Source organism: Nelumbo lutea, chromosome 1 (assembly GCF_056320005.1).
Source record: "Nelumbo lutea isolate HS-2025 chromosome 1, American lotus-T2T, whole genome shotgun sequence".
NCBI classification, from domain to species: domain Eukaryota; kingdom Viridiplantae; phylum Streptophyta; class Magnoliopsida; order Proteales; family Nelumbonaceae; genus Nelumbo; species Nelumbo lutea.
The window spans coordinates 133807177-133951355 of NC_142684.1; the positions used below are offsets into that span (position 1 = coordinate 133807177).

Genomic DNA, 144179 nt, shown 5'->3' on the forward strand with positions numbered 1-144179 from the left:
GGCTATGTGGAGTCTCCACTGCATTGTTAATAGGTGACGATCAAAACCACCAGTGATTTTATCCTTTCTCTCTCTCTCTCTCTCTTTGTGTTTCTTTCCTTCTTCTTCTTCCAAGGGGTTGTGTTTGCATAGTATCTCTCTCTTCTCTTTTTGTCATGGCATAGGTTGGGTTTGATATCATATTTGCACTAGATTTGGTTCAAACATAGATTTGTGTTAATCATCTTCATCTATTGAAGATAAGGTGAAAACAGATCTATCCACTGTTTGTAAAGGAAGAGATCGTCTTCCTTTGTGAAGACAAATCAAGGTTCGCAAAACAGATCCACCGCCTATAAAGGAGGAGATCACGCTAGATTTGGTTCATCGTCTTCCTCTGTGAAGACAGGTATGGGTTTCGCAAAACATATTCATTGCCTGTAAAGAAGATGGAATCAGATATATTTTCTCAAAATTTATTTTTGAAAATTCCTATTAATTAAAAAATGATGTGAACTTCTATCAAAAAATTTCTACATTTTACATATTGTTTTCTTGCATTAAAAAATTCGAAAAAATCTGTACACTTTTGTAATTTTCCTACATTTTTTTTATATTTGGTTTCTTGCATTTTTGTTATTTATTTGCATTTTTTTGCTTTATTATAATCTTTGTTGTTTTTTCTTGCAATATTATATTTATCCAATTTTTATGTTTCATGTAATTTTTGTATTTTCTTTGCATTTTATCATTTCTTTAAATGTTTCATAATTTCTTTTGTTTTTTTGTAGAAGTGGGTCAGCGTGGGTTATGACCCACTAACATCAATAGATATGGGTGGAGAATGGGTTGGAGGGTCATTATGGATGTCAACCCACCAGCCCACCCATTTTCCACCCCTACATGGTGTGGATTCACACAACACACAACAAGTTTTACACCATTTGATTCATTGATCCGAAATTCGGTGGTCAAAACGGTTTAGTTGCGGGTCGGGGTGGGGGTTTCAAAGTACCATTATAATTAGTCGGGTCGGTCGGGAGTTCGGGTGAAACCGACGGACAGTCAGATGAGGATAGAGGCAAATCCGTACTGAATTCGACTCGTTGGCATCCCTAATAACGCACACGAGCCACGAATCAACAACATTGAATACCATAACCGTCCGATGGATTGATCACCCATTCCAGATCTATTGATCCCATCATCAAAGTAATTTAACTGACTCAGTCGGTGGTCCCTTGCACATGCAATAATTCCACACCCGCTGCTGTAATTTCTCTCCATCGCTAAAAGAATACTCTCTCGTTCTCTCAGTGACACGCAGACATACTAAGCTCTCCTGTTCCGAGCAAGCTATGGAGGAATTTGCGGTTGACGATACAGCTCAGTTGATGGAGGCCGCTTCAGATTTTGCGTATTATCCCGGTATTGATTTCTATGAACTTTGTTTAGCTTTATTGGATATTGAAGGGCTGAACTTTATTTCATTCATCAATTTATTAATCTACAGGCGTTCAGAATGATGCTTCGGCGAAGGAATTTCTTGACCGGTTTCCCCTTCCAGTCATAATCAAGTATTTTCTCCACTTTCTTTTTCCTGTTTTGACCTTCATTAAATTTTTGGTTTGTTCTGCCACAGATGGCTCTCATCTACAAAATCAGGCTTCTATTTTAAAGGGTTGGAGTTTTCGTCGCTACATATGGTTTTCTTTTAAGGGGTTCAAACAGTATAGGAACATGAATATTGTATTTTCACTAGTTATGAGAATGAGAGGTGTAAATCAGTAAACTAGATTATCTGGAGCTGCTTTCAATCCTTTTATTTAATTTTATTAGTTTTATACATATATTCTTAGTGCTCTGTTTGTTTTCAGTGCAATTTCATTTGCACTAGTACAAATGCAAGGGAGTGCAAATGAGTAAATTGCAAATTTTGGTTCACTTTTGCTTCGAATTTTATATTATTGTGTTTCAGGTTTCATTTTACTTGCTTTAATCTGCAAACAAACAGAACAAATTAAAACATGTAACAAAATTAAACCAAAATTAGAACTTAACTCATTTGCACTCTTATACTTTTGTATCAGTACAGATAAAATTGCGCTGTAAACAAATGAGGCCTAATGAAGTGGTCTGGGCCGAGTTTGTTGGTGAAATGTGGGATGTAGCTTGTTTTTGTTGTTGACAGTGAGGGTTATTTTCCTATTGTAGGTGATAAGTTCTTACCACCTATTAGTGAGAATGAAAGGCATAAGGTTCCCCTGTACATTGAGATTCTGTACAAGGGGTATACATCAAACCACTCTGATATACATCAAAACACAAATATGGCTTTACAAAAAGAGTATTGTATGGTTTTCCTTTGAATCTAGTATTTTCCAACCACGAGCGTAGCATTTCTTTCCCCCCAAACAGCCCAGAAAGCTACTGCTGGAATGGTGCATGAAACTTTTAATGTCACCTGGGATGCACATCTCCACTCCAAACAGATTTAACATTCTTCTCCATATCCTGTAAAAAAAGTCACAGTAAGCAATAGATGGGCTGCTAATTCCATATTGCTACTACACAATACACAACCTGGATCCTCCACTTCTATACCCATTCTCATCGGATTCTTTCTAGTTAATATTTTTATTTGGGGCTTTTTAGGAAGAAAGGAATGTTAGGAACTTAGGATCTCCTTAGAGAAGGAGAACATCAAAGAAGCAGTAAGAGATTGTTTAATGGTCAGGGTGATGCACTGGATCAGAACCTTCTACTCTTTTTCACAGTTTTTCTTTGATGATATATGAAGCAATTGGGAGGTGATGGCTAGGGAGTAAACTTATTGTGGAAGCCTCTTTCTAAAGATTTTTTTTTTTGATAGATCCTCTTGCTAAAGATTTTGTGAAGTTGAACTTTGATGGGAGTTGACAAGGCAACCCAGGTCCCTCTGGAAAAGGAGGGGTGATGAGAACAAAGGACATGTCGTTGCTTTATTCCCGGGTTCAATAGGAGTTGGGGATTCCATTAGGGCCGAATTAATTGCTGCATAGCAAGCATAGTTTTCAAGGTGCCAAGGTGAGGCTAGGCGACAGGGGGGCACCTTGTCGCCTAGGCGATGGATTTTTTTAAGTAAAAACATGCATCCTAGGGTAGTTCCCTAGGTTCCATAATCATATTTTCTTAATAAATATCCATAATTTTCATAAGAAAAGTATACATTTCATGTTGAAGTATAGAAAATCAACATATTCCAACATATTCATGAGAAGATAAAGAAGAAAGAAAAGAAAATTAAAAAAATATAGGGGCTGAACCCCTATTTCTGTTATAGGAAAAGAATAAAAGAAAAGGTGGAAGAAAATGTGTTGATTAGTATATAAACACACAAAATTAGTAAAGAAAAAGAAGAAAATATGTTGATTGGACAACATTTTATGTTCTTCCGTACTTATTGGTTCAGGTTTTGAAGTCTTTGAGGGTTCAATACAGTATTTAGCAAGGAGGTTCAACTCTGTTATTAATAGAAGTCTTTTTGCTGATAAAAAAAGAAAAAAAAAAGAAATTAGTGTATAAACACACAAAATGAATAGTTTAGTTTAAAAATGTCTATTTTATAATTATAACCTCAAAAAATTAAGAATATTTTTTATAACATGCTATAGAAAATCGCTTGGCGATTAGGCAAGGCGAGCCTCCAAGGGCGCCTTGTCGCCTAGGCATCGCCTTGACAGCTATGATAGCAAGGTGTACATATTGCAAAAAGTTGAATATGATAAATGTGGAGATTGAAGGGGACTCAAAATTGGTGGTCGCTTGGCTAAAGGAACTGAAGTTATAATTTGGTTCTTTAGGGATGAGATGAAGAAATTTAAATGGCTCATTAGAAATATGAATTTGAGGATATATTGGGTTAGGAGTTTGGCTAATGCGATGGTGGATGCTTTAGCTAAGCAAGGGGTAAAGTAACAAGGATCAATTGTATTGAGCTCAGTTGTAATTTGCAATTGTAATCATATTTTAATTATTTTATAAATCAGCAATAAAATAGTACAAAGTCCTCATGGAAAGGTACGAGTTGCAACCTCTCCAGGCTAGTTAAGTACAAATTTCTGAATTAATAATAACTTACATAGAATCACAAAAAAGATCTTCCCTATATACCCCCTATTTGGCTAGAGCATCAGCCAAAGAATTAGCAGACCTACTAACCCATTTTACCTCCACTCTCATATTGCTGGTTAACCACTTTACTTTTTTGATGAGATCTTTGTAGCCCCAAATGGTGGTATCCAAGTTTAGGAGCCACCTGGTTACCACCTGAGAATTCCCTTCAATTAGGAGATGCTCCACTCCAAGCTGGTTGGCGATCTGAATTCCTTGTACTGCAGCAAGTATTTCTGCCCTTGTGGAATCCTCCACTCCCACCGGTTCTGAGAATAGGGAAATTATGTTGCTGTCCTTATTTCTCAGGATACCACCCCCTATACCTGAAGGCCCTGGATTGCCTTGGCTGCTTCCATCAAAGTTCACCTTAATGACCCTTTCCAAAGGCGGAACCCATTCTGACAGAATTCTATCATTCTTTGTTGAAGTGTTGGCTATTACTAGCCAATTTCTCCACAAATCATCAAAGGAGAAGTCATCAAAGATATCCACAGTTTTCAGCCAATAGATTGCTCTTGTTAGGATACAATCTTTCATTTCATCTAACCCTCTTTCCTTCTATAAAAAAATTCTTGCATTCCTCTCATAATCATATTTTAACTATGAGAGGTAGCATCTTGTGCTGCTCCATGAGGATGATTGTATTGCCTATACTACTTTTTGTTTTTAATAAAATTTGTCTTATCATCTTTTATTCTTTTTTTTTTTATATATTTAGGGCTGCTGTCCACACAATAAAAGACAGTTTTGGATGGAAGAATACTGCTCCAGATTCTTGAGCTTGGAAAGTCAGAACCTTCTTCCCTTACCAATCTGCTATAGAAAAATATAAAAGTGAAATTGCCCAATTTCTCCAAGGTTCACATCCTCCTATTCTCCCTTTCCCCATGCCTTCTAGAAGTAAGAGAGGAGAAGAGAAGGAGAAACAGCAGAGAAGAAGAAAGAATATATGCTGGAAAGTATCAGTGGTGGTTCTCTCATTGACTTATATATTAGGGTGTTAAAAGAAATGAGAAAATTACAATAGTACCCTTGGTTACAACTTAACAAAGAAAAAAAATAATAATAACAGTCTAATAAGAGCCTAATAGCAGTCCTAACAAAACTCCCCCTCAAGTTGGGCTGTATATATCAATCATTACCAACTTGGTAGTCGGTTCAAATATCAACATGTCGGGCACTAGTAACATACCACCCAACCGATAAGCAGAATTAACATATGGAATGTGGACTTCACCATCTTCAATCTTCTTACGAATGAAATACTTATCCACTTCAATATGTTTTGTCCTCTCATGCATCACATGATTGTGGGCAATATTAACCATTGCCTTATTATCACAATATAACGACATTGGATGTGAACTTCAATTCCCAACTCCATTAACATATTCTTCAACCATAACATTTCAGCTACACCATGTTCCATGGCTCTATACTTAGCCTCCACACTGGATCTATCAACCACTGCTTGCTTTTTACTTTTTCAAGTTACCAAATTACCTCCAACAAAGGCACAATAACCTGTGATAGATCTTTTACTCATCAACCAAACTTGCCAGTCAACACCTAACAACTCTTTGAAACTGTCTCAAATCAGAGAGGGGCTCACCACCTTTTTCCCCAAGTTTATGATTAACATCAATTGGAGTATCAACTGGTTTGGCTCCAAGTTTACCGGTGTTATGAAGAAGATCTAGGATGTGCTTCCTCTAATAAATGAAGATGCCTTTGTCCGACCTTGCAACTTCATTCTAAGGAAATACTTTAGGGGGCCTAGATCTTTCACTTCAAACTAGGCACTTAGAAATCCCTCTAGCTTTTGTATCTCAACCTCCCAATTCCTTGTAATAACATTAACGATAAGTATAAGTATAACAACTAGATCATCTTCTCTCTTCACAAAAGGGCATGATTACTTTGGCATTGTTTGAAACCAACTCGCTTAACAACATCATTAAACCTACCAAACCAGGCTTTGGGAGATTGTACAACGACAAACTTTCCCTTCTATTTCTTTTGACGAAAAACTTGGAGGCTGAACCATATACGCCTCCTCCTCTAGATCACCATTTAGGAAGGCACATTCTTAACCTCTAATTGATGTAACTGCTAGTCAAAATTGCAACAAGGGAGAGAAGAACATAGATGGAGTTAGTTTTGGCAACTAGAGCAAATGTCTCTGTGTAATCAACTCCATATGTTTTTTTTTTAGGGAGAAACCCTTAGCCACCAACCTTGCCTTATACATTTCCACTGAACCATTTGACATGATGCTTGACTATAAATAGCCACATGGAACCCACATGTCTCTTATCCTCAGGAAGATCAACCAAACCCCATGTGCAATTCTTACTAAGAGCATCAATTTCCTCTAACATAACATTCTTCCACTCGGGACTATTTAGGGCCTTTGCAATAGATTTGGGAACAGAAACACTAGAAATAGCAGAAAGAAAAGAATTATAGGAAGGAGACAAGTTGGCACAAGTAGTGAAGTGACTGATAGAATGTTTAGTGTGCATGAATGGGTACCTTTACGAACAGCAATAGGAAGGTCAAGATCACAAGTAGGATCACACAAGGAAGCGTTACCTGATTCAATAGGATATACACTGCTCTTCAGGTTTGCCTCTTGAGGTTCTGCTGATTCAGGAAATGCAGTGTTAGGTACCTCTTCACTTGGTGATGTATGTTGCTCCTATTGACAATGTGGAGGGCGAGAATGAGACTTGGACTGAGAGTAAACATGTCGGACATGAACACAAACAGGAGAACAACGAGTAACAACAAGAGGGACATGAACAACATCAGATGAAACAGGAACCAAGGGAACAAGGACATGCTTCTCTTTCTGACAACCATTCTCCCCTTGAAGATAAGCAAGAAAGAAGGATTGAGACAACAAAAGATACATCCATAGAAATGAGTGTACACTGAGAAGTGGTATCATAACATTTATATCCCTTTTGGGCCAAGGAATAGCCAAGAAAAATACAAGGGATGGAACGAGAGTCAAGCTTACCACGAGATGGGGACAAATCCTGGACGAAATATCGACATCCAAAGGCATGAATAGGAGTTTTGGTAGAGTGATGTGCATTTGCACTCTTAGAGGAGCTTTCCAACCCCACCCCCAATTAGGCTTTAAAAGGTATGCTTTGTAAGGAAAGTGGCTGTGGAAAGTACGGGAGTAGGAATGGAGGATTTAGCGTAAGGAAACTAAATGGCAGAAGGATCCTATGGGATGTCTATTTGGAGAGAGGCATTTCAAATATAGCGCCACTAGTAAGGTGGTCTTTGTGTGGGAAACTGTGCAAGGTTATCATATGGGAATGCTTTCCTACCCATTTTAGAGGTGTCACTTATAGAGATTGATAGTATTAATGTTTTCCATTCTAGGCTTGAAGTTCATCTTTTATCGTTAAGTGTGGTGGACAATTGGCATTTGGATGAAGTTCCCATTGTTTGTGATCCTCCTCTAAGGTGGAGGTGATGATCTCATTTAGAAGGGCAATTGCTTGTGATCTTCATCTCATTTGGTGAAAGAGATAAAGCTAATCTTATCATTTTGAATATAAGAATTAGGAGGTCCCCATGGAGATTACACCATCTGCTTAATGTCATTAGATTCCTTCTTACCTTGATCCTTGTGTCCTTTGGTTTTCAGATGGATTCCTAGGGAGGATAGTTTCAAGGTGATGAGAGCTTCATATGGTGTTAGGAAGGTGGGGCTGAATAGAAAAAAATGTCAGTTCTGATGGAAATTGAAAAATAAGAAATATGCTGGAAATGTTGAAATTTTGTTATACATTTATTGTAATTTTTTAAACATTGTAAACATTGATATATGAATATATTTGTTAGTATTTTTTGAAATTATAAAGGACATTCTTTTGAATAATTACATCATCATAAAGTGATAGAAATGATGCCTTTAAAATGATTACATCATTTCAAGATGGCCTCTTCCTCCACTTAGAATAAATTCAAGGGTTTAAAAAATTATTACATAGTGCCTGATGTCGATTATGTTTTGTTTAATATAAAACTTATGTTTTGCATTTAAATATGCTTCTTGTAGAGAACACTGATGTGGGCCCCACTGCAGTGGTCCCTACTGTGTTTGTAGGACAGCAGTGTAGTTATTTGTTTCAGTTATAGTAGTGTCAGTTTGTTAATTCAGTTGTTATTTATTTCAGTTTTTATTTACGTTATTTATTATGTAAGTACCAAGGGCATATGTGTCATTTCCATTATGTACTAAACATAACCTATAAATATTAAGAGAGTGGCAGCGGCAGATCAGTAAGAATCTGTCCCTCCTTTCAACAACTTGTGTTCTCTTGTTTCTCTTCTATTCTCTCTCATTTCTCTCACTTTCTCTTCTGTTTTGCAAACCTAAAACCTTTTAGGATTCAAGACTGATTACAGCCTTGATCTTCTACTTGGTATCGGAGCCTATCTAGGGCTTCTTATGTGTGTCTAGTCCAACCGACCACATGAGGACTAGCTAGGGCTGGAAGCTTTGAAGAAGTTTTTCGGTGGCTGAATCTTGGAGATTACTAGGAGAGGTTCGCAACAGTTGAAGACTTGCCACGACTTGCAGAGAGTTGGTAATCAGGAAGAGGCAGCGAAGGTTAGGGTTTAGGTAACCCTAGAAGACAGTAAACCGAAGTACATAAGTAAGTTTTTTTTACTGAGTTTCAGAGACTGCAACCAATCGAGATAGGTTGGACATATCTAGAAAGAGGGGCTGAACTGTGTTCAAGTTTGTTCTAGGGTTTGGCTTGCCGAATTGTGTTTAAGTTTGTTTCTAGGGTTTGACTGTTGGGTCGAACCCCCTCTTCAAAGGTGATTAGTTTTTAGGGTTTCATATTGCCCTACGATAAGTCCCACTTGTGCGGACTGCTTGGAGAGTGTAGCTGAGCACTTACTTCAGACCTACAGTTGAAACCCTATTTTTGCTCTCGTAGCAGTGGGCCCCACAATAGTGATTTTAGAAAATAGCATCTCAGATTGATAGGCTGCCTGGTACTGTGCATGCCGATTGATTTCAGATCAGATTTGAGTTGTTTTCTTGCATATACTGTGATAGGCGATTGATTTCAGATCAGATTTGGGTTGGTTTCAGATCGATTCAGATAAGATTTCAGATCAGATCAAATTTGTATTGGTTTCGGATCAGATTTCAGACTTACTTGTTTGACTTTGTTTTCTGGTATAATTGCTCTAACAGTTTGTAGCCATTGAATCTTGATCAAAGATGGAGTTTAAGGGTCAGGGAGAAAGTAGTTTTGGAAACCACAGTTATGGTAGTGTATCTGAAACCGGGTTTCAGATTACAACTATGAGATTTGATGGGTCAAATTATTTGGAGTGGGCGCAATCAACCATGATGGCTATTGGAGGAAGGGGAAAATTGGGTTACCTCTTGGGAGATGTGAAAGAACCTTCCAAGGAGGACCCAACATACACCAAGTGGGTTCAAGAGAACTATTTAGTTATGGCATGGCTGTGTAATTCTATGCAGCCACATATCAGCCGAAATTACTTGTGGGCAAAGACAGCCAAAGAGATATCGGATGTTGTGAAAGAAACCTATTCCCAACCCCTTAATGTTGGTAGAGCCTATGAGCTGAAGTGTGAGGTGAATAGCCTTAAACAAGGAGAGAAGCCAGTTTCTGTTTACTTCTCTACCTTGAAATCCTTGTGGCATGAGATTGACCATCTAGAGACCCTTGAGTGGGAGAGTCCCAAAGATGCACAGACTCATAGAAAGCAAGTCGAGACGAATAGGGTATTTGAGTTTCTGGCTGGTTTGAATTCAGAATATGACATTGTGCGACAACAGATATTGACAAGAGATAGTGTGACCCTTTCTCAAGCATACTCTGTGGTGCATAGTGAAGAGATCAAGAGGAAAGTCATGATGCAGCCTCAGCCCTCTTTTCCAACCTTGACAGCTATTAAACCCAAGCCAGGGGTGACTCAGAAAGGGACCGAAAGAAGGAAGATAAACGGGATCTGGTATGTGAACATTGCAAGAAACCCAAGCACACAAAAGATACTTGTTGGAAGCTACATCCTCACTTGGTCCCAGCAAAGCTAAGAAATAAGAAGGGTAATGCTCATATGGCAGTGAACACTGATTCAACATCCTCATCAGGCACATCCCTGGAGACTTTAGCTGTTGTTCGGGCTGCCCTCATACAGTTGGAAAAAGGAAGTTGGGAGTTCAACTCAGCCATCTCAGTCACCATAAGCTCTTGCCACATCTGCATTTGCACATTCAGGTATTCGAGCCTCAGCTTACCATGCTTCAGCTCCAGGTAATACTGATCACTGCTGGGTAATAGATTCAGGTGCATCCGACCATATGACTAGCTTGCCATCTTTGTTCACTTCTTATCACTTGTCCTCTGGCTGAGATAGAGTATCCATTGCTGATGGCTCTCTTGTTCCCATTTTGGGCAAGGGGGACATCAAACTATCGGATAGTATCTCTTTATCTTCTGTCTTGCATGTTCTTAAGCTTGATACTAACATGCTTTCAGTTAGTAGTATTACCAAACACATGAACTGTTCAGTAACCTTTTTCCCTGACCGATGTGTTTTTCAGGATTTGGAGACGAGGAAGGTGATTGGGACTGGCCGTGAGACGAACGGGGTCTATCTGCTTGGAGAGAGTTCTCGTCGGGAGGAGTCAGTGGATAAGAAGTCTTTTGTTTCCCAGTCTGTGAGTTCGGTTATGCTTTGGCGTAACCAATTAGGTCATTTGTCTTTTAAGTCTTTGAAGAGTCTGTTTCCTACTTTATTTGAGTCTGTTGAGTTATCAAAGTTGAGGTGTGAGAGTTGTGAGTTTGCCAAACATTGTAGAACCTCATATTCTTTAAGTAATAAAAGGAGTAAGCCCTCTTTTGATATTGTGCATACTGATGTTTGGGGGCCATATCATATCTCTTCTATGGGTGGGTACAGATATTTTCTATTGTTTGTTGATGACCATACCCGGTTTTCTTGGGTCTATCTTATGCGTTCTCGGGATGAGGTTCCTGCTCTGACCCAAAACTTCCATCAGATGGTTCTCACTCAGTTTGGGACCAAAATCAAAGTCCTTAGATCTGATAATGCAAAGGAATACTTTGCTCAGCCATTGACCTCCTACCTTCTTAGCCATGCTGTTATTCACCAGAGCACTTGCCCTTATACACCACAGCAGAACGGTGTTGCCGAAAGGAAGAATAGGCATATTTTGGAGGTGGCTAGAAGCATTATGTTTACCTCCAATGTACCTATTCGCTTTTGGGGTGATGCTATTCTCACAACAGTTTATATCATTAATCGAGTTCCTTCCCGGGTCCTTGATATGAGAACCCCCTTTTCCCTTCTATACCCAGACAATGAGTTGTTCATTGTTCCCCTTAAAACCTTTGGTTGTATCTGTTTCGTTCAGCTTCTCGGGCCTCATCATTCCAAGTTTGAACCTAAGGCCTCCAAATGCATTTTCCTTGGTTATGCACAAACTCAAAAGGGTTATTGCTGCTATGATCCGGTTTCAGGGAAATGGTTTGTCTCCATGGATGTCACATTCTTTGAGGAGACACCCTATTATCCTAGGGTTTCTCCTCAGGGGGAGAGCAGTGAGAGTGGGGCTGTTTTGAGTTTCTTTCTTCAAGGGGAGAGCAGTGAGAGTGGAAGTGGAGCTGGTAGAAGTGGGGTTGTTCCTTTACCTATTCCACTGGGTAATGAAGGTTGTAGTGGTGAGGGTGGTCAGAGGGAGCCGGGGTTGAGAGTCTATCACAGGCGATGCAGGAAGGTTGATCCTAGTCTTCAGCAGTCCCGGCCAGCTCTAGTTCCTTCTATGCTTCCAGATCCAGAGCCTACTGAGATACCTCTCACTGTTGCCACTTCCCCTCCTGTGGATGACCTTGATCTCCCTATTGCCATTTGCAAAGGGAAACGACATTACACCACTTCTACAGCTCACAGCATCTCACAGTTCTTATCCTATGGTCGTCTATCACCATCTTACCGGTCCTATCTCACTTCCATTGCCGATGTCCCTATTCCAAGAACAGTGCAAGAAACTTTATCAGTTCCAGAATGGAAAGATGCAATGCAAGTCGAAATGGATGCCCTGTTGAAGAATAATACTTGGGCACTGGTTGACCCACCAAAAGGAAAGAAACCGGTGGGATGCAGATGGGTGTTCACTGTGAAGCATAATGCTGATGGCTCTTTTGAAAGGTATAAAGCCCGACTGGTTGCAAAGGGGTTCACTCAGATTTATGGTATAGACTACTTGGAGACCTTTGCCCCAGTAGCCAAGATGACCACCATTCAAGTTTTGTTATCCCTTGCAGCAAATCATTCTTGGCCCCTGTTTTAGATGGATGTTAAAAATGCCTTTCTGAATGGAGACTTACAAGAAGAGGTTTACATGCAGTTGCCTCCTGGATTCTATGATACAGAGACAGGTAAGAAGGTTTGCCGACTGAACAAGGCATTGTATGGTTTGAAGCAGTCACCTAGAGCCTGGTTTGATGGGTTCAGATTAGCCCTTGGAAGGTTTGGTTATGTACAAGCCCAATCAGATCATACACTATTCACCAAGAGGGTGGAGTCCTCTCTAACACTACTAGCAGTATATGTTGATGATATTGTGGTGACAGGAAATGACAGTCATGAGATTGAGTCCCTTAAATAGCTCATTCATCAAGAGTTTGAGGTGAAAGATCTTGGTGCACTACGGTACTTTTTGGGTATTGAGGTTGCTAGATCCAAGCAGGGGATTTTTATCTCTTAGAGAAAATATGTTCTAGATCTGATGGTGGAAACTGAAAAGTTGGGTGTTAAGCCGGCCGATACACCCATCGAACAAAATCACAAGATTAGTGCAGAGGGTGGGGAGCCTCTTGAAGACAAAGTTATGTTCCAACGGTTGGTTGGAAAGCTTCTATATCTCTGCCTCACTCGGCCGGATATCAGCTATGCAGTTAGTGTTGTTAGCTAGTACATGCACTCCCCTAGAACTTCTCATCTTCTTGCGGCAGAGAGAATATAGCATGCTTGAAGAGATGCCTGGGTAGAGGTATATTGCTCAAGAACAATAATCACATGAGGGTGGAAGTCTATACAGATGCCGATTGGGCTGGAAGTGTTGATGACAGAAGGTCTACCTTTGGATATTGTGCCTTGGTGGGAGGTAACCTTGTCTCTTGGAGGAGTAAGAAGCAAAGTGTTGTTTCCCGCTCCAGTGCTGAAGCGGAATACAGGTCAATGGCTAATAGAGTGGCTGAAATCTTATGGCTGAGGTCATTACTTGAAGAGTTGGGTATTGACTATGAAAAGCCCTTAATGCTGTATTGTGATAATCAGGCAGCTATTAATATAGCCCACAACCCAATGCAGCATGACAGAACTAAACATATCGAAGTTGATCGACACTTTGTGCGAGAAAGGGTCACATCACAAGAAGTGTGTCTTCCGTACATCACATCTAAAATGCAGCTTGCGGATATCCTCACCAATGTTGTACCAAGGAAGAAGTTAGAGACAGACCTATCCAAGTTGGGCATGATAGATATCTACTCCAACGTGAGGGGGAGTGTAGAGAACACTGATGTGGGCTCCACTGCAGTGGTCCCCACTGTGTTCGTAGGACAGCAGTGTAGTTATTTGTTTCAGTTATAGTAGTGTCAGTTTGAATCAGTTTGTTAATTCAGTTGTTATTTATTTAAGTTTTTATTTACTTTATTTATTATGTAAGTACCAAGGGCAGGTGTGTCATTTCCATTATGTACTAAACATAACCTATAAATATTAAGAGAGTGGCGGCGGCAGATCAGTAAGAATCTGCCCCTCCTTTCAACAACTTGTGTTCTCTTGTTTCTCTTCTATTCTCTCTCCTTTCTCTCACTTTCTTTTCTGTTTTGCAAACCTAAAACCTTTTAGGATTCAAGACTGATTACAGTCTTGATCTTCTACTCTTCTTATAAAATATAAAACATAGGGCTATATTTTATAAAATTATGTATAATTAAAAATATTTCATAAATGAAAATAAGAAAGAAAGAGTCATCTATAATGCTAAGCTCAAAAACATAATGAGTTTGAAGATAAATAAAATTATAATAAAACAAATTATTTGGATGATGTCTATGTACATGTAAATTTTTATCTTGCATTGATATTATTAGCAAAGCAAAACTTTATTTTGATCATAATTAACAAAGTAAAACTTGTTGAGAACAAGGCGTAAAATTAATGCACAGAGGAATATGTTGGCATATATTATTTATCAAAAAAAATATTGAGATATATTCTGGTAATAATTTGTCTTGGTCCCCATGGAAATGGAAATATTAGGAAATATATAGACATTTTTTGGATAAGTATATAGACATTTTGAACAAAGATAGCAACCCCCCTTATTACCAACATAAAGCTTGTACAGCTTTGTCAATGAACATGAGCTCATGTCTTGTACACATTTTTTGATTTTTTTGTCCTTGTATTATAAATATACACAGTATACACTGTTACCATTAAAAAAAAAACCTTTTCTAACCTTACCATCTATACCTTAATAGAAAATCCATGCTCCTCATATTGAAGAGAGTTTTTAATTTCTGGCCAATAGTAATAAAATGAAAAACTTTGTATGTGTTTTCAAAAATTTGACTTCATACACGTATTCAAAACTTTCAGGAGCCTATGGAGTTAAGCAGTATTTGATACCCAAAATGCATAGTGATGTTCTTAACTAGTACCATTTTTTCAGTGCAACATAGGAAAATGCCTTCTTTTTGTCTTTGCTGCAACTTCCTGCAGCCTATACAAGCTAGCTTAACTGCTACCTGACAAGGACTAAACAACGCAACTGCTCAAGAACCAAAAACAATAGATTCCCATTCATTACAAAAATCGGAAAATTGCAGTCCATCAAATTCCCCAAGGATGGAGACCCATTCAGTGACAGTTTTTTCAATACAACCAAGCAACCCCTGATTCACACAACTTTTGTTCTCAAAAATTCTCTAACTCTGTTCTTACTTAAACAGATGGCAAATGGGTTTAAGTTCCACAGAATGTTCCCTCTTTGCTAAAGCCTCTAGAGGGCCATTGCTCTGCCAAACCTACCAGGTCACAAGGTGTAACCCATTGACCCTTAAAGAGCTTAAGGAAATGCAACCAAATTGTCTTGCTGATAAAAAAACAAAAGAAATGCAACCAAATTGGAAGAGAAAATCTGCAACAAATAAGCAGGTGCTGGACAGGCTCCAAGGAAGAGCCACATATCATGCATTGATTATCAACAAACTTGCCCTTTTTCACGAAGTTGTTGATAGAGGGAGGGAATCTTATTAAAGTAGGCAGTCCAAACATAAAGAGATAGATCTTTGAGGGAATGCTGGGAAATCAAATCCATTTCCATGGGAAGAAAGGAGAATGCTAACCTGCTAGTGCAATGAAAAAGGATATCACTGAAAATAGGCTGCTTAGAACTGATAAAAAAAGGCTGCTCAGATGCAATCTCCAATTTTCTTTTTTCAAAACTACCATAACCTGCTTATCTTGCAGTCTATTGAGCATTATTTTGGATAGTAAAAAAATCATTGAAAGAGAAGTGAATACAAAAATAGGTGATAGCTAGAAAGGGAAAGGAAAACAACAAATTCCCCAATTACTCCTGACAGTCACCCTCCTTGGTCATTTCCTAAAGCATAAATCAGAGCTACATATAATAGAGACTCTATTTGCATTTTGCAAATCTGGTGGAACAAACAAGGATCACTGCTAACAGAGTTCAGCACTCTGGAGTCTGGACTCTCTCAGATCAAGGCCTACAACTGACACTTAGCAACCAAAATCACTGCCAACTCTCACTTTGAAAGTATCTTTTAATTTGGATTTCTGTGTCAACCACATCTCATCCCATTCTTCTTGTAATACCACAAATTGAACATGGTTACAAACAAATCTGGTTCCCATTCATTCACATTTCTCTGAAGCCAAGGAACTGGTACCACCTTACCTGCTACCATCTTATTCACATTTCAACAAGAGGCATTTCGTTACTTCAAGGGATGATGCAACTAGGTCTCTAGGTCTTGCTGCTCTTAAGCAGGGCTGCAGGAGCTTGTTGGGGGAGAGAATCTCTAGTTTCTGCAAATTTTGCTGAGCCTGATTTTCTTTCTATTGACTTACTTTTTTCTTCCCAGAGGAAGTGGACTGTCCGTCTATCATTCTTGTTGCTCATCTTTTTTCCCACTCGTATTCTGGGCCATTGTATCCAGGATGTTTGGACTCTTATGATTTAAGTTGTCTGTGGTGTTTTTTGCTGTTTTTTTTTTTTTTTTTTTTTGTTTTTTGGGACTGGTCTTGTATTTTGGTATCTTGTCTCCTCTGTTGTTATAATTTGACAAAGGGCTCTATGAAGCTGAAAATTTCAAGAACTCCTAGATATGGAAATAGAAGTGCCTTATTCGTATGAATGTTCTTGGGAAAACAAGATTATAAAATGAGGGAACTCCAAAGGAGGGCATCTATTTTGAACTCAACCTCTGGTGTATCACTTTTCTGTTTGGACTAACTTTAGATTCTTTTTTCCTTTTTTCTTTTTCTATTCGTTTTCATATTTGAAGTGTGATTTAACCATGTTTTAAATATTATACATCAAATAGAGTTTCAATGGGATGAATGCTCAAAATTATGCTGTTATCATAGTTGACTCTATTCCTTGTTTGGGAAATTTTACTTCATTCATTGCACTTTTAGCGCATTACAAAGCAAAGCAGATGTTCCCAATCTAGAGGAGACCTTGGTTGCCTGTCTGGAAAGGATATTTGGAACAAAGTATGGTGCCTCACTTATCCCACAGTATATGGTGAGTATAATGTAGCTTAATTCTTTTGTTTGGTTACAAATAACCATAGTTTTGTAAAATATAAAAGGTATTCAAACAATACAGATGTATTAAAAAAAGTGCTGCATAACCAGAACCCAATTACACCCAGACATTTCCACTAAAAGAGCACATACATCAGAAGAGCCTTTTGATTCAACATAGTAAGGCACTTACCTAATGCTGGTCCCAACTATCTCATCAGTCAGCACCAAACTACCACAGGCTCATCCCTACCACTGAAAAACAGAGCAGGCCACCTAAGTTTCACCAACAAAAAAAGTAAGAACACTTATCCTCAAATGCTTTCCAAGACTGCACCATAACCCGGAAAGCTTGTATTTCTTTTTAGAATGAGTAAAGTATATTGTTTCTATATTGAGTAAGAAGTATTCCAGTACAGAAAGGAACTGTACAATGCGGAAAGCTTCAATTTGAATTTTTTTTTTTAATTTTACTGCTATTATTTAGTGTTGGTGAATGGAACAGTGGTGGACCTTTTCCCTGCTATTCAAGGAATTAGAATAGTGACCCACTCTCTCCTTTTCTTTACCCTCATTGCAGATGCTCCAAGTAGATTAATAAGGCAGATTCGAGACAATTAGTGAGAGGGTGGAGAATAGGCAGGGACGATGTGCCAATAACCCACTTATAATTTGTAGATGATACAATTCTTTTCTGTGAAAGAGGATATCTGAGGTGGGTAAGGAATCTGAAATTAACTGTATAATTCTTTGAACAAATGTCCGATCTCAAAGTAAATTTTGGTAAGAGTTGTATAGCAGGGATCAACTTGACGGAAAGAGAGATTTTGGAGTATGCAACTAGTGTGGGGTGTGCTGTTTCTCACTTCCCCATGAAATATTTAAGTTTACTCCTTCGAGGTAACCCAAAAAATCTGAGTTTTTGAACTGTGTTGGAGAGATTTTCTAAGTGGCTAGCTTGTTGGAGAAAAAGGTACCTCTCTTTAGGTGGCAGGATTATGTTAATCAGATCTACTCTAGCTAACCTCCTAATTTACTATTTGTCTATGTTCAAGACCCTTGGAGGTGTGGTCAAGAGATTGGAGAGGATGATGAGGGATTATTATTTTTTATTTTATTTTTTGTGGGAGCCGGGGAAGATGAGATGGATCATAGGGTTAGATGGGATTTAGTATGTAAGATTAAGAGTTATGGTGCGCTTGGTATTGGGAATATTCAGAAGAGGAACGGGGCTCTATTGGGGAAATGGTTATGGAGATTGCCCCTTGATAGGGATAAGTTGTGGACGAAGGTGGTGTTGACCGTTGAGCATACATGGGCTGTTGGCAAATGGTTGGGAATTTGGGATGCTGGATTCTTGTTAAGGGCAACCCAAGCCTCTCCTGGAAGGCCATTCATGTTATATTACCTTCTTTCCTCTCTTATCTTAGGTACGACCCTTGTTCTGGGGAACACATTAAATTTTGGGAACATGTCTAGGTTGGGAATTCCCCTCTTAAAGAGCAATTCCCTTATTGACAAAAAAAGAGCAATTCCCCTCTCCTTTTGCACTTTTTGACCTAAAAAATGAGCTGATTTCCTCCTTTATTGTTCATTCCAATTCAAGTTTTTGGGTTCATTGGGATTTGGGCCTCAGAAGAGGTATAAAGGGTTGTAAGCTGAATAGCATTTTGACTTTAATTCAAATCCTTGATGGTGTATGTTTGGATCCTTTATTGGTAATAGAGTATGGACCCTCTCTTTCTCTGGTTCTTTCTCCTATGCTTATTTTTTTAGGTCTTTAACTTTATCTAATTCTAGCAGTGAATCTTTTTCTTTCAAGGAGGTTTGGTGTAATCCTATTCTACCACAGATTGGAGTTTTTTTCTGGGAAGCTATCCATGGAAGAATTAATACCTATGGCCTACTTTAGAGAAAGAGAACTAATTGGTGCTTATTGTCTAACTGGTGTATACTGTTCAAGGCCAATGGCGAGACTTGCTATCACTTATTAATCTCCTATCCTTTTGTTTTATGTTTTTAGGAATGGTTTTCCTTGTTTGGGTGTAGATGGAATCCCTCGACTGATGTGTGAAGTTTATTTAACTCTTCCTTCTTCGGTGGGAAAAGAAAAGGGGAAGGAGTATTTGGAGGTCTACAAGGGCTGCTATTTGTTGGACTATTTGGGAAGAAAGGCATGCAAGAATCTTCATGGACAAGGAGAGAAGCAAAGAAGCCATCATAGAGACTATTACAATTAGACTGGTCCGTTGGCTGCAATCTTTGGATTCCTTTTCCACCGTCTCAGTGAATGACATCATTTCAAACTGGAAGGAAGTGACAAATTCTGCCCTAATTAAGAATATCAGTATTCCTACTGGGTCTCCACCAGAAAGAGGATTTGTTAAGCTCAATTTTGATGGAAGTAGTTTGGGTAACCTGGGCATGTCAGGAGTAGGAGTGTTTAGGGGTGAAGAGGGAAAAATATTGGTATTTTATTTTGGCTCAATTGGAGTAGGAGATTCCCTAAGAGCTGAAGTTTTGGCTTTAATTGAAGGAATAAAGCGGGCAAGATCTCTGAACATTGGAAAATTAGTTATTGAAGGGGATTCCAAATTGGTTGTGGGATGGCTATTAAGTGAAGAGGCAAAACTATGGAGTTATAACAATGAAAGAAAGAAATTCAAATGGTTCACACAAAATGTGGAATTGAGAGTTTGATGGATGAGGTCAGTTGTTTTGGGCACAGGTAAAAATAAGAAAAGTTGTTTCAGGGAGAGATAAGAGGGCTTATCTCTCACTGCTTCTGTATCTTTATTGTACTCTTGAGCTTCATTCTTAATATTAATCATTTTTTTCAGTTACTGATAAAAAAGAATCTCTATGGACTTTGGCCCTATTGCTTCCCTTAATGCATTGGTTCTAGACCCTTTTCCTCTTATGCCGGGTCATCTTGGTGAAATGGGATAAGTTTGCAGACCTAATAAGTTGGGAGGATTGGGTATAAGGAGAAATAATGATCTAAATAAAGCATTATTAGGCAATGGTGACAGAGATTTGGGAGTGGGAGAGGTGCCCTTTGGAGAAAAGTGGTGCTATGCAAGTATGGGGTGGTTTTGAATGGTATACTAAAGAGGTGACATCTTCATATAGGGTATGCATGTAGAGAGAGACTATGAAATTCTAAGCAGAATTTGCCAGATATTCTAAGTTCATGGTGGGGGAAGGATTGGAAACAACCTCTCTGTATGTTCAGGGGTAATGCTGCATACATCTGTCCCCCCCAGATCCTGCATTGGCGGGAGCCTCGTGCACTGAGCTGCTCTGTGGTGGTGGGAAGGAACTAGGGTGAGCAGGATAGAGTTTCTCAGGTAGATAGTTGTGTTGAAAGAGAGAAATGTGATAATACATATTTGGTTGGGGCTACCCAGGTTAATTTTATACATTCTGGAATGTCTGATTTTGCTAGTGAAGGATTGTATCTCAGGGACATTTACTAAATTATCATTGGAAGGCTGGATAAGGATCTAAGTTGCAAAAGGATTGTGATTAGTGAAGGTGAAGATTCTGCAGAGGATAGGAGAAGGGACATAAATGTAGTCTTATCAAAACGACCAAAAGGGACAAATAATTTCCAATTAGTTCATGTAACAGAAGTCTTTTGTTTCTTGAAAAGTTGTATTTATGGGGCAGGCCCATGTAATAAGTTTTTTTTTTGGTAATAAATAAAAAAGAAAACTCATTTAGATAGAAAAGAGGACATAATTATAAGAGGCTGATAATGAGTCCCACAAATCAAGGAAAAAGAAATAACACAAAACTCCCAAAAGCTCACCATCTCTTTCTAGCCCTCCAAATTTAACTCCCCAAATCAGAACCCAATTGTGTGAGTTGTTTGGCTTGGTTGTCAGCAATCTAGCCTCCCTAATACAGTGTTAAAGTGTCCATGGAGCATACAAACCTTCTGTTCCAAAATCATTAGCTCAGTAGCTTCCTTGTAACATTTTTCCTATGATGCATTCACTTTACACCATTCAAATCATCATAGTGGTAAACATTCTGTAATACGAATCACAGGTTTATTGATTTATGCTTGATGATGTTCCTAGGAAGGCATATTTGTTACATTTAATGACTTTTATATCCTTTTCTTTTCCTGCAGTCCTTTGTAAAAGTTGGTTTGCTTGCAGACTCTCAAATTGTCAGATGCTTAGCCTGTAAAACAGTACGTATGGACCAAAAAAGCTTATGTAACCATATATATTATTGAGTTTCCTTATGGTTAAGCGTTTATTTTTTTAATCTGGTATCTTGGAATATGACTAAATGGGTTTGTTGTTGACCTTGTGACATATGCTTTTCTTTTATAGTTGAAACTCCTGAAATGTTGTCTGCCTTGGATTTCTTCTAGGTGTTGAGAATGGTTTTTGTTGATTTCTATTTAAAATTCATGGAACAGCAATTTTTTGATAAACAACCAAGAGTTTTATTAATATAAACAATAATGCACAGAGGATTATAAAGGGTAAAGATACCCCAAGATAGGGATGAACTTCATGGAACAGTAATTGAGTGGTTAAATGTTTGAATAAAGAAATCTATTGGAATTGCTAGTTGTATTTTGAGTAGTGCGTTGTCAGGGTAACTATTGATTATGAAGTTGAAAAGCTATTGTCATTGTTAGAGTTCACAGAACAGGGGTGTTTTGGTCATTTGGGTGTATCTATGTGAGAGTGAAAGGTCTGTTTTATTCAGGTCTAAGTTGTGTGCCCCATCACTTATGAGGGGCAATATAGTCTTTCTTGTAACCAAACTTATTTTGAGATAAATACAAGTGGGTTGATTAGAGAGGATAGATTTCCCTCATTTGGCCGAACCCTTCTCCTCCTTCTTCTTCTCTACTTCAACCTAGAATCGAATAGGGATTTTACATGGTATTAAAGCAATAAAACCTAGTTCTCTTTTCCCTTTTTTTCTTCTTTCCTCACTGTTTGTCTTCTTCCTGGGTTCATCGCCAACCATTTCAGCTTTCTTCGATTTTCTTCTAGCTTGAGTGGAAGCTTGACAAGAGGCCAAAAAGGAGTGGTCTTTTTGTGGTTTTGGAGGTGAGTATGCCTCCAGTTACTGTGGTGGTGGTCGTTGAGGTGGTGTACTAGATGCCCTCTATTCTGTGATATGAAGAGGGCTGTTTGTGGACAGGTATGAACAGTTTTGTTTTTCGCCCAAATAGTGGACTGTAAATGCTGTATTTTGGTTCAAAATATATATATATGTATTTTTTTGTGGAGGTTTGAAGTGATTAGTATGCATTTCAGCCTTGTTCTCCTCTGTTTTTACCTCGTTTGTGTGCTGAAAGTAGGGTTTTTTCGACTGCTGCACTTCATGACAGCAGTGGTGTGGTGGTGGTTGTACTGTGTTGAATGGTGTGTGGATGATTCTGAATAGTTGAAAGTAAAACCTTGTGTTGTGTGGTGATGTTCATACTGATTTCTGTGGTCGTGTTCATACTTCCTTGTGAGGTAAGCAAATTTAGTTGAAAATGTCGTCAACCAGAGATGGTAGTGACAACATAACTGGGGTGATGATCTCTCCAGATTATTTGAATGTTCAAATGACATCCATTAAGCTGAATGGTGAGAACTATGTGCCTTGGGTCAAGTCGGTGGAGGTGTTCTTAAAGGCCAAGAAGAAGGTGAAGCATGTGAGAGAGGAAAAACCTTCCTCTGACTCTCTAGGGTTTAGTGACTGGGAGCAGGAGGATGCTCAAATTATGACATGGTTGTGGAATAGCATGGAGCCAAAAATCAGTATGAACTTTATGTTCCTAGATACAGCTAAAAAGATCTGGGATCATGCTAAGAAACTATATTCTGGGCAAGGCAATACAACTAGGGTGTATCAATTGTACCAAGAGTACTTCAATCTGAAGCAAGGTAACCAGAGCTTGGAAGAATACTATGCAAGTTTGAGGAATATTCGAAATAAGCTTAATGTGTATCATCCTCTGACACTGGATGTTTAGGTTCCGCAACAACAACGTGAGCAACTTGATGTAACGAGGTTTCTAGTGGGTTTGAAGGTTGAATATGAACCTGTCCATGCACAAATACTGGGGGGGGGGGGTCTGCCCTTTCCTCACTTGAAAAAGTGTTTGCCTGTCTTAGGAGGACATCTATTGAGTCTACAGAGCATTCTTCTCTCTCAGACAGATCTGGTTTGGTGGTGGGTAGAGGTGGAGGCCGTGGAAATAGAGGTGGTGGTGGTGGCCGTGGACTTCCAGGAAACCGAGGTGGTCCCATGTTTAATCGGGCTGGTGGTCAGAGTGGAGGTTGAGACTCAGGGGGAGGTCGTGGTAAAGGAAGAAGTAATGCTCATAGGAGGTGTACATACTATGGATTAGAGGGGCACACTGTTAATTTCTTCTATGATTTACATGGTCCACCCAACACTTGGGCTAATCATGTTGTGATTAAGGGTAGTGGTACAGTTAGTGAAAATCAGCAAACAGATCAGACACCCTCCATATCTATTGGTGCTTCTTGGAAGGAGATGGTGAGTGTACCTCGTGCAATATATGAGCAGTTCCTTCAGACATCTTCTCAGCAGAACATAGCTACCCTTGCCCATTCAGGTATGGGCCGTATGGCTTGCTTGGCTTCCAAGCCTTCACATCGGATCATCAACTCCGGAGCCTCGGACCATATGTTTGGGACTTCAAATGTATTCTCTTGTCTTTCTCAGTCCTTCACATCTCAAACAGTTACTCTTGTTAATGGTTCTACATCTCCCATTTGTGGTGTTGGTGATGTTGATCTCTCATTCTTATCTTTATCATCTGTTTTATATGTTCATAAGTTCCCTTTTAACCTTATGTCTGTTAGTAGATTAACCAAGTCACTTAATTGTTCCATAACCTTTTATCCCTCTTTTTGTGTTTTTAAGATTTCAAAACGGAGATGAAGATTGGTGGAGGGCATGAGGCAGGTGGGTTGCATTACCTTGATGGTGGTGGTTCTCTAGTAGCTTTTCAGTTGTCTCTTACTCCTCTTCAATGGCATTGTAGACTTGGTCATCATTCTCTCAGAACTTTGAAGTTGCTAGTTCATTCTTTGAGTTATCTTTCATCGTTGGATTGTGAATTGTGTCAGCTTGGGAAACATCAGAGTCTCTTTCAGTCCAAGAGTTGATAGTCGTGTTTCGAGTCATTTTTCTTTAGTTCATTCTGATGTTTGGGGTCCAATCAAAGTGATGTCATAAAATGGCTATAAATATTTTGTAATTTTTGTTGATGACTTTTCAAGAATGACATGGATTTATCTTATGAAAGATCGCAGTGAATTGTTCTCCATTTTTCAGATAATGCTAAAGAGTACATCTTAACACCATTTCAGCAATACTTCGAGCACCATGGGATAATTCATCAAACCTCATGTTCCTACACCCCACAATAGAATGGTGTAGCTGAATGCAAAAATCGACATCTCCTTGAAATTGTTTGGTTTATGATGCTTAATATGAATGTCCCAAAGAAAATATGTTCTTGACCTACTTGAAGAAACATGGTTGTTAGGTGCTAAACCAGCAGAGACTCCTATGAAACTGAATGTCAAGTTGAATTTGATGCAAGTGAGGAGTTTGATGATCCTAGAAGATATAAGAGGTTGGTGGGAAAGTTGAATTATCTGACTATTACCCGGCCAGATATATCATTTGCTGTGAGTATGGTGAGTCAATTTATGCAACATCCTCGGATTCCTCATTGGGAAGCAATTCTAAGGATTGTTAGGTACTTGAAGGGTGCTTCAGGCCGTGGTTTGCTATATAAAAGTGGAGGGCCCCTTGAGATAGTAGGGTATACAGATGCTGATTGGGCTAGTTCTGTATCAAACATGAGATCAACTACAGGGTATTGTACCTTCCTTGGTGGCAATCTTGTAACTTGGAAGAGCAAGAAACAAATAGTGGTGGCAAAGAGTAGTGAAGAAGTTGAGTATAGAGCTATGGCTCATACCACATGTGAACTGGTATGGTTGAAGAACTTAGTACAAGAGATGGGGTTCTCAGTTGACAAACCTATGAGACTATACTGTGATAACCAAGCAGCTATTCACATCTCTTCCAATCCAATCTTCCATGAGAGAACCAAGCATATTGAGGTTGATTGTCACTTTGTAAGAGACAAACTGGCTAGTGGAGTGATGACCACATCTCATGTGAGCTCGGGAAATCAATGGGCAGATCTCTTTACAAAGGGATTGTCTCGAGGCAGAGTAGATTATATTTGTGGCAAGCTGGGACTATATGACATATACTCTCCAGGTTGAGAGGGAGTGCTAGAGTTCACAAAACAGGGGTATTTTGGTCATTTGGGTGTATCTGTGTGAGAGTGAAAGGTTTGTTTTATTCAGGTCTAAGTTGTTGAAAGAATGGTAGGATCCATCTAATGGACGCCATAAAGATTGCGGAATGGGTGGGCGAATTTCAAAAATTTTCCTACCTTCTCCCAACTGGGAATCGTATTCCCTAAATTTAGAATACAATATTCAAGGATCCTACTTGAACCATAATCGAACCTGATCTGAACCAAAAAGAGAAGGGATGAATTATACCTGATCTAGAGAAGCAGTATCTCCCAAAGTTGGTGTTCACGCCCAAAGAGGACACCAAGATCCGCTCCTACTGAAGATGACACAACTGTATGTGGAACGGAACCAGCAGAATGCGTCCTACACACTGGATCCTTCTCAAGAATCCTCTGGAAACTCTGAGCACCAAATCTTTTTCAGTCTTTTCTGCAAGACTGATGTCAAGAATTGATTTCTTGATTTCTTTCTTCATCAAAGATCGAATCTTGCCAGAAAGAATGGCGGTGGCTGGAGGAGAACTCCTGGGACGAAGATGGCTGAATTGCTTCTCTTCTCTCTGGAGTGTGTATGAGATCCAATCTCAGTTTGTAGGATGATTTCTTGCACACAACCCTAGGTTCGAAATTTGATTATATTTCTCTCTTAGGGTTTCTCCTATTTTCTTCTTGGTTAAGAAACCTCCTAATTAGGAGTTATCCCAATCCAAATCAGTATTTGGATAGGGGATGATCTTAATCCTATCTACAGATTAAGTTAGCTTACTCCTAATCTTATCAAGAGGTTATTAGATTCAAATCTGATTTGAATTTGGTCTCCCAGAGTGGATAAGGTTAAAGGCCCAATCATTTTTCTAACTTTAATCCCAGATACGCTCCATAGATGGGTGATCATATCAGCCCAGCTTGAAATGGGCTTTTGGCCCATTAAGTGTTCAGTACTTAACTAGTTTCCAATCTGCTGCTAGTTGGGCTATTTGTATGGTGTGGGACCCAAGGATTAATCTACACACCAGACACATGGGTTTGGCCCAGCCTTTATTACAAGGCCCAGCCGGATTCACTAAAAAGCTCAGTGAACCCCTGAGCCCATCACATGGACCCTATGGGCCCAACACTTACATTAAGTAGTCCCTGGGCCAAGCCATCTTATAAAAAATCCAGGTACTGTGGGTAGGTGCAAGATTATCTCATCAGGTATTATCCTAAATGTTCTTACACTTAACCTCTCAACCCTTAATGATCAAGCACTGCTCGACAAGAGAGGACCTCTCCCTCGGCTGCAAGGAACAGTGCCGCACTCTCCTCTCACATGGATCCCGGGAATTAAAACCATTTGCAAACATTTTGAAACAGTACAGATATATATATATGTATATTAATTTTGCAAAACAAAATTCCAACGGTTGAAATCAACTGCCGATAGTTTGGTTTCCATCAGAGAGAGTGCCTTCCCGATCATTACCTTTGTCCGACAAAGGGGCTGATCTTGTCACTATGATCACCCACTCAGATGAATTCTCAGACTATTCCAACATACCCAGGTTTTGATCCCCGCTAAGGATCTCACTGATTGGCATATCAAAGACAGCCCGACCCGACAACTAGTGAAGTGTCATAATCGAGTCTAGGGGTCAGGTGTAACTTTCCAGTTTTGCCCATCTGTCTCCAAGGTCCAGGGCAATACTGGAAATCTGGTCCAGTTCAAGGATTTGAGTAATCCCATACTGCATGTGCCTTGGGTCTTACCCTGGTGGCCGAGACAGGCCATCCCAACACTTGGTGGCACACTAGTATCAGCCTTGGTGGGATAAATCTCCCCAGACTTATCCAATGGCTGTGAATATTTAAAACTAACACGTGTCTCATTAAGTGTCCAGTTTTAGGGTCATACACAGAATTATACCAAACAATATGAATCAAACATGCACTTTATTTATTTACACTAAATGTCAAAAGTACATCAAATCGGATTGAAGCTAAGGGCATACAAAAACTGTCTAACAGTGGTGTGCCCCATCACTTATGAGGGGCAATATAGTCTTTCTTGTAACCAAACTTAGTTTGAGATAAATACAAGTGGGTCGACTAGAGAGGATAGATTTCTCTCATCTGGCCAAACCCTTCTCCTTCTCTTCTTCTTCTTTTTCTTTTTCTTCTTCTTCTTCTTCTTCTCTACTTTAACCTAGAATCAAATAGGGATTTTACAGTCATTATTGACTACCACTAGGATTTAGTGAACTAAAGCTACACATGATTTTTTATTTTGACAAGCAACAAGTGGCCCTTAACAGTAGTTGTATGACATGTTACAACTGTTTCTGTGAATAATATGTTTTTGCATTTATTTTTTCTCAAAGAAGAATGTAAAAATACATTTTTCCCATAGTATAGAATAGGAATGATTGTTTTTGAATTTCTAAAGAATTTCCTTATCGTTGAAAATCTTTATTATGGGAGTATTCTCCTGATCATCTTGTTAGAATTCTTTATGCTTTATGAACTATTGATAACATTTCTCTTTATTCCAAGTATGGGTTTGCTTATGAAACCTATGCCTTGTTTGATAAATTTATAATTTAGGATGACACACTTCAACAACACCTTCATGCTGTTAGCTTAACTAAGCCTTGTCCCTACAAATGTTTTAAATTGTGGAGGCATGATGCAAGGCATTCTACTATTCTAAGGCCTGAGTTATAAACTGGAATGCAAGAAGTGTAAGCCTCCTAAACATGGAACCTCTTCCTGAATATGTTTAGTTAATTCATCCATGATTAGAGCAAACAAATAAGGGCTAAGCATTGAGCTTTGTGAAGTCCCATTGTAATTAGAAACACTTAATGTTTTGGGGTAAATAGGGCTAATTAGAAATACTTTGTCCGATGTGTTAGCTAAGCAAGGGGTAATAGGGAAGAATTGTTTTGGGCTCAGTTGTGATTCTTGCTTTTCTTTCCTAGTTTACTAGTAAGATTCAAGGAGGGGCTGCAGCTCGCGCCTCTCCCTGGGATGTTGTATGAACTCACTCTAAATCTGCTTCTGAATTAATAAATTTATTATCATTCATAAAAAAAAACTAGAAACACTTAATGTCTCTCTTATTGGTGTTCTAACATTTTCACTACCATACATGTCCTTTATTTGATCCACATTACTATCTGGTACCCCCTCTTATACATGTCCTTTCTAGGAACTCTATTATATGCTTTCTCTAGATCAATGAATAGCTTATGAAGATCTCTCTTTTTCTCCTGAAAATATTCTATCAATCATTTCAATATAAAGATATTTTCCATTGTTGATCTCCCTAGCATAAACCAAATCGGTTTTCTGATGTACTTGTTTCATGTAGGGGTGCAACTTGGGTTGGGTTGGGACTGTTGGGTTGAGCATTTTCATATTTTGAATGAGCCTGAGCCAAGACCTGAGCCCAATGCAGTTGAAAATTTTCAACTTGGACTCCCCGACACCTAGCTTCATGTGTAAAAATCCACTCAATTATTCTCCCGAAGTTTCATTTATTTCTAAATGTAGGCACCATGAAAAAGATAGGCCTACTTAGTTTTCATCTGGGTACGCATCCTTGGATTTCTTTTGCATATTAAGGTCTTGTGGTAGATGCTACTACTGTCTTCTTGATCTATCCAATTGGTCAAGGAAGCTTCTCTGATGGTATGCCTTTAGGGATCTTGGTACTTTCAACTTCATGATTGTATTCTAGGCTTAGGACAACATCCTTATGCACCCATTTCACATGTTAGGTGTAGCTGGTATATTCTATGGTTCTCTGTTTGGTGCTATGCATTGTTCCTCGGTAACTTCTATTTTAATCAGGGAAACCACCGAAAATTATTTTGTTAATGAAGGTTATGGATTCAGTTAAGGGAAAGAAACTTATAATATTGTAACCACCCATGGTTATTTTGGCAAACTGATCTTCCAATATGCTAGTTTTAACAATTCTCATTCTTTACATTTTTCTTTGTTTTAATTATCTTATTAAATAGTTTAATTAGCCATAATAGGCCTATCTTTTCCATATCTTTATAGAGTTATATGGTATACATTAGGTCTCAATGCTTTTCCCTTCATCTTATCTAAAGCCTCTTTTACTTTGGAAACTCCTAACTTTACAAAAATATTCATTATTTTTAGGTATATTAGAGATTTAGAGTTACTAATCCTCCCCTGCTAGTGCCCTTTATATGCTCCTCATTTAGTAATTTTTTTTTAGAATGGCTTCTTCATCTTTCCTTTGATTTCCTCATCCTTTACTACTCTTTGCTTTTCCTTATTGATGTATCTACCATTATGTTACGGGACTGTAAATGGTTTCAATTTGAACAATCATTTTTTGCTTAACTGATTTCTGTTGTAAATGTTGATATAATAATTTATTCCAACTACATACATTCATTATTGTCTTTTGTTTTATTCTTACTATTTAATATCTAAAATCTAAATTACATGTTATCCTTGTTTGTTGAGACTAAACTAATACATTAATTGGTTACTGAAGGTCTTGTACTCACTAGTCAATCTTGTGCCTTGTCATGAAATTTACATTAGTTGCTAAATTATATTGCTTCTGATGAATGAACTTAATATTTCACTCCTGCTTCACAGTATAAAAAGGCTTTTAAAACATTTCTTGTTACAAATTCGCAGGTTTCTTTTCTTTTAGAGAATGCTGACAAAAGCACTAGCATTGCTTCACGGCTTGTTATTGAATATGATATCTATCAACTTTTACTTGATTGCCTGATTAATGGGTAAGCAAATAGTTTAAAGTTATGTTTTCATATTGTTACTTCAATTTGCATGTCATGTGTGGTTGTGTGTGTGAGATGATATCCATTAGCTTTTTTTTTTCCGACCCCTTCTAACTTCCCTTCTATTAGCAGAAGAAGAGGAGAAATAAGGAAGAAGAAGAGAAGAGAAAGAGAGAAGAAAAGAGAAAAGAAGAGAAGAGTAGAGAAGAGAAAGGTTTGGAGAATTCAAAATCAGTCTGGCGGCGCCAGCTTATATTATTAAATATAGGGTGACCATAATTAAAAGGGAAAAAACCCTTATACCCCTGCTGTAGTCAAAGTACATAAACAATGATAAAAAAGCTATTTTAACCAGACCAAACGGACCCTAACTAAGCAGAATAAAAACATAAAATGTGAAGTAAACATTTCAACACTCCCCCTCAAGTTGGGACATAGATGTCAATCATGCCCAACTTGTCACACAAATTATTATGCTGCACATAATGAAGGCTCTTGGTGAAGATGTTTGCAAGTTGTTTTTCCGAACTTACATATGAAGTGCACACCTCTCCACTCACAAGTTTTTCCCTAATAAAATGCTTGTCCACTTTAATATGTTTTGTTCCATCACGGAGGACTGGGTTACCAACAATGTTGATAGCAACTTTATTGTCACAATAGAGTGACATAGGTTTGTTAATTGCAAAACCCAGTTCACTTAACATGTTTTTTATCCATATAATTTCAGCAACTCTGTGACACATAGTAGCTCTATATTCTGCTTCAGCACTAGACCTAGCCACCACACTTAGCTTCTTGCTTTTCCAGGTGACTAAGTTTCCTCCCACAAAGGTACAATACTCACTAGTAGACTTTTTGTTATCGACTGCCTTGCCCAATCAGCATTTGTATACACTTCAACCTTTAAATGCCTATGTTTCTAGAATAACAAACTAGCTCCTGGGAACTTCTTGAGGTATCTAAGGATCCTTTATGTAGCTTCAAAGTGATTTGTCTTAGGGTTATGCATGAACTGACTAAAGACACCTACTGCATAGGCAATATTAGGCCTGGTCATAGACAAATATAAGAGTCTCCCTACAATTCTCTGGAACTTCTTCACATATTTTAAAAACTCTCCCTGACTGTCTCCCAATTGGTGGTTAGGTTCAATGGGTGAATCAATTGGCTTCAACCCTAACTTGCCTGCATCCTCTAATAGATCTAGTACATATTTTCTTTGGGAAATAAAGATGCCCTTTTGAGAGCGGGCGACTTCAATCCCAAGGAAATAACACAAGGGGCCTAGATCTTTCACCTTGAATTGAGTGGCTAAGAATTTCTTCAGCTTCTGTATTTCAGTCTTCCAGTCTCTTGTGATCACTATGTCATCAACATTCACAATTAAAGCTGCAATTTTCTCTTTACCTTTCTTCACAAGCAGAGTATAATCTGCCTGCCATTGTTTAAACCCCATCTGCTGTACAACTAAGTGAAACTTATTAAACCAGGCCCGAGGAGATTGTTTCAACCCATATAATGATTTTTTTTTAATCTGCACACCTTCTTCTCACCACCTTTGGCGTAGAAACCTGGAGGTTGGAGTCATGTACATCTCCTCTAGGTTACCATTCAAGAAAGCATTTTTAATATTGAACTGGTGAAGTTCCTAGTCAAGATTAGCTGCCACTAAAAGGAGGATTCCAATAGAATCATCTTGGCTAATAGAGCAAAGGTCTCTGCATAGTCTACCTCATATTACCTGTATAAACCCTTTGGCCACCAATCTGGCTTTGTACCTTTTTACTGTACCATCAGCCCTATGCTTCATTGTGAACACCCACTTGCAATTGCATCCCACTGGCTCATTTCCTAAACTCCCAAGTTGCATTTTTGTGCAAGGCATTAATTTCTTCCTTCATTGTATCTGTCTATTCAGGTTTGGATAAAGCTTCTGCCACATTCTTAGGAACAGAAACACTGTCAGCGGAGGAAAGGAACATACGATATGAAGGTGAAATATGATCATAGGACACAAAGTGAGAGATAGGATGATTAGTAGTACAAAATCTAACACCCTTTCTTTTAGAAATAGGAACATCAAGATCATTAATAACAGGGGGATCAATATCAAGAGGTTCAGGCGTATCAATGGGAACAAGTGTACTTGGCTGATGAGGAGGATCTGCCTCTAGAGAGTTTGAAGATGTTGGTTGCATAGTTTCAGGTTCCACGGCTCTTGAACTCTGGTGGCTCTTATGGCGGTGTAGAAAGACATGAAATGGAGGAGGATTAGAAAGATGAGGTAATTGAGTTTGAGTCTGGGTGTGTTTCTCCTCCTCAACCCTACTCTTCCCTTGAGGAGAAACCAAGAAAAAAGGTTGACTCTCAAAGAAGGATACGTCCATGGAGAGTACTTGCATGAGGCAGGGTCATATTAACGGTAACCCTTTTGAGATAAAGGGTAGCTAAGTAAAACACAAGGAATGACACGAGGGTTGAGCTTACCGTGAGTAGGGGACAAGTCATGAACAAACCAACAACATCCAAAGACACACATTGGAATAGGGGACAGAGGAGCTGTAGGAAACAAAAGTTGATGTGGGGCTTATACTTTAGTAACCAAGATGGCATACGATTGATGATATATGCAGCACAAATAGCATCCATCCAAAAACATTTCGGAACATTCTTATGGATTAATAAACCATGAGCTACTAAGAGAAGATGACAATTTTTCCTTTCAACGACACAATTTTGCTGGGGTGTTCTAGCACAAGAGCTTTGGTGAAGAGATCCACACAAAGCAAAGAATTTCGTGATATCACTATGGAAGTACTCCTTTGCGTTGTCCGACTAGAAAATAAGAATCTCAGTTTGGAATTGAGTAAATATTATGTGCTGAAAATCTTTCACCACAAGGGAGTGGAGGGATATACCTGATACGAAGTAGTAATAACCTCCAATGAAGGTGTTCACGTCCAAGGAAAGATCCAAAGACTGCTTCCACCGAAGATGACACGGTGCAGGATGAAGCAGAATCAGCAGGATGGTTCTTCAGCAACACACGAATTCGTCAGCAAGAATATGATGGAGGACTAGTGAGCACGACTTCAAATTACCTTTTATGCCATAAGGTAATATCAAGAACTCTTCTTGATCGCTCCCACAGGTGGAGATCGAACTGGTATGGCGGCAAGAGTAGGAGAGAAGGAGATAGTGTAGTCAAACTGTGTTGTCTCTCTCTAGAATTAAGCAGTCAGTCAGATGATTTCTGTTGTTCTCTGAGGGTTCGCCCTGCTCTCCTATTTATAGCTTTAAAGAGGTTCTCTTAATTCCATTAGGAGTTTCCTAATCCAAATCTTTTATTTGGATCTAGATTCTCTTTAAGAGATAAGGATAATCCCTTATCTTATTTGCAGATAAAGATCAGCCTTCCTAATCAAATTAGGAGTTTCCTGATCCAAATCTTAATTTGGACCTGGACTCTTTAAGTGGATAGGGATAATCCCTTATCCTATCTGCTGATCCAAGTCCCAAAACCGCCCTCATTTAATTAATCTTATTAAGCCAGTTAGAATTGGGCTTTAGGCCCATTAAGTCTATGTGCACACTAACCCTTTTAATCTGCTGCTCAGTTGGCTATCATTGTATGGCGTGGGACCCAGACATTGATCTACACATCAGCCACATGGGTTCAGCCTAGCCTCTGTTACAAGGCTTGGCCGAGTTCACTATAGGAGAGAGTGAACCCCTGAGTCCATCACCATGGGCTCTTAAAGAGCCCAACATTTACACTGAATGGTCATTGGGTCCAGTCACCTTATGAAAACCCAAGGACTATGGGCAAATGCAAGATTAGCCCATCGGGTATTACCTTCAATGGTCTTACACTTAACCTCTCAACCCATAATGATCAAACACTGCCCGACAAGAGAGGACCTCTCCCTCAGCTGCAAGGTATAGTGTTGCACTCTGTACTCACATGGATTCCGGGAATTAAAACCTTTTGCAAACATTTGGAACCATATATATATATTATATATATATCTCTATATAAATATATTTTGCAAAACAAATTTCAACGGTTGAAATCGACTGCCGACAGTTTTGGTTTCCATCAGAGAGAGTGCATCCCCGATCATTCACTTTTGATCATTAGGTCATCTGCAAACTGAAGTTGGGTGACGGGGACTTGGTGTCTCTCTATTCTCCAATTTCTAATGGCATCTTCACTGTTAGCCTTAGTAATGATCCTACTAATCACATCAGCTACTAAAGTAAAAAGGAAGGGTGAGAATGGATCCCCTTGCCTGACACCCCTGCAAGCTGGAAAAAAGTCCCTCACCATACCATTTAATAGAATAGAGTAGTGACAAGTACTAATACACCCAAAAGTCCAATTACACCACTTGTCCCCAAATCCACAGTTTCGCATAACCTCTAATAGAAACTTCCAGTCCACCAAATCATAGGCCTTTTCAAGATCCAATTTACAAATGAAACCTCTCTTACTAGACCTTTTCATTTCCTCTACACATTCATTCGCAATTAAGATCTGATCTGTTATTTGTCGCCCTTGAATGAAAGCCCCCTGGGTTTCATTAATGATAGAAGGGAGGACTGTTTTGATCCTCAACGAGAGCACTTTAGCTAGAATTTTATAGATGCTTGTCACCAGACTTAGCCCTATAATCTTTTGGGTGGTTGGTATCATTCTTCTTTGGTATCAAGGCCAAAATGGTGGCATTAATTCCATGGCTTATAATGTAATTGTTTGCAAATTCCTTAAAGACTTCAACTAAATCCTCTTTCAACACCTCCCAACAGTCTTGATAAAAACCCATTGTAAAGCCATCTGGACCTGGAGCCTTGGATCTATCCATTAGAAATATAGCTTTCTTAATCTCTTCTTCCTCGAAATCCCTTTCTAGCCACCTTGCCACCCTGTCATCAATTCTTGGCCATTCCACCCCTTCCACGATTGCTCTCTCACTCAAAGGTCTTCTATAAATCGATTTGAAGTGGTCCACAAATTTTCTGGCTATGTCATCCTAGTTGGTAATCACCTCCTCTCCTATCTCTAGCTTGGTCACAAGATTCTTTTTTTGTCTCCCATTTTCCAAATCATGGAAAAATCTAGTGTTCCCATCGCCTTCCTTAATCCACTTGTGTCTAGCTTTTTGTCTCCAACTGATTTCTTCCCTCAGTAACACCTCTTCCAAATCCTCTTTCAATTATCTCCTTGACACTCTGTCCTCCTCGGTTAACCCATTTTGAGATTCCTTTACATCCAAGTTTTCTATTCGAGAGATTAGGCGCAATTTTTGCTCCTCAATTCTACCAAAATGATCTCTATTCCATTCTTTTATTTTGACTCTCAACCTTTTTAATTTCTTATGAAACTTGATCCCCTTCCATCTTACCCCCCTCTTCTCCTCACCCCACCATTCCTTCACTTTTTTCACAAAATTTGGATGGGTAAGCCACATATTTTCGAATCTAAAAGGTTTGGGTCCTATAGGAAAAAACTCAGTACCTATTTGGATAGGACAGTGATCGGAGGTGACCCTGGGTAACGCTCTAGCAACCAAGTTTTCCAAACTATTCTCCTAGGCAAGGTTAAATAAGAACCCGTCCAACTTCGAACACAAAGGGGTTTCTTGAAGGTTGGACCATGTGTAACTGGCTTGCAGCAGAGGTATTTCCTTTAGTTCACATTTTTCAATAAAACCATTAAATTTCCTCATGCTTGTTATAATTACCTGTTGGGGATTACTGGTTTCATCAAAGAATCTAATGACATTAAAATCCTCGCCAGGCACCAAGGGCCATCCCATAGCCCCTTGATTGCATATAGTTCCTCCCACATCTCATTCCTCTCTCTATAGGAATTAGGGCCATAAACATTGGTTAAGACCCATACACATCCATTCTTTACATTCTTACACTTAATGGAAACTAAGAATCAGCCTATCAATTCTTCCACTACTTCCACCACATCCTCCACAGTGTTACGATCCCCCCCGAGGCTCCCCAAGAAGGAGACGAGCTCCAACCTAAACCTCTAGTCTTCCAAAAACTCCTCACCCATCTTCCGTCTAATTCCATCATTTTGGATTCTTGTAACAACACAATATCGGGTTTTTCCCTTCGGAGTAGGTCTTTGATCACCTTTCTCTTTCTTGCACTCCCTAACCCTCTTACATTCCAGCTAATAATTTTCATCGAGACAAAATAGCAAAAAAACCCATGAAAAGGTCATAATCTCCTCAAATTTGGCCCTTCCTCCTATCCCCTCTACCACTGAATTCTAAATCCCCCTTAATGTCTGAGATTAGCCTTTCCACTTCAAATCTTTTTTTCTTCTTTGTTCCTTTCCCCCCCCTTCCTAATACAACAATCATCCTTTTTCTTTTCTCCATCCTTTCCAGCCAATGTCTGAGGAAGAATTTTACCCTACTCACACTTATTTTGGCTGCAACATCTCTCTAAGAATCCTTCCTTTTTTTTCGTTCCTCCATCATTGTACAGATCAACTCCCAAATTCTGTCCGCCTCCCCCTTACTACTTCCTTTCATCACCCTCTCTCCTCCTTCCACTATCACCCTCTCTCTTGCATCAGAACCTCTTGGATGGGAAGTTGGAATATCTGTTACAGGCATAGTAGACAAGTCAGTACCTAAAAAAGAATTGACACCCATACCTGGTAGGACGGGGGTAGGACTAGAATCACTGGAATTGAGTTGCTGACAGGCGACAAATGGTTTTAAGGCCTTTCCCCTTTTTGGACAAAGTTGTGAAGTAGACATAGTGAAAGAATCACTTCCTGACGACCTACCCACTTGGAAAACCTTTCTCTGTGTTTCCGACACTGGAATACCCACATCCATCCTCACGGCCGATTCTTTTCCCTCTCCACCAACATCCTGTAATTCATTAGACTCAGGGTCAACTCCCTCGACGAAGGGAAGAGGAGTTTTCACAGCTTTAGGACCAATTTCTTCACCATTTCTAGTCTTCCCGCCACCTGCCTCTTCAATCTTTTCCTCTAAAAACAACAACTCTATATGCAAACTTTCTATTTCAAGTAAATCATTGTTGCTTTTTGGAGACAAACTTCCCAAACTTAAAGTTTCGTCTCTATCAAAAACGTCATTGTTGTTTTGTTCACTCAACCAATCTTTAAACCCTGTTCTATTCAAATCACTAGGCTTCAGGTATCTCGGGTTGCGCCTATCTGGTGAGAGACGGTTCGCCAGGCTGGATGGGACCCATTGTAGAGAGCCTCGAGACTGAGAGTCTTGAGATTTTGTGCTTGAACTATTTGATCGAAAGGAGGGATTCGGGGTAGAAGAAGATAGATGCTTAAACTCGTCTATCAGCTCATCTCTCCTCCCAGTCACGTGCTTACTTAAAGGGTCCCTTGGCCCATCTATCTTGTAATGGGCCTTGGGCTCAAAACATGTAATATAAGAACCCAACTTTAAAGCCTTCACTTGAGTTGCCTTATCCGGCCCACCAGAAAAGGGATCCACTCGACTGGGCCCATTTTCTAAGTCTTTTCCTCCCACGTGACCTCTTAACAAATCATGCCCCCCTGTTTTAATGGTCGAACCAGCAACCCTCCCTGTCTGAGGTTGCTGGTTCAGCCCTCTCCCCTTAGACATTGGTAAATTTTTGTCTATTTCCCCTGACACCACCTGTGCAAAAGATCCACCATTTGTCATAGCCTTTTCTTGCTTTCTACAGGTTTGACCTTCCATCTGCCCCAAAGCTTTTTGGCTTCCCAGAATTTGTTGGCCCTTTTTAGTGAAACATTCCTTCCCATTTGAATTAACCAATCTCACAAGTCCACGTAATGCTTCTTCCTCCTCCTCCCCTCCTACCATACGAGGCCCCTTCCACAGCCCTGCTTCAATGGAGGATGCTAGCCACACAGAGACAAAACTCCCCTCTGTTCGTACCTCCACCTTTCGTGGAATGTCTTCTGGCTTCACACCACTTAGCAGGATTGCTACTGAATAAAGATCGCCTCAGAAAGCTCCTTTCAAGATTCCTCCACACAATACTGCTATAAACTCTGCTACTTCTTGTTTCCATATATGAAATGGCAAGCCTATTACACGCACCACCACACCATCTTCGACAAATAAATCCTTGGAGTTGGATGTTGGGTTGCATTTAAGGACTGTGAATGATCCAAAATCAGCCTGAACATTGATAGCTGATATTTCCAATTCATTCTCTATTGGATCTAGGAGGGCTTTACAGTTATCGAAGGGGGTTACTATGAAGACACTCTTCAGCTTCAACCTGGTTGCCAGAAAGTCAGTTACCCTCCTCCAACCATTAACCTTTTCCTTGGCTTGTATCACAAACTTACTATCCCACTCTTCTCTCTCTAGACCTCCCACCATTCTGCACTGGCCTTTTGTTTTTGCCATGACCACTAGCCCTTGTTCTACCCTGCTGTTGCTGAGATATGCCTTCTCCTCCCTTATGGAGGCTTTTTTATCATTTGCTACTCTTTGAGCTAAAAACTCTTTGAACAACCAGTCAACTTGCCCCCATCCTTGGTTCTGTTTTCCTGCTGGTAGGCACACCAGTTGCCTTCGTCCCTTACCAAAAAATTCAGCCAAAGCTATGAAGAAGCCTTTTCTATTCCTCTTACATTCAACAACATATCTTCTCCCTTCTAATGTACTAAAATCCTGCCAGTTTATCTGCTTACCTTTTGAATAGGCTCCAGCTATGAACTCTCTTAACCACTCAATCACTTCTAATCCTTCCAGCAATATTGTACCCTTTTTTCGCTTCCCTTACCTTCAGGCTTACCTTCTCCTTGATTCTCTTCTCTTTGAACAGGAAATTTTTTGCTTCTATCTTCAAGGATCTCCTCCACTGACTTGCCTGCACGAACTCCATTTTTTCCTTGTTCTTATTCTAATTTGTTACTTCCAAAATCTGTCTTTGTTCACCATCCACTCACTTCTTCTTCTTCTGCCCCTGATTGTTCCCAGTCGCTTTGGGCCCTTAAGCTTGTTGTCGTCGAATAGTTTAGCGATTTGACCGTTTGCCATTTCTGATAAAGAGCAAAGCAAATATTAGTCCACAACCTTATTTGATTCATGTTATCTGCATGGATATGGCTTTTAATATATGTTCTATTTCCATTTATTCATCTCTGAGATTTCCCTCCTATCTTAGTGATGGAGACTGCGAATTATGTCTCTTGAAATGTGAGAAATCACATAGAGTGCATGGAGCCAACTATTTCAATTGCATAACCCCACTACCTTCTGTGAAGGATCATATCTACTCATCTTATGAGCTTTCCCTTTGGCCTTTGTCAGACAATGTTCATTGTCATTTTTAGGTTAAACCTTTCTATCCAGTGAGTGCTCACCCATCATATTCGTGAACGCCAAGGTACCGTGAGAGAGTCTTCCATTTTAGGATAGGCCCCTCCCACATCGGTCTATGATGCCCCTATCATCTTATGAAACAATCCAATAGATCCAACAACAAATAGATAGCCCAATTTTATGGTGCATCTTCCTTATTATTGAAGGACCCATCTTCATGTTAATGATGTAAGGCCTTTAGAGAGTTCATCACATGAATCTCCCTATCACATGTACTCATATTTCAGTGGAGGGAACGGAATATTACGCCCTAGTTTTATTTAGGTCAAACCAAAGTGGTTCCCACTAGCTTTCTAAAGCTAGATTTAGATGGGCCCCTAAACGGCTAGGGTTCCGCACGGTTCCTCTTGGGGAGGAAGCTGGTGTGGGGCCCACCACGAAGGGAGATCATCCAATGATCTTAAGGACACCATGGCAATGATGTGCATTCAGCCTTGGTGTACGTAAGAGCCACTTATCGAATCAACATGGGCCAAGTACTTATGGCTCATGAACGTAGCACATCACACATCCATACATCACATGCATGAAATCCATAATTGACCCAATCAATTAAATTACTGTAAAATCCATATTTAAAGCCCATAAATTTTCATAATATTACTAATTAATATTATCTAGGAATACGGGCTGAACTGCAAAGAGCAGTTCGGCCTATATAGCTTTTATGCTGAATTGGGCTCAAGCAGTTTTAACAGATTAAAACTGGGTTTTACAGATATGGGCTGAATTGCATCTTGCAATTAATCATCAAGTCCTAAACCCATATATGAAATTTTAGGGCTGAGAACAACCCCCGTCGAACCACAGATTCGGTCCAACCAGTTTGATCCAATATGGTTCGAATGGGCCTAGGGTTTGTTTTTAATTCAAGATTCAATTCAAGAATGATGATCTGAAATTAAATAACTGCTACAAGACAATCAAGAATCAGTAGGAAGGCTGTTCGTAGGACTGTTACCCTGCAAAACAAAATTAGATTGCAGTATACAGTTTCCAAAACTACAAATCCTAGATGGCTGAACCCATATCTGCGAAAATTTCTCCTCTGCGCAATCTGCTTCATCTTCGAATGAAATAAAATAGAACACCTATTTTCTATTAAAATTGCATCAGAATTGAATTCCTATACATTCCGTCTAAATTTAAAATAAAAAGAAATAATTACAAACCAAGAATGAATAGAACAGCAGGTGCGCAGATTTCTTGCGCCATTAAAGAATTCGATCTCTACCATACGGACAACCCAAAAAATGAAGAAAAATATATAGAACAATTCTAAATATAAATCAGATTTATAAAGATTTAATTTCAGATCAATTGCCCAAAAACTGGGAACTAATTTCCCAGAAAAATGTTAACTGTGCAAATCGGGTAGAACGCCTTCTGCCCATTTGTGTAGATCCAGATCTGGTTTAATTTGGTTTAAGATTTGAACTTAGCTTTGGTACCACTGAAGGGATGAGAAATCCATCATATGGATGGCCGAACCCTACAGGTAGGTTGGGCGAAATTTAAAAATTTTCTCTCCCATGTGGGAATCACATTCCATATTTTAGAAAACTGCATTTTCAAGGATCAATCTTGAAACCAAAGCGGACCAGATCTGAAACCAAAAGGGAGTAGAGGGATATACCTGATACAGAGTAATAGTAAACCCCCAATGAAGGTGTTTACGCCTAAGGAAAAGATCAAAGACTGCTTCTGCCGAATATGACATGGTGTGAGGTGAAACAGAATCAACAGGATGTTTCTTCAGCAAGAACCAAATTCTTTAGTAAGAATATGATGGAGGGCTGGTGAGCACGACTTCAGATTGCCTCTTCTAGCAAAAGGCAATATCAAGAACTGTTCTTGATCACTCCCACTGGTAGAGACCGAACTGGGTAGGGTGGCAAGAGCAGGAACAAGAGCAGAAGATAGAAGTAGTCGAACTGTGTTGTCTCTCTCTCTCTATTCAGCAAATTATCTGTTGTTCTGTTGTGTCTTGAGGGTTCGCCCTGCTCTCCTATTTATAGCCTTAAAGAGAGGTTCTACTAATTCCATTAGGAGTTTCCTAATCCAAATCTTTTATTTGGATCTGGACTCTCTTTAAGAGACAAGGATAATCCCTTATCTTATCTGTAGATAAAGATTAGCCTTCCTAATCAAATTAGGAGTTTCCTGATCCAAATCTTTATTTGGGTCTGGACTCTTTAAGCGGATAGGGATAATCCCTCATCCTATCTGCTAATCCAAGTCCCAAAACCGCCCTCATTTAATTAATCTTATTAAGCCAGTTAGAATTGGGCTTTGACCCAGACATTGATCTACACATCAGCCACATGGGTTCAGCCCAGCCTCAGTTGGCTATCCTTGTATATCTCTATATAAATATATTTTGCAAAACAAATTTCAACGGTTGAAATCGACTGTCGGCAGTTTTTGTTTCCATCAGAGAGAGTGCATCATCGATCATTCACTTTTTTTGGATGCATGGTTTTTTATGTTTTTTTTTAATGTGTATGTGGATGATGTACTATAAAGGCCTTCCTTGTGAGTTTTATCTTCTTTTCTTCCTTTTGAGAGGGGGAGGGATGCTTAAGAGGATGTGCAGGAGCAGCACATGGGTGAGACTTCTAACATTAATTAGGGGTTGGACTTGGATAAGGTAGTTGAAAGAATAATTTGTTTGGTAAGGCTGCAGTAGTCTCCATCTCCCCCCGCTTCTTATCTTGTTGGGGGGGTCTTATTGATCATGCCTATTTCAGTAAACTGGAAGAAAGAGATGGATTGATAAAGTTAGGGGTAGGGATCAGGATAACCAATTCAACCATTATAAAGTGGCCCCTTAGAGAGGCTTCTCTAGTTTTGCCTAAATGAAAGAAGTAAAAACCACACTGCTCCTATTGCTGAAGTTTCAAAATACACCATTCAAACTTCTAGAGGAGCTTGATTGACTGATTCCGATTCCTACTGAACCCAAGGTTGGTAAATAATAAGGCTTTACCTATTTGCTACCAGAATAGTAAATAATAAGGAAAAATATCAAATTACCTACTCAAGGTCCAACTAATCTCCTAGTTACTAATTACCTCTCAAGTAAACATTAACTTTACAACCAAATAATCCCTTTTTCAAGTATTAAGAAAAAATCTTAATGGGCGATTGGCTGAAGATCTACTATATCTGTCCCAGTAGCCAATGGCTACGAGGCAACTATAAGTGAGTATTTTGTTTGGGACCCATTATGTAAAGACTACTGGAACATACCAACAGAAAGCAATTAATCGGTTTTACAAGAGGAGGCCACGTCAACACAACTAATCGTCCACTTGCAACAACTGTAACAGAAAGGAATCAAAGATTGTAAACAGTACAAGTAGTGAAGCACAAAAAGAGAAATAAGACGATAATTCTTTCGACATTAATCTCTCTCTCTCTCTCTCTCTCTCTCTCTCTCTCTCTCGCTCGCTCGCTCTCTCCTTCCAACAAATTTAGGAGGTTGGCTCCCTTGAAGAGCCCTGAGTTAGGCAGGTTCCTAACCAGTTGGTATCAGAGCCAGCATGACCAACACAAGAAACACATCAGTAGACACCCGAGTGGATCGGATGGAGGTAGAGATCCATCGAATGTCTTCAGATCTCAAAGAAATGAAGGAAGGTTTCACTGCTCTCCTCAATCGGCTGGAGTAGGGGGCAATGAACAACGACAGAGGAAGCCAAGAAGGGCACAACAATGAAAACAACTGCAGAACAGGGCCGACGACAACGAGAGCAGCGAAAATCGATTTCCCCATCTTCTCAGTTGGCGACCCAACTCCCTTGATTCTCAGAGCCGAACGGTATTTTGATTACCATGAGACACCTGGGCAAGACAGGGTAGCTCTGGCTTCTGCGCATCTTGAAGGGGAAGCTATCCTCTGGTTTCAATGGTACCGACGGTGGCACCCTCGTCAAACTTGGGAAAACTTCACTGATGCCATGACTATCCGTTTTGGATCATCTGGGTTCGAAGATCATGATGAGAGTTTGGCAAAGCTACGACAGGTGGGATCAGTTAAAGATTACCAAATGAGTTCGAAAAGCTGGCCGTGAGAGTCTAAGGGTGGATGGAGAAGGCGTTGGTAGGAAGCTTCATCGCGGCCTAAAAGAAGAACTGCGACTGGAAGTAAAGGCGATGCAACCCACTTCGGTCATAAATGCGGCAGTGCTAGCAAGATTGTACGAGTTCGCTCGAGCAAGAAAGGTGAAACGACCATGGGGTCCAGGAACTAGGGCGACAACACCAGACAAGGAGGAAGGAATACTGGGCCCAAGCCCATTGGTTCCTTTCAAACGGCTGACCTGGGCAGAGATGCAAGCCCGCAGAGACAAAGGACTTTGTTACAACTGCAAAGAGAAATTCGACCCGGGCCATCGGTGCAAGAAACAACAAGCATTTCTCCTCCAAACAGATGTCGAAGAGGAAGACGACCTCACCGGTTGCGGAGAATCTAACCCAGGGTGGGAAATACAACCCAATGGCACACCTGAAATATCTCTACAAGCCCTTACGAGACTTGCATCCCCTCAAACAAGGAGAGTTGCAGGGCTAATCCAGGGACGCCAAGTGTCAATCCTCATAGATAGTGGCTGTTCCCTTAACTTCATAACTCAAGTCTTGGTGGATAAAATGGGACTCCCGGTTCAACCAACAACGACTTTTGTGGTTCATGTGGCCAGCGGTAATAGCCTATCCTGCAATAGCATTTGCATGGGCTTACCACTAAAGGTTCAGGGTCACCAGTTTGCGGTGGACCTATATCCTCTAAATCTCAGTGTAGCGGACGTGGTGCTAGGCATTCAATGGTTAAGACAGCTAGGGTCTGTGATATGTGATTGGGCCCGTCTCACCATGGACTTCACATCAGGGAACTCTACAGTCCATCTACAAGGGCAAACATGCAAGGGTCCAAGGCCCATCAGTCTTGCAACATTAACAAAGCAAATAGGAGATCCGGATCAGCCCATATTCATGCACATGGACTTAAATTGGACCAGCCCATCTTTAGCTAACAGCAACCCAAATGGGCCTAGAGACTTCCAAAGCTGCCTACAACAACTCCTTCAGCAATATGGCAGCGTGTTCGAAGAACCCCAAGGACTTCCACCACGCCGGGAGCATGACCACAACATCCCCCTCATGCTGGGAGCTGCCCCAACCAATGTAAGACCCTACCGATACCCTAACTTTCAAAAATTTGAAATTGAGAAGCAAGTTCGAGATATGCTTAAGCAAGGGATAATACAGCCCAGTCACAACCCATTCTCTTCACCGGTATTATTAGTAAAAAAAAAGGATGGGACGTGGCGATTTTGTATTGATTACAAAGCCCTTAACAATATCACCATTAAAGATCGATTTCCAATACCAGTCATTGATGAGCTGCTTGATGAACTCAGTCAAGCCACCATATTCTCAAAATTAGATTTACGAGCTGGGTATCATCAAATAAGGGTACATAGGGAGGATGTTCACAAAATGGCTTTCAGGACACATGATGGCCACTATGAGTTCCTGGTCATGCTATTTGGGCTAACCAGTGCTCCAACCACATTTCAAGCATTAATGAACGACATATTCTGGCCATATTTACGTAAGTTCATCCTTGTTTTCTTTGATGACATATTGGTCTATAGTCCCAATTGGGAGGAACATTTGAATCATCTACAGGTCACCCTTGCAGCACTTGAGGCCCACCAGTTGTTCGCTAAAGTGTCCAAGTGCTCCTTTGGACAAAACCAAGTTCACTACTTGGGACATGTTGTAGAGAATGGAACTGTAGCGGCCGACCTAGATAAAATCTCCAGTATAATGGGCTGGCCGCAACCCAAAAGTGTGAAAGAGTTGAGGGCCTTCTTGGGCCTGACTAGGTACTACCGCTGCTTCATCAAAAACTATGGCCTAATAGCTACCCCGTTGACCCAATTACTGAAACAAGACACTTTTCACTGGTCAACCCAGGACCAACAAGCTTTTGAGCAGTTGAGACAGGCAGTTGCAAGCCCTCCAACATTAGCATTGCCCGATTTCACAAAAGACTTCATCATTGAGTGTGATGCCTCCGGTCAAGGTGTTGGGGCTGTTCTCATGCAAGAGGGGCGACCACTAGCCTTTTTCAGCAAGGCCTTAACATCACAAAACTGGGCCAAATCAGTTTATGAACGAGAATTAATAGCAGTGGTCTTAGCAGTCCAACGTTGGCGATCCTACATGTTTGGTAGACGATTCATAATTCGAACCGACCATCAAAGTTTGAAGTTCTTATTGGACCAATCTGTCCTATCCCCAGAACAACAATGATGCATCTCCAAGCTACTGGGGTACGACTACATAATTGAGTACAAAGCAGGGGTTGCTAACTGGGTGGCTGATGCCCTCTCACGACACCCACAATCATTTCAGTTACTAGTATCTTCCCCAACTTCTCCACTCCTAGATCTACTTCGAAAAGAAGCCCAATCCCATAGGGAGTTACAGCAGTTGAAGGCCCAAGTATTGGCAAATCCCTCATTGCACCCCGGGTACACCATTAAGAATGATCTACTCTTCTTCAAAGGACGCCTAGAAATTCCGGCAGATTCTGCTCATTGTAGGAAGCTCATGGAATTATTCCATGCCTCACCCACAGGTGGCCACTCCGGCATCCTATGAACACAAAAACGCATCGCCACACAATTTCATTGGAAAGGCATGCATACATCTATCCAGAACTTCATAGCCGGGTGTGCAGTATGCCAACAAAACAAGTCGACCACTACAACACCAGCAGGCCTTTTGCAACTACTCCCAATACCAACCCAAGTCTGGGATGATATATCAATGAATTTCATCACAGGATTGCCCGTTTCTGCCGGCAAAACAGTTATCCTTATGGTAGTGGATAGATTGACGAAATACAGTCATTTCCTATCTCTATCACACCCATTTACAGCAATCACAGTTGCTGAATTGTTCCTCCGGGAAATTGTGCTTCTACACGGGATCCCCAGCTCAATTGTATCAGACAGGGACCCTATTTTTATGAGCCGTTTCTGGGCTGAGCTTTTTCGCCCGCACGGGGTTAAACTCTTCAAGTCAACTAGCTACCACCCCCAATCTGATGGACAGACAAAGGCGGTTAACAAGAGTCTCGAAACATATCTGAGATGCTTCGCGGGAGATCGACCAAGACAATGGGTGAAGTGGATCCATTGGGCTGAATGGTGGTACAACAACACTTTCCATAGCGCCGCTGGGATGACACCCTTCAAAGCTCTATATGGTCGGGATCCTCCCCTCTACTTCCTTATGTAAAAGGGACCACCACAGTAGCGGCCTTAGAAGAACAACTGACGCAACGAGATGAGGTGTTAAAGGAATTGAGACATCATCTCTTACAGGCACAGCAATGGATGAAGCACACCTATGATAAACATCACAAGAATGTCCAATATGAAGTCGGTGATTGGGTGTTTCTCAAATTACAACCTTTCAGACAGATTTCAGTTGCAAGCCGACAGTGGAACAAACTCAGCCCGCGCTATTTTGGACCATTTAAAATCCTTGAGAGAATAGGGTCAGTGGCCTACAAGCTGGACCTTCCGGCAACATCTAAACTGCAGCCTGTATTCCATATCTCCTTATTGAAGAAAGGGCCGAAGTCAGGAGTCATTACAAGGGCTTCCCTTCCCACATTTTCAGAGGAAGGACAAGTGCAGACTGAGCCAGCCCGCATCATTGATTTCAGATGGGTGCGCCAGGGTGGAAGAGTCATACCAAAAGCGTTAGTTGTTTGGTCTAAACTCCCAGAAGAGGATGCAACCTGGGAATCCTACTTAGATCTGCAATCAAATTTTCCCACATTAGACCTTGAGGGCAAGGTCACTCTAAAGGAGGGGAGGATTGTAAAGACTACTGGAACAGACCAACAGAAAGCAGTTAATCAGTTTTGCAAGAGGAGGCCATGTCAGCACAACTAATCGTCCACTTGCAACAGCTGTAACAGAAAGAAATCAAAGACTGTAAACAGTATAAGTAGTGAAGCACAAAGAGAAATAAGACAGTAATTCTTTCGGCATTAATCTCTCTCTCTCTCTCTCTCTCTCCTTCAACGAATTCAGGAGGTTGGCTCCCTCGAAGAGCCGAGTTAGGCAGGTTTCTAACACATTATGTAAGTCTTGTAACATTTAGGTTGTTATTTATTTGATTTAGGCGACTAAATTAGGCTTGATTTATAGTTAAAGATTGCACTTTATCTAGAAGAATGGGATCTGCACAAGTTTAATGACTTGGAAGGGTTTTGTACTAGATTTTTTTTTTTTTAATTTTTTGAGTTAGCTAACTAAATCTTTGTGATTAAAGTATACGAATTAACTTTTTAATTTGAATTAGGAAGCAACACGGTTTTAGATCTATAGTGGGATCCACAACAGTCTACATATTTTTATTTTGAATTAAAATTTATTTAGCCCTTTTTCTAAGAGGTCTAGTGTTGTGTTTGAAGCCGAAACCGCCCTGTCTTGAGGACTTTGGCAACTATATTCAAATATTCTTTTTGGAACCCACTATCCACATGGTAAGTCTTTGAAGCATCTAGGCTGGGTTTTTTATCGATTTAGGAGACTAAAAAAGGTTTGATCTGTAACTGTAAGTAAACAGTCAACTTCATCTGAAAGAATGGGAACTGCACCAATGCAACATCTGGAAAGCCTTTGTGCTGGTTTGTCTTAATTATTATTTGAGTTAGGAAACTAAATTGGATTTGATTTGTGATGAAAGGAAACAACATGATTTTAGAGGCTTAGAGCTGCAGTGGAATCCACAATACACTACATACACTGTTATTTTGAATTAGAATTTATTTAGCCCCTTTTTTTGAGTAGGAGGCTAGCTATATTTGAAGTAGAAGCTCTCCTGTCTGAGGGCTTTGCTTTAATACATATACACAAATACATACCAAATTGTGCCATCCAAGTATTGCCAAAAAGGCACACGATGAAAATATGGAACCCCTAGTGGACCTCAGTACTGCATGCCATAAGGAGGCATGCAATTCCATATATTATGTCACATGGGATTCAGTTATGGACCTCACCAGTAATTTACAGATGCTACTGGAGATCAAACATGCAACCTCAGATGAAAGAAGGTAGGGGGAAGAGAGCGGGAGTGAAGAAGGTCACGATGGATGTTGGGAAAACTAGGAAACTAGAAGAGAGAATGAAGGTGCTACATGCAAGCCTGATAGGTAGAGTGGTGGGTCAGGAAGTGGAGGCTGAGAAGATTGAAACTTGGGCAACTTTGGAATGGGGAAGAGAGAAGGTGATGGGAGTGAGAACACTGAGGGCAGGGCTGCTTTTGTTCATGTTTCACAACAGACTCTGCAGAATGGGTGCTGGAATATGAAAAGACAAACAAGAGAGACATTGATTTGAGACTGGATTGGTGGTTTCCAACGACCGGTGAGCTTGTGGAGGGAAGACTGATATACTTGATATGGGTTGGAGTGGTCGGCATTCCTCTGCATGCCTGGAGTATCCTAACGTTTGAAGGCATTGCAGGGGATTTTGGAAGGATGGTGAAGTTTGGATAGAAATAGAACTTGGGACAAGCTTGACTTAACAAGGATTTAGTTGAAGTGAGTGACCCCGACGAAATACTAGATAGAATGGTGCTGGAGTTTGCAGGGGAATCCTACGACATGAGACTGATTATTGAAGGTGCTAATGTTCTAGTTCATCGAGAAGAGACTAACTCCCCATTGAAGGGATGAGAGATCCATCCCATGAACGCCCAAAGATTGCGGAATAAGGGGCGAATTTCAAAAAAATTTTCTCTCCCTTCAACTGGGAATCACATTCCCTATTTAGAAAATCATATTTTCAAGGATCATTCTTGAGCCTTAAACTGAACCAGATCTGAACCAAAAGGAATAGGAGAGAATTATACCTGATACGGAGAAGTAATATCTCCCAACGAAGGTGTTCACGCCCAAGGAAGGATCCAAAGACTGCTCCCACTGAAGATGGCGTAGTGCAGGATGGAGCAGAATCAACAGTGTTCTTCCCCAAGAACTCTGTCCTTTGCAAGAATCAGTAGAATGGTACGTGAGCACAGCTTCCTTTCAATCCTTTCTCAAAGAACTGATGTCAAGATCCAATCTTGACTTCTACCACGACTGGAGATCGAACTGGAAAACAGGGCGGCAAGAACAGGGAGGCGGCAAGAGAGAATTCGCAGGGTGCAGAATTCTCTCTTCTTGATTTCAGCACTAAAGAGGATCTGATGTATGTCTCCTAAAGGCTGCCGCCCCCTCCTTTTTGTTAACATAAAAGATCAGCTCCTAATCCCATTAGGAGGTGCTTATCCAAATCATATTTGGATCAGCCTTCTCTTCTAGTGATAAGGATAAACCCTTATCTTATCTACAGATTAGATTAGCTTTCTCCTAATCCCATTAGGAGGTTTCTAGATCTGAATCACATTCAGATCTGGACTCTCTGAGTGGATAGGATTAAGACCCTATCCTATCTGCTAATCCATCTCAGAATTCGCCCCTTTAATTAACTAAATAAATAGCCCAGTTCGAAATGGGCTTTAGGCCCATTAAGCTCAAGTGCTCACTTAACCTTCCTAACTACTGCCCAGTTGGGCTTCCTTGTATGGCATGGGACCCAAGCATTGATCTACACATCAGCCACATGGGTTCGGCCTAGCCTTTGTTACAAGGCCTGGTCGAATACATTGTTAAAGACAGTGCACCCCCTGAAACCCATCGAATGGGCTCTATGGGCCCAACACTTACCCTAAGTGGTCCCTGGGCCAAGCCACCTTGTAACACCCAGGGACTGTGGGCAGATGCAAGATTAGCCCATCAGGTATTATCCTTAATGGTCTTACACTTAACCTCTCAGCCCTTAATGATCATACACTGCCCGACAAGAGAGGACCTCTCCCTCGACTGCAAGGAACAGTGTTGCACTCTCCACTTATGTGGATCCCGGGAATTAAAACCTTTTGCAAACATTTTAGAAACCATAATATATATACTTTTATATCTCATATAAAATATATTTTGCAAAACAAATCTCAACGGTTGAAATCGGCTACCGGCAGCCTTGGTTTCCAACAGTGAGAGTGCATCCCCGATCATTACCTTTGTCCGACAAAGGGGCTGATCCTGTCACTATGATCACCCACTCAGATGAATTCTCGGATTGTCTCAACATACCCAGGTTTTGACTCCCGCTAAGGATCTCACTGATTGGTACATCAAAGACAGCCCGATCCGACACCTAGTGCAGTATCATAATCGAGTCTAGGGGTCGGGTGTAACTTTCCAGTTTAGCCCATCAATCTCCAAGGTTCAGGGCAATACTGGAAATCTGGTTCAGTTCAAAGATTCAATTAATCCCATACTGTATGTGCCTAGGGTCTCACCCCGGTAGCTGAGACAAGCCACCCCAACCGACTTGGTGGCACCACAGTGTCAGCCTTGTCAGGATAGGTCTCCCCAGACCGACCCACTGGCTGTGAACATTCTAAACTAACACGAGTCTCATTAAGTGTCCAGTTTAAGGGTATTACACAGAAACATACCAAGGGAACATGAATCAAATATGTACTTTTATTCATTTACAATAAACTCATAAAGTACATCAATTTGATTGAAGCTAAGGGCATACAAAATTGTCTAACACTCTGCATGCCTGGAGTATCCTAACGTTTGAAGGCATTGCAGGGGATTTTGGAAGGATGGTGAAGTTTGGATAGAAATAGAACTTGGGACAAGCTTGACTTAACAAGGATTTAGTTGAAGTGAGTGACCTCGACGAAATACTAGATAGAATGGTGCTGGAGTTTGCAGGGGAATCCTACGACATGAGACTGATTATTGAAGGTGCTAATGTTCTGGTTCATCGAGAAGAGACTAACTCCCCATTAAATAACACAATACTGGATAGAGACGTTGCGGTAGAAGAGGGAAGAGTAGATCGAGGTTGTGGATTGAAGGGAAAGGAGAGAAAGTGGAACTTTCAGATGGAGGAGGGGAGGAGGGAGTCGAAAGGTCAGACGAATGGAAGAGGAGATGATGAGGCGGTGAGTTCTGTCAACAGGAATGCACAATTGGACATAGCTAATCTAGTTGGCTTGGGGGAGAAAGAACAGGTGGCGGAAATGGAGATTGATTTGGAGGAAGGCAAAACGTCAGATGGGAGGGGGGAGGAAAAAATAGGTAACGGGGAAAAGGGGGTAGCGAGATCTGGAAATGTGAAGGAGTGAAATGGAGGTCACCAACTAAACTAGTTGTCGGTTGTTTTCAAAAGAGCTTTTAAGAAGAAGACTCAATGAGGAGGGGTAGTTATGGAAAAAAATCTCGCTTGGTTGAATAACAGAGTAAATAACCCTTATTGATAAAAAAAAAAAACAGAGTAAATAACCCTTTGGGATCAAGTCAAGCGAAAAGCGCAAAGGCTGAAGAGGAAATTGAATGGGTCTGGGTGGTTATAAAATATGAGAGGGAGTAGAAGAGCGCTAGTCAGAAAGATGGAAGTTTAAAAGGACCCCTTACTGGTGGGGATTGAAGTGAGGCAGCTACAAACCCAGAGACATCGGTGGTGAATGAAGGTGTACTCAATGATCAGAAGAAGTCCAAAAGCTCATCTCCTGCACACTCCCCCCCTTTCCAAAGAGCAATAAATTTTGAGGATAAGAAATCAACAAGCGGTGAAGTGGAAAGAGATGAAAACACAAGAACACCTGTTTCCAATGCTGTTGGAATATCATAGACAGACACCAGGGGCCTTGGTGAACTGGAGGAAGCAAGAAACAAGTAATCCTCTGATACCCGTCTCGAGGAGGTAAGCTTGGACTCTCAATCTCCTCTTGTTCACCCTTCCCTTGTTTTTCCCATTTCTTCTTTTTCTCCTCTAGTGGTGGGAGATTCGGAAGTTAATGGAGGTGTGACGGGGGAGGGAAATGATGATGTGGTTAGGGACGGAGCTAATTTGAAAAGGAAAAGGACTGGGGGGAACGTTGCAGAATTTATAACAGGAGAAAAAAACGTGGAAATGAGTGAAGCCCAATGTGAAGGAGGGAGGTGATTGGTCCGGGGGAGAACGAAAAAAACCCGAAAGAAGCTAAAAGAAAAAGACTAAAAAAAGGGGAAGTAAACACAGGGAGAGGACGGGTGGACATCAACTGTTTGGTGGAAAGACAGGTGGAGATAGGCAAAGCTCTCAGACTGTTCTTTTTGGGAGGAGAAGGGGCAGTGAGGAAAGCCATTGAACAATTCGAGAAGATTAGAAGGGAAGAGCAAAATAAAAGGAAGACTTCCAGTGAAGGGGGAGAGGTGTGGGACGAAGGTGAAGGGAGGGAAGTGAAAGAATGGTAGGATCCAAATAATGGACGCCATAAAGGTTGCGGAATGGGTGGGCGAATTTCAAAAATTTCCTACCTTCTCTCAACTGGGAATCATATTCCCTAAATTTAGAATACAATATTCAAGGATCCTACTTGAACCATAATCAAACCAGATCTGTACCAAAAGATAAATGGGAGGAATATACCTGATCCGGAGAAGCAGTATCTCCCAAAGTTGGTGATCACGCCCAAAGAATGCTCCAAGATCCGTTCCTGCTGAAGATGACACAGCTGTGAATGGAACAGAACCAGCAGGGTGCGTCCTACACACTGGATCCTTCACAAGAATCCTCTGGAAGTACTAAACACTGAATCCTTTTCAGTCTTTCTTGCAAGACTGATGTCAAGAACAGATTTCTTGACTTTCTTCTCTGCAAAGATCTAATCTTGCAATGGCAGATGGCGGCGACAGGAGGAGATTTCCAAAACAAAAAGGCTGAACTGTTTTTCTATTTTTCTGGAGAGTATGAATCAGATCAGATCTAAATTTGCAGGAGGTATCCTATACCTCTTCAAGGTGGTTCGAAATCTCCTCCTTTCTTCTTGATTAAGAAACCTCCTTTATAGGAGTTATCCCAATCCAAATCAGTATTTGGATAGGGGATAATCTTAATCCTTTCTGCAGATAGAGTTAGCTTACTCCTGATCTTATCAGGAGGTTACCAGATTCAAATCTAATTTGAATTTGGTCTCTTAGAGTGGATAAGGCTAAAAGGCCCAATCCTTTTACTAACTTTAATCTCAAATTCGCCCCATGGATGGGTGATCATATCAGTCCACCTCGAAATGGGCTTTTGGCCCATTAAGTGTTCAGTGTCTAATTACTTTCCAATCTGCTGCCCAGTTGGGCTTCTTTGTATGGCGTGGGACCCAAGCATTGATCTACACACCAGCCACATGGGTTCGGCCCAGCCTTTAATACAAGGCCCAGCCGAATTCACTGAAAAACTCAATGAACCCCTTGAGTCCATCATATGGACCCTATGGGCCCAACACTTACATTAAGTGGTCCCTGGGCCAAGCCATCTTATAAAAACCCAGGGACTGTGGGCAGGTGCAAGATTAGCCCATCAGGTATTATCCTCAATGGTCTTACACTTAACCTCTCAGCCCTTAATGATCAAGCACTGCCCGACAAGAGAGGACCTCTCCCTCGGCTGCAAGGAACAGTGCCGCACTCTCCTCTCACATGGATCTCGGGAATTAAAACCATTTGCAAACAATTCGAAACCGTACATATATATATAAATATATTAATTTTGCAAAACAAAATTCCAACGATTGAAATCAACTGCCGGCAGTTTGGTTTCCATCAGAGAGAGTGCATTCCCGATCATTACCCTTTGTCCGACAAAGTGGCTGATTCTGTCACTATGATCACCCACTCAGATGAATTCTCAAACTGCCCCAACATATCCAGGTTTTGATCCCCGCTAAGGATCTCACTGAATGGCATATCAAAGGCAGCCTGATCCAACACTTAGTGAAATGTCATAATCGAGTCTAGGGGTCAGGTGTAACTTTCCAGTTTTGCCCATCTATCTCCAAGGTCCAGGGCAATACTGGAAATCTGGTCCGGTTCAAGGATTCAAGTAATCCCATACTGCATGTGCCTCGGGTCTTACCCTGATGGCTGAGACAGGCCATCCCATCACTTGGTGGCACACCAGTATCAGACTTGGCAGGATAAATCTCCCCAGACTTATCCAACGGCTGTGAACATTTAAAACTAACATGAGTCTCTATAAATGTCCAGTTTTAGGGTTTTACACAGAATTAAACCAAACAACATGAATCAAACATGCACTTTATTTATTTCCACTAAATAACAAAAGTACATCAAATCAGATTGAAGCTAAGGGCATACAAAACTGTCTAACAGGAAGATGATATAGTTGATGAGGAATAAAATTTGCAAGGCTGAGTAGGGGATTGGGGTCAGTCTTAAAAATGAAACTGGTCTTCTGGAATGTACGGGGATTGAGAGAAGAAAGAAGAAGAGCTATAGTAATGGAATATGTTGAGGAAGACTGCTCCAGAGGTAGTTTTATTGCAAGAAATAAAGTTGGAGGTGTTTGACTTGGGCATAGAAAATGAAGTTTGGGGAGCCAATAGTGGGAATGGACATAGGTGAATGCGAATGGTTTATTGGGAGGTTTAGTAGTCATCTGGGAACCCTAGATATCTAAGGAAAATTGGAGAAAGAAGGGGAGCACGTTCAATATCAATCTTTTTTCAGATGGTGGAAGGGGGTGGCAATGGGGTCTCACAAACAACTATGGTCCTAATGATGAAAGGGCAAGAGTGAGACGTGGGAGGAACTGAAGGGGGTAAGACGTGGGAGGATTTGGGGGATAATATGGAAATATTATGGGATTCCGTTGTTGTAATCTGGATAGTTATTTGGAATTCTGTATCTTTTCTCCCTAGCAGATCTTTTATTGTTTTTGTTTCCCTATGATTTGCAGGTAATGCCTTATCACCTGCTAGATTATTTCCCTTTTTATTTTAATGAATTTTATTTTTTATCTTCAAAAAAAAAAAACATGCAACCTCATGGATCTACTGGGGCTGCCACTCCTACATTAATAATAGTCTCAGATGTGAACTGCAAGTGTTCTCATCAGAAGCATTAAACAACAAATCATCATCCAATTGAATAAAAAACTAATTATAACTTTTATTTTCAATTGAAGCCATTCACAAATTGTGTGCAACTTTCATTTCAAATTTCAAACAAGATTTTAAGAATTGGCATGTTCTCAATTCAAACAGGTATCTTTTTCTTTCATAACTTCCTGTCAATGCTGCCTGCAGCTTGGTGCCATTCTGCAATAAAGAAAGCTCCCTAGCAGCATAGCACCATTACTTTAACAGAGCAGCATCAACTCCAACAGAGTGGCATGCTGGTAGAATGTTTCCATGGCAACTTGGTGCCATTCTGCAATAAAGAAAGCTCCCCAGCAGCATAGCACCATCACTTGAACAGAGCAGCATCAACTCCAATAGAGTGGCATGCTGGTAGAATGTTTCCATGGCAGCTTGGTGCCATTCTGCAATAAAGAAATCTCCCTAGCAGCATAGCACCATCATTTCAACAGAGTGGCATGCTGGTAGAATGTTTCCATGGCTCCAAGAGGGGGGGGGGTTACTTCTGATCCCCTAGGCCAAAAATCCAGAAACGAGAGGACATGTTAAAAGAAATATAAAAAAAACATATAAGTTTATTTCCTTTCTGTCTTTCTTTTTTTGATCAGTAACAGAAGCATTTCATTAAATAATAAAAATAATTATAATTACAAAGGTGGGAGGAGTTAAACTCTCTTAACTCCCCCAGAAAGGAAAAGGAAAATCACAGCATAGCTCACTATAGCTGATCCCTTCCCACCCCTTGTTTGGCTAGTGGATCTGCGAACGAATTAGCAGACATTTCCTTTTCCCTCTTTCAACGACCACACATCTTCACTCTTTTTGAAAGTTCTTATTTTTATCTTCAACCACTATGCCTTAGTTTTAGGCCTCGGGTTCTCTAATGTCTCTGTTTTACCACTGTCATTGGGAAAAATATATCTCATTTGGTGGGTTTGCATTCTCAAGGATTTTTTCTGGCTTAAAGCAGAATCATTTCAGAAGTCAATGGGATCAGATCATGTTCGAAGAGAGGGCATACTTGTTTTTGAGTTTCATGTCCATAGTTAATAGATCTTTTATGTCCCTCACATTCTCAGTTTGAGGGAGCCTTTTCCTCTTTTATAACAATTACCATTTACCAAAGAAAATGTCTTCACTGGAAAGTCTAGTCTAGCTCTTGAACTTCCTTCCTTTTAATCTTCATCAGTCCTCTCTTTTTATTCTCATCATATGATATTTAGAAACAGGTTAGTGTATCGGAATAAGAGTATACAATCAATTGAAAACTTTATAAACATAAAAAAAATGTTTTATAAAAAGGGTATGTGCCTGGGTCACCTTGTGCTTGAATCCTGAGACACTTAGGTGCAGAGGTTTGTAATTTTAGGAAGAGGGTGTATTTGGGCTCAGGCAAGGTGGACCCCACAAAAGTCATTAAAACTCCCTTTTAGACTAGTGAGTGGGTCAAAAAGAATACTTCAGAAAGTTTTTAGGAGTTAAATCAAAGTTATGGTATCTTTTTATTTTTGATTTCCTAGGGTTTTGAGGGAAGTATATGTTTTTGAAATATGGGATGGTGCGACTCCTCTTAACGTTCTTCTGTTTTTTTTCCTTCTTACATCACAATGTTTTTTTTTTTTTTTTTTTAATTTTTTTCCAATCAGCAACAAAGAACATGAATTTTATTATCAGCCCAAGTATTAGCCATCTTGGAACCCATTGAATTTTCATCTGCATGTTCATTACATCACAATGTTCATTACTATTTTAATCCATGTTGTGGAGCCAATATCTTGATTTAAGTTATTACATTGAGTGGATGTAACCTTGGTTTTGGTACCCATATCATGTTTGCCCATGGTAAAGTTCAATGGTTATTAATATTTTGAGTTATTGAGAGCTGATTTCCCTTCCTTCCTGGCTTCCCTGACAAAAAGCAGCTTGTTATGTAACTCACAATATTGGGTCCAATAACAAACACTTCTTGTCTGAAATTTCAATTATTGAGGATCCAAATAGATTGGTGGTCTTTACCACAACCACCATTCTACGGAACTGTGACAACTTTGGTAAAAAGTCTCTCTTTTTACATGCTTGCGCTAGTCTTTTTATTTTGCTCCTAGTGTCTGCTTTTAACTAGAACGTGCTTGATGCCCAACTTGCATGCCTCATTTTCAGATCAATGGTTTGTTATTTATTTACTCTTTATTACTAGCTGTTAACACTCATTGCCACATGTTATATTTTCCAGAAATGAACAAGTTGCAGCTGCTTCAATGGATGCCATAAAGAACTTGGCTACTTATCCTAGAGGCATGGTAAGGATTGGCTTATGGTTGCTCTTTGAGGTCAATGCCTTCAATACATTGGAATTCATAATAGAAACACTTACTCATCTGAGGTAGTGAGGTCATGTGTCTTCTTGCATTTTTCCAAATATGTGTAGGATATCATTTTTCCAGCTAATGGTGATGAAGTTACTCAGCTGAGGAATTTAGCATCCCATTGTTCATCACTGGTATGAGAATTGATACTCTGAAACTTTTGGGAAATTCTGATTGTAATGCTCCAACAATTTGTATTATATTGAATTTTAGATTCTTAGTGCCCTTTTTCCAGCAAGTTCTAATTAAATGTGATCGGTTGTTTTCTAGTTTCAATGTAAATTTTGTCATTTATAGAAAAACTTATGCCTTGTGATTTTGTTTACTCTCGTTCCTTGCTATCAACAAATTAATAATCCATAAAAATCCTTTTGTTCATGTTTTTTATTTTGATATCATCAAATATAAATGTGATCTTAATTTCAGTTCATTTTTAATGATACTGGGAAGACCATATCTACTATGTCTTCTTTTTCTAATTAAATATTTAGGTAGAATTAGAGTAGTAGAATTTGGTTAGAGTGATAGAGTTTAGAGGACTTGAAAGAACATTTAATGTGATGTGAACTGAGGGAAATTAGGGTTGTGACAACTGCTGTGTTGATTCTGTGAGCATCTTTATTTGGAGAGAAGCCTTAATTCATTATTTTGATGGTAAAAGTTGAATTAGAAGAGGAACTTAGGTTTAACAGAAGCACAAGTGTTTAGGGTGCTCAAATGGGACTCAGCCATCCTTGGTGCATTCTGTTAAGCTATTCCAGGATTTTATTTTCATATTGGTCATATTAAACCACTATTCTTCTTGGTATCAGTGAAATGTTAGAATCTTTGAGATTTTGGATTTATTTGGTTCTGCAATTTTATGGAGTGCTTGTTGCAAGTGAAGTGTTAAGAATCCTTTTTTATTCTAAAAGTTCTATTAATAATCAATAGAAAAAGTTATACAATGAAGGCTCCCCATACAGAGGCGTGAGGTGCAGCCTCAGTTCAATATACTGAATTACAATTGAGCCCAACATAAGTGATTCTTATGCTCCCCTTGCTTAGCTAAAAAAGTCTGCCATCCCATTAGCTGATATCCTTTCCCATTGAACTCTTACAGTCAGTGAAGTGTTAGAATCTTTGAGAACTAATATGCTCCCATTGAGCATTATTGATCTTTGCCTTTAGTTGCATTTTGGGTGAAGACTAGAAATGAGTTTAAAGGAATTTTTTTTTTTTTTGATAAATGGGTGCAATTTTATTAATCAGAGACAGAGTGTACAATCAGCCTAAGAGGAGGCATGAGATGTTACCTCCCCTTGGAGCTGAGCAATATGCAAATAAAAACACACTACCCTGAATTACAATTATAAGGTAGCCCAAAACAGGTTACCCCTTGATATCCCTTGTTTAGCCAAGGAATCAGCTCAAAAGATCCTTGTAACTCCAAAAGATTGTTTCTGGATTTGTCAGCCTGCCCACTACCACCTTGGAGTCCTCCTCAACTATCAAGTTTTCCACTGCAAGTTGACTAGCAACCTGTATGGTTTGTACTGCTGCTAGTATCTCAGCCCTTATAGAATCTCCAACTTCCACTGGTCCTGAGAATAAAGATAGGATATTGCTATCTTTATCTCTCAGAATCCGTCCTGTGCCTGAGAGCCTTGGATTGCCTTGACTGCTTCTGTCAAAATTCAATTTTATTATTCCGTCTGTAGGGGTTTCCATTCTGCTTGTAGTCTGTTCTTTGTGGAGGCTGCGGATGCCACTTCTGCCCAATTTCTCCTTAAATCGTCAAAAGAGAAATCTACAAACAAGTCTCAAGTTTTCAGCCAAGAGGTTGTCCTTGTCATTATACACTCCTTTACTTCAGCAAGACTTCTTTCCTTTTCTTGAAAAATTCTAGCATTCCTCTCCTTCCATAAAGTCCACAAGCTAGCTTCTCTGATACGCTTGCACATTAGCTTCCCTCTCTTTGTCAATCTCCCAACAGATTTACTTCAGAGGAGTTTAAAGGAATTATTATTGATTTAATTCTTAAAGGATGGCTTATGGTCTCACTTTTCTCTGCAAAAACAAGTAATACCTGAATTATGGAGACATATTAAACTATTTTTTTTTTGATAATTGAAAGAAATTTATTAATCAGCAATGAGAAATAGTACAATGTCCCCAAGGAGAGGCACGAGATGCAACCTCTCCAAGCTAGTTAAGTACAACTTTCCAATATACTAGAACAAGTTTCAATGTAGCACAAAAAAGACCTTCCCTGGAAACCCCCTGTTTGGCCAAAGAATCAGCCATAGTATTAGCTGGCCTGCTTACCCATTTAACCTCAATCTCATATTATTGGTTAACCATTTTACTTTTTTGATGAGGTCTTTGTAGCCCTAAATGGTAGCATCTAGGTTTAGAAGCCACCCTGTTACCACCTGAGAGTCCCCTTCAATTAGGAGATGTTCCACCCCAAGCTGGTTAGCGATCTGAATCCCTTGTACAACAGCTAGTATTTCTGCCCTTGTAGAGTCCCCCACTTCCACCGGTCTTGAGAATAAGGAGATGCTGCTGCTATCCTTATTTCTTAGGACACCCCCTATACCCGAAGGCCCAGGGTTACCTTGGCTGATCTCATCAAAATTTAACTTGATGACACCTTTTGGGGGCGGATTCCATTCCAACAAACTTCTATTCTTCTTGGTAGAAGTATTAGCTATTACTAATCAATTCTTCCATAGGTCATCAAAAGATAAATCAACAAATATATCCAAGGTTTTTTGCCAATATATTGCTCTTGTTAGAATGCAGTCATTCACTTCATCCAAGCTTCTTTCCTTCTCTAAGAAGACTCTTGCATTCCTTTCCTCCCAGAGAGTCCATAAGGTGGCTGCCCTGATACATTTCCACACGAACTTGCCTCTTCTTGTGTGCCATACAATAATAGATGGGTTAAGTAACAAACTCACATCAGATGGCAGAGACCACCTACCTCCAAATAAACTAAGGCTTCAACTCCATAAGGTTGTAGAAAAGGAGCAGGAGATCAACAAATGGAAACAACCCTCATTCTGGGCCTTACATAAGGAACGCTAATTTGGGGAAAGACAAAGAAAATGTCTCTTTTTCTGCAAGTTTTCCAAAGTATTGATTTTCCCGTAGTAAACTTCCCAGTAGAATACAACAATTTTTGGAGGGATAGGTCGCACCCAAACTTCGGAACACTTGAGAACTGGGGTTGGAGCTGAGGGATTTTAGAAAAGAAGCATAAGTAAAGGTACCTTTGGAAGAGGAGTCCAAACTCTTTGATCAGAAAATGTGGGGTCCAAACAAACTAACTCAAGTAAATGAAGTAGCTTAGTGACACAAATTAACTCACCATTCCTTAATCCCCTATGAAATCCAAAGTCCCAGTTTAAAGACATGGGAATAAATGGGTTCGGAAGAAAATTTGCAATTGGCTCATTTTTGTGGAGAGAGAGTAAAGCGAAGGGAACCGATCTTTGAGGGGTTGATTACCCACCCAAACATCCTCCCAGAACCGAATAGAATCACCAGAGCAAGCATCATACCTGATAAACCTGAGGAAGTGAGGGAGAATACCATGTATTAGCCTTCCAAGGTGTTGTAAGGGTAGCTCGATGAGATATCCCGGCATCCCACAAATTTACGGAGCAGCCATGAATACTTGACACCACCTCATGCCATAATCTCTCTCTCCTGAGGCCATCTCCATAACCACTTCCCTAGGAGGGCTTCATTCTTTTGCACTATGTTCCCTATCCTAGGCCCCCCTCTTCCTTAGGTTTATTAATGATCTCCCATTTAACTAGATTGTCCTTTTTCACCTCTCCTGGTTCCCATAGAAAGTCCCTCATTACCTTCTCCAGTTTCTTAGCCTCCGTTGGGGGGATCCTGAAAACTGAAAGGAAGTAGGTTGGAAGGTTGTCAAGTGTGGCCCTAATCAAAATCACCCTACCCCCTATTGAGATGTAATTCTTTTTCTAGGCTGCCAAGCATTTATCAAATTTCTCCACAATAGGGGCTCGAAACTACTTTCTTTAGGGTTGGCTCCTAAGGTGAGACCTAAGTAGGTCAAAGGCCAAGAAGAGGTGGTGCAACCTAAACACCCTGCAATGGATTCTATCTCCCAATCCTCCATGTTCACTCCATCCACACAACTTTTATCAAAGTTTATCCTCAAGTTGGAGGCAAGCTCAAAGGCTCTTATTAAATTCTTAAGGTTGTTCACCTTGCTTAAATCATTCCCTTCACAGAAAATAACGACATCATCAGCAAACTAAGGTGAGTTACTGAAATGCCTCTCCTCCCTATTCCAACCCTTTATTTGGCCCTCCTCATCTTCTTTGGAGATCAATCTACTAAGAACATCAACAACAAGTGTAAAGAGGAAAGGAGAAAGTGGGTCACCTTGTTTTAAGCCTCTATTGCCTGGAAAGAAATCCTTAACCACTCCATTAACCAAGACTGAATAATGACATGAATTTAAACATCCACTTATCCAATTACACCATTTGTCCCCAAACCCACGCCTTCTTAACACCTTCAACAAGAAACTCCAATCCACTAGGTCATAAGCCTTTTCCAAGTCCAATTTGCAAACAAAGCCTTTTTCTGCCAAACCTCCTCATCTCTTCCACACTCTCATTTGCAATGAGGATCTGATCTATAATTTGTGTTCTATGCAAAGGCTCATTGTGCTTGGCTAATGAGAGGGGAGAACTACTTTGATCCTCCTAGAGAGCACTTTGCCAAAATCTTATAGATGCTAGTCACCAAGTTGATTGGCCTAAAATCTTTGGGGTGTTTGGCATTAGTCTTTTTAGGAACTAGAGCTAGAAAAGTGGCGTTGATTTCAGGACTCACAATATGTTTATCCTCAAATTTTTTTTTGATAATTAAAAAATAACAAAAATGTTTATCCTCAAATTCTCTAATGGCTCCAATTAAATCTTCTTTTATTATGTCCTAGCAGTCCTGATAAAATGCCATTGTAAACCCATTTGGATCCGATGACTTAGCTCTATGCATAGAAAAGACAACTTGTTTAATTTCCTCTTCCTCAATCATTCTTTCTAACCATCCCCTATCTATCTCATTCAAAGTTGGCCAGTCCTCCTCCCCCACTCTTGGCTGATTCTCCAAAGGTCTTTGGAAGATTGATTTGAAGTGAACCACAAACCTACTAGCAATCTCCTCTTGAGAGGTCATCTCAACTCCATCAACCTCAAGCTTAAGTATCAAAATTTTCCTTCTTCTCCCATTAGCCATAGCATGAAAGAATTTAGTATTCCCATCCCCTTCCTTGATCCATTTATGCCTAGATTTTTGTCTCCATGAGATCTCCTCCCTCAATAGAACCTCTAACTCCTTTTTCAATTTCCATCTTAGTTCTCTATCTTGCACATTCATCATCCATTGGGACTCTTTTGCATCTAAATCCTCAAATCGAGTTAGTAGGCTAGCTTTTGCTTCCTCCACTATTCCAAATTGATCCCTATTCCATTCTTTTATTTTGCCTCTCAACCTTTATAATTTTTTGTGGAATCTAACTCCATTCCATTTCACTCCCCTCATTTCTTTGCTCCACCATTCCATAACCTTAGACAAGAAATCTGGATGTGTTAATTACATATTCTCAAACCTGAATCGTCTTGGTCCATTTCCAAGTGGTTCTTCTCCTACTTCTATGGGGCAATGGTCAAAGGTGACCTTGTTGGACAGTTTTGTATGCCCTTAGCTTCAATCAGAATGATGTACTTTATGAGTTTATTGTAAATGAATAAAAGTGCATATTTGATTCATGTTCCCTTGGTATGTTTCTGTGTAATACCCTTAAACTAGACACTTAATGAGACTCATGCTAGTTTAGAATGTTCACAGCCAGTGGGTCAGTCTGGGGAGACCTATCCTGATAAGGCCGACACTGTTGTGCCACCAAGTTGATTGGAGTGGCCTATCTCAGCTGCTAGGGTGAGACCCTAGGCACATACAATGTAGGATTAATGGAATCTTTGAACTGGACCAGACTTCCAATATTGCCCTGGACCTTGAAGATTGATCGGCAAAATTGGAAAGTTACACCCAACCCCTAGACTCGATTATGATACTGCACTAGGTGTCGGATTGGGCTAGCTTTGATGTACCAATCAGTGAGATCCTTAGCGGGGGTCAAAACCTGGGTATGTTGGGACAGTCTGAGAATTCATCTGAGTGGGTGATCATAGTGATAGGATCAACCCCTTTGTCGGACAAAGGTAATGATCGGGGATGCACTCTCACTGATGGAAACCAAGACTGCTGGCAACCGATTTCAAACGTTGAGATTTGTTTTGCAAAATATATTTTATATGAGATATGAAAGTATATATGTTATGGTTTCTAAAATGTTTGCAAAAGGTTTTAATTCCCGGGATCCATATAAGTAGAGAGTGCAACACTGTTCCTTGCAGCCGAGGGAGATGTTCTCTCTTGTCGGGCAGTGTATGATCATTATGGGCTGAGAGGTTAAGTGTAAGACCATTGAGGATAATACCTGATGGGCTAATCTTGCATCTGCCCACAGTCCCTGGGTGTTACAAGGTGGCTTGGCCCAGGGACCACTTAGGGTAAGTGTTGGGCCCATAGAACCCATTTGATGGGTTTCAGGGGGTGCACTGTCCATAACAGTGTATTCGGCTGGGTCTTATAACAAAGGTTGGGCCGAACCCATGTGGCTGATGTGTAGATCAATGCTTGGGTCCCACACCATACAAGGAAGCCCAATTGGGCAGTAGTTAGGAAGGTTAAGTGAGCACTTGAGCTTAATGGGCCTAAAGCCCATTTCGAAATGGACTTATTTAATAAGATAAATATGGGCGAATTCTGAGATGGATCAGCAGATAGGATAGGGTCTTAATCCTATCTACTCAAAGAGTCCAGATCTGAATATGATTCAGATCTAGAAACCTCCTAATGAGATTAGGAGAACCCTATCTACTCAAAGAGTCCAGATCTGAATATGATTCAGATCTAGAAACCTCCTAATGAGATTAGGAGAAGGCTGATCTAATCTACAAATAAGATAAGGGTTTATCCTTATCACCTAAAGAGAGGTCTGATCCAAATATGATTTGGATAAGCAGCTCCTAATTGGATTAGGAGCTGATCCTTTGGGTTTACAAAAGAAGGAGGGGGCGGCAGCCTTTAGAAGAAGAAGACAATCACATTCTCTTTAGAGCTGAAATCAGAGAAGAAAGATTTCTGCAATCTCTGCAAAAGATCTTTCTTGCCGCCTCCTTCCTACAGTTGCCAGTCATCTAGTTCGATCTCCAGTTGTGGGAGAAGTCAAGATTCGATCTCGACATCAGTTATTTGAGAAAGAATTGATAGGAAGCTGTGCTCACGTGCCATCCTGCTGTTTCTTGCGAAGGACAGAATTCTTGGAGAAGAATACTGCTGATTCTGCTCCATCCTGCACTGCGCCATCTTCAGTGGGAGCAGTCTTTTGATCCTTCCTTGGGCGTGAACACTTTCGTTGGGAGATACTTTTTCTCCGTATCAGGTATAATTATCTTCTACTACTTTTGGTTCAGATCTGGTTCATCAAGATTATCATTGAAAATATGATTTTCTAAATAGGGAATGCGATTCCCAGTTGAAAGGGAGAGAAAATTTTTTTGAAATTCGCCCCTTTATTCCGCAATATTTGGACGTCCATACGATGGATCTCTCATCCCTTCACACCTTAGGTAAGGCCTTAGCCACCAAGACTCTCCAATGGCTCTCCCAACCCTCATTAAAAAGAAATCTATCAAGCTTTGAACAAGTTAGGTTTTCTTGGAAGTTGGACCAAGTGAAGATAGCTTGTAGTAAAGGAGTAAAGGAAGCTCTCGTAACTCACAAGAGTTAATGAAGTCATTGAACTTCCTCATACTAGTCGTGATGGCTTGTTTGGGATTATTCGACTCAGTTGTGAACCTTATTGCATTAAAGTCCTCCCCCCAAGGACTAAGGGTCTTCCCATAAACCTTGGATGCCATGAAGCTCCTCCCATAACTCATTCCTTTGTAATTATTTGGCCGATACACGTTTTTGTTAGCACCCATATAAAGCCATCTTTCACCATCCTGAATTTTAGGGACACAGTGAAGTTTCCTATCAACTCTTCTATTGGTTCTACGAAATCGTCCCTCCAAAAAGTTACTATTCCGCCCAAAGCTCCCCACGAGGGAGCTGAATACCATCTCACACCTCTTACTTTCCAAATTTCTTTGACCCACCTCCTATCCAGTTCAGCTAGTTTGGTCTCCTATAGCATCACAATATCAGGTCTTTCTCTCCTAAGTAGCTCCTTAATCAGTCTCCTTTTTCTAGCACTAGTCAAACTCCACACACTCCAACAGATTATCTTCATTAACCTTCTTGATTAAGCCTTCCAAACACTATCTTCCCCTCATTTAGAAGCCTTTTTCCTTTCCCCTTTTCCACTGAATTCAATATCCCCTTCAATGTCCAAAATTAGTCTCTCTACTTCAGATTTCTTCTTCTTTTTCCTACCCTTATTACCCATGGACTTCCTATGCGGCCCTTTATTTCCTGTTTCCTTCCCCAATCTGTTGGGGCTTGCATCTGATTCAAGTTTTTTTGGGGTATCCTCTACTAGTTGTCATGGCGACGCCTAGGCGATAAGGCGCCCTTTGAGGCTCACCTCGCCTAATTGTCAAACAGTTTTGTACTATGCATTATAAAATACTTTTTTATTCTTAATTTTTTGACATTATAATTATAAAATAGGCACTGTTAAACTAAAATATTCATTTTGTGTGTTTATATACTAATTTCTTTTTATTATTTTCTTATTTGTTAGGGTTTAATCAATATAAACATTGCTAAATGATGTATTGAACCCTCAAAGACTTTAAAACATGAACCAATAAGTAAGGAAGAACTTAAAATTTTGTCTAATCAACACGTTTTCTACTACTACTACTACTACTACTATTCTAATCAACACATTTTCTTTTCTTCTTTTCCTATAACAAAAATAAGGGTTCAGCCCCTATATTTTTTGAATTTTCACTTCCTTCTTCTTTTTCTTCTCATGAATATTTTGATTTTCTATACTTTAACATTTACTCTATACTTTTCTTATGAAAAATATGAATTATTAAGGAAATATGGTTATGGTACCTAGGGAATTACCCTAGGATCTATGTTTTCTACATTAAAAAATCCATCGCCTAGGTGACTAGGCGACAAGGCGCCCCCCCTGTCGCCTAGCCTCGCCTTGGCGCCTTGAAAACTATGCTCCTCTATCATTTCCTCTTTCTGTTTATATTCCTCCAACAGTGTACAAATCTGCTCCCAAATCCATTCCAGTTCCTCCTGTTTCCTTTCTACTAAATAATTCCCCTTCTCAGTTAGACTTCCGGCAGTCTCATTCATCACTCCCCTACTGCCACTTGGTTGTTTTGTTTGAGATTCCAGGATATCTGTTACAGACATAGAACCCAGATTAGTATCTAAAACAAATGGACAGGCTAACTTGAAGGTAACAGAGGTGATTGCAATGGGACCAGATGTTGGGTGTCTACTATTGAAGTTAAGATCAGACCCATTCCTTGTTCTTGACTCAGCTGTGGAAGTAAACTAGGTTCAACCGTGACTTTTTCACCCCCTGCAGTCAAAGGTACCTCACTAGTCTTTCCCTCTATGTGAATCCTTAGGTGAGGCGCAAGATCTGATTCCTGTCTCTCTGGCCCGATATCCTGAATAGGCTGTGCAAATGAAGTAGACTCGTTTATTGGTAGAGATGTAATCTGCCGGACCTCTGCAAGTGTTTTCAACACCATCTGTTTTTTGTATGGAATTCCAGGAAGGGAAGATATCTGTTTGCCGCCGTTGAGACTCAGATTCCTCGGCTGTTTGTCATTGCCAAATTCTTGTGGATCCATTTCCTCCTCTGGAAATAAATGTTCAGTGTTTACGCTTCCCTCCTCCATGATATCTTTTGGTTTTTGGAGGTCAATACTTCCCAGAGTGAGGGTTTCTCCAGATTCTGAATCCGAATCAGAAAACTCTTCGTCATCTGTTGACATTTCCAAATCTAAGTCATGTAGCTCACTGTGCTTCACACACCTCAGATTACAGCGATCCTGTGAAGATCGAGCCAGCTTCTTCGATGGGATCCATTGTAAGGAGCTGGACACCTTTGCAGAGTTGTTCGAGCAAAAGGAGGAGCTCAAGGAAGACGATAGTAGACCTTGTTTGCTGTCTACCTGAGATGCTCCCCCTGTCACGTGCTCCTTTAAGTCCTCATGTGCCAACTTAAGCCCTCGGTCAATTAATTTTGGCCAACTTTTGGGCCTACTGGGCCTAGGAGTAGAATTTGAATTTGAACTTGGGCCTTCTGGGTCAGCCACCATAAGGTTACAGGTTTCCTGATTCTAACAAGACTCCAGCCTGACCCGATGGTTTACCTCCCCCAATCTGTGGTTCAGTTTGTACTACCAACAGACCCTTCCCCTCACTTAAGCCATTCAAATTATCTTGCTTGGCGCCAGAAGCTACTACCTGAGCAAATGTCCTGTTGGTTGTCATATCCATACCTTGTATCTCACGTTTTCTACTAATCTCTTGACCCAAATCTTTTGGGCTGCTTAAAGGTTGTGTTTCCATTTTGGTGAAACTTCCCAGTTTCTTCTGTTTAACTAACTCCAATCTGCCATGTAGCTCCATTTCCTTGACCTTTCATCTTCCTCCTGCCTGGCCTCCCTCCAAAGGGTAGCTTCAATGGAAGACACTAACCAGACTGGTAAAAACAATCCATCGACAGCAATGGTCACCTTCCTCGGTATATCTTCTGGTTTTACTCCACCCAGTAGAAGGGCTGCACTTCGCAGGTCTCCCCAAAATACATCATCAAGGTGAGCACCACACAACAAAGCAATTGAGTTTGCTGTCTCTTGATTCCAGAGATGGAATGGCAAACCAATCACTTGTCCAGTAACATTATCTTCTACTGAGAAGACTTTTGAATTGGAAGATGAAGACCATTTAAAGACTAAGAAGATCCCCAGAGCATCTTGAATACATAAAGCTTTAACATTTTCCTGGTTTTCAAGAGGGTCCAGCACTGCCTTAGCAAGATCAAACATAGTTAAAAATAAAGGTGCTCCTTAGCCCCAGTTTGAAGTTTGAACTTCAACAGTTCTGCAACTTTCCACCAATCTGTTACCAACTCTCCATCATCAATCACTAACATTCTTGATTCTTCCCCATTTTCCTGTTATCCCATTTGCTACCAAGGAAGGATTCCTACTATTGTTTGCCATGACCAAGAAATTCTTTTTTGGTTCCTCTTCCTTACACAGGATCTGGCTGCTAACTACCGGGCTTTGTTCACTTTCATAAATTTCCATCAACTCTTTTTTCTCCAGCTCCCTTCTATTTAGGAAATTTGTTAGTATACCAGCTATCCCTATCCATCCTTGACTATTTTTCCTTTGAGGGACACAAACCATTTGCTTCCTTCCTTTAGAGAAATATTCAGTAAGAGATATGAATGCACCTTTTGCATTCCTCTTGTTTTCCATCACATACCTCCTACCTGTCTCTGAGTATTTCTTTCCATTTTATCTGCTTCCCTTTAGCTGCTGCATCAGAAACAAACTCTTTTAACCAGTCAGTCATCTCTGAGCCTTCCACAAGAGCCGTGGCCATCTTTTGTTCTCTTGTTTTCAGACTAAGTCTTCTTTTGGTCCATATTTCTTCAAAGAGGAGATCCTTAGTCTCTACCCTCAGAGATGACCACCATTTTGTTTTCTCCATGCAACCTCTCTCCACAACCTCCATTTCTCTATCCACAAAGCCTCTTCTTTAGCATCACATATTAAACTAAATTTTAATAGTAGTTCTGTTGAGAACCCAGGTCAATCAGGTGTGAGCCTTAGAGCTGATTTTTAGCACATCTACAAAAAGCTGAAACCAGTGGAGGGCATTAGATGGGGATTTTGGTTGAAGATGACTGTTAAGTAGTTTGCTTTCGCTGCAATCAAAAGCTGAAGGATCCCTATGTCTGAGGGACCTTGGTGCCTTGATCTCTTATGGAAGCATCGACTTTGTCTTCAAATCTGAAATGCTCGTTCAGATGGATCCCTATGTCTGCTAGCAATTTAGCAAGGGTCCTTTGATCTGTATATAAATCTTAAACTAGTGTTCTTTCTTTCATTTTCTAAGTTAATAAGATTTGCTATTATTGGTGCAAAAGTAAGAAGCTATTAGCATGCTGATCTCTTTTGGTGTCACTCAATTCCTTCTAATCAGGTGTAAGAAACTAAGAAGAGTGACCAGACCTTACCCCATATTTGTCACTATATTTGGTGTCATTCAATTCATTGTCACTATATTTGTCTTTGTGCGTTTGTGATCACATCATCCAAGCCTTAACCTAACTATGATCTTTGTGTGTGTGTGTGTGTGTGTGTGTGTATGCACTTATGTTTCTCAAAATATTTCAATAAGAAAAATCTTTTGATGTTAGATAAAATCTTCAACGATTATAAGTTTTCAGTACATATATATATATATATATATATATATATATATGCTGCTTATCAAGATTATAAATATCTAAATTGAGACTTGAGAATACATACAATCTCTTTGATTGTTGCTCTTATGCTTGCCATATAAACATGGATCAGGGACGTGTTCGAGTTTTGGCTTTGATAGTCAAATTGTTCTCCATTTCTAGCTCTGTGGCATCAACGATTTTCAACTCAAATCTCCTCAGTTTGTTAGAGGAAGAAATCCACAACACAAATGATATGCTTATGATTTTGAGTGTCCTGGAACTCTTATATGAGGTAAGGCATGAATATCTACATATTGTATCCTTAACTCTTTTTTATTGCAATACTTTTTCTTTTGGATCAGCAACAAAATGAAAAGAGCTTATTAAAAATGAAGCAAGATAAATGTTTACTCTCACTCTCCCAATGCTTAGGCCTTATACTATTTTCCAATTAATGAGGGAATCCTTCTTGGTGTTCCCTATCTCCCATAATATTTCTATAATATCTATATAAAATATGCAAAATATTTAAAAAGCTGTTAGTAAGAGGTAACTATATTGGTATAATATGGAGAAATTTCCTATACAAAATATGCAAAAGTAGCTAATCAGAGTTTTAGATCAGCTAGACAAAATGCTCTCCATTGAAGAGATGAAGAGTATGACTATTAGCTAGGAAACTGAAACTGGAGATATAATGAGGAGGCGGGTAGTTTGTGGAGGGAAGTTATTCATGCCAAATATGATCAAAGGGGAGATAGCTGGGACCCAGGTGATGTTACTCCTACTTATGGGTGTACCCTCTGGAATGTAATTCAGATTGCTAAACTGGATTTTTTTTAAGGGGATTGAATTTAAAACTGGGGATGGAACAAGGGTAAGATTTTGGGATGACCCCTGGTGTGAAGAGACTTGTTTGGAGGAGCTATATCCTTGTCTATTTGATTTAGCTCAGAACAAAGAAGCTGCAGTGGCAGACTACTTGTCATTTCACAATGGTACAACATTGTGGAATCCTATTTTTAGTAGGAATCTTAATGACTGAGAGGTGGAGCAAATGTCTGACCTTCTGCAAAAGTTATACAGACATAACCCAAGAGTAGAAATCAGCAGAAATATAAAAAAATTATAGAAAGAGAAGAAGGGAAAAATTTGTGAGAGAAGAGAAGAGAAAGAGAAAGAATGGAGCAAAAGGAAGAGAAGCCAATTATTCTGGCTGCCCTCTCCCATTAGCTTTATACTTTAAGTAAAAAACAAGTACAAAGATAAATACGCCCTTAATAGGGTGGCTGGTGCTTACATCTTTAAAAGAAAGATAAACTACTATCCTAGCAACTTCTAATTAATAGACTATGGTCCCAACAAGCTAACTAAACAAAATAAATAAGGAAAACAAGTTATTAACAGAATAATCCTCAAAACCCCCCCTCAAGTTGGGAGTAAATGCGTATGTTCTTATACAATGGGTGGGGAGATCAGCAAACTCTTTGGCTTATGATTTAGGTAAGCAAGGGGCAATTATGGAAGTCTTGTTTTGGGCTCAACTGTTATCTTTATTCTTTTTTCTTTCTAATTTTTTTTTTGATGATTCCACCTACAACCAAACCATAGTTTTCAAGGCGCCAAGGTGAGGCTAGGCGACAAGGGGCGCCTTGTTGCCTAGTCATTAATGTTGTCCATTCATTCATCCTAATAACGTATCTTCTTAAAAGCAATTAAAACTATAAAATTATTATTTTTTTGTGTGAAAACTAAGAATTTAAGACCCTAACATGGACTTGTTTGGGCTTGCCTCGAGGGGCATGGTACAAAAGCGGCTCGTAGAATTAGGAATATAATATGTCACATTAGCTACTTGATGCAATTGAGAAAAAAAAAAAGAGATCGTGGGTTTTATATGCTTGAAAATGTTTTATATGTTTGATTTCATTTTTAAATTCTCATTTGAATATGCTTTACATATTATATTTGTGTGTTTTAATTTTAGATAATAGGTTTTTTAAAACATTTATTTTAAAACTTAAGTTTATATTTTTATTAATATTATGTTTTATAACTTTTTGATTTTTTTGCATTTTTTTTAATTTTTAGCTTTTATTTTTAATTGTGCGCCTTGCCTCAAAAAGGCGCATGCCTCGCCTTGCGCCTCAGGTGCAAAATAGCCCTTGCGCCTTTTTTGTGCCTTGCGCTTTTAAAACATTGCCTCCACTGAATGCACCAACATCATTAGCACCACGAGTAGCATCTTCATCATCGTCATCATCACTGTCATCGTCATCATTATGATCATCTTCAACATCAGTATCTTCATCTTCATCTTCATTATCTTCCATATCTTTTTCCCACATTGAGTCTTCTTCTTCTTCTTCTTGAACTACATTTTTGCCTTTATTTTGTCTTTCGGGTGCACATTGCCCACGACCACCACCTCTACCTCTACTTGCACCCCCACTTGCATTTCCACATCCATGTCCACTTCTCCTTGGCCTATTCGACCCTTAAAGGATTTCAGATGTCCCTAATGCTTCATCAGCTTGAGTCCATGTAAGACCACACCCTTAATAGACCAAGTCATTTGAGGGGTCTTTCCCAGTCAACCATTCACTAGTTTCATCTACATCATCAAAGCAAATAGGGTCAAACTACTTTGGATTTGCATGCCTTGTTGTAAATCTTTCTCGGAGGTGTTGATTGTATTGAACAAATACAAGATCATTGAGTCTCTTTTGATCAAGCCTATTCCTCTTTTTTGTATGAATCTACATTTACAACAAAATAAGAAAAATTATAAAAATAAGTATTTTAACTTTCATAAATAATTTTATCACAAAACCAACCATTACATAGAACTTACATGTTCAAAAGTGCTCCGATTGCACTCACTAGCAGAAGAAGCGCATTTTAGACCCAATATGCGTAATGCAATACGCCTAAGGTCTGGGTGCAATGTCCATAGCTATGCCACCAATTAACTACAAAATAGGAAAAAAATGAATTAAGAATATAAATTTAAAATAGCAGGAATAAAATATAAATATAAGTTTCAAGAAAAGAGAGCTTATATTACTTGGTTGCTTCGTTTAACGTTGCCTAATTGCCAATTCTTTAGAGAAAGCACCACGGGCATGCTTATACTCTTCCAATTCCAATTGATGAGAGATCTTGTCTTGAATTTCAATATCACTAACCATTCTCTCAATGCAATCTAGAAAGCCCATTTCAAACTTTCCAACCGATGCTTCATCTTGTGCTTTAGCCTTATAATAAAGGACTTAATTGAGAAAAAACCAGCAAGGTGCAATGGATGTTGCATCATATTAGTCCAATGCTTATACTCCCTCTCTTTCCCACTACAATTTTCTTTTATTTTCTCTCATGCTCGCTCCATTGCATAGTAAAAATAACCCATTGTGGGTTTCTCATCACCATCAACCAATCATAAAACCTCCACAATTGGTTGGGCAACCAAAAGAGCAACTCTTACATTTTTCCAAAACCCAATAGAAAGCACAATGCTTGATGCTCTTAGTCCATCTGATTTGTTGGCCCATTTACTCTTGTTCCACAAATCACCAACAAATAAAGCAAGCAAGGTCTCCTTGAAAGTAATACAAACTTTGTAAAGTTAGAAAAGATGTGGCAAACCTTGTAACTACACATCACACAAGATCTCTTCCATTTGTTTTTTCCCTCATGCATGCAAAAAGAAGAGGATGTCTATAAATAAAAGCAGTTGTCTTGCCCTGGCAATACAACTTTTTATAGACCTCAATTCTCCAATGTCTTCCAACATGAGGTCTAGACAATGAGCATCACAAGGAGTCCAAAATAAATTCTTCCTCTTCAATCTTAAAAGATCACTGGCAGCAACATAAGCAGTGGTTATCAGTAACCACTTGCACCACATGTTCCTCCCCTATTTCCTTAACAAATTTATCAATCAACTCAAATAGAAAAGTTGCATTATGGACTTCATTTGATGCATCAACTGATTTTAGAAAAAAAGTCCCTTCAGGGGAATTCACCAAAAAATTGATTAGTGATCTTTGCCTTTTATCATTCCATCCATCAGATATGATGGTACAACCTTAAGTCTTCCAAGAAGCCTCATACTCCTTGTACATTTGCTTCGTTTTCTCAACCCCCCCTACCTTTCAAGAGTGGTTCTTGTAATTCATGGTAACTTGGAGGCTTGTATCCAGACCCGAATTGTGCAATTTTTTTTTTGATAAATGATTGAATTTTATTCAAGAATTTCAATAAGATATTACAATACAGCCTTCCCAAAGGAGGGGCACGAGCTGGTACCTCTCCACAACAACAACAATGTACTACCTCAGACTAGTAACAAAAAGTTTACAAAGCTGCCCAGAATAACCGTTCCCTTGGTACCCCTTGTTTAGCTAACCCATCCGCTATGGTGTTAGCTGTTCTATCCACCCACTGAAAAATAACATTCATGTTCCTTGAGAACCATTTAGCTTTCCTCATAATATCCCTGTAGCACCAGATCACTGAATTTGGATTTTTTAACCAACCCACGCCAACTTTGGAATCTCCTTCAATAATCAAATTTTGAACTCCTAACTGGTCCGCAACCTGAATGCCTTGTACTGCCGCTAGAAGCTCAGCTCTAATAGAGTCTCCTATACCCACAGAGCCTGAGAATAAAGCTAAAATGTTACTATCTTTATCTCTTAGCACCCCACCAATCCCTGATGGCCCCGGATTTCCTTGGCTGCTACCATCAAAATTCAGCTTTGTCCAGTCTTTTAAAGGGGGTACCCACACATCTGGTACCCTGTTCTTTCTGTTACTGCTACTAGCCACGGCCATCCAGTTCCTCCACATGTCATCAAAGGAATATAATTTGAAGGAATCTAATGATCTCAGCCAATGGATTGCCCTGGTCATAATGCAATCCTTTTACATTTTGAATATTTCTCTCCTTCTCTTGGAATATCCACGCATTTCTTTCTTCCCAAATTGTCCACAAAGCAGCAGCTCTAATGCTCCTCCACATTGTTTTACCAGTTTTTGTGGGCCACACAAAGAAGGAAGGATCAAAGATCTGATCTATGGCTGTGGTCAAATTCCATCTGCGACCAAACAAAGCATATATCCAACCCCAAATAGCAACAGAAAAAAGAAAGGTTAAAAGTAAGTGAGAGCAATCCTCACCACTAGCCCTGCAAAGTACACACCAATTAGGAGACAAACACATAGAAGGCCTTCTCTTCTGCAATAAGTCTGAAGTGTTGATTTTCCTATAGAACACCTCCCAGCAGAACATAATAGTTATAGGAGGTACAGGTTTAGATCAAATCTCCTTAGTTGGGAAACCCACTTGTCCCGAGGGAGAGCAAAGGGACTTAAAAAAGGAAGCACATGTGAAGTAACCTTTTGGGTTTGGAGACCAAAGTCTCACATCAGAACTGGAAAGGTCCAGAAAAACACTTTCAAGTAGTGACATGTCTGAAACATAAGAGTTCATGATCCCTTAAAACCCTACGAAACCCAAAGTCCCAACTCAAAGAATATGGAGAATCAGATGTTGGAAGAAAATGAGACATCGTTTCACCCTTGTAGCAAGAAATGGAATAGAGAGAAGGGAAACTCTCTCCTCAAGGGCATAATTGCCCACCCAGATGTCTTCCCAGAACAAAACCAAAGTACCAGAATTGACATCATACCTGATACAGTTGAGGAAAAGAGGAAGAATACTCAGAATTGCTTTCCAAGGAGTTGCCAGAGTGGCTCAACGTGATACACCATCATCCCATCCATTGCCCAAACTTCCATGTATACTAGCTATCACCTCATGCCAAAGTCTCTCCTGTTCTAGGGGCCATCTCCACAACCATTTTCCTAGGAGTGCTTCATTCTTCAAAACTAAATTCTCCAGTTCCAATCCACCTTCCTCTTTCCTCCTACACACTATTCCCCAATTTATTAAGTGATCCTTTTTTTCCTCCCCTGGCTCCCAAAGAAAATTTCTCATTAATTTCTCTAATTTCTTGGCTTCCCTGACCGGAATCCTAAACACAGAGAAATAATAAATCGACAGATTTGCTAAGGAAGCTCTCAGTAAAGTAACTCTACCCCCTGAAGAAATATAGTTCCTTTTCCACGAGGCTAACCTTTTCTCAAACTTTTCTAAAACTGGGGCCCAAATGTGCTCTCCTTAGGGTTGGCTCCTAGAGGAAGACCTAAATACTATAAAGGCCAATAGAAAATAGGACAACCTAAAGACTCAGCCACCGACTCAAGAGTCCTCTCATCCAGATTCACTCTCACCACACAGCTCTTTTCCAAGTTTATTTTCAGATTTGATACTCTCTCAAAGCACTTTATCAAAGACTTGAGATTACTTATTGTTCTCCTATCACCCCCTTCACAAAAGATTATTAGGTCATCAGCAAAGTGTAAGTAGGTCACCCTAATCCTGTTCCTTCCTATCCTCCAACCTCTCACTACACCTTCCCTGTTTGCCTCAGAGATCAAGCTACTAAAAACATCTGCAACTAGGGTAAAAAGAAAAGGGGAAAGGGGGTCACCTTGCCTTAACCCTCTAAGAGCTGGGAAAAAATCCTTGACTACCCCATTAACCAAGACCGAAAAATGGCAAGAACTTATGCATCCTTTTATCCAATTACACCATCTGACTCCAAACCCACAACACCCTAGGTTTTCTAATAAGAAGCTTCAATCAACAAGATCATAGGCCTTTTCTAAATCTAGGTTACAAACAAAACCTTGCTTTCTGGACTTTCTCATATCCTCCACACATTTATTCGCTATTAGAATCTGATTTGTTATTTGTCTCCCTTGCATGAAAGCTCCCTGGGCTTGACTAATGATGGAGGGTAGCACTAATTTAATCCTCAAGGATAACACTTCAGCCAGGATTTTGTAAATGCTAGTCACCAAACTAATCGGCCTAAAATCTTTAGGGTTTTTTGCTTCTTTCTTCTTAGGGATTAGAGCTATGAAAGTGGCATTAACTTCAGGGCTTACTTTGCTATTAACTTCAAATTCCTTAAACACTGCACAAAGGTCTTCTCTTACAACATTCCAATAGTCTTGATAGAAAGCCATGGTGAAGCCATCTGGTCCAAGGGCTTTGGATCTATCCATTGAAAACACTGCATGCCTATTTTTTTTTTTGATCAATAACAGTAATTTTATTAAAAATATATGGAAATTACAACTAGATTGGAGGGGTAAGACATCTTAACCCTCACTTACAGAACTGAAAACACCTATTACAATATAGCCCAAAAGAAATTAGATCTTCCCACCCCCTGTTTAGCCAAGGTGTCAGCCATGGAATTAGTGCTCCTCTTGGCCCATTGAACCCTTACAATCATATTCTGAGTTAGTTGCTTGATTTTCTTTCTTTCATTTGAGAACTTCCATAGGCTAGACTCTTCCTTCTGCAGCCAACTAACAGTCGATTGAGAGTCTCCTTCCACCAGCAGCTTACTAATATTCAATTGCTTAACTCTTTTTACTCCTTCTAGAACTGCCAGGATTTCAGCTCTCAGAGAATTCCCCCAGCCTATAGATCCTAAGAACATAGCAATAATTCGATCCTCTTCATACCTGAAAATTCCACCTATGCCTGAAGGGCCTGGATTACCTTCACTGCTACCATCGAAGTTCAATTTGATGAAACCCAAATCTGGTTGAGTCCAAACAGGTCTAATAGCACTAGACATAGGAGCTGACCGAGCCACTTCTTCCCAGTTTCTAATGATGTCTCCTACTGAATAGGCTTCGAAAAGCTTCAAAGACTTGACCTAGTGTGCCATCTTAACATAAAAAATTTCTATGAGGGCTTCCTTGCTTTTTCTTTGTCATTAATTAATCTTTGATTTCTTTCTTCCCAAACTGTCCAACAAATAGCAGCTCTAGCACATCTCCACAAAATTTTACCTCTCTTATTTCAACCCCTCACTAGAGTGGAACTGAACAAGCTTTGCACGCTTGAAGGGGAGGGCCATCTGCAACCAAATAAAGAAAAAAACCAACACCAAATCTTTGAAAGAAAAGGGCAAGAAACAAGCAAGTGATAACAGCTTTCACCATTCTTCTTACATAAGATGCACCAATGCGGAGATAAACACCAATTAGGCCTTTTCTTTTGAAGTATGTCACAAGTGTTACACTTTTCTAGGATTGCTTCCCAGCAAAAAGCACCTACCCTAGGAGGGATAAGGCTACCCCAAACTTTTTGGACTCGAAAAGAAGACCTAGGTACCAGACTAGGCTGTGTCAATGCTTTGAAAAAAGAGGAGCAAGAGAGTATACCCGAAGGGACAAGAGACCAAACCCTAGAGTCCACACGGGAAGGTTCAAGAGCTACCTCATCCAAGATTTTAAGCAAATTCGAAATGGGTTCCAACTCAGAATCTCTGAGGGCCCTTCTAAGACCCAAGTTCCAACCAGTAGCAGAATTAGATAGGGTAGCAAAGGTTGCTACTGGTTCATTTTTAAACCTAGACAGAGCATATAAGGAGGGGAACTGCTCTTTCAAAGGAAAATCTCCCACCCAAGTACGTTCCCAAAAATTTATCGGCAACCAGAACCAAGATCATACCTGATGAAGGGAAGAAAAGGCCGAAGGATGGCATGAATGGACTTCCAAGGAGAGGCTCTTGAAGCCCTAGATGATAGTCCCAAATCCCAGCCAATTACCTCTTGCCCATGAATACTTAGGATTATTTTAGCCCACAGATTCTCCTTTTCTTTGGACCATCTCCATAACCATTTCCCTAACAGAGCTTCATTCTTCTTCTTCAAGTTCCCCAGCCCCAGTCCCCCTTCACTTTTAGCTCTTGTAAGTAGCTCCCACCTAACTCTATGGTCCCTTTTCTCCTCCCACCTAGCTCCCAGCCTTTTAGTGAACCTGTCAATCACCAAATTCCAAAAACTCCTTTTTCTAGGATTATCCCTTAAGGGATGAGAGATCCATCACATGGACCCCCAAAGATTGCAGAATAAGGGGCGAATTTCAAAAATTTCTCTCCCTTCAACTGGGAATCACATTCCCTATTTAGAAAATCATATTTTCAAGGATAAATCTTGAACCTTAAACTGAACCAGATCTGAACCAAAAGGAATGGGAGAGAATGATACCTGATACGAAGAAGCAATATCTCCCAACGAAGGTGTTCACGCCCAAGAAAGGATCCAAAGACTGCTCCCACTGAAGATGGCGCAGTACAGGATGGAGCAGAATCAGCAGTGTTCTTCCCCAAGAACTCTGTTCTTCACAAGAAATAGCGGGATGGAACGTGAGCATAGCTTCCCTTTTCAATCATTTCTCAAAGAACTGATGTCAAGATCCAATCTTGACTTCTCCCACAACTGGAGATCGAACTGGCAAACAGGGCGGCAAGAACAGGGAGGCGGCAAGAGAGTATTCGCAGGGTGCAGATTTCTCTCTTCTTGATTTCAGCACTAAAGAGGATCTGATGTGTTTCTTGGTCTCTCTCAAGGCTGCCGCCCCCTCCTTTTTGTTACCTTGAAAAGATCAGTTCCTAAGCCCATTAGGAGGTGCTTATCCAAATCATATTTGGATCAGCCTTCTCTTCTAGTGATAAGGATAAACCCTTATCTTATTTGCAGATTAGATTAGCTGTATCCTAATCCCATTAGGGGGTTTCTAGATCTGAATCACATTCAGATCTGGACTCTCTGAGTGGATAGGGTTAAGACCCTATCCTATCTGCTAATCTATCTCAGAATTCGCCCCTTTAATTAACTAAATAAATAGCCTAGTTCGAAATGGGCTTCAGGCCCATCAAGCTTATGTGCTCACTTAACCTTCCTAACTGCTGCCCAGTTGGGCTTCCTTGTATGGCGTGGGACCCAAGCATTGATCTACACATCAGCCACATGGGTTCGGCCCAGCCTTTGTTACAAGGCTTGGTCGAATACACTGTTAAAGACAGTGCACCCCCTGAAACCCATCAAATGGGTTCTATGGGCCCAACACTTACCCTAAGTGGTCCCTGGGCCAAGCCACCTTGTAACACCTAGGGACTGTGGGCAGATGCAAGATTAGCCCATCAGGTATTATCCTGATGGTTTTACACTTAACCTCTTAGCCCATAATGATCATACACTGCCCGACAAGAGAGGACCTCTCCCTCGGCTGCAAGGAATAGTGTTGCACTCTCCACTTATATGGATCCCGGGAATTGAAACCTTTTGCAAACATTTTAGAAACCATAATATATATACTTTTATATCTCATATAAAATATACTTTGCAAAACAAATCTCAACGGTTGAAATCGGTTGCCGGCAGTCTTGGTTTCCAACAGTGAGAGCGCATCCCCGATCATTACCTTTGTCCGACAAAGGGGCTGATCCTGTCACTATGATCACCCACTCAGATGAATTCTCGGATTGTCCCAACATACCCAGGTTTTGACCCCCGCTAAGAATCTCACTAATTGGTACATCAAAGACAGCCCAATCCGACACCTAGTGCAGTATCATAATCGAGTCTAGGGGTCGGGTGTAACTTTCCAGTTTTGCCCCTCAATCTCCAAGGTCCAGGGCAATACTGGAAATCTGGTCCAGTTCAAAGATTTAATTAATCCCACACTGTATGTGCCTAGGGTCTCACCCCGGTAGCTGAGACAAGCCACCCCAACCGACTTGGTGGCACCACAGTGTCAGCCTTGTCAGGATAGGTCTCCCCAGACCGACCCACTGGCTGTGAACATTCTAAACTAACACGAGTCTCAATAAGTGTCCAGTTTAAGGGTATTACACAGAAACATACCAAGGGAACATGAATCAAATATGCACTTTTATTCATTTACAATAAACTCATAAAGTACATCAATTTTGATTGAAGCTGAGGGCATACAAAACTGTCTAACAATCCCCTAAAGGAAGCCCTAAATACTTCAGTGGCCAATGAGCTATCTCACAACCTATCGCTTAGGCCCTTTCCTCCACCTCTCCTTCACTCATATTAATACCAATCACACAACTCTTATCAAGGTTTACTTTGAGGTTAGTCGTTAGTTCAAACACTTTAATCACCATCTTTAGATTGCTCACCCCACTAATCTCCTTGCCATCACAAAACAGAATTGTGTCATTTACAAATTGTTGGTGAGTGACCGGAACTTTATCCCTCCCCACTCTCCAACCACTAATCAGATTTCTGGAGTCTGCCCTCTCAATAAGCCTCCCTTGCACTCTTTTATCCACTTTGTCGTTTACTAACACAGAATAATAGCAAGTTCTAATGCACTCTTTTATCCACTTGCACCACCTTTGCCCAAACCCAAAAGACTCTAAAACTTCCATGAACAGAGACCAATCAACCAGATCATATGCCTTCTCCAAACCCAGCTTACACACCAACCCTTTCTCCCCTCTACTTCTGTAATCCTCCACTGCATGCCTAATTTCCTCTTCTTCAAAACTCCTCTCTAACCATCTTGCTTGCTCTTCAGATAGCCTGGACCAATCTAGACCTTCCAACCTTATTTTATTATTAAGAGGCTTCCCTGCAATTAATTTGAAATGATCCACCAATATTTTTGCTATCTCATCTTGATTTATGACTTCCTCCCCATCGACTTCTAATTTGGCCACATAATTTTTCTTCTCCTCCCATTAGCCAACGCATGGAAAAATTTTGTATTGCCGTCCCTTCTTTGATCCATTTGTGTCTTGACTTTTGCCTCCATGAGATCTCTTCTCTAAGGAGAATTTTTTCCAATTCCTTTTTTAACCTACTTTTCAAAAACCTTTATTGCTCATTCATAACTCCCTAGGATCCTTTGGAGTCTAGTTCATCAATCCTGGACATCAAAATGTTCTTTTGATCTTCTACCCTTCCAAAATTCTCCCGATTCCACTCTTTAATCCTTGCTCTTAGTCTCTTTAACTTTTTGTAACCTTACACCTTTCCACTTAACCCCTCTCAAATCTTCATTCCACCACTCACTAACCTTTCGTTCAAAATCCGGATGGCTTAGCCACATGTTCTCAAACCTAAAAGGTCAAGGGCCAAGGCCTAGAACCCGAATTGTGCAATTGCTTCAACCATAACTTCAAAACTCTTCAATTTCACCGTATTGAAAGGAATCCCGGCTTGATAGAAACAATTTCTACATATTCGTTTACTTTTTTCCTTTCTTCCTTCTTCAAATGACTTTCAATGCTTGTTTAAACCAATTGTCCTTTATGTCTCACTTCAACAACTTCTTTTGGACTTGGTCTCACAAAACTATCTGTAGAGAAGATGGGCCGAATGGCCCATAGGCTGTTTATCCTTTTTTATCTTTTATGTTCTTTGCTGTAATGGGCCTTAATCTGGGCCTATTCTTTCTTATGTTATGTCTTTTTAATTTTCTGCCCAACTAAGGGCTTCTTTGTAAATTACCAAAGTTTAACATAATAAAATAGAATTAAAGGTGTAAGAGAAAGAGATTATGTTCGAAATTCTCTCTCTCAGAACCCAAGTTGCCGCTACCTTCTTCTTCATCTTCTCCCCCCTTGAACTCTGATTTTTTCTACTTTCTTTGGATTTTTTGCATCTTTCTAAACAGTCCTTTCTTCTCAAAAGGCTGTTTTTCTTCTTGGTATCAGAGCAGGCTCGTTTTTCCCTTTTTTTTCCCTTTTTTTCCCATATACAGTGTGTATGGAGAATTGAATCATATGAATAGTTAAAGATACCTTTTTCAACTCAGTTGTTAGTAGTTTCTGGAGAGAAGAGGACGGACTTTGTCGCCCCCTTGACAGATTCAAGTGTGTTGCCCGAAACCCTAATTTTTTGGAAAAATCTGATTGTAGGCCCCACAAGGAGTTTGACCTAGGCGCTCAGTGACCGAAGGCTTTCTCATTCTCCTTCTTGAAGATCGAATCAAGTGGATTGGTGTTCTGTGAAGTCTAAAACAAGGAGCAACTGAATTTTTTCTCCGTTTCTCCTAGCTTCTGGGTGTGACACAGATTATTGGCACGACTGCATAGAGGTTGGCTCACAACACAGTTTTGTTATGTCTTCATTTGGTGTTTTTCGAAGTTGTTTGAAATCATTTCCGGGAGCCTCTATAGACTCTCTACTGGCTGTGATGACAGTCAAGCTGGATGGAACTAATTATCTGGCTTGGTCACAATCAGTAAAGATTCATATTTGTAGTAGAGGCAAGTGGGGTTTTATCTCCGGGAGCAAAAAGGATCCTTCGGAAGATGATCCATCGTATGAAAAGTGGATGCAAGAAAATTATACTGTTATTGGGTGGCTTGTGAACTCAACGCAACTACAGATTAGTCAGCACTATTTGTTGATGAATTGAGCAAAGGAAATTTGGGATAGTGTTGTTGAAACCTATTCCCAAAAATTAAATGTGGCTAGAGCTTACAAGTTGAGAAGTGATGTGAAGAATTTAAGGCAGGGGGAGAAACCATTAGCTGTATACTTCTCAACACTGAAGTTTTTATGGCAAGAAATAGATTTGATAGAAGTTGTAACCTGGGACACCACTAATGATGCTGAGACCTACAGAAAATTGGTTGAGAGAAACATGGTGTTTGAGTTCTTGACAGGACTAAATCCAGAGTATGACATTACAAAACAAAATATTTTATCCAAGGATAGTGTCTCACTGTCTCATGCATATGCCTTGGTAAGTAGTGAAGAAAGCAGGAGACTTGTCCAGGTTCAAGGGGCAGGTCTAAATGATCACTTTGCTAATATGGGAGTGAAACCCAAGGGGGTTGCAGGGATTCCAAGTAGCTCAGGGAAGAAAGAGATTGTTTGTGAGTACTGTAAAAAGCCAAAACACACTAAAGACAAGTGTTGGAAATTGCATTCTGAGCTCCTACCACTTCAGTTTCAGAAGAAGTCTGATAATAAAAGGGTAGGGAGTGCTAATGTTGTTGTTGGTCCAGATAGTGATAGATACCAAACTGAAGAGATGACGGCTAGTGTGTAGTTAGCAGCTATGAAGGCAGAATATTTGAAGTTTGGGAGGATGATCAGTCACCTAGAGGGTGTGACCTCTTCTTCCAACCCTTTAGAAAATTCAACCTCTTTTGCATTTGCTCATTCAGGTATACGGGCTTCTGCCAATCATGCAACCATTTCAGGTAATCGTAGGATCTCTTGGATTATTGATTCTAGTGCTTTTGATATTTTTTATGAAGTCCCGTGATGAAGTTCCCAGGCTTGTGAGGCAATTCCATGAATTTTTCCTAACCCAGTTTGATACCAGGATTAAAATTTTCAGATCCAACAATGCAAAAGAATACTTTGAGAAAAACTTGACCTGTTTTCTCACTGATTTAGGGGTTATTCATCAAAGTTCATGTGTTATACCCCAGAACAGAATGGAATTGCTGAAAGAAAAAATAGACATATTGTTGAAGTTGCAAGAAGAAGTATTCTATTTGCCTCACATGTCCTTACAAAGTTTTGGGGTGATGCTATTCTCACTGATACCTACCTTATAAACTGTATGCCATCCAGGGTTTTAGGGTTTAAGTCTCCCTTCAGTCTCCTTCATCTGGACAAGGATATTTTTCCTATTCCTCTTCTTGTCTTTGGCTGCATCTGTTATGTACATATTCCAAGTGTCCAAAGACATAAATTTGAACCAAAATCCCACAAATGTATCTTCTTTGGTTATTCCCCCACACAGAAGGGTTACTGTTGTTTTGATTCGAAGACTGGAACTCGATATGTCTCAATGGATGTCACCTTTGATGAGCTTTCTTCCTTTTATGGTTCCTCTCTGGAGAGACATTGTCCAAAGGGGGAGGATTTGTCACAAGTGTTTGCTCTTCCTCTTCCTGTCCCAGTTGAGTCTTTTGCTGAGTCTCTTCCTCCTTCAAATGAATCAAGGGAGGATCAGTCACTTCACTGTCATTCCAGTGTTCCTATTCCTTCCCCTTTACCTCGTCGTCCTCTTTTTAATCCCAAGATGTATCAAAGGCAAAGAACCAGAAATGAGCAGGTTGTTTCTCCTACAACACATGAGCCTCATGCACTTCCAGTTACAGATGGGACAACAGGTACTGTCACAGCCCCTTTGGAGCCATCCTTCCCAGACCTTGGTATCCCCATTGCTATTAGGAAAGGAAAAAGGAAGTATACTGCACATTGCATTTCCAAACACCTTTCTTATAGTTTGCTCTCTCCTTCATATTTTGCCTACCTTTCTTCTGTTGCCTCTAACCCAATTCCCAGGTCTGTGTCATAAGCTATTCCCAGGTCTGTGTCATAAGCTCTTAATATTCCAGAATGAATGGATGCTATGAGAACATAAATTGATGCCCTGCACAAGAATGACACTTGGGAAGTGGTTGATTTGCCTGAAGGGAAGGATCCAGTAGGCTGTAAGTGGGTCTTTACTATCAAATATCATGTTGATGGCACCATTGAAAGGTACAAGGCTAGGCTGGTTGCAAAAGGCCATACACAGACATATGGGATTGATTATCTGGAGACCTTTGCCCCTGTTGCTAAGATGACTTTTGTGAGAGTTCTTTTATCTTTGGTTGCACACTCAGACTGGCCATTTTATCAACTGGATGTAAAGAATGCATTTTTGAATGGAGAATTACATGAGGAGGCTTATATGTCTCTTCCTCCAGGGATGTATGAAACAAATATGAAAGGAAAGGTCTGTAGGCTGAAGAGATCCCTTTATAGACTTAAACAGTCCCCTAGAGCATTGTTTGAAAGGTTTAGGGCTGCCCTTGTCAGCTTTGGTTATGTACAGACAGAGTCTGATCATACATTCTTTGTGAAGAGGAGAGGATTCTTGGTTGTTTACCTGATTGTGTATGTTGATGATATTGTTGTGACTGGTAATGATATCTCGGAATTAATGATCTCAAATCTTTCCTTCATATAGAGTTTGAGATCAAAGATCTAGGGGAATTGAGATACTTTCTCGGCATAGAAGTTTCTAGATCCAAGGACGTGATTCTTATCTCTCAGAGGAAGTATGCTCTTGATTTGCACTCTGAAACAGGGAAGATGGGTGCTAGATCAGTTGTTACTCCTATTGATATGAGCCATAAATTCTCTGCTTCAGATGGAATATTGTTAGAAGACAAAGGAGTCTTCCAAAGACTACTTGGAAAACTTCTTTATCTATGCATGCCAGACATTGCATACGCCGTCAGCTACATCAGTCAATTCATGCATGCTCCCAGGGATACTCATATGGCAGCAGCAGAGCAGATTCTGTGTTATTTGAAGGGCTCTCCTGGAAAGGGAATTCTATTTGCCAAGCATGGCCATATGTGTTAGATAGTTTTGTATGCCCTTAGCTTCAATCAAAATTGATGTACTTTATGAGTTTATTGTAAATGAATAAAAGTACATATTTGATTCATGTTCCCTTGGTATGTTTCTGTGCATTACCCTTAAACTGGACACTTATTGAGACTCGTGTTTGTTTTGAATGTTCACAGCCAGTGGGTCGGTCTGGGGAGACTTATCCTGACAAGGCTGACACTGTGGTGCCACCAAGTCGGTTGGGGTGGCTTGTCTCAGCTACCGGGGTGAGACTCTAGGCACATACAGTGTGGGATTAATTAAATCTTTGAACTGGACCAGATTTCCAGTATTGCCCTGGACCTTGGAGATTGATGGGCAAAACTGGAAAGTTACACCCGACCCTTAGACTCGATTATGATACTGCACTAGGTGTCGGATTGGGCTGTCTTTGATGTACCAATCAGTGAGATCCTTAGCGGGGGTCAAAACCTGGGTATGTTGGGACAATCCGAGAATTCATCTGAGTGGGTGATCATAGTGACAGGATCAGCCCCTTTGTCAGACAAAGGTAATGATCGGGGATGCGCTCTCACTGTTGGAAACCAAGACTGCCGGCAGCCGATTTCAACCGTTGAAATTTGTTTTGCAAAATATATTTTATATGAGATATAAAAGTATATATATTATGGTTTCTAAAATGTTTGCAAAAGGTTTTAATTCCCGGGATCCATATAAGTGGAGAGTGCAGCACTGTTCCTTGCAGCCGAGGGAGAGGTCCTCTCTTGTCGGGCAGTGTATGATCATTATGGGCTGAGAGGTTAAGTGTAAGACCATTGAGGATAATACCTGATGGGCTAATCTTGCATCTGCCCACAGTCCCTGGGTGTTACAAGGTGGCTTGGCCTAGGGACCACTTAGGGTAAGTGTTGGGCCCATAGAACCCATTTGATGGGTTTCAGGGGGTGCACTGTCTTTAACAGTGTATTCGACCAGGCCTTGTAACAAAGGCTGGGCCGAACCCATGTGGCTGATGTGTAGATCAATGCTTGGGTCCCACGCCATACAAGGAAGCCCAACTGGGCAGCAGTTAGGAAGGTTAACTGAGCACATAAGCTTAATGGGCCTAAAGCCCATTTCGAACTGGGCTATTAATTTAGTTAATTAAAGGGGCGAATTTTGAGATGGATTAGCAGTTAGGATAGGGTCTTAATCCTATCCACTCAGAGAGTCCAGATCTGAATGTGATTCAGATCTAGAAACCTCCTAATAAGATTAGGGTAAAGCTAATCTAATCTGTAGATAAGATAAAGGTTTATCCTTATCATTAGAAGAGAAGGCTGATCCAAATATGATTTGGATAAGCACCTCCTAATGAGATTAGGAGCTGATCTTTTCAAGTTAACAAAAGAAGGAAGGGGGCGGCAGCCTTGAGAGAGACCAAGAAACACATCAGATCATCTTTAGTGCTGAAATCAAGAAGAGAGAATTCTGCACCCTGCGAATACTCTCTTGCCGCTTCCCTGTTCTTGCTGCCCTGTTTGCCAGTTCGATCTCCAGCTGTGGGAGAAGTCAAGATTGGATCTTGACATCAATTCTTTGAGAAAAGATTGAAAAGGGAGTTGTGCTCACGTTCCATCCTGCTGTTTCTTGCGAAGGACAGAGTTTTTGGGGAAGAACACTGCTGATTCTGCTCCATCCTGCACTGCGCCATCTTCAGTGGGAGCAGTCTTTGGATCCTTCCTTGGGCGTGAACACCTTCGTTGGGAGATATTGCTTCTCCGTATCAGGTATCATTCTCTCCCATTCCTTTTGGTTCAGATCTGGTTAAGTTTAAGGTTCAAGATTTATCCTTGAAAATATGATTTTCTAAATAGGGAATGTGATTCCTAGTTGAAGGGAGAGAAAAATTTTTGAAATTCGCCCCTTATTCCGCAATCTTTGGGCGTCCATGTGATGGATCTCTCAACCCTTCAATATGAAGCTTGAAGCCTACACAGATGCTGACTGGGCTGGAAACATTGATGACAGAAGATCTACCTCTGGGTACTGTAGCTTGGTGGTAGGTAGCATTGTCTCTTGGAGAAACAAGAAACAATCAGTTGTTGCTCGATCTTCAGCCGAAGCAGAATACAGAGCCATGGTACATGGAGTTTCTGAACTATTGTGGCTTAAATCATTGATGGAGGAACTGGGTATTGAGCATGATAAGCCAATGATGTTATACTTTGATAATCAGGCTGCCATCAACATTGTTCACAACCCAGTGCAACATGACAGAACTAAGCATATTGAAGTTGATAGGCACTTCATTCGAGAAAGAGTGGCTTCTGGTGAAGTGTGTCTACCTTTCATCACCTCTGAAGGACAGTTAGCAGATTTCTTCACCAAGGGCATTCCCAAGGCTAAACTTCAGCATGATACTGGCAAGTTTGGCATGATTGACATCTATGCTCAGTTTGAGGTGGAGTGTAGAGAAGATGGGCCGAATGGCCCATAGGCTGTTTATCCTTTTTTATCTTTTATGTTCTTTGCTATAATGGGCCTTAATCTGGGCCTATTCTTTCTTATGTTATGTCTTTTTAATTTTCTGCCCAACTAAGGGCTTCTCTGTAAATTACCAAAGTTTAACTTAATAAAATAGAATTAAGGGTGTAAGAGAAGAGATTATGTTCGAAAATCTCTCTCTCAGAACCCAAGTTGTCGCCACCTTCTTCTTCATCTTCTCCCCCCTTGAACTATGATTTCTGCTACTTTCTTTTGATTTTTTGCATCTTTCTAAACAGTCCTTTCTTCTCAAAAGGTTGTTTTTCTTCTCTATCCATGGGTCCTCTGACATTTTCCTTCTTTTTTGGTGGAAAGGGGGAAATTGAATTTGGAGTGCTCCTACCACTTGAAATTGAGACACCTACTTCTATGGGTTGATTACTTTGATTGTTGGAACCCCTTTCAGATACAATCTGCTCCCATGCCCCATGATTATTATTTTTTTATCAATAACACTTCCATTAAATCATCAATAGAAGATTTACAAGAGGAAGACAAACACACTTATCTTCCAAGAGCAACAAAAAACCTCAAGAAAAGGAAAAAAAGGAAAAAACACTAAAGTTACAGCTTAGCCCAAAACAGTGAATCCCTTTCTACCCCTTGTTTAGCTAAACCGTCAGTTGGGGAATTAGCCGATCTTTTAACCCAACATGTCTTAACTTCCATCTCCCACACCAGCCACTTGAATTTCCTCCTCTCATTGTTGTACTTCCATAAGCCATTGTGATCTTTAATCAGCCACCCTATCACCACCTCTGAATCCCCTTCAATTATGAGTTTCCTGATGTTCAACTCCTTAGCTTTCCAGACTCCTTTCATAAATGCAAAGATCTCAGCTCTAAGGGAGTCACCCCCTCCAATTGGGCTTGAGAAAATGGCAGAAATGACCCCATTTTCATCCCTAAAAACACCCCCAATCCTCGATTGTCCCGGATTTCCCCTACTACACCCATCAAAGTTTAATTTCAGGAATCCACCAGGTGGAGGGGTCCAAGCCACACTCACTACTGACTTGGTCTATGTGCAATTTGCAATTTCACTCCACTTCCTCAACATGTCATCCACAGTGTAATCTGTGAATAGCTCCAAAGATTTCAGCCACTGTACCGCCCTAATATGTATGATAGCCCTCATATCTGCTACTCCTCTCTTAGCTTCTGAGAATATCTTGGAGTTTCTTTCTTCCCAAAGTGTCCAACATACTGCAACCCTTAGTCCTCTCCACATAGTCCTTCCCCTTTTTATCTGCCACTTGAAAAAAGAAGGGGAAAAAAGGCCCTGCAAGTCTGATGGAGGATTCCAGCTACATCCAAATAGGGAGAAAGCTCAATCCCAAATTGACCTCGCAAAATGGCAAGACACCAGTAGGTGAAAACTAGTCTCCCCATCTGCTTTACAAAGAACACACCACTGAGGTGACAAGCAAGTATTGGGTCTCTTCTTTTGGAGTAGATCACCAGTGTTGATTCTTTCCAGATAGGCTTCCCAACAAAAACTACCTACTCTCGGAGGTATTGCTCTGCACCAAACCTCATCAACAGGGAAAGGGGGTGTTAGCGTAGGGGTATTTTTGTCTTTATACCTTGATTGATGTTGCTGATCTGTAGTGTTGTGTTGAAACATGTGCTCTTAACTTAAGTAAGGGCACATAGGTCTTTTCAGTTATGTTTTAATAATAATATAAATACTTACTGGCCGACTGGGAGAAGTCATGTTGACTCTTTTAGTTTGATCCAGAATTCTCTCTTCTCTCTTTCTCTCTTTTTCTCTTTCTCTATCACTCTTTCTTCTTCTACATAACTGAACTCAGTCAGTCTGAACTCTAAGGCAGACCTGAATTCTAACATGGTATCAGAGCAGGTTAAATCTGCCTAGATTTCTGCTTGCCTAGGGTTCATTCTCTGCGCACCCTATCTAGGGTTTTTCCTCTTTTTTTTCTGTGTTCGATTGGAGATAAGAGAAAGGGCTGAAAAGGAGTGATCGCCCTCTTCCCTTGGGGGTCTCTATGCCTCCAGTCAGGTCGTATGTGGTCGGTTGCTGTGATTTCTGAGATCGCCCTCTCCTAGTAGAGGAAGAATAGAGGGCCGAACTGTGTGTGGCTGTTGTGTGTGGACTGCTCTCCTGCTCGCATGGGTGTTACTTCTGCGATAAGGTAAGAGATTTCAGTTCTTGATATCTGGTATGGATTAAATATGAGGTGTGTTTCAGTCCATTTGCTAGTGTTTCGGCCAGTAAGTGCTAGGGTTTATGCTGGTTTCTTTGTGCATGTTGAAGGAAGAGATATGATCATATAGTGGTGAGATTTCAGGTAGTTGTAGGAGCAGGGTTTGTGGTGTAAAGAGCACACATTCCAGCAACAATTAGTGCTGCAATCAGTGTGACAGGTGTGACCTAGTGGTGTGTAGTGTGCAGATCTCAGTGATAATAGAATTCAGCAAGTGTGCAGAATTGGTGATAACATAATGGGAGACAATAATGATTATAAACCTAGTGTGATGGTGCCTACAGACTACCTGAATGTTCAGATGACCTCCATTAAGTTAAATGAAGAGAATTATGTGCCTTGGGCTAAATCCATTGAAGTCTTTCTAAAGGCAAAGAAGAAGGTAAAACATATCAGAGAGGAGAAACCCTCATTTGACTCTCACGAGTATGAAGATTGGGAGCAAGAGGACGCTCAGATCATCACATGGTTGTGGAACAGTATGGAACCCAGGATTAGTGCGAACTTCATGTTCCTTGATACTGCCAAAGACGTGTGGGACCATGCGAAAAAATTGTATTTGGGGCAGGACAATACAACCAGAGTTTATCAGCTTTATCAAGAGTACTTTAATCTGCAACAGGGCAATCAGAGTTTTGAGGAGTACTATGCCAACATGAGGAATATACGTAATGAGTTGAATGTCTATCATCCTCTCACTTCTGATGTCAAGATTCAGCAACAAGAGAGAGAGCAGCTTGATGTGACTAGATTTTTGGTGGGACTAAAGTCTGAATATGAACCAGTATGGGCTCAGATATTAGGGGGATTAGCTCTTCCGTCCCTAGAAGAGGTATTTGCTCGACTTTGGAGGATTTCTATCGGATCTACTGAGAACTCTAATATCTTAGATCTACCTTTGCTACATCGAGAGGTCGTGGTGGTAGAGGTGGAGCTCGGGGAGCTTAGTCTGGCTGTGGTGTTGGTAGTGGTTCTGCATATGGCCGAAGTGGCAATGGTGGGTCTACTTATAATCGTGGTGGTGGTCGTACTGGGAGCTGAGATTTAGGGGGAGCCCGTGGTAGAGGACGTAGCTCAGGCCCAAGGAAGTGCACTCATTGTGGTATGGATGGACATACCATCAACTATTGTTATGATTTACATGGTCCTCCCTCAACCTGGGCCAATCATGCATCGACCGGTGACTCAAGTTCCAGCTTTAAACAGGAGCATCATTCATCTGACCAGTTGCCTCCTACATCCACAGACGGTCCCATGAAGGAGATGGTGAGTGTTGCCCGTGATGAATATGAGAGGTTTATCCAATCACAGCAGAACACGACGACTTTTTCTCACTCAGGTATGGCTTGTCTGGCATTTACACCCAATCCCTGGATCATTGACTCTGGAGCCTCCGATCACATGACTGGAACTCCATGTGTGTTTTCCTCCTTATCTCATTGCTCAACATCACAATCTGTCACCCTTGCTAATGGTTCCACATCCTCAATTTGTGGTGTTGGTAATGTTGACCTAGATCCTGTATCCCTCTCATCAGTTTTGTATGTTCCTAAATTGCCTTTCAACCTTATGTCTGTTAGTAAGCTGACCAAATCACTTAACTGCTCCATTACCTTTTATCCTTCTATGTGTTTCTTTCAGGATCTCAAGACGGGGATGAAGATTGGTGGAGGGCATGAAGCAGGTGGACTGTATTATCTTGACGGCGGTGGTGGTAGAACTTCAACAGCTCTCCAGTCATCTCTTTCTCCTCTACAGTGGCACTGCCGATTTGGTCATCCGTCACTCAAAGTTTTGAAGTCCTTGGTTCCGTCCTTGAGTCAGCTTTCTGTTTTGGATTGTGAGTCGTGTCAGTTTGGGAAACACCATCGTGTTCCCTTTAGTTCTAGGGTTGATAACCGTGTGTCGAGTCCTTTTTCTTTAGTTCATTCAGATGTTTGGGGTCCTTATAAAGTAATGTCATATAATGGATACAGATATTTTGTCATTTTTGTAGATGATTTTTCAAGGATGACGTGGCTCTATTTAATGAAAGAAAGAAGTGAATTGTTTACCATTTTCCAAAAATTTTATGCTGAAATTCGTAACCAATTTGGTACCCACATCAAAGTTTTTCGTTCTGATAATGGCCGCGAATGTTTATCCTCATCATTTCAGGAATACTTGGACCAACACGGCATTATTATACATTAGACCTCGTGTACCTACACCCCACAACAAAACGGGGTGGCTGAGAGAAAGAATCGCTATCTCCTTGAAACAGCAAGATCCCTAATGCATCACATGCATGTTCCCAAACCTTTTTGGAGTGATGCAGTGTTTACCTCTTGTTTTCTGATTAATCGGATGCCCACGTTCATCCTTGATGGTCAGTCTCCGTTTCAGGTCTTGTTTCCTTCTTTGTCTCCATTCCTTCTTACGCCGAGAGTTTTTGGGTGTGTCTGTTTTGTCCATAATCTGGGTCCTGGAAACGACAAGTTTGATGCCCGTTCTCTCAAGTGCATCTTCCTTGGCTATTCTCGGACCCAGAAAGGGTATAGGTGTTATTATCTTGGTTCTCGACGGTCCTTTGTGCGTGCTGATGTCAGTTTCTTTGAGTCTACTCCGTTCTTTTTGGGGTCTGGTGATGCTTCTTCCTCCTCATCACCTCCTCCCCTTCCACTTCCCTTTGTCGATCCTCCTCCCTTTGTTCCAGTTGTGACCAAATCCTTGCCTCCGGTGCCACCACCTGTTGAACGCCCACCTATCCGTCATGTGTATACACATCGCCCACGTGCACCGGCTACTACTCCTCTGGCTACATCTCCGTCGACGGATCCGATACCAGAACCCCACTTAGCATCTGAGATTGATCTACCCATTGCTTTGCGGAAAGGTAAACGTACTTGCACCCTTCATCCCATTTCTAATTATGTTTCTCTTACTCACCTTTCCGCTTCCCATCGCTAGTTTGTTACCTTGTTATCATCAGTTATTGTTCCTAAAGATGTCCATGAAGCCCTTGCCTCTCCAGGGTGGTGGCGTGCCATGGAAGAAGAACTCTCAGCCCTTCATCATAATCATACTTGGGACCTCGCTGCTCTTTCTCTTGGGAAGCAAGCTGTTGGTTGTAAGTGGGTTTATACAGTTAAGTATCTACCTGATGGTAGTGTTGAACGCCTGAAAGTGCGATTAGTTGCAAAAGGGTACTCTCAAACCTATGGCATTGACTACACAGAGACCTTCTCACCAGTCGCTAAGATAGGGTCAGTTCGTGTTGTGATCTCTCTTGCAGCCATGTATGAGTGGCCACTATATCAACTTGATATCAAGAATGCCTTATTGCATGGTGACTTACTCGAGGAAGTCTACATGGAGCAACCTCTAGGGTTTGTTGCTCAGGGGGAGGATGCAGACTAAGGAAGGCTATATATGGGCTTAAACAGTCTCCTCGAGCATGGTTTGGTAGGTTTAGTGAGGTGGTAAAGAAGTTTGGCATGAAACAGTGCAAAGTTGACCATTCTGTATTTAGTCATGACTCTCCGGGAGGAAAAATACTGTTGGTGGTGTATGTAGATGATATTGTTATTACTGGGAATGATAACATCGGTATTGATAGGCTGAAGACTTATCTGCAGGATCACTTTCAGACAAAGGATCTGGGTAAACTGAAATACTTCTTGGGGATAGAGGTAGCGAGATCCAAGTATGGGATTAACCTGTGCTAGAGGAAGTATGTGCTTGATTTGCTGGAAGAAACAGGCTTGTTGGGTGCCAAACTAGCTGAAACACCCATGGATACAAATACCAAGCTAAGCAGTGATATGGGTGAAGTGTTTGAAGACCCTGGCAGATACCGACGACTTGTGGGCAAATTGAACTATCTAACCATTACCAGACCAGACATCTCATTTGCAGTTAGTGTGGTAAACCAGTTCATGCAAAAACCTCTGACTCCTCATTGGAATGCGGTTCTGAGAATTGTGAAGTATCTAAAAGGGGCCTCGGGTCGCGGTCTGATATACAAGAGTGGGGGAAAACTTGAAATAGAAGGTTATTCTGATGCTGATTGGGTCGGTTCTATGTTTGATAGGTGGTCTACTACAAGCTATTGCACGTTTCTGGGAGGTAACCTGGTGACATGGAAAAGTAAGAAGCAGACGGTTGTGGCAAGAACCAGTGCAGAGGCAGAATATAGGGCTATGGCGCATACCGCTTGTGAATTAGTGTGGTTAAGGAACCTTCTACAGGAAGTAGGGTACAACATTAACACTCCAATGAATCTCTATTGTGATAATCAGGCTGTAGTTCATATCTCCTCTAATCCAGTGTTTCATGAAAGAACCAAGCACATTGAGGTTGACTGTCACTTTGTTAGGGAGAAGGTGCTGAATGGAGAGCTAGACACTACACATGTTAATACAGGAAATCAGTGGGCTGACTTATTTATAAAAGGCTTGAGTCGGGGAAGAGTGGACTACATATGTAACAAGCTGGGAGTATATGATATATACTCACCAGCTTGAGGGGGAGTGTTAGCGTAGGGGTATTTCTGTCTTTATACCTTGATTGATGTTGCTGATCTGTAATGTTGTGTTGAAACATATGCTCTTAACTTAAGTAAGGGCACATAGGTCTTTTCAGTTATGTTTTAATAATAATATAAATACTTACTGGCCGACTGGGAGAAGTCATGTTGACTATTTCAGTTCGAACCAGAATTCTCTCCTCTCTTTCTCTCTTTCTCTCTTTCTCTATCACTCTTTCTTCTACATAACTGAACTCAGTCAGGCCGAACTCTAAGGCAGACTTGAATTCTAACAGGGGGGAAAGTAGGACTGGTGGACTGACTTAAGACTTTGAAGAAAGAAGCACAAGAAAAGATGCCATTGGGGTTAGGTGTCCAAATTCTAGAATCCGCCCTAGTGGGGTCTAAGACAACGTTATGAAGAAGTGCAATAAGGCTCAAAATAGTGTTGAAGTCTTGAGTCCCTCAAATCCCTTCTTAGACCCAAGTTCCACCCAATCCCAGAAGTGGAAGAGGACGGGGTGGTGAAAGACGAGATTGGCTCATTTTTCAAATCAGAAAGAGCATACAAAGAAGGAAACTGATCCTTTAGAGGGGCACTCCCCACCCAAGTTTGTTCCCAAAATTTTATGGAGTTACCGGAATTCAAATCATACCTAATATTAGGGGAGAAAACTGGTTGCAGGTCATGAATGGCTTTCCAAGGAGAATTGCTTGTGGTCCTAGCTCTGATTCCAGCGTCCCATCCATTGTGCTCCAGCCCATGTATACTTGCCACTATGTTGCAATGGAAGTGTTTGGTGAAATGCTCAAGTGTCTTCTACAGCAATGCCCTCGCATCATGTACGTTATAGAAAAGTGCCAAGGGGCGATTAGGGCATTTGCCTATTTGAGTATTAAGATCTCTGATTATATATGGTGATACTTCTCTCATTTAGCAATGGTGGTGGTTTGAATTTTATTGTGTTGGTAGTATATATTATAGAAAAGTGCCAAGAGGTGAACTTGATGATTGGCTATGTCTTGGATAAGAGCCATGGGCCTCCAGGAATCCCGTATTGGTTGTCTTGGGTAAGAGCTGAAATTGCCACCAAGAGTGCATTTAAGCTAATTGGATCCCTGTAGGCATGGTGTAAGAGTTGGTCGTTTCCATACTTGTAATCAAGTTACCTTGTTTGAGAGTAGCCCCGGAAGACTAGTTATTCGTGTTGCTAACTTAAGATGGGTGTTGGAGTGTTCAAACAGTACTATACATGAATAAAGGGGTAATTTGGAAAGAAAAATTATAATGAAGGATTTTAATGATATATTTGCCCCATAGGGACTATTTTGTAATTTGGGTATTTCTAGTGTTTATATAAAGCACCTCTATCATTTGTGAGAGAAATAAGCACGTGGCTTGTAGCCCTAAGTTTTCTCTTCTCTCATCTCACTCACGAGTCATGGCAAGAAGTTTGGGATCTGTTAGTCCCTGGGCTGAGAAAGCTAGAATTAGAAAAGAAATTTCCAGAAATAAAAGAACATAAGAGTTTTTTCACAGATGTTTTTGGCTGCCAAGGGGAAAGCATTAGAAAGTAGAAACTTGGAATTATAGGGTTTTCATTAATTAATTGAAAATTAAAGAAGAAGCTTCTTTTGGAAAACTAGTAAGTTCTTAGAAAAGTAGCTTTTTTAGGTTTTAAAATTTTTCTGACAATCAAATGTCTACAAGGGAGCCATTTTATTTTTTTGTTGTAGGTTGGGTCAGTCTATTGCTCATTCCTATTGCCTATTCTGGAAAAGGATATTTCAGTTTTTTTTCAACCACTAATTTAAAAATAAAAAAGAACTTGTGTTATTTTTTTTTTATAATGCTTTCTTTGTTGCCAAGTGCACTATTCAAATGTCTAATATTTTATTTGTTGTATTTTTTATAATGAATGAAGTTGGTAGAAATCCCACATGCCACTGAATTCCTCTCAAGAACCACACTTCTTCAAATACTTATTTCTATGATTGGGTAAGTAAACATCATGATGTTGAGTTATGGGTTGCTTTTTATTTTAAATACTTTTAAGGATTCCTCTTCTTACAAATCATTTTCAGCAACATATCAGTGCAACCAATTTTACGGTCAAGAGCAATTATGATAAGTGGGAGGCTACTTTCAAAGGAGAATACTTTTATGGTCATCCATGAATCTGGTGAGGACTATAAATTCTTACACTTTCTAGATAATTGTCACTTGGTGAGTTGTAAAGACTTTGTGGTTAACTTGACTCTATGAACATAGGACCTCTGGTTTTCAAGGTTAGATAAGATGATATCTCTCATCTTTTTTAGCTCAGACCTCAGAGTGATATGTACAATGGGAACAATGATATATATATATCATTGTTTATATTCTGCATTTAACTCCTGTAAATTACAAGTTATTGATCCTCCGAGTGCTCCCAATGACTTATAACATTTTTTCATGGAAATGAATCACTTTTTTTTATTCAACATTTCACTGCATAAATTATAATTAGAGTGTATGCTTCCAATGACTTATAACATTTTTTCATGGAAATGAATCACTTTTTTTTTACTCAACATTTCACTGCATAATTTATAATTAGAGTGTATGAGTTAGCTTTAATTCAAAAAGCACTATTGTGGTTTTGCTAGTTCTAATGTTCTGATGGAAAAGCAAGAAAACAGAAAACAGGTCATTTCATTGGTTGTTACCAGTGTTTTAAAATTGTACTGGACCAGACAGTCAGCCTGTGCCCTTCCTGATGGAGGAGTCTAGAATCTTACCTAACCAAGCAGTTAAGAAGCTATACAACTGTACGCACCATGTTGGAAGAACTGAACTTTTATATACTGGCCATTATTCAACTTTTCTTTATCTAAATTTTTTGATAAAATAAAAGATCCAATGGTTATAGAGCATTGTGCAAAAGATTTATGTCACGAAATATCTAGTATCGGACTGCACCAATACGGGATACGCTATGACTGCAGGTGTATCCTGCCAGTTGTGCGTATCAGTCCGATATGCCACCGTACGTATCGCATAGTATCGGCCAATATGCGCTGATACAGAAGTGTATCGACCAGCGTCTCACAATAAAAAAACGGGGGGAGCGTTACTCGAACCCAAGTTGGTGAATGCCCACTGCCCAGGCACGCATGTACATTAACCACAAAGCCATTTGTTATTTCATGTTAATAAAGTGTAATAAAATAACTTTTATTAAACTTAATGTTTACATGCAAATAAAAAGCAACATACATTTATTTTCAAAAACTTCAACTATAAATTAAAAAGCACAATATTCAAATTAGTATTTTATAAATCAATGGACTAAATAATTTATAAAACCCACATATATATATATCAAAAAGATGAATTTTAATTTAAAAATTTTATACAAATAAAATATTCATAATAGAATAATTATTTTAATACTTAAATTTTATAAATTTGCATATGGTATATATATCTTAATTTTTTATAAATTATTAATTAATATTTTAATTTGCATTAAATAACAATGTATTTATTATTTACAAAAATAAAAGTATTGTTTACAAAGTATTTGAAAATATAATATAAATTGAATCTATCAAATCCATTAATCTACATTTTATATAAAAAAAATTTAACTTCAAACTTTTATAAAAACAAAATATTAATAATGGAATAATTATTTTAGTAATTAAAATTTATGAATTTTCATTTGATATGCATTTTCAAAATTTTAATAGATTTGATATTTTTTAAGTTAAGATTATATATTCTTATAAATCATTAATTGATATTTTAATTTACATTTTATAATAACATATTTATTGTTTACAAAAATATAAATATTATTTATCAAACATTTAAAAATAAATTTTTTAGTTTAATTTTTTGCTAATGTTAAAAAGTAAAATTAGAAAAAAATGCTATAATAACTCATATATAATAGTTGCTTATGCTTTATGCCTTACACTTTAATAGATAATAAAATAATATTGGTGTTTTGCATGTATTAATTTCTAAAAATCTATATAATATTTGCCTTGGACTCTTGATTGAAGCATTATTAATAAAATTGTATAATATCTACATGCCCTGTTATATTAATTATAATATATTTCTTCATATGTATATATATATATATCATTTAAATATACAATTCCTATATATTTATATATTATTTATAGTTGTTTTGACATTAAACTTAATGCTATTAATATATTTATGAAATTTATGTGCATTTTCTTAGCGTTTCCATGTTTTTTTTTTTCGTATCCATGCGTTTCCCAAGCATTTTTTTTTTTATCAATAACACTTTCATTAATTCATCAGTAGAAAATTTACAATTGGAAGGCAAACACACTTAGCTTCCAAGAGTCACAAAGAACTTCAAGAAATGAAAAAAGGAAAAACAAAGATACAAATACACTAGCGTTACAGCTTAGCCCAAAACAAAGAATCCCTTTCTGCCCCTTGTTTTGCTAAACCGTCAGCTAGGGAATTAGCTGATCTTCTAATCCAACGTGTCTTAACTTCCATCTCCCGCACCAGCCATTTGAGTTTCCTCTTCTCATTATTATACTTCCATAAATCATTTTGATCTTTAGTCAGCCACCCTATCACCACCTCTGAATCCCCTTCAATTATAAGTTTCTTGATGTTCAATTCCTTGGCTTTTCAGGCTCCTTCCATAACTACACATATCTCAGCTCTAAGGGAGTCATCCACTCCAATTGGGCCTGAGAACATAACAGAGATGACCCCATTTTCATCTCTAAAAACACCCCCGATCCCCGATTGTCCCGGGTTTTCCCTACTGCATCCATCAAAGTTTAATTTCAAGAATCCACTAGGTGGGGGGGTCCAAGCCACACTCGTTACTGACTTGGTCTGCGTGCAATTTGCAATTTCACCCCACTTCCTCAACATGTCATCCACAGTGTAATCTGTGAATATTTCCAAAGATTTCAGCCACTGTACCACCCTAAAATGTATGATAGCCCTCAGATCTGCTGTTTCTCTCTGAGTTTCTGAGAATATCCTAGAGTTTCTTTCTTCCCATAGTGTCCAACATACTGCAGCCCTTAGTCCTCTCCACATTGTCCTTCCCCTTTTTAACCGCCACCTGAAAAAGGAGGGTGAGAAAAGGCCCTGCATGTCTGATGGGTGATTCCAGTTGCACCCAAATAAGGAGAAAGCCCAATCCCACAATGACCTCGCGAAGTGGCAAGATACCATTAGGTGAAAACCAGTCTCCCCATCTGCTTTACACAAAACACACCACTGAGGTGACAAGCAAGTATTGGGTCTCTTCTTTTGGAGTAGATCACCAGTGTTGATTCTTTCCAGATAGGCTTCCCAACAAAAACTACCAACCCTAGGAGGTATAGCTCTGCACCAAACCTCATCAACAGGGAAAGGGGACAAGGTAGGACTGGTGGACTGACTTAAGACTTTGAAGAACGAAGAACAAGAGAAAATGCCATTGGGGGTAGGTGTCCAAATTCTAGAATCCGCCCTAGTGGGGTCTAAGACAACGCTATCAAGAAGTGCAAGAAGGCTCGAAATACAGTCGAAGTCTGAGTCCCTCAAATCTCTGCTTAGACCCAAGTTCCACCCAATCCTAGAAGTGGTAGAGGACGGGGTGGTGAAAGACGAGAACGGCTCATTTTTCAAATCAAAAAGAGCATACAAAGACGGAAATGGATCCTTTAGAGGGACGATCCTCACCCAGATTTGTTCCCAAAATTTTATGGAGTTACCGGAATTCAAGTCATACCTGATATGGAGTTACCGGAATTCAAGTCATATCCCTATCCGTATCCAAGTTGTTCGATACGATACCCGATATTGATACTTTAATCCTTGGTTAAAACTCAGACAAAACAACAATATAATATTTGCACATTGGGGCAATTAATTAAATTTCTCAAAAAGAAAAACAATACCTGGTCAAGAATAAATGCAGAATAAGAGAGAGAAGACAGTCTTATAGCTCATAAAAAAATGTAAATAAGAAACAGAAATAAAGAGTAAAACAATAAATAGAATCCTGCCAGTGCAAAGAATGTTGAAGTGTTTTATGGTCTTGCAAAATCTCATTGTTCTTGCATCCATTCCAACCAGAGTTAAGAATCAGTGAATGCATTGTTATTCTAAGAAAAGAACATCCCTACTCTGTTTGCATGTTGAGAATCAATTTACTTTCTTGAACTTTAGAAAGTATAAACAATCTAAAAAGAAGAGAGAACCAATCCTTTTGAATTGATTAATCTAGGAACCTAGTTGAATGAGGGGTTTAATTAATGATCTCTTCATCAATTGAGTAATGATATGCTGTATTCTTTGTCATACCATTCAACTGCACATTTGGGTCTTTATATTGTAATGCTTTTTGTTGGAAAAGTTGTCTGCCTTGCAAGCATTTTTTATTTCCTAGTTGCATTTTTTTTTTTTTCATTATGAGAATATGAGACATGAGTTTTATCAGTTTTGACCTTTGAGGTTGAATTACTGTGTAACCACAGCAGTGTTTCCTCTGGATTTTAGCTATTAAAGCGGCTGTTTCGGCCATCAGTGGAAGGTTGAAATCACTGAAGGATCAAGATACAGATGAATGTGAGACTGCACTTGAAGCATTAGGTCAAATTGGTTTATGTAAGTATGCCATTGAATGCTGTAGTATAGGGAAGTTACCTGTTGAAAAATTTTCCTCTTGTATTAACATGCATGGTTTCTTCTTGATTGCAAATTTGCCAGGATTATAGTTTCACAAGTTCTTAGTTTCTGTAATATGTTAAATCATTGGGTCATACCATTTACATGACTACATGAGCTAGCTTACAATTGTAATTGAAGCATTCACCTTTTCTTAAAGACAGTTCAAAAATTCAATTCATGAATTTTTTTTCTAGATTAAACCACTTGTGGTGCTTGATGGAAATATTGGCATTAGGTCAATAAAAGTATAACTTTTTAGCTCTATTCTTCACATTTAATTTTATGGAAGGTAGCTGGCTATTGTTCCATGCCCAGAAAAAGGGGTTTTGTTTTTTCCATTCAAAAAAAAAAAGAAAAAGAAAAGAAAAGAGCTCTCTTTTGATAGTTGAAACTTATTGTTGAATGATTAATTTTTTTGGATAATAGTTGATATTCAGCAGTTTCTTATGATTTTCTTGTTTATAATCATTAGTTAGTGTTATTGGGTCCGAGGCCCATTAGTTTATGTTGTTTTTTTGGAGATGTTTTTATGTTATGCACAGTAACCGCCTCATTAAGGGCATTTTAGTCTTTGTAATCAATCTTTTTTCCGAGTATACAAGATAATGAGTGAGGTGGCTAGATCATTATTGGCTTCTCCCCATCTCTTCTTCTCTTCTCACTAAGATATCTCTCTCTTTCTCTCTTCTTTCTCACTGTTATCAAATCAGATTATTGTTTTTTCTTTTCTACTATAATAAAGTATGTTTTTCACACTATTCAAAAATTCAACTGGACTTTCTAGATTAAGTTGTTTGTGGCACTCAATGGGAATTTCATATTTAAGTTTATAGAAGGTAATTGGTTATTGTCCCATGCCCGTAAAAAGTGGCTTTGTTTTGATAGTTGAAGCTTACTATTGAATGATTTGTTTTTTCGATAATGAAATAAAATTTTTCACACTGTTCAAAAACTCAATCAGACTTTTCTTTCTAGATCATGTCATTTGTGGCACTTGATGGGAATATTGGTATTAGCCTATTCAGGTTTTTCAACATCCATTTATCAGCCATCCTTGACTCTTGATGCTTTGAGAATCAGAAGCCCTAAAAATGTGTTATTTTTGGTTCGAAAGGACAACTTGTTAAATCTCAAGAGAGATGAAATGATGGCTGATCTTACAGTGCACATGAGAAATGAAAAACAAAACCTGATTCCACTAGAAAACACCCTTAGGTACTTTGTTAAATCTCTAACAATTGCTTTTTTAGTAACAGTGTCATTGGTACCTGATGTTTTATTTTAAATTTTTATTACAAATTTCACCTACAAGCTTTCCATCATAACAGATAAACAAGTTTTGCTCTTATTTATTATTTACCTTTTTTAGACGGAAAAGGGATCTGGATACATGTTAGATAATTTGTGGTAAGAATGTTACAATGTTTGTCTACAAAGGCTTAACTCCTTCAGACAGTACATAAAAACTTTGTAGTTGAATTCTGCACTTTTTTTGGTTACATCCTCATATTTTCAAATACGTACTAGTTTAATTTCTTGTGATTATGATGATTCGAATTTGTTTCTGTTTTCTTTTGAATCCCTGTGCTTGATATTTTTGAACCCTTTAAGTTGATTTCTTTGTGCTGTTGATGTTTCCAGCCCTTCAAGGAGCTGAATTGTTACTCTCAAATTCATCATGTGTGGCAAAACATGTTGTTGATGTAGCTTTTGATCACAATGGTCGAACCAAACAACTTGTGAGCAGGCCTTTTCCTTTCAAATTTAATTTTATATGTCCATAATTAGTTCCCCTTGTGCTGTCTATTCTGAAACATGTCTGGAGTATAAAGTATTTGGATGAATCTGTTCTGAAATAAATCCAGATGTAGCTAATTATGCCAAAATATTTTTTTCTAGGTCAGGTTTTCCTTACACTTCTGGGTGTATGTACAGTATACTCCTTAATTGAACATGATTAGGCCTTAGAATGTGCCTGTGTCCATGTAGTTCTGTTCCTTTCCTTAAAACAGTTATTTCTTATAATGATTGGAAGGATTACAAAAAGGGTGTTTCAGCAAATCCACATCCATTTTCTGTCTTGGCATTCTTAGAACTTTTTTTTTTTTTGGTATTCGGTGTTATGCACCATTAACAACTTCCCCCTGATCCCTTTTTCCCCAAAGTGCTGGTTGCGGGATTTGATTCCGTGTCAATGCTGGAACAAACCAGCTAACACACCAACGAGCCAGCCCTTGGTTGGTCTTAGAACTAAAGATTTACAGTTGATGCCCCTGGCTGTGTTAATATAAGCATTCCCCCCGCCCCCTTACTTTTATTATGGATAAGCTAGATTACTACATCTAATTGAGTATACTAGTTCATCCCATTGCCATAGAAGTAGAGAAGAAAGGAAGATAGTATGGTATGAGGTCTTGAACCTAGTGGTTCATTCACAGTTAAGTCATCCTATGAAAGCATTATTGATGATGAGCAAAACTGCAGGTTAAATAGAACCCCAAGGCAATTATTCAAGATGAACTGTCCTCCAAAAATCATTTTTTTAATAAATGGCCATAATTAATAAGCTATCATGAAAAAAAAAATTGTTGAGTGAAAGAGGGATGAATTTTGATAGGGGTTGTCCATACTGTGGTGAAGAAGAAGATACAACTCATATACTTCTAAAATGCCCATTTTCAAAACAAATATGGATATTTGTTGAAGCCCAAATGAAAACTCCACTTCATGATGAAAATCTAACAGAATGATATAGGCAATGGAAATTGAATGGACTGGGAAAGAGTACAGTTTCTTCTATAGAAAATTTGGAAAAACACAACTACACAAGTGAAAAAGATTTTAAGAAAAAAGATCAAGGCCCAGCATGGGTTGTCGAAAAAGCATGAATGGCCTATCTGAATGCTTAGAAAGCCAATGAAACTCTCAACATGAAAAAAGTTTGTAAAGGGATAAAATGGTCCCTCCTCCAATGGACGCTATAAAGATCAACTTTGATGCTCCAAGAAAAAAAAAGGCCAGTGTGTGTTTGGTTTGATAGCTCATGATTCCAAGGGAATTATTAAAGCATCCAAAGCTGACCAGCTGGGTATCACATCTATGAATGTATCTGAGTTTTGGGGCTGCATTGAAAGAACATGACCATGCAACTTGAAGTGGATACATGAAGTCTGGATGGAAGGTGATTCAAAATTAGTTATTGATAGATCCCAGATATGCCAAACTTTAGCAGAGGATCGCTATCATATATACTTGTATCTAAGAATTTAGAGATAAAGTACACTCGTTCTTGGTGTTAAGGAATTCAAGCTGCTGACTGGTTATCTAATGTAGGTCATCATGAAAATTGGTGTTTCTCTTCTAATGCTCCATGGAATCTAAGGTATATTTGGTTAATGGATTTATGGGACATGCTACCCCTGTGTTGTGTGGTCCACTTTTCCTTTTTACCAAAAGAAAAAAAAAAAGAGAGAGAGTAAAGGATAACATGATATAATGAGAATACCTATCAAAAATTGATAAAAAATATTATAGAAAACGTCAGAGTAATGCTAGTATATCTATTTTCAAATGCTTAGGGAAACACAAGCCAAACTGTGGAATAACTTGCTAGAAGCCCTAAATGGTGAACAAATATGACAAGCTTGAGGTATCTGATGAGGCTTTGCCTTTCAAGACACTAAATACTTCTTGACTATCTCATAAATTATTTTGCAATACAAGATTCTTTTCCAAGCTTTTCTTTTTCTTGATTTTCTTTATACTTTCTCTTGCTTGTTCTGATAAGGTTCTTAAATGGAAAATAGGCTGCACTACATTCTCTTGGAAATATAGTGGGAGAAAGCCGACCAGATGAAAGCATAATCCTCAATGATGAGGCAGAAGAAAGTCTTCGACACTTGATAAATGAAACTGCTTCGAAGAGTTTGAAGCTGACACCATCAGTTAGTAATTTTCCTTGTCCTTGTGGTAGTATTGACCCAGTTTTGATTTTGTTTACATCTTTCTTAGTCCTTCACTGAAGAAGGGAAATCATTATTGATCATAATGAAAATGAAGAAAAAAAGCATGTATTTAGTCATATTCCATGCATGCACCTTCCACTGGTTGTGCATTGATATTCAATGAATCCATGTGTGACTAGTGGTCACATTATTCAGAAATCTGTATAAATGTTTGTACATCCTTTTGTGTGGATGCATTTACTGTTGCTTGTCTTCATTTATTACTTCCATATAAAGCCATATTTTTCTGCTACACTTTAACCAAATTAGTAAAGCATTCTCCAGGGACTACTTCTATCAGTTTTGCAGCAGGATGCAGAAATTCGTCTGGCGGTAAGGACCCATTGCTTTTTTTTGGCTGAAGCCATCCATGTTAAACTAAGTTTGTTTGCAATGCAATTTCATTTGCATTAGTACAAATCAGAAAAGTGCAAATTATGGTTCACTTTTGCATCAGGTTTGCTTTTGCTTTGCTTGAGTTTTATTTTACTTCATTTATACTGCAAATGTACAAAGCAAAGTAAAATTTAAAACAAAAATGAATCAGAATTTGCATTCAACTCATTTGACTCCTATACTTTTGCACCAATGCAAATTAAATTGCATTGCAAACAAACTAGGCTCAAGGAACAAATATATTAGAAAATCATTGTGTAAAACATAGTTGTCAAGGCGACGACTAGGTGGGCACCTAGATAACAAGGCGCCCTTGGAGGCTTGCCTCGCCTAATTGACAAGGCGCCCTTGAACTTCCTTTTCTTTCTTCTTTTCCTTCTCATGAATATGTTGGAATATGTTGATTTTTGATATTTTAACATGATATATGTTAAAGTATGTTTATGGAACCTAGGGAACTACCCTAGGATATATGTTTTTTACTTAAAAAAATTCCATCGCCTAGGCGATAGGTGACAAGGCTATCGCCCTAGCGCCTTTTGCCAAGCCTTTGGTGCCTTGAAAACTAAGATTGGCATTTTGCTTCTTTCTTATTTGACTACAATGCTCAAACAATAATCCTCCCTCCCCTCCTTTCAGGCATGGGAATTTACCATTTTATTTTCATGACCCCTCCTGGTTGAGTTGTAAATAGCAACTTAAGCTTTGTAGGGTGGAGGCATTTATTGAAAGGTGATACATTTCATTTCGAACATTTGACACTTAAGCCTATCAACATAAGAGTGCGTTAAGTGGAAAAAAATTTAATGGCCATCAAGTCATTTAGAATTTACAGTTGGTTGGTTGAACAAATGGCACATATCAAACTAGTTAATTATAAATTGACCATAAAATCTGAAATGATGAAGGCATCACCTTACTGACTAAAGCAGCCATATCTCCTTAGTTCACATTCTTGCTAGATAATATTCTATTACGCTAATTTTATGTGAGGTTCATATTTTCTAACATTTGCAGGCTTATAGGTTGATAACCGGACTGGTGGCTCGGTCATGGTGCTTGATTGAGATTTGCTCAAAACAAGAGATAATTAAAATAGCGATTGATCCACATATTGAGACTAAGAAAAAGGGTTCGCTTCTCTTCATTGTTTTATCCCGGCATCACTTCTTTGTGTGCATGAGAATTTATTGTTGCATGTTGTGTCCCAGTTCATTTGCTTACGTACATATATACTTGTTATTGTTGCATTGAGAAGCAGAAGTATATAAATAAAATTGTTTCTTGTTCTCCATGTAGCTAGACCACTGAACTACTTTTGCTATGATTACTATGCAATTGTCCTTTTGTTGACTAATATAAAAGAGAAAGGATTAGTATCCAAGTAATATTACTTGCTATTAATAGAATATTCTAGGATCTCTTTGAGCCCTCTAGCCAACCTAGACCGTGAGCATCCTAGGCAAGCATCCACAAATCTGTTCCAAGAATTCCCTTGCATGGGACAGTAAGTCAGCAAACATCACTTTGATGAATTGGGAAAAGGGATCTTAGCAGAAGATCAATCTGCACTCTTTTCAGAGGAAGCCTTTCTCTGGGAAAATTACCCGAGTACTTAGTGACGATAACCTGCAAATGATGGTGATTTCATGCAATAATAGTGTCATAGCAGGAAAAATTTATTCTGTTTATGTTGAACTATTTACACTTTTGAAACCTAGGTTTATCAGAGGATAAATCAGAAAGGAACCTTTTACAATGTGCTAATCCAAGCACACAAGTTATAAAAATTAAAAAAAAAAAGATAAAATGGAAAAAAGGGGACAAAGACAGAATTTTCAGTCAATAATAACACTGTTTACTTGGTCTTATAAGATCAATGTAGAAGAAAATAGAATCCTAAAGGCCAACTTATCCGGCTTCAGCTGGAATCTGGGTTTGAGAAGGATAGTCAGGGATACAGAGTTAGATAATATCTCAGCATTATTATCCTCCCTTGAAGGGGTTTTCTTGGAGCTATCAAAGACAGACAATAGAATTTGGACACTCACTCCATCGGGTGCTTACACTTGTGCCTCTTTTTTTAAGGCCCTTTTACCTTCTTCTCCTGTCGGACTGTCATTCCCTGTTAAAGAAGTGTGGTGTCAACCTATACCTCCAAAGGTTGGGAGTTTCTGTTGGGAAGCCTTCCTAGAAAAAATTAATACAAGAGATCTACTTCAAAGAAAAAGACCCAATAGTTGTTTGTCCACTCACTGGTGTATTCTTTGCAAATCCGATGGTGAGTCTGGATACCATTTACTAATTTCCTGTCAGTTTGTTAAAGTTATTTGGGAATGGTTTACTTCTTTGTTTGGGTGCAGGTGGACCCCCCCTCCAAATGTGCAAAGCTTATTCACTTCCGTGCCCAATGGGCAAACCAAAAGGGCCAAGATCATGTGGAGATGTGTAAGGGCTGCAGTATGTTGGACTGTTTGGGAGGAGAGAAATTCAAGGACATTCTTAGATAAGGAGAGAAGCTTGGAAGTAATCCTGGAGACTATACAAATAAGGGTGATGCATTAGCTGAAAACTTTGGACTTGTTTACAGTGTTCTCAGTTGATGAGATGAAAAGACATTGGAAGGAGATTGCGGATTCAATTCTAGCTAAGAAGACTTCAAGTTCTTGCTGGACACCTCCACCTCATGGGTTTACCAAACTGAATTTTGATGGCAGCAGCATGGGCAATCCAGGGCCCTCTGGAATAGGGGGAGTGCTAAGAGACAAAAAAGGGAATCTATTAGCTTTTTTTTTTTTTGGTCCAATTGGGGTGGGTGATTCCCTGAGGGCTGAGATCTTAGGAGCTCTTGAAGGGATACAAAAGGTCAAGGAAATGCATATTAAAAAATTGATCATAGAAGGTGGTTCTGAAATAGTGGTGAATTGGCTAAAAGAGGACAGTTCTATGCTCTGGAAATACAACAATGAAAAGAGGAAGTTCAAGTGGCTTACTAAGGACATGGAAATTCAGTGTACATGGATAAAAAGACGTGCAAATGCATTGGCAGACAGGCTAGCTGGGCAGGGGGTGAATAGAAACACTATCTTTTGGGCTGTTTTGTAATTGTTTCATGGTCTGGATGTAGTTTAGATATTGGGGAGTTAAGAATTTTTAGCTCCCTCCTTTGTAATTCTGAACTTATCAGTCATGAATAAAATTCATTGTTATTGATCAAAATAACATTAATTCAATTGTTCATCTAACTTAAGTAAAAACTTAAAAATGACTAGAAACTTCCCTAAAACAAAGGTTTCTGTAACAAACCTGTGTCATGTCCATAAAGTGGCTAAAATTTGTTCAAATCATGTCTAGATAAGCTTTCTAACAACACAAGTTAATAATCAAGACATTTAGACATGTTTTGGCATATAAAATTGAGGCTGAAGTTAAACTGAAAGATCATCTAGAATGTGATTCCAGATCCCATGCTTCATAACCTGTCAGATGCTATGTTCTCTCTTCTTGTGATGATCTTTATCCTTACATTTGGTACATTATAAGAAGCCATAACCCCCAAATATCTATTCTATGCTATAATTTCTACAAGATAATTTTTGATAAGGGTGTTAATTTAGTGACTAGTGTCATATACATATTTTTCTTTTTTGTTAGCATATTTCTGGTTATATCATAATTGATGAATTTCTCAATGATTACAACAATGTTATTATGAATGGAAAAATAGCATGTTATGACATTATAGTGACAATAAAGTTAATACCTGCTATTTATGAATATGTCTGAGCAACTCACAACCTCCTCTAAAAAATGATTTAAGATACATCCTTGTGTGTTTAAAATCATGTGGAGTAGAGTTGGAAACACGTCTCAGTATCATTGGTCTTAATATATTATAAAATCACAGGGAGAAATGTTAAATGAAATGATTTGTGTTTACTTAGAATACTATCATTTTGAGGCATGTTGCTGTACAAGAATTAGCCCAACACAACTGATAAATAAATATAGTAGTTGAAGAAGAAGAAAGAATGAATGAATATATAAACAAAGAACAATAGCCCTACATTAGTTCAATTCATTGACGCCTATAATTTAACAGTGGATATAACACTGATGACTGAACAGAGTGGAATGGAGGTACCTTATTCTTGTAGTTGGCCTCATGTAGTTGTGACAAGGCTTAGTTGAGTTGACTCAAATAGCTTGTTGCTGCAAGAGAGCAGAAAAACCAAACCCCAAATACAGTTAGATCCTTCCATCTTCAATCCAAAATTTGAACCCTTAGAATCTGGGGGTTTGATGTCATGTTAGATGGATGACATAATACTCCTAGTATGGAAGATATGATGATCAAGGAGGTTCCAGTATACTGCGTTTCTCAGTAAACCCTATGTGATGGAAATTCTGTATCAGTAATCAAAATAACTGAAAGGTCACAATTCTATAGAAGGCAAGACCTGTTTCTTTTTTATTGATGAACACAATAAACTCTTATAACCAAAACTGTAGTTGGATGAAGTCGGAAATATAATATACAGATAAGACAAAAAAGGTCATTACCCAATATACAGGAAAGATGTTTTTAATAATGATCCAACAATATATGATGCATTTAACTGTTATGCATTACCCAATATCCAGGCGTACGGCTCCCACGCCTTTTAAAACACTGGTTTCATCCTTCTTCCCCTCTTTTATTTTCATATGGGATCTGCATAACATGAAGTGCTTTCCCCTCCCCTGGTAGCTGTTGGGTGGTATCCTTGATTTTTCACCTTGGAATATTCAGATCCATTTTTGTCTTCTATTTATGGAAGTTTGTTTTGATTCTTTGTCCTCATGTATTTAGTGCAACTTTTCAACCAATAATTGAGAATAATATTCTCTTTTTTTTTACTTTTTGAAAGCGGAAAATATATTAATCTTTCTTTTCTTGTTCCTTTTACCCTTTTCTTCCTGTAAAGATTCAGAACAAGTTTCCTTTTCCTTAGTAAATTTAGTGAATTTTTCAGGTATGGAAGCTCGGTATAATTGTTGCAGGGCGATTCACAAATATCTATCGACTGCAAATAAGCTTGTCAGTGATCCTGTGCTTGCAGGAATAGCTTCAAAGGTGTGGTTTAATTTTATGGATAATAAAAGGCAGCATGATTATTAACTTATTATGGTATGGAAAGCAGGGGAAGAAAAAAAAATGAAGTACTTTTGTTTCCCTTTTTTTTTTTTTTTTTTGGTGGTGGTGGTGGGGTGGGGGGGGGTGTTGAGGTGTATTTAGAGCTAATCAGTTAAACATATTTGACATCTAATCAGAAATTTTCTCGTCCTCAGTTGCAGGAAGCTGTCAGGAGATGTCCTTATCTTGCTTTAGAGCGTGCTGAAGCTCAGCCTGTTGTCGTTACAGCTGAGAGATTTTAGATCACCATCGGAAATTTTAAGTTATAAAATAGATTTAACAGGGATTTGATTCGAAGGGGCAAAAAATTGGTCTGTTGTACATATTACTGTAATCTTGTAGTCTTGTTGGGTTGTCAACTTTAATATGGTTAAAACAAAACTAGTAACTCGAAATACTGTTTATGAAATCTTTTCCATGTTATCTTGTAGTCTGGTTTGTGGCCTGTTTGGAAAAGATGGGCCATGGAACATACCTATTATCACGAACTGGAGAAACTAGCTGCTTGATTCAGGTGAGGAACTGGTTACCCGGTCGTTCTGTTATGCCTGAATGCTGTTATTCTTGCCCAATCCTTCGAGAAATGTGATACAGTTTACAGTATAAGTTGGCTGTTGTCGCTTTGGAGCAAAATGAAATTTGATTCAGGTGCCGTTGTCATATTGAATCCACCCTGTTATCACTTTTTCCTAGGTCTTCATGTCAGAGTTTTATCTAGCATTTTCGGTGCACATCTTCTAGTCCCTTACTGGCATTTTATGCACCATTCTGGAGTTCCCACACTAAAAGCTGCGGATGTTCATGCAAGCAAATTAACCCATTCAATTTGCTGGATTATTAGGTTATGACAATCTATTGCTCACGTTTGACATTCTTGTATAGGTTCAATTACTAGTTTAAATGATGCATTCGGTGGTCTCCCCCCCCACCCCCCGACAAAAAAAAAGATCAATGGTTACAAGAGCCCATTTTTGCAGGCTAATAGTGTCCCATGAAGCAAGGTTCAAAGTAACGGAAATGCTGTGTATTGGAAGGGCAAATTTAAGAGACGTATCGGGATATGCCTTGGATACCGATGAAAAATTAAGATACACATGGGACACATGAAAATGTTATAAATACTCCAATAAATCATAAATAAACATCAATATCACTAAATATAAGACATAAATGAGTTATTTATGCATAAAAGTAGAACATTTTAGTGGGTTTTATGAAAAAAATATATTATAATCAATATACGGGAATAGAAATATATTATCTAATAAAGTACTTGATTTAATTTTAATTTTTTAATTTTCTAAAATTGAATGGACTTATGGACATGATAGATCAAAGTAATTATTTTGCATGTTTCATTCTAGTTTTTTAAAAATAAATAATTTTTTATATTTATTCAAATAATTATTGTACATGTTTTATTTTAAAAACTAAATTAAAATTAAGACAAGTAAATATTTAACAGAAAATTTGAATGGATTTATGGACATAATAGATCATCCATATTTTTACTATAAATATTTATTATTAGAATTTAGAGAATAGCAAAAAATTAGAGAAGTAAATAGATATTTATAATCTAAAAATAAAAAAATAAAAAAACAAATTAAATTGTTCACATGATATTTGAATATATTGATGTATGTCTTAGCTCTACAACATACTCAACCTATAGAATAAGATCACATAAAATTTAAGAAATTATAAATGTATATATATATATATATATACATTCACAAAGATCTACATATAGCAACAAAATAAGTGGGGTTTTTTGCACAAGAATAGTATGTCCTTGTGAATTGGAAACATCTCCTAATGATAACATCGTTTTTTTTTCAGAAAACGGCAATGGAATCAAACATCACCATGCATTAACATTTTCTCAAAATTTACAAAAAAAAAAAGAAAAAAAAACATGGTGCCATTGAAAAAAAAAAGCACACACATACAATTGCACCAAACACTAATACTCGAGTACATCGTTCACTCATGCCCATGATCATCCCTGGATATTCACAAAGATCTACATATAGCAGCAAAATAAGTGGGGTTTTTTGCACAAGAATAGTATGTCTTTGTGAATTGGAAACATCTCCTAATGATAACATCGTTTTTTCAGAAAACGGCAATGAAATCAAGCATCACCATGCTTTAACATTTTCTCAAAATTTACAAAAAGAAAAAAAAACATGGTGCCATTAAAAAAAAAGCACACACACATACAATGAAACCAAACACTAATACTCGAGTACATCATTCACTCGTGCCCACGATCATCCCTGGAGAGCAAATAAGGCCGGGTTGGTTCAGCTGTTCAGGTTGAGGTTGACCCTAGCCCAACCTAATAAATGATGTGCCAAAATCTCTATTTAACCATGATCCAGCTCAATCTTCAACTAGTGTTATCAACCCAATGAGATTGGGTTGGGTTTGGTTTGCAATGTTATCAAATTTCGTGTGAATATACAGTAATAAATTCATGTAAGTATTTACTTGTGAAAATAATGAAAAGATATCAAGTTCACTAGGATTTTTGATTGGTCAAAGCTCTCTCCTTATCATATTTTTCATGCATTATAGATTTTTTTCTAAAGATATGTTACAATGAATTACCTTTATCATCATCCTCTCTCTCCTTCCGGCTTCCATGCTATTCTCATTCCCCCACCTATTTGGCTCATACGAAAATTGGAAACGAAATTGATTGTAATGTGATTCTCATTCCTAATGGAGGGTGGAGAAATAATTATTCTCTCAAATGGGGGAATGACATTCCACTAAGGGGGTGTTCTTTTTTTGAATTTGGAGAGGGGTTGGTCAATGGGATTTTGGTTCCCATTGACCAAGAACCTCATGTTCTTTTTTCAACTTTATGTGGGGGCCAGGGAAAGTTTATTTTCCTGATTTTGGTTCTCATTGACCAAGAATCTCATGTTCTTTTTTCAACTTTATGTGGAGACCAGGGAAAGTTTATTTTCCTGGGTATCACTTACCCAAGAAAGTGATATCCATTTCCTAGGTGAATAAATAACTTTCCCACATAAGGGGAAATTTTCTAACACTTGAGCGGGATAAAAATGCCCCTTTTAATAATGGATTTCTATGGCTAAAATGGTCATTGCCTTATTTACCTGAGAAATAAAAGAACATGGATAAATGCATTTACTTGGGTAAGTGTTTTTGGTACGTGTTTTCTAGGAAAAACTTACCCAAGTAATTATTGCATTTACTCGAGTAAGTAACTTACCAAAAAATGAATGGGGCCTAAGAATAAGAATAAGGTTTTGATTTCACTCAACCAAACGATTAAAATGAAATAGACCCTTCCAATTTCAATCACACTCTAATTCCCACAAATCAAACATGTAATACATTGGATTTAATTGGCTCGGGTTACCCTAGGCATTAACCCTAACCCTAACCCAAACCCAATTTGACTTTGTATTAGGTTGGAAGCAACCCAACCCTATTTGGTTTAGATCGTCTCAACTTAAGGATCCTTGCCTCCCTTCCCTTTTTCCACTATGGATATGTTGGCATGTACTAAAAAAGCTTGACTCATCCTAATTAAGCCCCTTTTATTGTGGGCATGCTCTAAAGTTAAAACATCAAAAATTCAAAATTGTAGACGGCTACTGTTACTAAAACAAAATCTCAATATTACCCGATTTCCTAGTCGTTGGTTCGACCCATCCAATAAATAGGCCTGAATTTTAGGTTTGGGCCCAGTGCGAGGGTAAAAAATCGGCATTCCAAGTCCACCACCCGAAAGGGCAAAAGATCCAGTGCCTAGTGAACCAGACCCTAATTTCAGCTGATAAATTCCAAAATACGTTACCCAGATTTTGTGTTAAAATATTTTGTAGAACTTGTTACTAGAAATTTTGGAATGTAAAAACTTTAGCCTTTACAATATTACAAACAGCAGTTACATCCTTTTGTTATTGTCGTGGATGAAAAATGTTGGCATAATCCATTAGTTTCTTTTTTTTTTTTTTGAAAGCACCTATTTTATCCTTATATCTATCAATTGATATAAAAGTTTACTAAAATACCCCTTAAAAGAATTTTTCAATTTTAATTAAAAATCCTTTAAACAGATTGAAAAAATAATAATTTCACTCTATAAAAACATTAGGTCTAGTGAAGTCTGGAAGGGTAAATCTGGTATTTTAAATTATTTTAAAAGATGCTTTAATAATTTGTAAGGGTAATTTAGTGACTTTGAAGTCTCCGTTACTGGAACGAAGATGGATGAGAGGTAATTGCAGGTTTTTGTGAAGCTATAAGAGAGATTTTTGTAAGGCTTAGTCTAGAAGTACAAATACAAATTTTATTGTAGAGTGTAAAACCTTGTATTTTATATCACTAGTAAGTATGCACATGCTTTGCATGTGGGAATTCTAGATCTGATTATGTAGCACTTCATATTGGGCTGCAAAGTTTTGGTATCATTGATAGCCTACCTACTTGGTGATCTTCTTTTTGTAATGTTTTATCTTCTTAGTGTATTTTTTTTTTGTTCATTTATCAAAAAAAAAAAGATTTAAAGAGAGAAATTTGAATTAAGTGAAAATTGTTGTTCAAACTACATTTTAAACCTCACAATTAAATAGGGATTAAATTTGAAAAATGAATATTTTAGTCAAAAGAAAGCTCCACAATCTTATTCAATTTTTTAATAGTAGTGTAAATATGGAGTTATAGATGTGTTCAGTTTTTTTCCTATATTTTTTATTTCTATGTGTGTAAAAATAATACTGTTATGTACACTTATTCTTTTGTTTAACATAATAAATATATGATATTGTACATGTGCCCAAATATTTTTTTTAATTTATGTATTTTTTTCATTTTTATGTTTTTTATATTTTATTAATTTTTATTATTTAATTATGACATAAAGGTTGGAAAAATTGACCTGAAAGTTGAACTATTAATCTCCGCTTAAAAAAATAATTTCATTTTTTGTTAGTTTTAGATTATGTATTTCATTTTCATCATCAATAAAAATAATTCTTATTTATTACACATTTTTTTAATTTGGTTAATAAAAATATCATAAATGTGTCTACTTTTTCTACATTTTTGTAGTTTTCTATATTTATTTCTATTTAAAAACTCTATTATCTAACTATGACTTCATGGATTGACCAACTTGACTCGGATGGTTGAATTGCTTAGTCATCATTTGGGTAAAGAATGGTTTTGTTTTTGAGTAATTTTTAAAATATATGGGTTTATATTGTTAAAAGTTTTGGACATAGATCTAATTAGTAGCATATATTGGTGAAAAATAAATTAAATATAGAATTTAATAAGAGAGAATGAGAGTTAATACCTTAAATATAAGAGTTAATGAGAGGAGATTGAATGAGGTGAAAAGCATTAATTGAAATTACATTTTCAACATTCATAATTAGAGGTGGACTAAATGACAAATGTGGGCATTTTAGTCAAGAAAAGTTTCGCACCCTCATTCATACTTTTTATAATAGTATAGATATAAATTTTTAGGGTAAATTGTTGAAACCTCCTTTGAAGTTTATGACCATAGTTGAAATCTTCATTGAAGTTTGGTAATTGCAATTACCTCCCTTGAACTTTCTAACACAGTTGCAAAGTACACCTCCTCTATTGGAATCTTTTGGCTAGAAGCACATAAATGTCCAAAATACCTATGCAGTTACAATCGAGGTTAGTTTCTACAGGAAAAAAAAACAATACAAACTTTACAAACAACAAAAAAAGAAAGAATTTAAAATTGTACTTTTACCCAAGGATTAAAGTATTAGTATTGGGTATCATATTAGATAGCTTGGATGCGAATACAAATATGGATATGCTTTGAAAATGCATAGATACGGATGACAAATATGAAAATGCTTGGATATGATAGGAAAACATATAAAAATTTCATAAATATATTAATAATATTTTAATGATGTATATGAAAGAATATATTACAATTAATATAATATGATGCATAGATACCAAACAATTTTATTGATAATGTATCAATCAAGGATCCAAAATGTAAAACATATGATCATTATATTTTAATTATTATATCAGTTATTCTCTATTTTAATATTTTTACATTAACAAAGAAGTCAACTGAATATTAAATTATTAAATATCAATTAATAGTTTATAAAATATATAATCTCAACCTAAATTATATCAAATATATTAAAAATTTTAAGATACATATCATATTCAAATTCACAAATTTTAACTACTAAAATGATTATTTCATTATTAGTATTTTTATTTCTATAAATTTTTAAAATTAAAAATATTTTTTTTATATAAATGTAGATTAGTAGATTTGATAGATTCAATTTAATTTTATCTTCTTGAAGATTTTATAAACAATTTTTATTTTTGCAAATAATAAATATGGTGTAGTTTAATGTAATTTAAAATATTAATTAATAATTTAAAAATTATATAAAATTTTAAAATACATATTCTTTTCAAATTTATAAATTTTAGGTGCTAAAATAATTATTCTATTATTAATATTTTTATTTTTATAATTTTTCTAAAGGTATATTAGTAGACTAAGGCATGTGCAAAGCTATAAATTTTAAGTATTAAAATATTTATTCTATTATTAATATTATAATTGTATAAATTTCTTGAAATTGAAATAATCTTTTGAAACAAATGTGGATTTGATATATTATTTATTCCACATTTTATAAAATTCTAATTTTGAATATTATTTTTTAATTCTTATTTGGAGTTGTTAAACATAAATATTTAATGTGTATTTGGATTGCCTTTCAATAATAACAATAAATGTTATTTTATTTTACACATTCACATAAGTGTTGGGATAACTTCATGACTTAAGAGTGGGTGCACTAGGCATATTATTGTTATCCCCCTATGCTAGTATCATATTGATATTTCAATCCTTTGTTTTACCTTTGAGCAATTAATATGCATGACAAATTTGCAACTGCATGGGTATTTTGGATATTTTCATGCTTCGAACAAAGGGGGTCTACTTGCAACTATGTTAAAAAGTTAAGGGGAGGTGATTGCAATTACCAAACTAGATGAGAGACTTCAGCAATTTACCCCATATACATATTTGCACTCTTTTCTAGGGTAAGCTAATGGGTAGGTTCTACTTGGAACCAAATGGAACTGACCCTACCCAATCTGTTATAGGGTAGGGTTTGGTTCCAAATTCTTGGAACCAACCCCCACCAAGGCCGACTACAGGGTCTAGGGGTTTACCCTATCCAAAGTGACCAATGAACCGAACTTGCCTTGAAATAACTCCTAAAACGTTTTTTAAAGATGTGAAAATTTGAACCTAAGACTGATGGTTCAAAAGCCATGGTCTCAATTGACAATTAAGTTCATTTTAATATTTGAATGTATATAATAAATAATGTAAATGGTAATATTTACAAAATTTAAATTATAATAACAAATTTTGAATCATATATTAATATATTATGATAATATACATATTAAATTACTTAACTTAATCAATCAAAATAATATAAAATTTAAATTATATATTATCATTATTAAAAATCAATTTTAAAAAAACATATTTCATTATTTTTTTAAGGGGAAAATAAAAAAGGAACAAATTCTATGAATAAACCCTAAAAGGCTAAAACCAGCCGCGAAATACGAAGGCTAAAAAGTAAAACCTGAGGTATGTTATTATGATTGTCAAAAATTTTAGGAGAGGTTTTTATACTTTACCCTCTTATTTAATAAAATCGGTCGGTTTTTAAAAAGGATAAACTTATAACTGAAGGGCAAAAGTGCAAAAGAGAGTATGCTGACGTTTCTGGGAGACTGAGCTCTTCTCTTCCCACCCTTTTCTATCCGGATAGGGAGATAAAGCAACAAAGAAAATAGTTAGAAGGTCCGACTCTGAGTCTGAGGGAGACAGAGAGTGAAAAGAAATGGCTGTTCTTCACTGCATCTCTTCTTGCGTGGTTCTTCCTTGCAAGCCCAGAAAATTTTCCATCACTACTTCTTCTCTTATCCAGGCAAATCCAGCACCTTTCAGGTCCCTCAGCTTCTCCACAAATCTCTCAAAGAATGCCTTCTGTAAAGGTACAAATAAATACAACATTCTTTTCGTCTATTCTTATCAACTCATCTCCTTTATTTCCTATTGTTTCCTCTCTGGTTTTCTCCTCCATTGTGTTACTCACTGGTTTATGGGTATCTCTTCTGCTTTGCTCGCTGACGAATTGAACTTTGAAACTGTGAGTTTACCTCTTTCAGGGAGTTTTACAGTGAAGCCTATCGAGAGGCAAACCCGTAGGTCTGTTGTTTGCGAAGCATCTCCGAAGAAAAAAGCTGATTCCGCTGCGAAGAGAGCTCGCCAAGCTGAGAAAAGGCGCATCTATAACAAAGCACGGAAATCCGAGGTTAAGACTCGGATGAAGAAGGTACCTTTTTCACATATTGATGTTCAATTGATGAGTTTCCTCTGACTATCAATTTTTGCGAAGATATTTTTGCATTTATCCATCCTTTTAGCTACTTTTCTTTGTCGAATTTCATCAAAGTATGTTGTAGTTTTTCATGTTTCTTCAGAGAATTGTCCTTCAAAGAGTGTTTAGATAGTTCCACAACGATAACCCTTGCTCGAGTATTTTGATCCTTGCTCTGGTGTCTAGTAAATACCACTTACCACAGACTTGGAGTGGCAATTATGTCCACAAAGTGTTGGTTGAAGTGCGGATGATCAAAATTTATCAAAAAAAAAAAGTGTGGATGATCAAAATCTTGTTAAGTGCAGCAGCTACACAAATCTTGTTGTGCCATTTCACTTTACCAAGGGCTGTATCCTATGCCTAGTTGCAAGTTCTCAGATCATCATTTCTTTCCTCTGGCTCATCTAAAACCATTAACTTTTATCAGATTACTCCTTATTACTACAATACTTAGTTAGCACATGACTTAAATATCTTAGTTTACTTTCCCTCTTTTTTGTTTTTTTTTGAAAAAGATGGTAACTTTATTAAAGAAAAAAAGCGGGTACATAAGAAGATGTACACAGAAATTACAACTCAAGAGTTAAGTAGGAAGAGAACTATCACTGAACAAGACATCCCTGTAAACACCAGCTTTTGCTAGACCATCCGCATCAGTGTTTAGCTCCCTAGGGATCCAACCCAGCTGTGCATTTAGGTTAAGAAGGATATCTTAGTTTACTTTCCCTCATTTTGCATCCATGGGAGCTGCTCCTAGATTCTTAAAAGTGTATTAATTTCAGACTTGGTCCTTCTAGTCTTACAATTCATCCAGTTAACCATCCTTTTCTCTACTGTACTTCGGTGGTGTTTGATAGCTGCTAAAGCAGGCATTAAAAGAAGAATGTGGGAAATAAATTTGGTGTCTTTTTAGCAATCTACTTTAAGTACCTGTTTCATAAGTTATCTGACACCACCTTATGCCTGATATACTGAAGATTAGGGTCCATATATATAGCATATTCAACGGCTATTAGGATGAGGACAATGTATAGATGATCCTTAGACTTTGGTGCAACATATGTGCCAAAGCGGCCTTGTGTTCATGTTCTAATTATTTGGAGACTTGTCAAACCATACTGGGGGGTTATAGGGAAGTCATAGATCTGGAGGCCAAGGAGAAGGCAAGTTGACTTTCACAACCTCCTGCACCATGTTATTTTTATCTTGTTTCATCTGATTGTTGTACAGGTCTTATATTTTACTTTTTATTTGACTATTGGGCTACTATCCTAATATACTGATACATGGCAACTTGGTTATCTTCTTAGGGAAAGAAAAGATGCATCATTATTGGATTTTCTTGCAGTGCAAGCTGGTTGGATCTTAAATTTGTGTTTGTTCAGGGTTGAGAGATATGTTCTGTTTGATGTTTGTGAAAATTTGATGAGAATGAGTCATTGGTGCAGAAGAATGCAAGGAGAAGATTTAATATGTCAGTTCATTGAATCTTCTCATCATCTTTGTTTCCATTGTATCCAAATGTTGAAGCTTTACAGAAATACTATCCTAGCATTAATGATATCTACATAAAAGAACATGCTTAAAAAATGAAATCCAGAAATATCCATCAATTTACTATGAGGTGACATGCTTTGGTAAATCTGAGATTGTTACATACCACAAATTCTTAGCTGATACCTGGGGCCAACATTTGGTGATGGCCTTTTATCTATAACATATTGCAAATAAAAATAGTGACTTAATATGCATAAGGAGTCTTGAGCTCCATCATGAGGGTTGCATGTCAGAATGCAACTTATCCACCAAAGGGTAAAGGAGTATATGACTACTGTTCAAGTATGATTTATGCAGTTCTTTTGGTTATATATGTTGTACAAGAGTTCTTAAAGTTTTGATTTATTACCATTATACCATTTGTCCTTAACCAGGAAGATGAAATTTTTTGTCCTTGAAGAAAGGATTTGGGTTATAGCATATACAAAGATACAACTTTATTCAGCTACCAAAGATAGAGACTTCATATCTTGTAATGCATCTAGATTTAGTCTAATTGTAGGAGACTAAGAGTATCTTACTACAGAGGAATATGTTTTCATTTTACTCAATTTTTTTGGTAATTTTTCATTTCACTCGTTTTATTTTATTTTTTGATCAATAACAATGAACTTTTATTAATAAAGATTGAGATTATCAGAGTTACAGAGGAGGGAGCTAAAGAATCTTAACTCCCAACTACCCAAGGTACATTCTGACCATGAAGCAATTACAATTACAAATACAAAGCAGCCCAGAACATAGTATTTCTGTTTACCCCTTGTTTAGCTAGACCATCTGCTAATGCATTTGCAATTCTCTTTATCCATGTACAATGTATTTCCATGTCCTTGGTGAACCACTTGAACTTCCTCTTTTCATTGCTGTATTTCCAGAGCTTAGAACTGTCCTCTATTAGTCAATTCACCACAATTTCAGAATCACCTTCTATAATCAACTTTTTAATATTCAGTTCTTACAATGCATTTGCAATTCTTCATTTCACTCATTTAAGCCCATAATTTTGAAGACTAAAAAAAGTCCATAATATTGCAATTTATCATATCCCCATGAAGTCATAAATTTGTAATGGTGAAATATCTGAGCTTATGAAATTGTCTTTTCATGTCTGCAGTGGTTGTAGTCTTGTAGATGAAAGTATCATACCTCATATTTATGGTCTAAGTGCATGGACACTCATTCATGTGTACAGGGAAAAAAAAACTAGTAGATCTTCTAGTTAACAAGCAATATTTTCAGCTTAATGCATGGTGGAACTGTTAGTGATTAAGTACATGGAAACTGAACCATGTGCCTTTTCTATGTATTTACTGTAGGTTTGAAATTATGTAGTTTTTTGAGTAGGTTTGTTTCCATCTCTTCTTTTTTGTATTCAAGAATGTATTTGAGCTCATTATTGGACATGGTTGGGTAGAACGAAGTGTTTTTGTACTAGTTATCCTTCTTCTCTGATTCAGAGGGCTAACAGTAACAGCTTTAAGAAAAAAGGAAGAAGCTTAAATGCCTAAAGAAATGATAGGAAGTAAGGAAAAAGAAAATTGGATCAACCAAGTCATTAAATGCAATAAAAGATAAATATGGATGTTGAATGCTTGACATGTGCGCAATAAAAAAAATGATTGACATGTGCGCATAAAAATGGTTGACATGTGATTCGTGACATCTATTACAGGTTTTGGAAGCACTAGATGTGCTTAGGAAGAAAGCTGATGCTCAAACTGAGGAAATTCTTCCAATTGAAAAGTTGATAGCTGAAGCTTACTCAGTCATTGATAAGGCAGTCAAGGTGGGAACACTGCACAGAAACACTGGAGCCCGCAGGAAATCTCGGCTTGCCAGAAGAAAGAAGGCTGTGGAGATCCACCATGGGTGGTATACCCCTCCTGCTGTAACTGCCTAACCAAACCTGGCGATTGGTATCTTGCCAGGTGAGAGTAGCATGGTTAAAAGAAAGCAATTGTTTCTTTTTTCCTTTTATGCTGAGGAAACACCTATTTCATTTTTGTTAGTGCACTGTATCTCTTTATTCCATTCAGAAAATGATATATTGTTTCTTTTGTCTCTTAATTATTATATATTTTTGGTATTACATATTACACATTACAGGGGGATTAAGGGGTGGGGATAGAGCAGAGTTCATGAGAAATCCACTGACCTTACCGTGGAGATCCTGCAATTACACTGATTTAATCTCGTGCCTCTGTTTTTGGAGTCTGGTTTTTGGAGGGACACTGAGTGACCATGGGGTGGAGTCCCTATATGTCTGCCTATGCCAAATCTTCCTTACCTAGAAGCCCCTTCATGTGTAGTCAGTTGGAATTCAGGTTGTCAATGTTATATCCAATTGCCCAAAAATGAATCCGAGGTTAAGATGGATTTGGATCTCAAAAGTCAGGTCCATATATAATTTGATCAAATTTGGATCCACCTAACATTTTCACAAGGGTCATGGATTCAAGTCTCATGCAAGTTATTTGGAATTTATTTTATTAATTACAAAATATGTAAATTATAATTTATTTGGACGTTGAAACTCTTGTCCTAAAAGATCAGCAAGAGCGAGAAACTTCTGATGCTACCGACTGAAGGCTTTCACCAGCTCCCCTTGTGGCCTTGCCTTGGTCCATATATAATCTATGAATGTGGCAGTACTATGGTTGAAACTACAGAATTTGTATTTTATCATGTTTAATGGTTTGAAATACATAAGCGAGTCTACAGAAGTGAAGTTGATTCACTGAGCAGTTGACATCATCTGATGTTTCAGAAAGAATTCCCCGGTGAATGGCACTCCGTTGCAATTGGCAGGAATTTAAATTTAGGGAAAATTCCCGATTAGTACCCTGTACTTTGGTCTCTGAACTTTTAAGACGTGGCAATTCAACTTTCAAAATGTGTCGATCTAGTACCTACCATCAATGGACTGTCAGTTATATGTATCATGTTCATGTGTATCCATGACGTGTTGACACCGTTGTCACATGCCATTAGGTGTCCATCTACTGATAAACTCAGGAAGATGGCATAACACAGGAAATGGCTTGACCCTGTGAAGTATTTATAGTCTGTTTCAGTATGTTGAAACTTGAAAGTTGAGTCACGGGTTAGTTCTTTTGGCGAATAGCATAAAGAAAGAGATAACAAAGTTTTGTGCTTGTGCAAGAGTTCTTCGGTAAAGGTGACCATAGCCATATTCCCTCCAAATATAGTCTTTTGATTTGTTCTGGTGTAAATGTACTGGGTAGTGTTTTTAGAGACTTCCTATGCTTGTGCTTGTACTTTGCTTTGCTTCATACTGCTGCTGGGTTGAGCTTTGATGGAGAATCTCAACTTTCACTATTGAAAGACTTGGTTGTACCTCCCTCAATCAGGTTGAGCTGGAATTCAAACGATTCCACTTCTTGTAACTGGCATGGGATTCAATGTGATGGCCTGAAAGTCTGAAACAGAATGTGATCTCTCTGAACCTGTTGGGTCTGCAAATCTCTGGTTCATTGGAGATTGGCCAGCTGAGATCCCTCAAGATGTTTGACCTTAATGCCAACAATTTCTTGGGTTTGATCCCAACAAATCTTTGGTTCACTTAATGGCTGATTAACGGTAGGTACTAAATTGGCATATTTGAACATTCGGGTACTAAATTGTCGCTATTTAAAGTTTGAGGACTAAAGTGGCACCAGACCCAAAGTACAGGGTACTAATTGAGAATTTTCCCTTTAATTCATATACATCTAATCAGGTCTACAACGTTTTTTATTTGTTTGAAGCTCATTCCAATCCCCCACTCTAGAAAAATAATAAAACAAAAAAAAAATTGTGTATGTGTGAGAGAGAGAAGGTAGTATTGATCTTTGCATATTATGGTCCATCCTCTGGGCCTCTGTAGGCCAGGAGGTCCCCTTAGGAGTCTAAGACCTCCCATCTTCACCCCAACAACAATATGAGTACCATATTTTTCAATATAAACCTATAAGAATCATGTTATGGAAGGAAAACTAAAAAAGCATGCCTTTTTTTTTTAAAAAAAAAAAAAAACATCCATAGAATCTGTGCCATGTTCAAAATATACTAAGAATCTTTCATGGTCACGTTGGTTAAGAGACCCATGAAAAAAAATAAAGAAAAAGTACAACAAGAAAAATAAAACTACCGGAAAATATAGAGAGCATTATTTTTGTTTGGAAAAAAAGGAATACAATAAATCAATACATACAGAGCCATGCATATCCATATTTACTTGAGAGGAAAAATGTTAAACTTATATTATTCTTTCAGCTATAGTACTATGTAAAGAACCAACCTGTTTCTTTTTTATGCATCAACATTTGGCAAGCAATAGATGTTCAAAATTGATATCACTGCATATGCTGGTAGGGTGTGTGAGTGGGTGATGAGCATTTAAATCTACAGTCCACATAAGTTTCAGTTTTGTATGGTTCCCTTTATATCATACCTGATGCCTATGTATAAAACCTTGCTGGCTATGGGTAAAGGGACCATACGAATTGTGGAAACCTTGCTGCATAATAAGAAAGTATTAGCCAGTAATGTTTGAAATGAACTGTGGAAGATATAGGTAAAGGGAAGTATCTGTCTATATGATATCAACCTTTTACTGGAAAATCTTACCCAGAAAAAGCAGTAGGGTCCCATGAAGATGGAATTTCTTGTTTCACAGACTCACTCAGTACTATTTGACATCTTGCTAACTTAATATTGTAGCTGCATCCTTGTGCCTTGGAAATTAAACATTGCATTGAATAGGCCAGGGATTTTGCCTGATAGGGGTAGTTCTTGGTTTATTTGTGCTTTTTCACTTTATACGTTTTTTACTTTAAACGTTTTCTGTTTTTGTTGTTTGGTTCGGCTTCACTTTAAATGTTTTTTATTGTCCACCTCAGATTGATACCCATTAAAGTGTGACACATCAACATTTGGTTTCAAGAAACACTGGAACGTTGGGGGAAACAAGAATTTGGCGTTTTCCCAAATGCCCCATGCACAAAAATCAAAGTGTTTCAGTTTTTTACTATTTATTTGATAAATGGTGAAATCAAACAATTATTTCATTTTGCCTCATATGCAATAAATACCAACAGAACCAAACACGTAATGATACTTCCAAAAATACGTGCACGAGAGAGAGAAGAAAACAAAGATGATGTCACGATTAATTGGGTCAATCCAATGGTCGGATCACTTGACCCATTGAAAATATACACAAATAACTGGTAGGAGGTGCAATTTGGTTGGACTTGGGTTAGATTTTGTTAAATTGGAATGGGCCTAGCCCAAAAACCCAAAACTGATGCAGTGCAAAATCTTCAAATCGGGTTGTGAACTTGCACCCCCTACTAACTAAAAAGCAGTCAACCAAGTGATCTATCATCCATGGTGTATGTTTGCCAAATAGACTAACTGACGATACTTTTAAGTTCTAATATCTTATCATCTTCCCTTGTCATATTTGTTTCTATGTATTTATTCTTTTGCAATTGATACTTCACTTTATTCATAATTATGATAATGAAACATGCTGAAGATTATTAAGGCTTTGGTTCCCATTTGTCCACAATTCTAATTCTAGATTGAGATTGTCCAGCTGCATATAAAAGTAAAGAAAAATCAGTGATAACTATTGGAAAATGATATTCCATGAGAAATTGACTCATATTCCTGATTTATCCCAAAGTTGCAATATATGAATCAAGAGGACCAATCACTATTTGAAAAATGATTTATAAAAATTAGAGAGTGTTATCATTTTTAATTTGGATTAGCTGAACAAAATGATGTTTAGTGGGCTGTGGAATTAATGATAACGTCTCATGCCAATCATAAATGTTAAGTGAGACATAGAATGATTGTGGGCTCTATGCATTTATAACTGGCATTGCCCACTGAACAGCCATTGTATTCAGTTAATCTCTATCACTTTCTATTACTCATTTTCCTAACCAATTTACAGGCAATCAGAGAACATAAGGGGGTTGTTTGATAGTGGCTGAAGTAATTAAACTGAATACTTTTTTTTTTTTTGCTTTCCCTTTTATTGGATAAAAATGATTAAATAATAAAGTATTCAAAAGTATAAAGATCTACCCAACTTCAGCTTCAGCTAATGGTCCACTTAAAATTTTATTAAAAGATAAAATAACAAGATTTTCAGTTCAGCTACTTCAACTGTTGTCAAATGGCGCCTGAGGTACACTTTTTCTCTCATTGAAATATATAAGCTGGGCCAAATTGTGGTTCCCATTTCATCCAATCCACCATCCATGGGTATCAAGTAATCTTTGTTAACATCTTTATTGCTATTAATTTGCTCAAACACAACTCCACTTTATTAAAAAAAAAGTACCTCTACTTTGCTATTTACAAGTGAAAATTCCTGGCTTGGGCCTTGGCCCATTGGCCCCTAAACGAAAACTCAAAAAGGGCTGGGCATTTGGGCCCTAAATAGGCAGATCCGGCCTTAAAATTTGCAGGCTAGGGCAGGCAGGGCTAGAAACAATCACATGTAGGTGTTAGTGATAGGGCTGTCAATAGGTCGGGTCTGCCTGATAGAACTGAACTGACTGAACCACTTATGTTGGCTCTGGTTCTATGATTTTGTCCTGATTAATAATTGTATAGAGCTCTCCTGGTTTTTCCTTGTAATTTTTTTTTATATTTTGCCTAAAAGGGTAAATATAATAGACAGTATATAATTATAAAACACTTGTTTTATCAACATATATAAATAGTTCACTATTTTACTTTCATTATTAGTATTATACTTATATTATCAAAAGTAAAGTTTTAAGTTGTTATTGCCATAGGTAATTATAGATTGTAAGTATAATTGGGTCTAATCAGTTTAGACTGGTTCTGTTTGGCAAGTCTTTTTAAAAAGATCTTCCAGCAGCCCAAATGACCAAAAAACATATTGAGCTTTAGGGGTCTTGTCTTTAAAGACAATGGCCATTTGATAAGCGGCTCGGTCTATCGGGTTTTAAAAATGCATTTAAAAGCAATCTATCACACAAAAAGACCAGAAATCTTCATTTGAAGCTTCTTAAAATTTAGTGTTTTCAATCTTTTCGGATCTTTTCTAGGTCTATCTTATGAAACTGATAAATAATTGATGCTGGACTGATTAACCCTGTTCCGAACCAAATTCGATCCATTGACAGGTCTAGTTTTTTATTTTTCTAAACCATTGACAGCTTTATTTTTATTTTACTTTATTTTTTAAACCACATTGACAGCTCTAGTTAACAATTGACAATTGTCCTGGCTTCATAGAACAAAAGCAAACATATTGGTCACCCTACCCCCTTTAACAGCCTTCGCTTTCTAACTTGTCATGGTCAGTTTTCTGATGCACCCTTATCGATAAATGAGAATGGGAGGTCTAGTCTCTTTGTTTCTCAAATAGGAAGTTTGAATATTTTAGACAACCCCTTCAAGCCCAAAAGAATAAAAGAGAAAGATAAGAATAGGTCCAAACACATATGCGAAATTCCAATGTATGAGCCGCCCCTAATTGCTTCTTTTACACATGCTCATATATATTGATGTGACTCACACACAATGGCTTTAACCAGGGCCCAAAGCTAGCTGCTATCATGCAACTTGGTCCCAACCTCTCTCCATCATATATTGCATCTTCATCCCTCATAATTCCCATGCTCTGGTTGTAGAAAGCAACATGGAAAGTTTCATTTGAACAAGCTTTTGCTCTTCAACTTGGGATTCTAGAAAACATGATTGAACCAGATAAATGTTTTCATTAGCTTTTAGTAAGAGTTGCTTTTAGAAATATTAATTATACTCTCAAGTTAAAACGCTTTTAAGCCCTTTGGGCTTCAAAAGCATAAACCCAGAAGCTTATCCCAAACCGTATACGGTTTCAGTTTATGTATGCTTTTCCCAAACTGTCCAAGTGGGGCGCACTTAAGAAAGCCAGACTCAGAAACTCAGCCCTCCCCCAATGGGCACCGAATCAATTCTTGCTCCAAGTTTTGCATTTGGAAAACGCCATGTAAAGACCCATTTGAGGAGACTTTGGCTCCAGTTAAATTGCAGGAACAATCAGTTTTTCATTTTCATGGTGGGCCAAACATTTAATACTTTTCACAATAACAAGGAGGTGTAAACTTATCATCCACCCATACAGATCGGTTGTACCTACAATTTAAAAACCTTTTTTTTTTTTTCATTTGAGATGGTTTAACCTAAGCTGTAGCGTGTAGAAACCCCATCTCCTGGAGAAATTACTGTAAGGGAGTGTTCGTTTTCAGATTTTGAGAGGGAAAAAGTTGGTCAATGGGAACCAAAATCCCACTGATCAAGAATTTTATGTTCTTTTTTCAGATTTATGTGGGGACCTGGGAAAGTTTATTTTCCTAGGTATCACTTATCCGGGTAAGTGATACCCATCTCTTAGGTGGGAAGGAGAAAGTTGTCAATGCTTGAATGGGACAAAAATACCCTTTTTAATAATGCATTTTTATGACTAATATGGTCATTGTCTTATTTATATGAAAAATAAAAGAACATAAATAAATATACTTACCCAAGTACCTGAAAAAACTTATCAAAATACTGTATTTACACAGATAAATAATTTTCCGAAAAAACAAATAAGGTCTAAAATGCTAATCAATGAATGCATCTGGAAATGAGGAAGGAACGGACTGTTAACTGCTTTTCATACCCCAAAATTCATGAAAGCCGAAGAGCAACTCAAACAGGTACTAATGTCCTTGCAACTAAAGCTGCCCCTCGATGTATATATGCCATCCCTGATTGTAAGGAACTTTTTGCCATGTGGACCACTTTGAATACTGAAATTGTCAAATTGATGAAAATAGCTCTAATTTTTTCTTTTGGTACTAACTATATTAAGTATTACACATTACATAAGGTCCATTAATCTTTACCATGAAAAACATGCTCTCTGTATCATGGTTTCTTAAAACGAACCGGTCAGGGTTCGGTTACTAGTTCGAACGGTCCGACTGTTCTATCTGAACGACCAGTTTATTCTGACAAAAAAATAAAAAAAATTAAAAAACAGTCAAAACCGTTCGAACGGTTCAAACAGTTAACCAGTTGGTTCAGCAGTTTACTGACTAAAATCAACAGTTTTGGAGGTTCGGTTACTAGTTCGAACGGTCCGACTGTTCTATCTGAACGACCAGTTTATTCTGACAAAAAAATAAAAAAAATTAAAAAACAGTCAAAACCGTTCGAACGGTTCAAACAGTTAACCAGTTGGTTCAGCAGTTTACTGACTAAAATCAACAGTTTTGGAGAAAAACGGAACCGGTCAAGTGACCGGTTCCCGGTTTTTCCGGACTGACCGTCCGGTTTGATCCGGTTTTGAAAACCATGCTCTATATTCAGAGTGATGTTGAGTGACCGTTTCAGTTACTATGACATTGGCGAAAAAATCTAGGTTAAACACATGCATTGTCCTTTGCATCCACCCTTGCCCCACCACATTTGTTGCTTCTCATGAATTGAAATCCTTTTTCTCCCTCTCGCTATTTCATGTACAAATTTGTGCAACCACACAGCTGCGACATTCCAAATTCATGTTAAGACTTGTTCAGACGAGGCAAGTCATACTTATGAACCTACTGGCACAAACTTGTAGCACATGGGAAATCAAAGCAGCAACTCAAATGAGTCATCCATCCCTTCTCCATGCAGTCCCATTTTCATTCAGTTTGGAAAATTTCAACACAAAATTATTTCGTTCACATTAGTATTTGACAGACATGTTACTGTCGAAATAATTTTGTTCACATTGGTGATTAATGCAGGTAGGTCCGTCATGTATAGGCAATATATAGGCAAATTAAATCTTCTATTTATAATTCATCAATATATATATATATATGTATGTATGTATAAATATGACATGTATAATGCATCCACATAAATCTTACAGACATACAAATTCTACAATAGAATTAATCATAAGAAACATATGTTTTAATAGCTTGTATGTGTTAGAGATTAGAGAATAAAAATCTACACCGTGCCCGATACGTAAAACCGTATTGGGCTTGTATGGACAAACACAATCCACCCATAACTTAATTATAATGGGGCAGCGAAGTCCTAATACTAGATCACTTAGTTTGAAACTTTGAATCCATTATGATTTCTACACTTATGAATTTGTACTCTCCTTAATCTAGTTTATGTAAAATGCTTATGTATGAATCCAAATATACATAAATCCACTATTATAAAATAATATGCATGATCCTCGGTGCATCACCTCAAATTGAATAATATGTTATACATATGAATAGTAAAACCCAAAAATTAAGTGAACTTAATATGCAAGTAATTTTTTCTTACAAATTTTTTACTAGTATTAACAGAATTTTGTACTTAGATGCATATCGGTCATATTGGTCTGCATTAATTAGTGGGTGTATATCAGCCCATATCGTCAATGTTGTATTTGTACTTTGAGCCTTGCTACCACAATTTATATATTTATAGGCCCAAATTAAGGTTTGTTTTTTTTTACACACTTCTAATTAGAGGTGCAAATGGATGGTGGATGGGACCGCCAATCCTGATCCGATCCTATTTTTGTTGGACTTGAATAATCCTTTATCAGATTCTTGGGTTATATTGGATAATTGGATTTGAATTTAAAATGGATCGGATAATTGGATCTGATTGGAAATTTGATTGGATTCAAATCATTCCTTATCCAATCTGATACAACTTATAAATACATATTAATATGCAACATCCTTAATGAATTCAAATTCAAATCGCCATTTATAAGATCATATGGAATCTCGGATATATAACATCAGATTGGATTCAGATATATCCTAATTCGAATCCAATCCAATCTGTTAACATCCTTAGTCTAACCATAACCATGTGATGAGATTGGGGGATAGAGAGCTTATCATCCACTTCAGGGGAGATGGGGAATCAAAACCTAATTACTCCCCATAAGGTGTAAACATTAACAAATGAAATAATGAAATCATGATAGTCTCTTCCATTTTGTTGCAGGAAGTCATTTTTCCAGGAGGTTTCGTTGGAAGAAGATGTTAGAAATTAGACAAATTGCCCTCAAAGCTCCAGGTTAGAGAAAATTTGAGGGCCCATGTGGGGGGGTGAGCTGAAGAGTCAGCTAAGCTAAATTGGTTCGGCTGCTTTGAAGCACTACTAGACCATTTGGGTTTTCTGGATTTTTCACCAAACATAGCTCATAAGCTGTCCGTGTGGGGCTCACTTTGGAAAACCAGAAACTGCAGCTCTTCAGCCCTCACAAAGGGGGACCAAAAGTGTAATCTTCACAAGTCTACACTACGTTTTGAGGCTCGTACCTTGTTAATTGGCAAGCTTGTCCATGTCAATTGAACTGTATCATGTATTGCATTTGTACCCGACAAAATAATAGTTTTCATTGTATGTGGTGGAGAGAGATATTGCCACATAAATGGATGGTAGGGTGGCAATTCAAGGATACCCTCGCTTGAATGCCATTTCGTTTCAAGTGGACCATGTCGCCAAGATTCCAAACTTACATTACTTCCGCGGCAAATGGCCCTCTTCCTCCAACCATCTTGCACGGTTCCACCCAACAATTCAACTATCAAAATAAACTTTGTACGTTGGTAAAAATTATATACAGAAATTTGGGGATTGAATGCCATATTTAGAGATATTTTTTGGTGGATTCATCAAAAAATAATAATTTTGGGCTGTGAAGTATAAGAACGCGGGTTTGAATGTGAAATCCCAGACAATTGGGACCAACATTGAGTCAGTTTGGATTTCCCTACTAAAAACATCATGCTGCCCTTCCTATTAACTCAATGATATGGTGGCTGTTGCTTATCTTCGTGTGACATCTTATTGCGTGTAACAATTTTCACCTAAGAATCCACTTTCATCGCCTTCCACTTTCCCTCCCTTCTCTCGTCCCCTCTGTCGTTCTCTCTACCTTTTCTCACCAATTCTCACCATTTTTTTGACCCTTGTGCCTTCCCTTCTAGTTGTTACTCTTTTCTTCATTATTTTCAAGTTCCCACAGTTATCCTCCAATGCTCTGCCGTCCTACTTCTTATATTGGTTGAGCAGCACTGGTAATAGCTTCCCCCGATTAAAATCACACTCCACTCAACTTTGAACGACGAATATTGTCATCCCATCAATCTCTCAATTGCAAGGTGGAATATATGAATTTGGCATTGGAATGAATAGTTTGGAAAACAGTGGAATTTCTTATGTTACAGCATCTGATATCAGGCAGAGCATAAATCAAGTAAATCCCAACCCAAATTGCAATTATTTTTTTGCTTCTTTTTCCCTTATGTTCTCTCATTTTTTTTACATATATTTTGTCATTATCCTCTGCATTTTCTTTGGTATGGCATGCGGGTTGTGAAGAAAAAAGATTAATTAAAAAGGGTCGACTACATCATCTACACGACAAGTTCTAGGTAGTCTCCTCCGTCTGATTTTGTTCATATCCTTCCCAAGCCTCTAAACTTTCAATTTTAACGTTTTCAGACGTGTCACCAATCTCAGTCTGAATCTCCTACTTCGAGAGAATACCATTGCTGTGAATTCTCTATTTTCGTGGAAAAGACGTAGCTAAAGAAAAAGAAAAAGGAATAACGAGAGAAAAGAGGGAGAGAAAGAGAACGACAGAGGGGATGAGAGAAGGGGGATTCTAAAAGGAAATGAGTTCTGGTTGCCGCTGTTATATTTTCGTATCAAGATGGAAGGTGATGAAAGTGGATTCTACAGAAAAATTAAAGTGGATTCTCAGGTGGAAATTATTGCACGTCATAAGAGGCCATACGATGATGAAACACCTATCACCGTGTCACTGAGTTAGTAGAAAATCCGGGATGCATAGCCTTTTACCCATCATAAAAAACAATAAAATATAGTGGCAAATTTCCAGTTTTGATCCGGACCATTTGATCTGCCACCTAGAGGTTAAGGTGGCGTGTTAAAGAGAGTAAACTATCTAAGCAAGGCAGACTTTTTATAGTTAATAATAATTTCTACAGAGAAATTAAAGGTTCCGTTTGTTATACAATAATTTCCAAAGTACATGACTTAAAAAAAAAAAAAATCACGAGTTATATCTGATCTTACTCAGTCAGAGGCACAGGAAATTCATCCCCCCCCTCAAAATCAACTTAATAACTCGCTCAATTCTTGACTTAAATAAGAGAATTGAATGGATTTCAATGAAGAAGACTTCGACCACTCTTTCAAGAACCGGTCCAAGCTTCATGTGAAACAGAAAAATTAATTCCGATCTTTCTAATTTTATGTTTATGATGGATGATTAGTCTTATCCAACGTTACTCCCTCGCCCTGGCCCCTCTGTGAAGGAGTTCTGTCTGTTACTCTGTTTCATGGGCGGTAGCTGTTAGTACAGTTTCTCTCGCTGTACCAGCACCGCCAAGAATTAAAGCTAGTGGCTGTGATGTGAATACTCGTCGTCCCTGCTGCCGGAAGTGTATAGCTCCGACGTGTAACTCCTTAATAAATGATTTGTTCGGTTGTTCCCCACACTTTTTCTACACCAGCCACGTGTCCTTGCGTTTTTTGGCCAACTTCTATCCTCACACGCTTTTACCAAATATGTACATCACATTCACATTCACACGCACTAACCCGGCCCCATCGGTTAGTGTCGGATCATTTTGTCGGGTTCATGTTATACCCGACCCGTTCACAATGGATCAACTGATTCCCCAAATAATCATGTGATACTTAATTGAATATCATGTGTTAGAATTTGTATTGGATTAACAATCAAATCGAATGCAAATTTAACCCCATCTAATTCTATTAAAATCTAAATCCGATGAAAATATTATTCTATATGCATGCAACATATATAAAACATAGACATATAGATATTATATACATTATACAAAATTTTTAATTAATAAATTATTTATTTAATATTTATATACATTTTTACATGTATAATAATACTGCAAATTAAAAATAATTGATTTTTTAAGATTCTTTAAGCTTTCTGTATTATTACTGGATACGGATTACACCTAAATCCGATCTGAATACACATGAGATAGAGCGTGTCGGGTTGATCCGGCCCCATCGAACCCGATCCCGATCCTTTGGGCGTTGGCATGAAGAATCGTAGAAAAGCCAAGGCAACACATCCAGGCATCCATGGGGTTGGTTGCTTAAACCGTTAAAGTGCCACCAGTGCTGCTCGTTGGAGCGGAGCGGGAGTGACGTTCATTTATCAGACGCGCATGTATCATGTATGGCGGCAGTTCTCGGTGAAGCTGAAGCTGTGAATGAAATCACAGGCCGTACTTTTGTGTCCCCAAAACAAACAGTTGCTATTTCCTAAACGAAACGTACATTTCAAGTAGACCCTAGCAACGGTCCACCTTCTTATCTCCCAGATGCTGAGGCTTTCACCTTATAAACGCTGGTCCCCACTCCAAAGCATCTCTCTCTCCTACCTCCTAAGTCCTACCCAAACGGTGGTGGGTCCCCCCAACTTTTCAATCCGAAAACTGAAAACTCTTGGACGGTTTCTGCTTTCTTTCTTTCTTCCCATACATTATTCAATTATCTACTTCACGTTAATTCTGCTGCTTTCTCTGCGGGAAATCTGGATACATCATACATACTTACCGTTTGTAATTACAATTAATTAATCAGAGTCAGGACAAGATCGTAATTTCAGGATCAACCGCGGCTATCAGAAAGGACTTGACGATGATGGGTCGGATTACATCGGATTTCCTCTTGCCTACTTCAAGCGGAAAGGGCAGTGGATACACGTGTCTTGACCTGAATGGTCCAAGGCATTAACTGTCGGTCCAAGGGAGCGGTTCAAGCGGGGTTGGGATGTGGGTGAAGTAGTAAGGCAGGATCGCAGCCGATCCAAGTCACACGGCAGGAAAGCGGAAATATGCCGACACGGCCGTCATTGATTCCGTCGGAAAGTACCACAAGGCAGAAGCACACCATTAACCGTCCTAACGGCCGTTAAGCAATGCCGCCTGGTCTGCCGCTCGCCTCGTGTCTCGACAAGCCGCGTTCCACGTAACCCAGACAACAATAATATTATGCCACCACGCTCCGGAAGGGGGCGGCGGCCAAGGACAGTCAAACCGCTCGTTGACTGCGCCGAATATTTTCAATTTCCTCGCCGATCCCTCCACATCTCCCTATATAAACCCTGCACCTCTCCCTTCACCCTTCCCTACCCTACCTCGCCTTTTCTCGTCTCATCACTTCTCTCTCTCTCTTTCTTCTGTAACCGAAAAACTCTGGAGTCTTGAGTCTTGACAGAGCCAGACGCAACCCGCACGGAGATATGGCGCCTCGAGATAAACCTAACGGTAACGGTGGTGGCAAGGGTGGTAACGCTGGGTGTAACAGTAACGGCAAGGAGGTGCATTTCAGGGGTGTGAGGAAGAGACCGTGGGGGCGCTACGCCGCTGAGATCAGAGATCCCGGGAAGAAGAGCCGTGTCTGGTTAGGAACGTTTGATACGGCGGAAGAGGCGGCCAGGGCTTACGATGCCGCCGCTAGGGAATTTCGGGGTTCCAAGGCTAAGACTAACTTTCCTTTACCGTCTGAGAGTAATAACAACCAGAGCCCGAGCCAGAGCAGTACCGTCGAGTCTTCTAGCCGGGAAGGGTTTTCCCCGGCACCGGTCGCGGCGCCGTCGTCGTTGGAGCTTGATCTGCTACACCGCGGTGCCGGAGGTGGCGGTGTCGGAGGTGGTACTGCTGGTTTCGCCGTTCGATTTCCTTTCCAACACCAACACCATGTGTCGCCCACTGCTGCTGCCGGGGTTTTGCCGACCGCACATCCATTTTTCTTTTTCGACGCGATTGTTCGGTCGGAGAATATGACCCACCACCATCCTCTGAGGTTCGACCCCGCGGCTGCTGAGTTCCAGGCCGCTTTTGCTGGTGGTGGGGTCCAGAGCGACTCCGACTCGTCGTCCGTCGTTGATTTCAACCATCATGATGAACTTATCCCCAGGAGGGGGGTCATTGAACTTGATCTCAACCTTCCTCCACCGGAGGTTGCATGATCTCGCCGGATTTTTTAGATCATCAGGTCGCCTTTGCCGGTTTCAGATCGGGACCCACATCGTTATTTTTCCAAGTTCCTCGTTATTTTCATTACCCAGCAAGTTCGTTTCTTTTTAAAACTTAAGGGAAAACGAAAAAAAAATAGAGAGCGAGCCAAGAGCACAGCCTGTTTAATCAATGTTAGAGCTGTTCATCGCTCTGGGAGCCTTGCGTTGAGATTCGATGTAAATACATAGCCGATCTTTTTCCTCCTTTCATTCCTTACTCTATTTTTCCAACTGAGAAATCGTTTGTGTTTCTCAAATGTTGTCATCATCACTGAAACTGCTACTGTCTTTGTAACTCAACTCTTTCACAAGAGTTTCTTCCATGGATCAATGAATTAATCCATTATTTTTCTTAGTCGATTATTCGTATTCAAGTTATTACCAGTTCAATAGTTGTTTGACTTGTTAAAAGATTAAAAGCGAAGAGATGTAAAATCCGGTTATCGGCGGCCGGTATTATTCCATCTTATCCGGTGGAGAGATGGGAACCACCGGATGCGGTGGGAGTGGGGCCAAAGTTAGTACGGACATCGCACTGACCGGGTTGAGTTGAAAAAAGAAGAGAGGGGGGGGGGGAATTTTATTACAAAACGGCACCGACGGCGAAACCGCATACCCACGCGACTGGATCACGAGCGAGTCTTCGGGGTGGGGCCCGATAAATTCCGTGTAGACGACGTATATAGGTTCGAGATTTGGCAGGGCGGCACGAGTACGTCTGTTGTGCTGCCTCCTGCCGTCCCCTCCCCCGAGTCTTTAGTTCCCGTCCCGCTTTGCTTTTTTTTTTTTCTTTTTTCTTTTTTCTTTTCCGTGGAGTAAGATACGTGAGCGGGGGGGAGCCCAGAAGGGGACAAGGTGGGATCCACCTTTGACACGAGACATGGAAGTGGAGGCGCGGCGGCCGTTTTCGGTGGGCCCCTCCTCTCATCGTCGGAATCTAAGGAGAAGATTTCGCATTTCCTTTTTCCTTTTTGTTATTTATATTTATTTATTTAACCGCAAAATTCAAAGTCTGTCTGTGGAGAGTGAGTCCCACGCATGCATGGATGCAGGATAGGGATAGCATGGCATTGCATACATGATGATGCATCTCCCACGCACGAAAATCCAGAGCGCAAAAGGAACGACACGAAGCATCATTGCACGTGGAGTTCGTACGGAGTTCTGACGATCCGTGACGTTTTAGAAGGCGACAGACAGTTACGCCGGCTGGTCGGCGTGAGTTGGTGGGGTCCACCAGTGAGCTTGAGAGAGAGGGGGGGGGGGGGGGTTCAGGGTTGGTGTGGTTTATGTGAGTGACGTTTCGAGTGAGCGAGAGTTGGAATTGGGGGGGAGGGCAAATGGGGCAATAAAAGCAACCGCCAAAAAGGGGGGAAAGTTTTGGTTTTGGCGGGTGTGGGCGGCTTCTGGCTCACCGCCTTTAAAAGTGGAATTTGTTGGCGTGTGAGGTGACCGCCCCCGCCTCTCCTCTCTCCTGTTTTTATGTAGCGGCGCGTCTTTGCGTAGACGCGTGACACGTGATGAAGAAGCCTCTCGCCACCTGTGTGGCTGTTTCCTCACCTCTCATTTAAACACCATCACTCTACATCATAGCCCACAGTTATGTCTCTAGCTCTTCTTCTTGTTTTGGAATTTGGATTAGGGATATAAACTGTAAGCCCTCGGGTCAGAGCTAGTGTCCTATCCTTGATCGGGTTCGGGTTAAAGTAAACCCGACTATAACGGCCCAAGTGCGTTTATACATCATTGTAGCTCGGGTTGGGTTCGAATTCGATGCTGTTTCAATTAACCCGAACCCGTCCCACACATCTATGACCCGATTAAATATGAAATGATCCCAAGTCGGGATCAGTGCGAGACTGCGAGTTTGCCGCTTAAGCTCGACACGGTGACACACCGACTCAAAGAATCAGGCTGGCTGGGATCAGTGGACCAGCTAATTTATGATTGACGGGTGGTACGGTAGAGAAGAAGACTGGGAGCATGTGCTAATGTTGATTAATAATAGCTTCGTCAGATAGGCATCGTGGTGTTGGTTTCGGTCGATAAACGGCACACGCCGGCTACCTCTTATGGACCATAGATTTTAGTTACTTGATCGAAAGGGTTCTAAGCTTCTACACTCTAACTGACGTGGGGTCTTTCATTCTTTTACTTCATTTCTGACCGTCAAAATGGTTGCGACGTCGATGTTTGTCTCTTTCAATTTTCGAGGCACATAAGGAGAAAGATCCAACGGTGGTGATGCGCCAAAATGGCCAAAAGACTGCATCATAGATCTAAAAATAGCAAGGCCATCCGTATGGGGTAGGGCACTGCTTCAGGGCTTCAGACTCGCTCCTTCTCATGTCAAAATCAAAATCTAAATCGGACGACTTATAGCTGTTAGGTTTCACGTCATGGTATTGGTAGCCCAACCAGTGAAGTGAGACACTGACCACTCAAAGTCTGAGATGAATGCAGGATTAAACACGTGTAGTGAAATAGTGATATGCCTACCTTTTATGGGTCCCACCTAATTAATCACATTGTTATCGGCGGACGGCAACTTTGTTTTTAAATAAAATAATATTATATTTACTTTCTATAAAAGCAAGGGGTTTGCACTTTGCACCATAACCACACCAAACCAAAAGTTACAGCAAATCATGCCGATTCTTGACCTAGCGAATCTGCGTTTGTTGGGCCATGGCGATCGTGTGGTATAAAGATATGCTAAGAACTAAGGAGAGAGGAGAGAGGGGAGAGAGAGAGAGGAGGTAGAGAAACAAGGTAATTCTCACTTTCAAACTACAAAGGATAATTGAGAGAGACGTAACTGTATTATGAGCCATCTCTTTCAATTTTCTTTTCTGTCCCTTCACGAATCACGATTCATTATATCCTTTAAAACTAACAATTAAAATAGAAATCTTGTTAGTGAGTTAAGGGTAAATATGGTTAGGTTTGAGTGGGTAAATTTGGGTTTTCAAATCAGTTTGGGTGGAGACTAGGGTCCATGTTTGATATTGATCTTGGATTGGCCATTAACCCAATTTTGTTCATGGTCCATCCGGTCATCCTCCATCCCTCAACCCTGGCGGCATTTGGATTTAATCTCAAATTAAATTGCATTTGGGATTTTTGGGTTTTTCATTACGCATAGCTTAAGGCTTTCCATATGAATACGTCTTGCAAAGTTAGAAGCTCTGTTACATGAAAGACCTTTTAAATGGATAATAGATTTTAGGGAAATTTTCTAAAGAAACTCGTCATGAGTTTTCAGCCTCTTAAACTCATCACAATCTCTCAAAATGTCTATAACTCACCATGTAACTAATTTGATGTTAAACAGATTAATAGGTGTTAATATATTACCATTTTAATCTTCATAGAAAAATATAAAATAAATCAATGGATATTAATATATTACTATTTAGACATGAAAAAAAGAAAAAGTTCAAAAAATATTTTCAAATATAAAATACGTAAAAACATAGAAATTACAAAAAATATAAAATTTATAGAAATTGCAAAAAAAAAGTAAAAATTTATTTTAAAATTATAAAAAACTATAGAAATTGGAAAACAAAATCAGAAAATAAAAATTGTAGAAAAAACACCAAAAATTATAGAAAAACATAGAAATTACAAATAAATAACAAAAAATACAAGAAAATTTATAGATTGTAGAAAATAGAAAATGTAAAAAAAAATAGAGATTATAAAAAACATTGAAATTATAACAAAACACTATGAATGCAAAAAAAAAAAAACAAGAAAATTGAAAATTGAAAAATATCATTTTTTCAGTTAAGAAGTATTAGCGGCCTACTAACGGAAGACATTTGAAATTTTGTGATGAGTTTAAGGGAAATGTTAAAACTCATGATGAGTTTTAGGCAATTTCCCTAGATTTTATTATTGGAGAGATGTTACAAATAGTCAAATAGTAATTGCAGAGGGGAGATGTTACAAATAGTCAAATAGTAATTATTGGAGAAAGTGTGTTTTAAAAATTATGGGCCTATTTGGCGTGTCTTTTTGAGAATATTTTCTTTTAGCTCTGATAGTCAAAAGATGCATTGAGCTTTTGACATAAGATTGGACAGTCCGAAGACAGTTTGGCAAATGTGCGTCTTTTCGTGTGTCTACTCGTGTCTTTTTGAATGAGATTAAAATGCGAAAGACACGGGAAGCTTCATTTGAAGCTTCCCAAAATCAGCCCGAAATGGGCTTCTCGCGTCTTTTTGATGCACCGTCTTTTGGCAACTAGATCTTCTGCGAGCCAAACGGGAATAGACCGAAAATCGGTCTTCCCGGCTTGTAAACAACCGAAAGACCACACGGAAAGACGCGACAAATGGGCCCTATCTTTATCAGAGAGAACGATAATAGATTTGTCCAAAACCCACCATCGCTTTTTATGAATTCTCTTAAACTCACCACAACTTTTCAAAACATCCAAAACTCACCATGTCAAATGAGTTTTATTTTCTAAAACTCACCTTCTGTTCGTGCACCGTTAATGTTTCTTAACATAAAGAGTAATTTAGGTTAGGGTTCGACTGAAATTCTCTCTCTCTCTCTCTCTCTCTTTGCTTTGCTTCTCTCGCTCAGATTTGGTTGCCGCACCATCTTCTCTCCCTCAAATCTTGAAGGTAGTCACTACATCACCCTCTCTCTCGCTCAGATCTGGCAACCACACCACCTTCTTTCTCCTAGATCTTGAAGGTAATCACTACATCACCCTCTCTCTCGCTTAGATCTGGCCACCACACCACCTTCTCTCGCTCAGATCTGGCCACCACACCACCTTCTCTCTCATTCTTGAAGGTTGCCGCACCCCCCTCTCTCCTGCTCAGATCTTGCCGTCATTGCACCACCCTTTTCGAATCTTGTTGCCGCCATAGCACCTTCTCTATCGCTCAGATCTTGAAGAATACAATCTACAGTTTGAAGATTTGAAAGAAGACGATCATAAATTTCAAAGATTTTTGATGTTTTGAAACATTTACAATGTATTCTTTTGAATCTGGAATGCAATTCCCCATTGAGGGTTCTACAAAATTATGCAAAAAAATATTTTTGTAATTGTTTATCTGATTGTCTGAATTTTTTTTTGAAATTTTGTTGCAACAATATTCAAATTCAAAGTATATAGTATTTGTTTATTGTTTGAAAAAATTTATCATTTTAGTAGTTTGTTTTTAATTTTTTATTTTTTCTAAAATATATAATTAATTTATTAATTTTTTCTTTTGTTGATATTTTTTAATTTTTATCATTTTATGTATTTTGTGTAGGTTTTTATTATTCTTTTGAAAATTTTATCACTTGTGTTTATTACAATTTTTTACTTTTTTCTATAATATATAATTTTTGAATATTTTTATCATTTTATGTATATTTGCAATTTCTGTTTTTATCCAATCTTTATATTTTCAAGTTTGTTTTGTATTTTTTAGTTTTCAATTTTCTTTTTTTTCTTGCATTTTTAGTGTTTTGTTATAAATTCCAACGTTTTTTTCTAATTTCTTTTTTTTTTTACATTTTTCTATTTTGTACAATCTATAATTTTTTTTGTATTTTTTGTTATTTATTTACATTTTTTGTGTTTTTCTACAATTATTA

At 38.8% G+C, this 144179-nt stretch overlaps 3 protein-coding genes across 3 annotated transcripts; all 3 read left to right on the forward strand.

The window, feature by feature from the left end:
• Window positions 1-1247: 1247 nt before the first annotated feature.
• On the forward strand, window positions 1248-113036 carry LOC148877693 (ARM repeat superfamily protein). Its single transcript, XM_088942320.1, has 17 exons — window positions 1248-1407; window positions 1493-1556; window positions 16918-17026; window positions 21170-21232; window positions 30038-30141; window positions 57859-57925; window positions 58054-58125; window positions 70675-70836; window positions 98014-98087; window positions 98174-98271; window positions 102630-102737; window positions 104442-104539; window positions 106607-106744; window positions 107090-107137; window positions 108218-108332; window positions 112216-112316; window positions 112532-113036. The coding sequence occupies exons 1-17, from the start codon at window positions 1338-1340 to the stop codon at window positions 112616-112618; spliced, it is 1578 nt and encodes a 525-aa protein (XP_088798446.1). The 5' UTR covers window positions 1248-1337; the 3' UTR covers window positions 112619-113036.
• A 7115-nt stretch (window positions 113037-120151) lies between these two features.
• PRPS20 (chloroplast 30S ribosomal protein S20) lies at window positions 120152-124511 on the forward strand. Its single transcript, XM_088942321.1, has 3 exons — window positions 120152-120476; window positions 120651-120817; window positions 124095-124511. The coding sequence occupies exons 1-3, from the start codon at window positions 120323-120325 to the stop codon at window positions 124320-124322; spliced, it is 549 nt and encodes a 182-aa protein (XP_088798447.1). The 5' UTR covers window positions 120152-120322; the 3' UTR covers window positions 124323-124511.
• Window positions 124512-137528: 13017 nt separating this feature from the next.
• ERF4 (ethylene responsive element binding factor 4) lies at window positions 137529-138921 on the forward strand. Its single transcript, XM_088942322.1, has one exon. It carries the CDS (start codon window positions 137790-137792, stop codon window positions 138516-138518), a length of 729 nt encoding a protein of 242 aa, XP_088798448.1. The 5' UTR covers window positions 137529-137789; the 3' UTR covers window positions 138519-138921.
• Window positions 138922-144179: the final 5258 nt, after the last annotated feature.

Excerpts from the sequence above, each read along its gene's own strand:
- LOC148877693 (XM_088942320.1), top strand. The coding sequence starts at position 1,338 with ATGGAGGAATTTGCGGTTGACGATACAGCTCAGTTGATGGAGGCCGCT. Across the intron at positions 58,126-70,674 it reads CATCCCATTGTTCATCACTG|GGACGTGTTCGAGTTTTGGC; the intron begins GTATGAGAATTG and ends AACATGGATCAG. Across the intron at positions 108,333-112,215 it reads TATTGAGACTAAGAAAAAGG|GTATGGAAGCTCGGTATAAT; the intron begins GTTCGCTTCTCT and ends TGAATTTTTCAG.
- PRPS20 (XM_088942321.1), top strand. The coding sequence starts at position 120,323 with ATGGCTGTTCTTCACTGCATCTCTTCTTGCGTGGTTCTTCCTTGCAAG. Across the intron at positions 120,477-120,650 it reads AAAGAATGCCTTCTGTAAAG|GGAGTTTTACAGTGAAGCCT; the intron begins GTACAAATAAAT and ends TACCTCTTTCAG. Across the intron at positions 120,818-124,094 it reads TTAAGACTCGGATGAAGAAG|GTTTTGGAAGCACTAGATGT; the intron begins GTACCTTTTTCA and ends CATCTATTACAG.
- ERF4 (XM_088942322.1), top strand. The coding sequence starts at position 137,790 with ATGGCGCCTCGAGATAAACCTAACGGTAACGGTGGTGGCAAGGGTGGT.